A 144,179-nucleotide genomic window follows, 5' to 3' on the forward strand; every position below is an offset into this window, starting at 1 on the left:
CCCAAAACTGCTGCTGACATTTGCTTGCCCACTGATCACTGTATCCCGTGCACCTCTCTTGGTCTCCATCATACTCTGCTTAAGCACTTTGCAGTCGTTATGAGCTTGATTCTCCACTGCCTCTCACATTGTGCAGTCATTTTCACCTGTGTAAAGTGAGTGCAAAGTGAGTTTACATCTCCTTTGCACAGGTGTAAATGATTACACATCCCTGGAAGGTACAACTCTGTATTGAAGCTGCTCTGGCCAGAAGTGGCATCTCTGTTAACCATAAAGAATCTGTAGGGGGCAGGTGACACACTTACTCAGAGGGGAGAATAATCCCTACTGGATAACCATGTAACCATGGGATTATAATCATGGGATTACAACCATGGGATATGCCATGTAGGGAGAGTCCTTTTGTTTTAGCATGAGCTTGCCGCATCCTATAGCACACAGTCATTGTTCTCAGAGGCACAAAGATAACATGTAAATTTGATTTTTTAAAAGCAACTCTGACACTTGGTGTTTTGCTACAGGGGCAGGGAGGTGAAGCTGGAAATAAGGAGCTTATTGAAAGAATTTCAGTGGCTTGAAAGTGTTTCTAGATAACACAATTACTGTTAGCACACAGATGCACTCCACCTCATTTTGGAGAACAACAGGTTCCTGCCTTGCCTCAGTTAATGCTATAGAAAACAGGGCTTGACTGGTTTTTTAGTGGGGGAAAAAAAGTGAGTGGTAGTTCTATCAGCAACCAGTTAATTTTATAACAGAAATTGATTGGTTTGAGGGAGTTTGAGTAATGTAGCTGCAGAAGGTTTTAAAGACAATGTTATAAATAAGTCTGCTGAATACTTGCTTGCAAACTTCATATATGAACTTTAATGACACTAAAAATGTTTAAGAAAAATAATATTATTCCTTTTCAACCTGAATGGTTGCAACTTAGAGCCTTGAAGGTGGGATTCCACCTGCAGGAGGGATTTTCTGTTAGGAAGAGAAATTGCTCACTAAATAATATGGTATTTATTCTAGCCTCTTTATTCATAGTGATCATTCAAAGTTTTTTCTCCTCAACAGAGGAGGAATTAAACAGCAACTGGTCAGCATTCTGCTCATTATCCCTTTTCCTTTTTGCAGGACACTTGGCCAAAGAATTTCCTTTTTTGAGCTTTTCACCTAGTTTCTTGGGTCAAGATTTCTTTTCTTGTTCTTCTGCTATGTGCAGTCCTGACTAACACCCAAGTTTTACAAAATAAGACCAAGAGACATTTGTCTTTCCACAGGTGCCTGTGAAGAATTTTCCCTGGTTCATATGGAGGCTGTTGAGGTTGAGTTCCAAAAAAAACTTCTGAAAGAGAGTAGCTACATTTAATCCATTAAAGCACCTTTGAATCATTCCCACCAGTGTCATGAGTCTATAATGGTGGTAGTCTAAAGAGTATGTTCTAGACAAACAGAAATATGTTATCTATCACAATGATATTTGAAGCAGTTAAGTAACACTTATTACATAACTATGCAATGCCTTCTTGTCAGAGTATTTTCATTGTTATTCCATAGTTATTTCATTTCCATCCAATCAGTCTTGAAAATATACAAATAAGTATTTTATTATTTCAGTAATACAATAAATTGACTCAGAGGCCTGAAACTTTTGCTGCAGTCAGGACACTTTCAAATCCTTTATGTTACTGTAGTAGTACTGCCACTAAACTAGAAGTTAAGTATCTTTTAATATCTGTTTCATATGTGAAAGGCATTTTAAAATCAACAAAACCAACTGTGGATGGTGACAAGAGTCTTAGTAACTCCACAAATACTAAATTATGTTCTGGTGACTGTTGCAATTATTTTCTGCCACAAGCTCACACAAACTAGCTGATGTGCAATATCCTCAAGCTTAGAATTAAACTTGTTAGGAACCAAAATCTTCCCTGATCCTGCACATCCAGGAGGAGTGGCTGTGTCACGACCTCTCCACTATCATTCTGTCAGCAGAAACTTCTCCTTCACTCCTCACCTGCCCAAAGCAAACTGCTCTTTCATTAGGAAATGCTTCTTTCTTTGGAGTTTTATTGCAGCCTGATGGCTTTAAGCTTGTCTCAGACACCTGTACAGCCCCTAGGTAGAGACCATGGGTTTTGATGTGTGCAGCTGAACCTCCCTGCTGAGGAGCCAGGGGAGGCAGATCCCCCAGGGCAACTCACCACAGGATGGGTGTGCCAGTGCCATGTGGAGGTGCTTAAAAGGAGTTTGATTGTGTTTCTGCAGTGGGGAAGAAGCCACGTTCAGTGGCCACTGAGAGAGTTGTTCTGCTGCTGTATAACAGATTTTTCTGCTGAGGTCCACAGCTGTTTGTGAGATTCAGAGTGGAAAACAAGGCTGCAGTGGTCCAGACTGTACAGGATGTGGGGCTACCTTCCTCTGAACAACCAGTATACCCAAGGTGGTGTCAGACCTCAGTCTCACCTTCCAGAAATTCCCAGCTGCCTGGAATATCTCCTGTAGTTGGCTTTAGTTGAGCAGTGAAGCTCTGTGGCCACATTACAGTATTACAGTCCTGTGCTGCTTTGGCAACAAGAAGGAGGACAACTCCAGCAGCCTCAGCAGCAGAGGTTTGTAGGCATCCTCAGCACTGAACACCAAGATCCCAGCATTTGTCTTTCCTTGATAGTTTTCTTCTGTATATTTGCTACATCTGTTTACTTTATTATGTTTTCTGGCACTTATCCTCTTTTTTCCTCTTTTATTTGCTCATCATCAAAAATGTCTAGCACACAAGGAGGAACATATTCCTGCTTCCCATATACCAACATTTGAGCAGCTAAAATCCCTTTGAGATGTTAGTCTCAAAACCAGTTTCATCCTCTGTGAATTGATTTCTTTGCCAGAAAAGCCCCCATGGCATGTCACTTATAAAGGTGCCATTCCCTGCTCTGTGCAAAACAGTTGTCTACATGTCATTTTACTCACCTGTGATCTGTATTTTAAAAGAAATTTCTCAGGCAGGCTTTGTAAGACATGGTTTCCTGGCACTTACACAGCTATTAGCCATAATGAAATCCAAACTGTTTATTAGCTCATCCACTATCTTGATTATCCAGAAATAAAGCTCAAATTCCAGATGTCCAATTTTCAAACCCAATTTTCCCAACTGTTGGACAAGTGCACGTTTCTCTGTCACTGTCTCCATTCGAGACCAATTAGTTGGCTCTCTTTTGGACAGTCTACCCCTTGCTGTTTTTAGCATGTCTGCTCTATTAATGGTTATCCTTTAGGCAATGTCCACTTTTTCCATGCATTTCACAGATACCAGCAGATGATTTGTAACCAGCCTCCTCCGTCTGTTCTTCAACTGTGAGGATCTAAACAAAAACCTGGGGCCTTATTTGTGTACCTCTGGATTCAGCGACATAATGTGGTGTCCTTGCAATCCTCAGACTGGGAAAGAGGATTTTTACTAGGCTCTTGTGATGTTTTGTTCTGGCCCAGACTCCTATTATAACAAGCTAATGTTTTATAGCAAACTTTTTTACTGTACCAGCACTTAACTGCTTTTTGCATTATTGCCAATTTCTCTTGTTTTACAAACCAAATCTATCACTATTTTTAATTGTTCCAAAATGCCACAGACCAGACTAGAGTTACCTTTTCCATTTGACATATCTGTGCTTATGGGGTTCGTGACAATTAATGTCCATCTTGCTAGCAGCTGCTTCCTTTGCTGATTGGCTGCTGCAAAGAAAAACTCAAATGATGGGGCAAATTTCCCGAGCCCTTGGGGTATCTGGTTTCCTTTCACTGATCTGGACCTGCAAGCTGAAGTCCAGCTAAATATAAATTGTAAAAATTGTTCCACTGCCCATTTATCCTGGGAGTCCTTGTTTGCACCAGATTATGCCAAGAACAGGTCTTGTCTGGTCCTCAGCCAGGCTGGAGGATTCAGCTTTCCCCTTGCTGCTAATTTTTTGATCTGGCTCTTTTTGCCTCGTGGCTGCCTGTGCACCACATCTCAGCAGCTCCTGCAAACTTGGAGCCCTCCTGCCTGCCGTGGGCTGGCGTGCACAGGCTGCCTGCTGGAACCTCTCCTGTTCCTCCTCCTGGCCACTCGCTGGGGCGAGACGCTGAGCAGAGCCAAGCAGCCTGTCAAGGAGTTTTCTCTCAAAGAAATCCAGTTTTGCATTATTTGAACTGGACAATCTCTCCTCTCCCTGATTGGCCTCTGAGGGTTACAAATGAAGTAGAAAATAGTTTTACTGAGGCCATTTGGCTAACCCACTTGTGCAGCCAGGTGGCTGAGTGAGGTCTGCTCTGACCTCTGCCCCTTTCATTGCTTTCTCAACACACTTTTTGAGATCTGTCATTCCTTGCTGCTGCTCATGTCTGTTAGCAGATTTTGGGTTGTCAGGACACCTTTGAGTCTCCTGGCTCCATGGAAATTCTCCTTGTTCACAGCAGACAGGTCTCTGCTTCCAGCTATGGGGCTTCCCAGTCTGGCTAGACACTGTGTGCAGCATGTGCAGATGTTGCCTCAAAAGCAGTTCCATCTCCACTGCAAATGATCTCTTCACTGTTACCAAGGGACTTCTTGATGATTCTTCCTTTTTTATTTGAGTATTTCTGCTTTAACCATGCCTCATGCTGCTGGCTCTAGGGAGGCCTTTTTCCTGGGAGAGTTGAACAAGTTCAAATGTGCTGAGGCTTGTCCCAGTCTCCTTTTCCAGCACCACTCTGGAAATACAGGTAACATTGACAGACTCATTGGCAGCAGAGATGGAGGTGATGATAGGCTCAGACTTCTTTTATTATGGTCCTCTGTCTACAAGGAGTGTGCAGTGACCTCAGACACAAAAGGAATTAGGAGCTGTTTTTTTTAAGGTTACAATTGCCTTTTAATCAGCTTAGCCAAAATTTCTCTCCTCCCCCACTCTGGCTCTGTTCTTGGAGCCATAATCCTGATGTTTGTTTAGGCCAAGTCCTTACCTTCTCTGATCTGCTCTGCCTTCTTTCCATAAACACACAAACCCAAAAGCTAGTGAGACATGAGACACCAGTAACTAGAGGTAATTTCTCTAAATAATTTTTGCAGGAATGTATGTGTCTCTGTGACGGCCAATTAGCTTTTTCTGGTTACACAAAACATCGTGAAGGCTTTTGTCTCTTGTATTTATCCCAAAGTCATGGTGGCTGTTACAAGCCTCCTTGACTCCTTTGAGGACAATCTCAGTGCTAGACTGACTGCACAACTGGCATCTCAGTTTAAAGAAAAGGTGTGGTTGAGTTTTTGTAGGTTACAGCCATTCAGCTCACTGTTGCTAATTTGCTTTAGCACTAATTAAAATTACATGAGATTAGTACACAATCAGGTGTCTTCCTGCTGGCCTTAGTCTAGGGTGGTGAGTTTGATGTCTGCAAACAAATTGCTGTTCTGGCTGATGCTGTCTTGGGACCATTAACAGAAAGTCACAGTGACATGTAGGTCTTGGAGAAGGAGTATCCTCCTCCACCTGTCTGAGATGGATTAGCACATATCCATCCAAAAGGCAGCTCTGAGGCTTCTTGTACCTGCTGTGGCCACCAAATGAAGCATTCAGCCTCAAGAGCAGTCTATCAAGGTACTTCTGCCAATGGTATTTTCAACCATTAGGTAAAATTTACTCACTGGAGACCTGTTCAAGTGTGATGCAAAGAAGCATGGGTGGGAAAGAGAGGTAGGGAATCAAAGAATGGCTGGATCAAAGTTCTGGCTTTGTAATTCAAATGGAATGAGCTCAAGTCCTTTGAAAGTTGTCCATTTGAAAACATTTCTGCTTTTTTTTCCTCACATCAATTTGCTTATAGATTAATTTTCATAAGCTTTCCATAGGGGGAAAATTGATAATGTGACCCAAAATATTTCTTTTCCAAAAATGTTCAAGTTACTGTGGAAAAAAACAGTTCAGCCACATAAAGATGTGATAGTTATAAAAGCAATGTGAGGGACTTGCATAGCTCTCCACCTGCAGCAGCTAATTAAGAAGCAGAGGCTGAAGCCAGGTCTCTCCCCTTGCTCAGAAAGAACTGCTTCCTGTCCTCCAGCACGGCAAGAATTGGGATGTGCTTCTGTGATTATCCACTGCCTCCAGCAGACAGTCAGCATGGGGGAGCCCTAAAAGTCCTTTCACAGCAATGACTATGCTTTCCTGGAGACAGCAAATAATAGCAGAATTAAGTTCTAATTCTGTTTTTCCCAGAGGGTTGCAGCTAAGTGAGTGATTGAAACAGCAGAGTCTTAGGAAAGGGTTAGATATTTATACAGTCAAACAAACTGTGTAAGGAATCCACACCAGTGCTTCCATGTTAGCTCTTCCATGTGGAGAGGCAAAGATAGAGGAACTTGTCCTTGCCTCTCTTGTGGTTCAGTTCTTCCATCACAGCTGCACTGTCCAGGGTATCACAGAATCACAGAATGGTTCAAAAGAACTATGGAAAAGTGTTGGAAAGAACCTTAAAGTTCATCTGTCTCCAAACCCATTGCCATAAGTAGGGAACCTTCCACTAGACCAGGTTACTCAGAGCTCCATCTAGCCTGATCTTGGGCACTTCCAGGGATGAGGCATCCACACCTTCCCTGGGGCAACCTGTTCAGTGTCTCACCACCCTCACAGTAAATAATTTCTTCTCATCATGTAATCTAAACTTACCCTCCCATGTTGCCCTCTTTAACTTTCCACTAACTGTACCTCTGTAGGCTCATGCTGGTGCCTCACATTTGTTTCACAAATCTTTAAGATCAAAGCTGAAACAGGTCTGCCCATCTTTCCCCTTTCCCTCTGTGCAACATACCTCAAGCTCTAACCTAAACAAAGTCTCCTGGTACAACCACTGAATATGGAGAATGGTATGTCCCAACTCATTTTTCACCCAGGTTGACATGAAATAGAATAGCTTTATAGCTCTGAACAATAAAATTTTGGAAGTTGTGCTAGTTCCAGGAGGAAGGTTGTCTGCTTCTTCTTGCCCTGCCCTGGGTGTTGATGCTTCTGCAGCCAGCAGTGATCAGAGGGCTCTTTTCTTTGTTGGATAGAGCTGGGTGGTTTTGGTGGTGATTTTCTGCCATTCAGAGGATGGGCATGTCCCACCCGAGGGACAGCACAGATCTGGACAGAGCAGCCAGTTTACAGCTGTGATCACAGCTGCTGCTGTGCAGTTCTCTAAGGGCAGGGTTCCACCTGACACCTAACTGGGGGTTCCTCATGGTAGGTGTCCACAGCTGTCTGAGGCACAGGGGAGATGTAGGCAGTTTAGCAAGAGAGCTGTACTTTAGAGGGACAGAATCTCTCTTCATCCTTCCATGGCAATTTTGTGAGATCTCCATCATGTTGATGGAGTTCAGCTGCCTGGTTCACATTGAGACCTACATCCTGACTTAAAGATTTGAAGTCTGGAACTGAATCACATCTTTGGGGTTCGTCAAGATCTGCTCTCAGAAGGAGATTCTCATCCATCTTTGAGCTGCCTCATGGAGCCAGAAGCCATTCCCAGGAGTGCTGTGAAAGCCAGACTGCTATCTGCTGTTTGCAGACAGCCTGCCTTCCTGCTTTCATAGCTTGGGTTTGGGATATTTGTAGTGCTAGCTTCTTCTGGGCAGGTTCCTAGGAAAATCCTGATGGAGCATGCTTGGTTGGTGATCCAAGCACACAGTAAATGCTCTGTAAAACATTTGTGTGTTCCTGTGAGTAAGTAACATGGGAAGGCATCAGATCTGGGCTGACTGTTCTATGCAGGCTGCTCTACATGGCAGACTAGTGCAGCCAAACCAAAATCTGAGTTCATTTTGCCTGAATCAAGACATTAATTTGTACCTTCTACCTCCTAACTATCCCCTGCAGGCCTTAAACATTAGCATTCATTATTACCTCTGTCCTCATCCCAATGACATTCAGTTGTCTTCAGAGTCTCAAGAGAAAGATGCTACATGGTTGGCTGAGATATTAGGCTGAACCTAAGTAATGTCCCATGGAGACAGCTTCAGCTGCTGGTCCTGGGGCAGTGTCAGGTCTGTGTGCAACATCTGCCTGGCAGCAGGAGAAAGCACGGTGAGCTTCCTCCCTTCCTTCTTGGGGTTTAGCCTCAAGTTCAGCACATGCCCCTGAACTTAGAGAATATATTTCTTGAAAGCTCCAACTGAGCTGCCATGGCTGTGCATGGAAGAGTTGTCCTTGCTGGTTCCTGTGGTCCCAGTGTGCAGCACCAGTGTGGGTTTGTTCCTTGCTGTCTACAGGCACTGTCCCTGTGCCTCCTGGTGCCTTGCACAAAACCAGGCATGACCTCTGCCCAAAGGAATTCCACCAGGCAGCGAGATGTCTAGCTGCTAGAAAATCACCTGCAATTATTCACACCCTCAAAATTGCAGGAGCAAAATGAGAGCCTGCTTTTCAAAATCAGGTCCATTATGTGTCTGCAAAGTATATAATCTCCACATAATTCATCAACACCATTAATCTAAACTCCTAGGTACTGAGCTCAATAGAGCATGTGTTTTCCATGTGTGTGTAATATCAAACAAACCTGTGTTTAACTTGTCAGAATATAATCAACTTCCATTAATTACTTCAGCATGAAGTCTCTAGTACCAATGGTTCTTCATATGATCACTCAAAAAGCTTTTATTGGGGAGCTAAACAGCTCAATAATACTAATTAATTGTGTTTCTTGGACAACTGAGATTGTATAAGTGGAAAGGTGGTTTTGGTACATTTCCCACTACATTGATTTTCACATTTCTGGAACGCATTTCCCCATAATGCTCATTAGAGCACAGAGAGAAGAGTTGGAAAGGTGCGGTAGAAGCACGGCATTCCTAAAATATGATTTGAGATTTGTACTGGATCTGTGCTGTTTGCCAGAAATTCAAACTCTGGCAAATAACTTAGCCTTTCTAGGCTGTTTGCCCAATAGGCTGAGTGAAAAAAGCAGCAAACCTAAAAATCTGCCAATATTTATGTACCAGCATGTGATTCAATTGTTTTATTGCAGAGTAAAAGTGACACAAGAAAAAGAGGAGGGCAGAAACTCTACAAGTCCAGGGGAAAAAATATGAAGTATTTGAATGTTAGTGTTAAAGAATTTTAAGACTTTAATTAAACCACCCCAAAATTCACAAGTTCAACAAAACCAAAAAAAATAAAAAAGAAAGGAAAGAGAAAAAGCACAATTGCTCTCCTGGGGTTTTCAGGGCTTTACTTCTACACATATTTTTCTAATTCCATGTAGGGGAACAAAGAATGTGTTTTTCCCACCTGAGAAGTGTTGTTTGGTGATTCATGAAGCTTTCTCCCTTGTCTGAAGCAGAGGTTTCTCAGTTTCGTGCCCCAGGGCTGCGCTGCTGCAGAGCGGAAGAGAACTGGCTGGAGGGGGATTGCCAGTGGGGAGGGTGTGGGGCCAGGGGAGCATTTCAGATCAGCAGGATATTACTTGGTGTCATGTGTGTGTGTGTGTGTTCTTATATAAGGAGTAAATGAATTGTTGCTCTCCATGGCACGGAAAAGTAAATAAAAAACCTCTCTCAGCAGGATTGTGAATGCTGGCTGTGGGCTTGGATTCATGTTTCAAGGCTCCATTCACAACTGGGTTTTATGTTTTCAGGCCCTCTCTGCAGCTCCAGTGTTACCTCAAAAGCACCATCTTTTTGTCTTCACAAATAGCAGAACTCAAAATACAAATCTACTTATTCAGCAGTTACAGTATCCAGTTCATAGTTTTTTGCATTAAAAAAGTGTTGGCTCCCCCCAGCATGACAAAATACAGATTCCACTCAACGGAAATGGGTGTCACAGCCAGTGTCTTCATAAATCAAAATCAAAATGTGCTTAAACCCTACAAGACCATTCCTATTCAAGACTATTCTTATTCAATAACTGCTTCTTCTTTAGTAGTAAACATTGTCAAAAAGAAGCCATAACTTAGTCCTGTGCCCTATTCAGCTAAGCCTTGTAAAAAGTCAACTCATCCCTGAAAAACTTCATCTCCTAGGTGGTAAGGATGCATTGGGAAGCGGAAGGAGGGAGGGAGAAAAGTTTCAGACAAAGCTATTGTGATGCTTTAGGACTTCACATTTTCGCTTAGTCTAAAGGGCAGAGTTAATTCCAACCTGAAGAAATGAGGAATGAAGTTTGCATTTTAATTCAGTTCAAAGAAAATAATTAAACTATTAATAATAATTATCGTTTGGAACTGGAACATTTACTGATGTGTTGCTTTTGCTGGCAATTTGAAAAATACCTGTTCTGGCAATTCTAAGAAATAGAGAAAAAATACTGTCTTTACATACAATCAGACTGTAATTTCTGAAAAGACATGTTCTAATTCTTAACGTTTCACACTCTTATTCAGACTATGGAGTTAATACTATATTCTCCAGGCAGACCTCTCAAAACAAATTTGATAAAAAGTTGGTGTCAAGAGACAGTCAACAGTATCAGTATTATGCATTGCTCCTGCAAGGATCTCATGAGACATTTCTGTCATTTCCTTAAGTAAGTATGTTTTCACAAGTCACTTTTTGCAACTCTTATTAAAGGAGCAGAATCCTAATATAAGAAAATAGATGTTGGTCTAAAAAAAGAACTAGACTTGCAGTCTTACTGAAATACTGGTAAGTGACAATCATGGCACCAGGTGAGGTAGAGGGAGGAATTCATGTTCTGTTGCTGACAGTTAATTTATTATGTTGGTCAAGTCTTTCAGATTTAGGATATCTGACTGGTTTCCATCCTCCAGTGATCAGTAGTTTAATAACCAGTTCCCATTAACAGTATCTCTGATATTCTTTCCTACCTTGAGAGCCAAAGCCTGTTTCTATTATGCTGTACTTGGATCTCTTTCAGGTTTCATCATCCTCCTGAACATTTCTGTCCATATATGTGAGTTCTTTGCATCCAGAATAGCTTATTCGGCACAGACAAACAGCAGGACTGTCAGTCTTTTTAGTGAACACCTTGTGAATCATGTAGCTGGCAGAGAAAGGGGATTGAATTTTCTGTATTTCCTGGATTTGATACAATGGTAATAAAATTCTTGTCTCTCTTGTATCAAAAGTGACTGTGTATCTCTTTGGCTAATGGAATTTCTGGTGCTTGCAAAAACGCCCCCATATCATAATGAATGTATGCAAGACTTTTAATTTCTGATTTACTTTTCCCCTTTCTACTTCTGGCTCATTCTCCATCTTTGTATATAGCTTGACCGTGTTTTGTCTCCTACTCCTACTCCTGTCCCCCCATCCCCCCCTTCCTTTTCCCTGTCCCCTAGTTTCCTTCTGAAGAGAGCTGCTCATACCTAGGAGCCATCCAGTGTCCCCTTGAGTCAATAAACCAGATCATTACATTTCAAGCAGTCTTCCTTCTGAATGATCCATCTTGTCACCTAAGGAACATTCCTGATGTGTTTTCACACATCCTGCCACCCTATGTGCACTCACTGAGCAGCTCTGGGGATCCTCCAGCAGCAATTTCCTTGGCTTTGTGGTGCAGAGTGTGAATCCCTGCTCGGACTACAGGCGTTTGTTTTCCTGTTCGTTAGCAGCAGTGACCACAAACCAGCCTGTTCAAAAGTGTGTTGGTTAACATGTTTAGCAACCTCTTTTGAAGCTTGAGGCAAACTGTGAAATAATTTCTTCCCCTGTTGGCATCTTCTGTGAAACTAGAATTTCTCAGCATTCACCAGATGCTCTGGAGCAAGTGTTATTTGAAACGGCTTATAGGATCTGTTCCTGTGCTTTTCTTTGTGGTCTGTCTGCCTGTGTCAGGCTCCAGAAAACACTGAAAACATTCAGTCTCCCATGACATTGAGTGGAGAGAATATGGGCTAATCCTGCAGCACAGCCTTCAGAGAGCTTTGTGCAGGAACTCCAGGTTCTGCTCAAAACAAACATACCTTCTGGAGGGTTTCTGCCCAAGTATTTTTGAGGCCAAAAGCACTTACAGATCCTTCAGGAGCTGTTCCATTGCACCTAGTTGGAAATTTCCTTGCTTTCTTCTTCTGGCAATTTGAACTTACATGTTAAATGTACATCCCTCTCTGTCAACTTTCTTGTTTTTCAAGTCTGCTGTCTTCCATCTGGGAGCCACCTCTGTCCCTGATGTTAGACTCTGAAAAGCTGTGAAAGCTAAACAGCCTCTGATGGATGGCTGCCCAGTCTCCTCTGCTGGCTGGCTGGTGGGATCAGGACTTGCTGTCCTTCCCCTCCACTCTTACGCCTGGAATGTAAACACACCTCACAAAAACAGAGGGATAAACCAGCTGCTATTCACTCTTTTAACCATCTATTGAGCAACAGACCATGCCATGTTTATAAGGCAGATTGCTGAAATGGAAAGTAAGGGTGGAGATGTGACCTCAGAGGCCATCCTGTCTCAAAGTACCATCAATGATACCTATTTAATTCCTGATTAATCTGTCTCTAACTTGTTCTTTAAAAAAGCTTAGTTGATGGAAAGTCTGCTACCCACACAGAATATGTATTCCAGTTCTTCCCTATCTGATCCCCTTTCAGTTGGCATGTCCTACTCAGGAACTCACCTACCATCTCCTGCTGCAATTAAAACCCAAAATTGCTCAAGTGTACTGCTGTATAAAGAAGGGATTATTCTCTTCATGTCTCCGCTGACCACATAACACCAGATCAATTAGATTTCCCTTTCAGAACAGGTTCAGTCCTAGTATGGTTAATTGGGTGCCTCCAGTTGGTACTTATCTATTCTAAGTGCAGCCCCAACAGAGCTCAACAGAGCAGAAGACATTCAATTACACATCATATAGTGCAACACCTACATATACAACTCAGTGTGGCATTTGTTTTTTCACAACAGAATAGTTTTGGATCATCTTCACCTTGTGATCAGCCTTCATCTTCTACAGAACTCCTGTCATGGTTTTAAGGAAACCAGGACACTACCTCACCATGCTCTGCACAGTTCATCACTTTGTTCACAGATCCTTGCAATACAGTTGATGAATTCTGTTATTTTTCAAGCCATTTCTCCAATGTATCAAGGTAATTTAGAATTCTAACCTTGGCCTCTGATATACTTGCAAGGAATACCAAACTGACAACAAAAAAATGTATCAGGATTCTGCATTGCAAGAGTTCCACTTTTTTTCTGCTGCAGACCACCATGAAGAGCAGTGAAGGCAGTGGAAGCACATCCCAGCAGCAGCAGCCAGGTGTCTTTTCTGGGCTATATGTCCCCTAGGAAGTGGTTGCATAAAGCTAATAGCACATATTGCACAGCTGGGGAACCTTTCCTTTATTTCTTTAGACAAGCTATTGATGAAAATACTGAACACAAACTGCCAAGGACAGACCCCAGTGGAAGTCCTTGATGGATACTTTCACTTTGACAATGAGTCCTTAATAACTTTCTTGAGCTTTCCATTTGTTTTATACACTCTGAATGGTAATTTAAGCTGCATATTTCCTCTGCTTATTTCTAAGACTGTCATATGGGAGGTTGCCAGAAGTCTAACTAGGATCCCAGTGGCTGTCTGATCTATTGTGTATCCTCCATACATGCAGTTTGCTCTACTGTCACAGGAGGAAATCAAATTGGTTTATGTGATGTGTTTATAAGAAGCTCATGCTGACTGTTACTTTCAGTACCTTCCTGCCTTGTGCACAGCTTGACTGGCTGCTCCTGCAGATCCCTGAGATGTCAGCCAACTGTCTGGAATTCCACAATTTGTCCCTTATATGGCTGAGCAGCACATGTTTTGGTGGATCAGTTGACACCCTTGTACAGTGCAAATAGCCAGAAATGGAGCTGCCTATGCTGCCCTATGGGATCAAGTGCCTCTTCCTGCCCCACTATTGTGAAGTAGGTGTGGCCAGGATCAGGGCACAGGTGAGCCTCAAGTGTTCATATTGGTGCTTTCCTGGTTGATCTACAGGCCCTGGAGAAGTGGGTAAATGACACATGAAGGTAACTTGATTCCTCTTAGAGTACTGCCCTTCTGTCTGGGTTGGTGCAGCAGTGCCTCAGGCTAGAGCAGTGCTGAATCACCAGAGCTGTGGTTTCTCTGGGCTATGGTTTCTCTGAAATTTACTTCCCACTTGAGCAACAGGAGCCATCAGAACAAATTACTGAAAGCAAGACATGGGAGTACATTGCCAGGATTCTCAGTAAAAGGTGAAAAAGGAGTCTCTGGGATCTTTCATTATCAAGTGGAAACCAGTATCAAAGCTCCTTTGGTTTTGATGAAAGCAGAGCTCAGCCCAGGGTCTGTGACATTTAAGACTTCACAGATGAAAAAGTAATGACTCCTCCCAATACATGGGACAGGTTTTCTTTTCATTCTCACAGAACAAGCTAAAAATTACACTTGGCCTTTTGTTTCCATGCTACTATTTTGTTGCTGTTGAGGGAATGCAGCAAGAAGAAGCTTAGTATTAGTTTACATAATAATGTTTCCACACGCCTGTATTTAATTTCAAGTTGTAAATCCAGGTACCACCAAATCCTACTCTCATGCTGGTACAGGTCCTTGTGAAACAGATATGGGGAATATTTCATTTTATAAATTGTGTATATATTCCCACCACAGCTACCCACAAGGAAATCTCAGAAAGAGTGCAACCTCCTTGTATTTTTGTTCCTGAAGGGGAATCTGATTGATGCTCCTTGGATGTTTGATATTGACTGGATTATACAGCAATACCTACATTGTTTTCACAGTAAACACTTGTTGCAAGTAGCCTTGTCTGAGATAGCAGTAAGGGAGATGTGGTTTTCCAGGAACTCATAAAGGAAAGGCTTTTAAATAAAAAGGTGAAAGAGGGTGGATAAATATAACTTGTAACTATATAACACTTCACATACTTTAAAGTGACAAAAGCACCAGACTTTCCAGCCGAGTCTTTTCCAATTTGGCACTGGGCATGGCCTGATGGGGTACACCAGTCTGGGCAGGCTGCTCTGGAGAAGACCTTCCTGCTGCCCACCTACAGACATCCTGCTTAGCAGACATCAGCCTCAGGACTGTAGTCAAGGGTTTAAAAGACTGGAAATTACTGAGATTTCTTTGTTCAATGTCTTGAAGCATGGTGAGACGCTCTTGGCTGTTTGCTGGGCTTTTTCCTCACTTTTTTTTGCATGTGGTTTCACTGCCAGTAAAAGGTTGGTGCAAAACTTGGAGCACTCTCAGTTTTCTGGTTGCCATTACACTTCTCACTGAGAAATATATTTATTATTGGTGTTGCAGTCTTTAAGTGATGGAGATGCCTTCTTCAACTGATGATCTCCTTGCTTTCTCCAGCTTCCTCTATTATTTTTAATCAACATACATGAATGAACACCACATAGATTCTTCCATTACTGTAGTCGGTGTTTGCTTTCCCAAGGATGAAAAGTACTAGCAAATGCTATGCTCACTATCTTCATTTTCTATCTGAAGGCAAATTCCTTTCAATATCCCAGACAGCAGAAAAAGCCTCAGAGTTTCTCTTAAACTTAAACCAAATTTTTTTGAAGGCAACAGGACACTGATACAATGCAGCAAAAGCAGCATTGTACTGGCTGAAATGATTCAGCATAAAAACCTTCTCTCAAGTACTGAAATACAGACTTTTATATCCCAGCTCACCATGCAAAACTGCTCTTGTTTTCAAGACAATGAACATTAAAAGTTCTTCAGTGCAACTATGGAGAATGTATTTTCCCTGCCTGTAGATACTTTTGAGATGGGAAAACTTTTTTTTCCTGGTTGTTATAAAATGGGTTAGAAAGTGTAAATATATAAACAAATGAAGACAAATAGCTAAAAGAACATTTTTAAAAAGTCAATAAACATCATTTGGAGACCTCAATATTTTTATAAGTTTCAATTATTTCTATTTTGGCATTGATTTAAATCCTTTTTGCTATAATTATCTTACATTTCAAGACAGCTAAAGTAAATCTGAAAACCTAGACTTATTAATTTAAAAAATATAAATTGGGGATTGATCATCTCCAAGCTTCCTTAAAAGAAATCCAAAGAAATTAAACACAGTTGTCCTGTTCCACAAAAGGTTTCCGATTTGCTGACCTGGCATTTAATTCACAAAGATTTAGCTGAAATACTGCTGACCATTTTTCATGACTACACTGGCTGCCACTGAGTACTTGGAACACTTTAAAATCCGGCCACATATTTTGTGGCCATTTCACAAGATTCCCAAAGTCAAGATTAACATTTTAAGTGCTGCCCAAAGCATTTAGCCATGTACTTCAGTTATAAACTCTCTCTCTTCCCTGTGAATAGAGTTTTTTCTCTGGATGTGAAGGCAACAAACATGAATAGAGAATTTACTATCTAAAAGAAACCTATTTGTGCAGTGCAGTGACAGCACTTAAGACCCCAGTGTGGTGTCTTTGGGTCTGCTGTCCTTTCCCAAAAATGACAGCAGGGTTTTCTTGTGCTGCCTGGCTTCTGGATTTCTTCTGATTCTTATGAGCACGTTCTCCAGTTCCCAGACCTGGGAGAAAAATTCTTAAAAGGGTGCAAAAACAGAGCTTAAAACCCTTTAGAGTGAGGATTCTCCTCCCTGTACCAGCTGATATGAGGAAAATCAGACTGCTCTGCTGAACATTCCCAAGTCACAGGGACTGTCCTAAATAAAACATCTTATCTTACACCTGAACTGGTACATCCACACATTCCTGGGCAGCAAGAAGTCTTTCTTAGAGACAGATTTCACACTTCCTAGGATGAGGTTATCCACATGTTTCAGTGTGCTCCTCGGCTGATACTGCAAAGGAGGTAAGCAGCTGTGGCCTGGGCTCAATAGGAGTCTTCGTGGTGTGGGTCCCAATGGTTTCTTGATAGTGTGGTTTGTCTTCCCCAGTCTTAGCTATGTCAGATTTGGGCATCTGTAGCTCAGTCTCATGCTGCAGTCAATGAAGAGATGGAAGTGCTGCAGAAGGTAATGCCTGCCCTGGGACATGCGACTGAGATGGAATTTTAAATTACACTTAACATCAGAAACCCACAGACCCTTAAGTGCATCAAATTGTGTGTCACTTACAAAACAGCACTGCTGTCTCATACCAGCAGTGAAGGACACCTCAAGACATCCCCTGGTGTTTAGAGCATCCCCAGAGAAGAGTCAGCTTGTCTGCATGGACCAAACTCAGGATAAGCCTTACCTGGACTCACACAGGAAGCCTGTGGCATAAAAGGGTCTGCACTCTAGTTCTTTATCAACAAACTATCCTTCTTATGCTCAAGATAATGTGCCTTTACTGTAAAGAAAGAAATGTCCCTAATTTGTGGTTATTTACAGCACTGTAAATCAGGCACATGCCACGAAGTACCAATAAAAATTGTTTAAAATCAGCCTTAAATAGCTAAACTCTCAAAAGCAGCTCATAAAATGAGACTTGGCAGTTCTTAGGTAGTTATGGTTAAATTGACAGTCCTTTTGGGAATTAAGATAGCCAAAAGCAGTAGTAGTTAGGAGTGAAGTGATAGATGGTGAGCTTGTTGGTTGAAGAGCCTCTATTGCACACTCCTGAGGCTTCATACGTTCATTGGCCCTGGTCTGTGAGAAGGGAGATACCAAATTTTGTTATTGAACACCAGCTTGTTGAATCATACATCGTTTGCCTATATGGCCTGGAAACTGCAAAGCCAGAAGACTGAGCTTTGGCAAGAAGGATCCCATTGCTGTCTGCATGAAACAGGAGACTTTTCAGGCAGGAGGAAAGATAGAAGGACAATTAAGTCCAAAGCAGCCTGAAAGGAAAGTTAAGGGAATCTGGAGAAAGGACCAATACCATGAAAAAAAAAACCCTTCCATAAAGAAACCAGATCTCAGCTCCTTTTAAAAAGTCAGGTGCACAAGTTATATTAGTCTTGAGCCAGGTCTAACTTCCGCTGCCAATAACCACTTCCACTGCCAATAACCCAAGCTGACATAACAGCAACGTTAAGGAGTTTTGGGGTTTTTTTTTTCTGTTGCATTAGGCATTCATGTCTCTTTTCCACATCTTTTTTTTTTTTTTTTCTCTTAATTCTTTCCCCCCTCAAGGTTCTTGTATTTTAGCCAGCCACCTCCCTTCTTGTTAAACAAGAGGAGTTTCAAGATGGGGCCCAAACCTAAACACTGGCTCCATAACCCAGCACTGTGAAAGCTGTGGCTTTGGGTCTCAATTCTGCTGCTAATGAGAATCAAGCACACCCAGGCACTTGCAAATCAGCTCGTAAAACATGAACTGGGATCAAGGCTGGATTCCTGTCGCCTCCCTTGCAGTGTGTCAGTGCAGTGCTCTCAGGCAATTCAGCCCCTTGCATCATGCTTCACCTTTCTTTCCTGCCCTACATAAGTAGGCTGGGCAGAGGACAGCAGGGATGCCACCAGAGCAGCTTCCAGCTACCAACATCCTCCTACAAACATCAGCTCAGCCACACAAAGGTGTATTATTGCCTTCTTTGGAATACTGCACCAAAGCACAGAGAAACTTGTGGATATCGTGAATAAGACATAGAACAGTCAACGACCCAAAGCTGCACAGACAAATTCACACCATACCAAGCCCAGTTCATGCTCTTTGGAGGACTTTGGTTTAGCAGCTCAGGCTTGATGCCAGACTTGGTTACCCAAGCTTCTGTCGAGCTGGCTCAGAGCAGGCATGCAATCGCCTGCTCTTGGCCATGAGAACATGACTTGGCCCTCAGACCTTCAGAAGTGTTTCGATTTGTTAGGTTAGGAGCCTGAAACCCTTTGAGGTTCTTTCTAATTCTCCAAGAGTCTCACAGATTCTTCATAGTAGCACAGGAATGAGAACAGGAGGCTGTCATGCTTAAAGCTGTCACTGTGACCACTGAATTGGTGCCAACTGGACTTCAGAGCTGGTAGTGGAACACTAGAGGATCTGGTATTCTCAGTCTGTGCTAAGTCCAGGCGCTATTTCCCTGCAAGTACCAGGCTCAGGTTTAAGAAAGTGTGGTCACACCAAAGACTGAATGGAAACACACTTGTGTAGAAGGTTTCGTAGCAGAACATGGAGTTTCATTGCAAGAATAGTTTGATTGTGTGAGAAAATCATTGAATTTGGCCAGAAATGTGGGGGATGCTAAAAAGTTTTTTTACAAATATATTAATGGTAATAGGCAGCGCAAAACCAACTTTGGCCCATTGTAGGATGAAGATGTTCACCTCACAAACAGGAAGGGACATGGACACAATAGAGGTGTTTGATGCATTCTTTGCCTCTATCTTCAACATGGATGATGAACCAAGGGGGTCTCTGCCCTGAGCTGGAGGACCCCGAATGGTCAGTTTGAATGAATTGCAAGAATGACTGGTTTCCATTCAACCTCAAAACTATGCAGGATTTGCTTCCTCAGCTGGATCTCTACAAATCTATGGGATCTGATGGAAATCATTCAAGAATCCTCAAAGAGATGGCTGGTGTCTTCGCAAAACCACTCTTGATGATTTTCGAGCAGTCCTGGGAATCTAGAAAGTTGTCCCAGTTTTCAAGGAGAGCAAGAAGGAGGACCCCAGAAACTACAGGCCTGTCAGCCTCACTTTAGTGCCTGATAAAGTTATTTAGATTATTCTGGAGATTATTCTGGGAGGTATTGAAAAACACCTGAAAGACAACACAGACGTGGTCACAGCGTGAAGTCTGACAGAGTTCAAGAAGTGTTTGGACAATGCTTTTGGGCACATGGTGTGATTCTTGAGAATGGTGCTGTGCAGGGATGGGATCTGGACTCAGTCCTTGTGGGTCCCTTCCAATTTAGCTTATTCCATGATTCTTTGATTTTGTGAAAGTCAAACATGATAGAAACAGCTGCACCCTTCCCTTTGCCACACAGCAAGAGGACATCTGAAGCAATGCCAGGAGCAGTGGCAACCTTTGCTGTTCTGTTTTTCTCTCCTGGCGGTACTGGGATCATGGCTCTGCCAGGACTGCTCTGAGGTCCTCAGTGTTCTTCTGAATGCAGAAATTATGAATAAGAATTGTATAGCCCTGGTGGAGCTCAGTTTATAGAAGTTTTTCTGCAGCTTTGGAAAGCTGGATGATGAAACACTCATCACTTACTCATCTTCAACCCCACACAGGGGATTCACTAGCAGATACAACCATCTTCTCCAGCCCCTAGAAGCCATGTGAGGAATATGGCCCAGGATTTCCACAAGACTGAAAGATACAAAGGCATGATGGATGGAACATGAAAGCCTCTAGAAAGATTCCTGAAGGAGGATCCAAGCTTGGTGGCTGCAGTCCCACTACTTGGCAGTGCCTTAGCAGGCAGGGTGAATCGTGCCCCACTGGCAAGGCTCCCTGACTGGCCCTGAGTGATTACACATGCCAGTGATTCCTCATTCACCATTCACTGTGAGAAGGCACTTCCCTGGCATTTCAGAGCATCCCCCAGAGCAGCCACCAAGGCTTTTCCCTGGTGCAGGTCCCCTTTTCACTAATGCAGAACAATTCCTACGCTGTCTCTTGTTGCTGGGGATGACACACAGGGTAAAAAGAAGGACTTTCTGAGCATTAAAAGTACAGCCAATTCCAGAAGCTCATGATTATTTTTATAATCAAAGCTGCCTCCTGTAATAGCATGTCACATTTGGTGTTGCTCATCTTCACTGATGGATAATTTAGGTAGATAAAAAACATAATTCATCAAAGCCAGGGAACATAATGAAAACCTCTGTGAGTAAGAAAATTATGAAGAAATGGGTTTAAGCCCGCACAGCCTTTCCCATACCAAAGCTAAATCCATTCTTCCTTTCACAGAACAGACATGCTACCAATGTTCTTCTCCCCCATCTTCTCTTTCTAGCTCAAAATACAGTGGCTATTTCACACACTTGTGTGTGGGTATCCAAGTCCAGCTGCCATCCTGCCAAACCCCAAGTTAAAACAAGCCACCAAGTTATCAGATGTCTTCAAAATAGCCTATGTGTTGTCCTGGGACTTGCCCTCATTCTCCCTGGTGGAATGCTTCACCTGGCATGCATATCTGTGCATTAGTGGAGGATATGAGGCTACAAAGTGAGAACTATAGCTCAGTGGTTGCAGCAGTGTGGTGAGGAGAGGAGTCTGCAATCCTGAACCTAATATATATTCTAACTACTGAATTGAAAATTGGAGCTCCTCTTACTCAGTGGTTTATAAGAGTTTGGAGTGCTCAGCTCTGGCAAGTGATGTGACAGAGTAGGTGGGAGCAGATTGAGTTGGTGTCTTCATGTCAGACTCGGGTACAAAGTAGGTGCCAAGTAGCTCAGTATCATTAAGATGTGGGTGTTTTTACACATTCCCAACAGCAAAAGTCAGGCTGTACATACTCCCTCAGGAACTCAGGTATCAGCTGAATATCCACATCTCCACTGACAAGCTGGAAACCCAGAGGAGTTGCAGCAGTACTTTATCACAGAACAGCAGGACATAAAACCTGGACATAAAACCTGGAAGTGCTGATTGCCCACCAAATCTTAGCTATCGCCCCTCCATGCAAATGGAGCAGCTTTGCTGATGCACAAAAGTTGAGATCACTTGGACTGGGCTCTCTACTATGAGCACTGAGCTTCTGGATGGGCTGACTGCATCTCCTTCTCCACCAAGGCTCCAGAGCCAAACATCCACACAGTGTAACGTAGGCAAATGTAGCCTGTGCTCCCAAAAAAACCTAAACTACCACAGTCTTTCCCAACTGATGGACCTTCTCCAGTGACTCAGGTCAGTGAGTCTATGGCTTCCTCCTGCTCTCCTCCAATGTGGAGGATTTATTAGCATCATGCCATGTTGCCATTACTCAAACCTTGCTGCAGTCATTCTCATCAGGGATGAGCTAAACTGCTTCCCACAGCTACACAGCACAAGGTGTATTGATCAGACTGACCCTTCTGTTTCTTGCCTATCACATGCTTGTGTCCCAGTACAGGGAAACCCTGACTATTACAGGAAACCAGAAAAGCAAATGCCTAAGGACAGATAAATGAATATTTAATTCAAACCAGCAAAATGTTGTTTGCAGTTATTTATTTTACTAAAATGGTTACATATGTTGAAACAAAGAAGAGCAATAGTAATAATGTTTGTTTTTCCAATATCATAAATAATTACTGAGTTTTCATTAGCTGTTGGCTCAGCACTGATCATGACTTTTGTTATTTAAAAAAGACACACACATAATTCATCAGAATTCGTGTTTTCAGAAAACTCTAAAGCAGCAGTAGAAAAAAAATAAATTAAAGGAAACAGTAACAAGAAATTAGGCCAAGTATTTCTTAAATTTAAAACCCACTTGATGTGTTTTACAGATTATTCTTGTGCTTTGATCATTGGAAAAGAGCACCATTAACAAGTTGTTTATACAATGGCTTGCCTTCTCCAGTTTTACTTCAGAGGAGTCCCCAAAAGTACCCTTTTTACATGAAAAAATTTGTTGTTTATACAGACAAAAACACTGAATATTCCTAACAGAAGAGTTTGTCAAAACCATGAATTTATTGTCACAAAATATTTAATACCAGAATAACTTATAATAGTATGAACAAAAGTGAAGTATTACCTCTCTGCTATTAGTTATAAACTCACATTATTATGCCAAAATCCAGTAAAGTATTAAAAATTAATGTCATGGAATCTTAGACACATAATGATGCAAGTCAGTAAAACATACTTCAACTGTTCATACAGTCACAACATACATTTCTTGCTTGGCACTTTAAGTCAATGCAAATCAGCAATTTAGAAAACAAAGTAAAAATATATATGTACAAAATATTTTCATATCAAATAATTTTCATTGTACACTAAATAAAACCAACAACGTTATGTTACATCAAGAAGTTTCCTAAGAAGTCACACCAAGGCTGATATTTGCAATGTGTCTTGACTATTTTAGTGCAACTGAAACAGCCTCTATTTGCAAGTTAGTTACATCATTAGCATAGTCCTGCTTCCATTGATGTGGGAGTTCTGTCATTAAACTCAGCAGGAGCAGAACTAAAGTCTTGTCTTGTTCATTGATGGCTCACCAGAAAGAGAAGCAAAGAAAGGGATAAGTAGGAAAAAACCTGACAGAATACCCACAGGAAAAAATCCAAATCCTAGCAACAATCATCTCTTTTCCAGTTTTCTGTAATGGATTCTGTATAAATTGGTTTTGGCTTTGCCACTGTTTATTCAAGCACTGTAAACCTCATTAGACTATTGTTATATGACTTAAGAATAACTTGTACACCTCCAGATAAAATTTAAATATAACCCTGGTTTTATGATAGTTATTACACTCAATAGTCAATTTTAGAGACATGACATTTAATACATGGTTTAGTATCTTCTTAAAACCCTCCTGCCTTAAATGCTGAGATTTTTCAATGTTTCAATTCCTTTTGTGATTCTTGTTTGGGCTTTGATAGTTTATGTAATGGGCTTTTCTTACTGAAATGTGAATGTCAATCAACTGTCCTTCTTTATGCAGTACATACAAAATAAAAATGTTTAAACCACATTAAAGTAATAAGTTCCACCATGGAAACATTTCTGAATGGCACTATAGTTTTAGTTTTGTACAAGAAGAAACCAATTTTACTTCTATCAAAACTTCAGTAAGTCACTAGTAAAGCTTTAAAATTATAGAAATTCAACTTGAATTTACAACTAGTCTGACTAAAACCTTCTCAACTAGAAATCTTTAATGAGCAACACAGCTGAGAGCATATGTATAAGTTCAAAATAATCTGAACAATTAACTTATTTCCTAAATTTGTGTGTTCTAGAGTATTGCACTTTTCAAAGGAATGGTTTTGGTATCTTAATATACTGCATATACAGGTAAGAAACATGCATAACAACCTTATTGTCACTTTGACAAAACATACTGTACAATTTTTATAACACTGTTGATTAAAAAAAAAAAGAGAGTGAGAATGATGTAACAATTTCATTAAGACTCGTCAATTTGTACAAGTCAAATAAGCACAACTCTCCAGGGCCTTCAGCAGTAATGTGTTTAGCCCTCGGCTGCTTAAGCCCACTTGGAATAATATACAAAGTTTAAGCATTATGGCATTGTCATTTTGAGGCATAACACTGTTGTACTATGCCCACGTTATAGCTTATTTTTTCAAAGCAAGGCACTTACTGTAATAGCAATGCAAACATCTTATGCGCACTTTGATTAACATAAAATAAGTTAATGCTTTGATAAAAACAGGGTTTTTATAATTTACATGCCTTTTATAGAAGCAGTTGAACATTTCATTTAATACAATGAAAACATCTGAGTCAGAAGGGACCTTAGTTTTTTTAAACTGACCATTCTGTAAAAGGGGACTTATTTTCCACATTTTCCTCCTGTCTGTGAATCTGATTTTGCTGAAAACCAATCCTGTGAGGAAAATGCCTGTTTGACGTGGAAAAGAAAGAGAACCCGTCCCTTAAAACTGCTGAACTAATGGCACTTTAACAGTCTTTACTTCTGATATATGTGATGATTTCTGAATGATGCAGCTGGTAGTTCCCTGCAGTTTGTCCTTCCCCTGGGCAAGGTTCGTTAGGGCCATAGCTGCGTTGATCTCCTTCCAGTACGTCTCATCTTTGCTGGGTCCCTTTCTGTTAGCTGCACTAGATTCAAGCAATAACAAATATTTACACACACATCTTACACAGCCACGTGCTATCAGGAAAACTGTGGTAACAATAATAGTTTTGGAAAACTGTGAAATCCCTTACTCACCTTTCACACTTATTTGGTCCATTCTCCAGATTTTCTGAAAACAGGAAAAAAAGAAGTCTATTTTATTTTAATAGTTTTAAAAACAAGCATGTTCAGGGAATAGGCATACTGAAAAACAACCCAAGATTTATTCCAAAATTGATACCACATTTAAAATAAAATCTTTTCTTTGACACACATAAAGGACCAGCTTCATGCAGGCATCTTCCTGGAAAAAGCTACACTGAAGGTGTAGCTGTTCTTGAAGGCTCACCTACATTTTGCAGGGTAATAGAGAAGTTCTTCAAAATATATTTATGTTTTGAATACCAAGGCCATAAGGAATTGCAAAACCTAAAAATAAAAATCAGCTTCATTGCCTTTCAGTGAATGCCTTCTAGTATGCACTAAAAATAGGACTCTTATCCATGCACACAAGATGTGAGTGGGTTTTAATGTGCCCCTTGCCCAGGCAGTGCCTCAGTCACAGAGGAGGCTGAAGGGGACACAAGTAACAAGCACCCTGGGTTAACAGCCCTCAGAGATGAAATTGCATCACAGGCATAAACTACACTTCCTCATCAAGAGTCATATTTGTTCATTCACTAAGTCCTCACATCCCAGAGAAGCCAGAAATATTTACCAGGCAGAAATGTAAAAGCTTTATTCAGTGGGTTTGCTGTCCTGACACAGAAATACATTATAGAGAAGCAAGAATCCAATGCCCAACTGCAGCACCTATGGAAAACAGTTCAAACCAAAGAAACAGCAAATGGCATGGGCAGGAAAGGCTACAAGACCCAAAAACCTCTAAACACAACATAAATCTCATAAAGTACTCTACACCTTTGCAAGGCCAGATTGCCAAATACAAATCAACCTTACTGCTAGATTTCCATCAGATTATTAATTAAAAGTTAATCTTGTCTTTAAACACAGCTTCCAGTGGAATAACCCTTGGTAGCCCTCTGCTTAAGAGCAACCTCAGCCAGCAGCCCATTGTCTCCTACAGCCAATAATTCAGCTTGGCTGCACAGCCCAGTGCTTGGAGGTGACTGGAGACCACAGTCCCACTGAAGAACCACAGGGAGACCAGCTGCAGTTTCAGAGACCAGCTGTTGCCAAACTGTTCCATCTAGCAGAGCTCCATCCTTTTGCAAAACAGCTTTATAAATAAATGTTCACAGGTGACCAAGATTTAAGTTTTGTTCCAAAAGTGCACTGCTTAAATCAGTATCTCTTAAGATCTCCTAGAACAACGCTTGAATGGGATTCAAGAGGGGGAAGACCAGCTTATGCAGAGGACAAGGAATTAAGGAAAAAAGAAACATTTGATTCAAAAAAAGGTACTGGGTGACACATAACTTCTTCATGCTGTACTTGGCTATGAAGAATTCTTCAGCCCTGCTTCATTGTTTATTTTTTAATTAGAAACAATTTTCAAGACGAGGTTTAGGACTGAATAGGTCAGTAGGTATAGAAATGGAAATGGCAAGTAATAGAGAACATCATTGCCAGAGCAAACCTGGATATAAATACAGCTCTCTTAAGCATCTGTCACTTTCTTTTGCTGTTGGAAAATATTTCCTATGAACAAAAAAATTGCTTGTACAAACCTCTGAGGGAAGTAGGTGTGAATGGTGACACACATTCCAATTCCAGCGTTTATTTGAAGGAGTATTTGCAAATACTTTTTACTGGTGTTAAGCCCATTCTAAAAGAAAGCATCTTGCCCATGGTATATAAATGCAGTAGCAAAACTAAAAAATAAAATCCATGAGGGAAAGAGATGCCCATTTTTTTACTTTAGTGAAGATTTTTCCTGAATCACACATATTTTATTAATCTGTTGGGATTTTATGTTTTTTTCAAACAATTTATGTCAAAGAAACTCAAAACTGGGTTAAAATAAAATCATCACTGCTAATTTGCAAAGCTCTGGCTAATAACTGCTCTCAAAGCATGTTAGTACAATAGAGTTGAAAATACATCATTTCAAAGAACAGGCCCTCTTTTTCTTGCCAAAAATCCTTCTCTGACAGCATATACCAGTTTGCACTACCACAGCATCCAAGCAGCTCCCTTGTGTCTGAACAGCCCTTAGCAAAGGAAATAAGTATTACCATCTTTTTTTTTTTTAGTTGGGGATGACCACAATGAGACAGCCAAAGACCTTTCCTTATGCTCTCCTTGACATCTTGCCAGTCAAACCAACTTGATGTGACCCAAAGCAAAAGTGGGGTTCACTTCACATGCCATGAAACTGTCATTTAAGTCATGTATCTTTGTATCTTTACTTGTCCCGACTCCATTCATAAAAAACAGAGATGTCCTCCAAGAAATGAATTCAGCTGTTCTATTTAACACTGCAGCCCAAAGTCCCTGAGTGCTGCTGCAAAGCCAAACCCCTAAATCCTGTTCTGTGGCCCCTTCCTCACACTTCTGTCCTTTGGACAGCATTATCATCCATGTGGATATGCTGAGAGCTGGATGGGGGAGGACCATATCTCTCCTTTGGCTATTCAGTATATCAATGATTCATATCTATTTTTATATAGAGACATTAGTACACTGCTAGTATAACTGCAGCCTTAATGGCTTAGCTCAGACTGGAAGAAATGCAGGCTGGTCATGTCTGGCTCTTCACCGACCAGGGAAAGAACATAGATGACAAAATGTTATCAAATGTATTAAAAAATCACAAAACGGTGAGCCTTACCCAATATTTTGCTTTTTCTTCATCTTTTGTAATCTATCTGCTCTGCCTCCAACTACAAATTAAAAATTTTGATAATTGAAGCTTTTGATACTTAAGGTATCTGCACAAGAGTTGAAAAGTATATTTCAGCTGTAAAACCAATGTTTTGGTGAGATTACTCCATGAAAATAATCAAAGAACTGCATTGTCAAAACAGAAAATGTTCATTTTCTTGACCATCACATAACACGGTCCTAGATTTCATCTCTGAGGCAATGATGAAATGGCAGTGGGGCTGGGTAACCTCTCTGGAAATGGTGATGAAAGGAATGGAAAAATGATAGAATTCCAGGAAGTAGCCTCAGCTGAGGGCTCACCCCAGAGCAGGTGCTGATGGGCACTCCACTCATGACCCTCTCTCTACTGCATGAGAGGCAGCACTTCACCAGCCTAGAGGTACCAAGGCTGCACCAGAGCTGTTTTGTTCAAGCACTGTGGTTGCCTTTAATCTCATACACCTCCAGTGGCAGCACCCTGGCCTCTGCCTAAAGTGTGGCTCTCTCACTAGTCAGATCAAGGCAAGCTGTCACACAAATTTTAATCCCTACAGACTTGTCAAGCTTAGATCTGTGTGTCCAGTGACTCCTGGGAAAGCCAGCACTGATGAATTATTTTATCCCACACTATTCCCAAGACTCATTTGATAGGTTAAAAATGACATTTACCCTACTCCATACAGACATGAATATATTTTAACAGCATACAGCTGGCCAGCACAAATAATTTTCCTAAACAAACAACAGCAGTGCTCCATAGCATATTCAGTAATTGAAACCAGAAGAAGCTGCTGCTGATGGTGTTTTGTAGTGTCTCAAAAAGGATCATGCTTCTTGTCAAAGGATGGTGGTAGGCTTTCACCACATATTGAGATCCTATAATTAATCTATTTAATATTAAACATCAGAAATACCTTTTTGCTACAGGTTTGAAAATCACCTAAAACAGTGGTCATTTGCTTTGTAGCCAGAAAGTTTTAAACACTGTGAAAATGGAAACTTGATCATTTAAAATTAGGGATTGTCATTTACACCTCACTTTCTGGTGCTTCATTCTGCTCCCAGTTGTAAGCATCCAGAGAATCAGCTTTTGCCTGGCCAAGAATGTCTCATTCTGCTCTCAACATCCACCCAAAGAAACCAGCAAGGCAGGATATTTGTTCCCTCTTGTTTATAATAGGAAGTCACTATAAATCACCTACCAATGGAATTCTGTATACCTTTCCATTACTATGAGTTTTCAGTATACAGTTTACTGTAGGGCATAGTGCCAAGAGTGTAGACACTAGACAATACCAGCTTTGTGATACAGCATGGTATTTTTCAGGACTCACATCATTACTAATAATATACATGGCATCATTTTTTTTTCACCATGAAATTTCTTCATAAATATTAACTGGCTGATCCTGACAACTCTCTTGCAAGGTAGCCTGCTGTCCCATTTTAGCAGAGATGGAAATGAGTCTCAGAAGTCCAAAGTCAAAATACTGCCTAGGTAGTATTTTGACTATTTCAAAAGCATTTAAGAACAGGATTTTCCAGGATTTTTCTTGTATTTCAAATATTTTCCTTTGTTCTTCTGCTATCAGAAAGGACCAGCCAAAGAAAATGAAGCCCAGTGTTCTTGCAGGCAAGCCATCCTTAAACTGCACAATAGCATCACAGACCTCCAATTTATTCTGCACAAAGGCTCTGGTGACATGGAGCTTGCAGCACATTCAAATATTTCAGAATAACTCAGACACTTCCAGACTAATAATTTCTATATAATTGGACAACTTCAGGAGTGTGCTAAATAATGTTAATTACAGTTACATTTTCCAATTCGGATTGGAGAGTTCTAACCTAAGAATATGTGTGTGTGGTGATAACTGCACCTAAGGCTGTGCTGGGAACAGCAAAGGCAAGACTGACCCCTCTGGAGGCACCGTGCAGCCTCCACTGCTCCTGGGGTGTCCAGCTCGGGCTGAGCCACAACAACTGGCTTAAACCCTGCTTTGTGCTATCAGGTAACACTGACAAAGCAAAGATGGCTTGAAACCAACAGGGGAAAGAATGTGTGAATGAGGGAGTGAGACAGAGAGGGAAGGGTACAGAACATTATGTAGTGGGGAAAAAATGGACATAGAAGTCAAGACACAGTAGGTCAGTCTCACATGACCGTCATATTTCTTGAAGCTACTTAAACATGTACAGATTCCTGATGAATTACATGTCTTCTATTCTAGCTTAAAATAGAGGGGGAAAAAAAAAGAACTGCTGGCCTCAAACGGTGAACACTATAAAACATTTGTTGGTTCAGTAAAAGGTCCTGTATAACTTATCTTCATTTTAAAATTGGCAACATTATTCAGTTGTTTCTCTCACTGCCTCTCCTGAACTTTCTTTTGTTGGTTTTGGAGACTCTGGCTTAACATGTGTTGACCAGCATTTTCAAAACAAGCAAGAAGAGGAAAAAGAAGGAGAAACAGGAAATAAACTGGAGCAGCTGAAAGAAAAATGAACATTACATGTGTGAGTAAATTAGTGGGGAGATGAAGTATTTCTGTAGGTCACATACACACACCTTGACTCCAGTATTTTCCAAACCACACTTTCAGGGTGCATAAGACTTTCAGATATCTGTTTCTCCAAGAACAATATTAGGTTAATTTGAGTTAATACTCCTGTGTTCTTCTGCATTGACACAGCTCCTTTACCCCTGAAGGATCCCAAAGTAAACCATGAATCACACACCACCACTAATATTCACCCACATCTGGGGAGGGAACATGGCTTAGCCCAGGCTGTTCAATGCAAGGGAGAGGAAACTGTAGCCCAAAGGAGCAGACCAGGGCTTTTGCTCTTATTAAAAATGTCATTTAATATTGGTGCAAAAACTGTAGCACCTTTTGAAAAACAAGAAAACCTCAGCTTCTCTGGCATGAATTGGAGGAAGGAGGAGCTGACCATCCCATATTTATATTTGCAGTCTCCCATTTTGAGCCTAATGTAACCAGACAAATGAGTTTGTAAACATGGATAACTGCTCAGCCAGTGACCCACACTACCACAGGCTTTCCACACCCAGACAGGACTCATCCCACCCAGCAATGAAACTCCTAAAACCCTTTTCTTTTTGCACCATCCTCCCAGTTTCCTCAGGGACAGCAGACCTATTAAGGATGAATTATGGAGAAGTGCAGACAGGAAAGCTCATGCTGGAAGAGACTCCAAACCACTGAGTCTCCTGCAGAAACATCCCTCAAACACACCCTGGTGGCTGATCTCCTGCAGACCCCAGGCCATCTCCACATGGGACCCCTTCAGTGCTGCTCCCTGTGAGTCCACTCCTGCCCAAAGCAGGGAAGGTCTGTGTGAAACCATCTGGTTGGGGCTGGCAGTGCTCATGCAGCAGAACCTTTTGGTGGAGGAATGAAGGTCCCTGCTGGAGTTTCAGGTGACCTGTGGCTGCAGACACAGCATGGCAGTGTGACCTGGGAGAGTGCATGATGCCAATCACTGCTGGTCTGATCTCAGGGGCGTACTGGATTTCTGCTGACAAAGATTTATTACCATGTCCTTTAGTTGGGTGGGAGGAGGAAAGCTGTCAGAAGCTTGCAGGAATGAGCTCTGGGCCCAGGCTCTAGAGAAAGCTCCTTTTCAGCAAAGCTTTATTTTACTGCTGTTCTCTTTCTTCCAGGAGGAGGTTACAGAGCAGCTTGTAATAAAGTCACCCCCACAACCCTGTTACCTCACTCCTTTGGCTTCAGAGGGACACCAAGTGTAACAACTGACCTGTCATCAGCTGTTACGTCCTTTCAGATGAACAAACTGCATAATGACAATTTATGTTCACAGTGACTACTAGAGTGAATATTTTTCCCTATTCACCCAGTGGGTTTTTTCTCAAGAACAGCTATAACCCTGGTCTGACATCTTCTATTAAGATGCATATGGTGGGTCTTGCCAATGTGAGAAACATCTCTTTTCCATCATGCCCTAGACCAAACCTTTTCTGTGAAAATATTTCATTGCAATTTGTTTCTTGCATCAAGCTTCACATACAAGTTTCAGCTGTGAAGGACTGCTAACACTCAAGTTTTTCCTGAATACCTGAGCATCCAGAGACTTTTTTATGTTGTGCAGCCTGGAGCCTGCTGCAGTGGGAGTAGGCATCTAATTACATTTTAATACATGTGATTTTTATAAAATGAGTGTACATGCCCACAGAGACTGAGATAGGTGTATTTTATAAATCACAAGAGAACTGAGTTTGCAAGTCTGTATTAATATTTGCATTAGTAAGTGCACTGAAAGCCCCACATAATAGTAGGCGTGGTGCAAATGGTCTTAGAATCTTGAATTATGCACATGAATGTAGGAATTTATGAGTTAGCAAAATAGATAAAAACCTGGTGTAAATCACTTCATTGCTCAGGCTATGACAGCTGACTCTAGATTTCCCCTGACCAGTGACAGTGTGTTCTCCTTGGTGAGATTCAGGGCACTGTGTGATTCTTGTTTTCTTAGCCAGACCTTAGCAGAGCCTATAAAGGGAGCTGTGAGTGTTGAGGTGACCTGTTAACAAACTGATGGCTACATGTTTTTATTTTCTTTACAAGTTTGCTGCAAAGCTGACGGAAATAACTTTTTTCTCATTGAGCTGGCATGTTTCTCATTGAGTCGTGCAATGTTGTCAGATTCCTTGGTGACAGTCTCCCACATGCATTTCACAATGCATAAAGAACATCTGATCTAGGCTTCTTGTGTGTGTGTGTGTGTTATTTGGGAAGGGATTTACAGCACAGGCTGTGCTGACTCATCAGATGAAGTGGTTTGTCCTTCTGTTGCAAACCATTAGGGGTTAACTTTGAAAACCACATTAGGCAGCAGGTAAGGGGGGGGGTGAAATAAAGAAAAGAGGAAAAAGGAGAGGATGAAGAGAAAAAAGAAATAAAGGAAAGACTGTGGGAGATGTTACAAAAAAAGAAAGTGACAAAATGGCAAATGAAGATTTACCAAGAAAAGGAGGAGTAAGGAATATAAAGAGAGAAAACCTACCACTGTGTCAACTTTCTTTATTTTTATTACAAAATTATCCTTCTCCCACCCAGGAAAGTTGCTGTTGTGCAGGCAGGCACGTTCAGTCTTTCACTCTGGATCTAAAGATTTTAATTGGGAGCTCTTAAAGACTAAAATAAGGCTTTAAAAATAAAAAGCTAAAGTCAAATGCAGCCAGGGTAAGCACTATTACACTCCAGCACGATTGTTTTTCATTAAGAAAGCAAGGTGAAAGGGAGGGTTTCAAAGCCATATTTCAACCCTAGGCTGACACGACAGCAGTAAAATCTGATTTTGTTATGCTAGTTGGCTGTGGGTTTGGGAGCAGACCCTATATATGTGGTGTAATGTTATGATATGAATGCATGCACACGATATTTTCAGAAGCTTCTTGCAGAATTTAGAGAAACGTGCCACCCATTCCTGCGGCCCCGATTGCAGGAGCCAGCTCCTCTCCTGTCCTGGGAGCCAAGCAGGCTCAGACACGGCCCATGCTGCACAAAGACAATTTAAATTACAAGGTGCTGTATTTTCAGCAGTGGAGGAACTTCTCAGTGAATGCCAGAACTGATTTCCATGCTGTGTTTAGCCAGAAGCATGGAGTAAAGAATGGGTAAGTCTGAGAGACGAAATTTGGTTTCTTTCACTTGCCTGTAAGATAAAGAACTGACAGATATGGTCTCTTTAAACACAGCTTCTTCCACCACTGTATGGAGTACTGAAATGTGCACAATATTTAACAAAGAATCATAGAATATCCAGAGATAGACCCACAAAGATCACTGAAGTCCAACTCCTGTCCCTGCACAGGACAGCCCCAAGAGTCACACCCTGTCCAATCATTTCTACAAATTCAGCTTGGTGCTGTGACTGCTTCCCTGGAGAGCCTGTTCCAGTGCCCAGCCACCATCTGGGTGAAGAACCTTTTCCTAATATCCACATAAACCACCTCTGACACAGGTGCAAATACCAAATCCCAGATCCCTAAGTAGTGTCCCAAATTTACTGCACTGTGAGATCATAAGCATACAAATTCAAGCAGCTTGTAAGAAAAGTGCGTCAGCGGGGCTCCAGCCATCAAACAGCCATAAAAATGGCTGTAAGCTGCAAAAAAGCCTCATGGTAACCCAGACAACTGTTGCAGAACAGATCCTGCAAATCCAGGGATTACATATGAAATTTAAAAGATTGTTTATATCTCCAAGGAGATACAGATATTTTCAATATATACCTACCTGTATCTGCTTCTACATTTTGTTTGCATAAAATTGGGAATGGCTAAGCAATCTGCCTTCACACTAAGTACACTATGAGATCCAGCAGCACAATCACACATGGCATTTTCTGTGGTCACTAGTTCCTGAAGGCACATGATGAGGTTGTGCCAGGGCTGGACCTGGAGCAGTTGGTGCCACCTTTCCCTGCACAACCTTGGTGCCATGACAGCAGCTCCAAGGCTGCTGCAGGAAAAGGACACAAGAAGAGAGAAGACAGTCAGGTGGACTTACCACATTAAGTAATCATGATAGTGACTGACAGTCTCTCTGCTTGTGCTACAGGTTTGTGAGTGGCTCAGTAAGTCATTCTAAGCTTTTCACAGGTGTTTGCCTGGGCTTTCAACTTCAGCATGGCTGAGCACTCACAGGTGCAAATGAAGTTAACAAGAGTGTTGTTTTGCATGCATAAAAAGCCATGAAATCAGAAGCATCCACAAGGTCTTACACATCTAAAACTACATTAAATTGTTATTGTTTGGTGCCTTACTTATCCATTTGTGAAATCCAACAGATAGCTTATGAAAGCACCTTTATTAAACTTTGAAAAGGCCCAGACAGAATGTATCAATTGGCACTGAGCAGCACATCATGAAATCATCCTGTCCTCAGAGGGGCTCAGCTGTGCTCATGCTATGGATTCAGTGGTACATAATCAGCAGGGAGAACCCAATGAGGATATAAGACAGGTTTTGAGGCATCTTTCAAACTAGGCCAGGTCACATATGTCAGAAAAGTATCACTTTCCTCATCTAGCTCAAAATGTGATGAGAACCCCTTTATTCAGCATCCTGAGGAATGAGCACAACATGCACAGAAACCTGTAGTCACATACCTCCCAGACCTTATACAGAATAACCAGCAGAGAGAAACTGCTCAGTGAGCTGCAGGGAAAAGAGCTGCCTGTGGATTATTCTCATCTCTAGTTACACAAAAGTGATTTTAGTGTTTGATAGCATTGTTTTTGAGTCAACTCTTCAGTTTGTTTCCTTTGCTTTCCCTCGTGAATCTATTGCAGTCTCCGTGCTCCTGCTCTCCACAAGTTACATTATTATTTCCATTACAGGATACCTTCCCAATCCAATATTCCCAGGCACCTTTTAAAAGCCCCTCAGAGGTTCTAGTAGATTGAGAGGCATATCAAGAAAGGCTATGTATTCACTGGGAGAGTGAGAGGCAGTGCATCAAAAGGTGGAAGGCTCTTGAGCAGAACAACATGCCCAGAGTTATTCAGGAAGATGTGCCTATTTGCCAAGAGCTTTTGAAGCAGAAACATCTCCTTCTATACTCCAAACACCACCTTGTGTTTAAAATGGTTTGAGTCCTAATGCAGTGCAATTCCAGTAACTCTGCAGAAGAATCATACTTAGAAGAGCTCAAAGCCTCTCTGGGCTATCATGGAGATTGGTGCAGTGTAATAAATCAGCCACACTGGGCTTGAATTCTCAGGGATCAGCTAAACCTGAACACTGCAGATGCTCACTAATTGAAAGATGTAAGCGCCCTTCATGGCTGAGCCTTTGCCTAAGACAGATGAGGCTCCTGCACTCGAAGGAGCACATGTGGGAGGTCCTGAAACAGTAGTATCCCAGTACTTAACATTGCAAAGGCCTTGGATGTGAACAGCTTTGTGGAAGAAGATGAAATTGCTTCTCTGGCAAAATGTATGAAACAGTCTGTGATAACAGGAATGAGAACAGGGATGACTGAACAAATATTTGCACTGAATGCCTTGTCAGGACAGGGGAATTGCTACTGATATGATCTTCACTTTCAGTGTTACTGTTTCTGACAGTCTTACAGACCTCGCAGATGTTTATTGGCCACTAAATCATTCTTCAAGAATGTTGGCTCTGTTCCCAAACCTGAAGAGCCTGAATGTGAAGGGGTTTGTTATTCAACACACACTGCTGCTTTTGGAGACTGATTTTCAAGCGGGAAGCATCGTCAACTGATAACAAGACAGGGACTGGATTCAGATTTCCCTGCACTCCAGGGCTCAGTTGCTAAGGCAGGCTGAGTAAATGAGCACCACAGGGCATTGAGCACCCACGTGGCAGAGAGCTCTGCCCGAGCCCTGACAGTGACAATGATGGACCTGTGCAGCAGCAAAGATTGCTGCTGAGAGACAGGGCTTACCAGCTCTTCCTGACCTTGGCTCACTCCGTGGTGCTGCAGAGAGCAGCTCTGTTCTGGTCAGCTCCTCTCACTGCAGGACACACAGCGAGGCTCATTCAGACCCTTTGCCATCCATCCCAGCAAGAGCAGCTCCCAAAGACACAACTGCTGAGCTGTGGAGGACCCTAAGCCACAGTATTTCAAGGCAAACAGATTTGGTTTGAAACAGAGAGTTTTTGAACTATGGGCAATGTGCTCAGGCTGTTTCTCTGAGTAAAGAAGCCAATTTTCTGAGATCATTGCAAACCTGAAAAAGCTACACTAGCCACAGGAAGCTGTACCTAAATAGAGACTGGACTAATAATAATAATTGTGACAGTAATAATACATATCTTTCAAACAATGAGTGATAAAAAATAATCCATTTCCTTTGAACTATAAAATTATTTCGTAATAAATTTACTAATAAAATTTTGTAATGAAATTATTATTGATGCGTAATGTATTATTATCACAGGAAAAATACACTATCCATAGATATTGAACATATTTCTCCCAAAAGACACCAACACATTGATAGTGGATGTGATCCAAAAGCAGTTAAAGCCAATAGCCTCCTCTAGAACCTAACTGAATTGCTGGCTATCAGTTTCCAAGATGAAAGACAATGCTATCTAAAGTAGCCCTTGTGACATTTCCCCCCAAAATAAAGTGAATACTGTTTAAAAATATCAGGTTAGCACAGACATAAAGAGCTTCAAAAATATGTAAGACAGCTGCAGAAAGTGATAATGTCATATTTACTACATATTTGTTTTACATTAGCTCATACGTGTTTTCCTGGAAGCCAGGAGGTATCTGCCAGGGAATTCTCTCCTGCAACAGTTTGCCCTATCACACTTAAAACACACATACATATTTGTGGTAAAGCCATATGGTATTTATGGTTAAATCAACTGACATATTTCAAAAATATGAATTTTGATTAATTTGGAAGCTCTGTAGATCAAAATCAGCTCAGAAGCTTTATTAGCATTATAAATAATCGGTCTTTCCTCATGTTCCCATTAAAAAAAAATTAAAAAATCTTCACCCAACAAGGTTTGCAATGGAAAACTGAGCTATTGATATGTGAATAAAAATTTAGAAAATACCTACATTCATAGAACACAATTCCTTACACAGATGCAGATGGAAATCACTATGAACTCCTTGTTCAAGGAGCAATTAAATTATCTCAGTGTAATTCACACTTATAGAATTTTTTTAATGTGTCTTCCCTGATCTACTTAGATGGTTTCCTAACAGTAAGCAGCATCTGCAACAATCACATGTTTGTACAGACAGCCTTGCACTCTCACCTGCCTTCTAAGAATTAAGATCCTGAACTTCCACTTCTATAGAGAAAATAAACAAGACACAAAGCCACGGCTCCAGACATAAAGAACATTTATACTTTTGTGGAAATAACTATGGTGAAAGAAAGTGAGATCCTTTGATCCCTCCAACATAGTTCAACTCGAGGTTCTAAGCTTTTGGACAGAGGATAAGAGGAGGACTCAGCAGACATGCAAGCCAGGCAGCTACAACACAAACTCTTTAAGCTCTCTGAACTGTTTCATGTTTTTTAATTAACTTGCTGCTATTCTTAGTAGTACTTCTGTTTCCACTTTTATAGCAACAAAGGCTTTTTCTTTCTTTTTGCAAGAACTTTTTATTTTTGCCCATGAGCCAAACTTTTCCCATAGAACAACTGCCTATACATCACAGTCTGTGAAGTTTATGGGGCTCTGCAAAGGGCCTGCAAAGCAGACACAGCAAATCCCATGTGCCTGAATTCCTGCCCACTGTCCTTCTCCAACAATGGGCAAACAGACCTTGCACCACCAGCAAATCTGTATTTGATAATACAGATCCATCAGGATGCACAAAAAGATTATAGTGTTACTATAGTAAGTTATAACTATAGTTATATATAGTGTGTAACTATAATGTTAAGGTAATGTTAAGGTGTTGGCAAAACCAGCCCCTCTGAGACCACGGGGAGTGGCTCACCCAGCTCATAGGCAGGTCTTGGCTAGTACTGGCAGACACCATCAACCCCAACTGCAACACCAGGTTCAGCAAATCTTTTAAAAATTCTCTCTAGATAGCACTTCCTAGAAAACTGCTGTCTCAGGAAGGAGCATCCTGAGAGCTGCTAATACCCACATCCCCATCTGCAGTGACAGTGTCCCTGCCTCTCACACCTCAGACACTGCTGGCTGCCTCAAGCTGTTACAGCACGGTGAGTTCTGTCTGAATGGCCCTAAGCTCTGCAACTAGTATGTGCCTTGCCCCCCTCAAACACCCAGAGGCTCACTTTGGGGGCTTAGATGACACCTGCCCCATTCCTCTATTTTTGTTTTTACAAGACTCATTAGCCTTTGTGGTGAAGCAGAGATTCCAGAACACAAACCAGGACACTGACACTGAGTATCTGTACCCTTAGACCCCAATAGGAGCTACCCCAAAAGAAACAACAAAGTGACTAAAAACCTGACATCAAGGACTTTTCCATATTATTTTGGATGATGTTAAGATGCCACATTGCTCAGATAGACCTGATAGGGAGCAGCACCCTCTTTTTTATTTGTGAAATCTGCATTTCACTAGATGTTCAGCCATAGCCAGTAATTGCAATTCTCAATCACAATTGCTTCTCAATTGTATTGTTTTCTTTTCTATCACATCTGTCTTTTTCCACTTCCTCTCCATTTCCAAATGGATCCTCATTTTTCTTTTTCTGCTCTGATAGGGAAAGAGAAAACTGAAGCAAGAAGAGTTCTTTCAAAAAACAGCCAAGACCACCTGGTGGGATGGCACTTGGCTTGCAAAGCCCAAGTCACACTGTGACAGCCCATCACATACGAGGTGCTGTGCATGCCCAGCTGCTGGCATTGAACCCTTGTTCTGTACAATCTGAGTAGAAATTGGTAATTGCTGCCCCCCAAAGAGGCAGATTGGCAAGCACAAAGACTTAGGGAAAGTTTCCTCTAGCCCTAACTCTGTGCACACTTCCTACTCCTGAGTTTGGTATGGAAGCTGGTTTCTATACAGCACTTGAAATGGAAAAAAAATCCCTTTGAAAGAAGCGCCTTGAAACAGATACTGGCAATGGATGACACTCACTTGCTGCAATTACTGAAAGACAAATTTTTGATCAGGACTCCTCTCTGAATTCTCTCCAAAGCCTCTCTGAGCTCCAAATGCTGTGACCTTTAAAATCAAGGGAGCAAAATGTTCTCTGTTCTAATGACTGGCACTGTAAAAGCAAAAATCCACACGTTAAAACTAAGATTTAAATTGTACTGTTTGGCAATCAAATCAGACTTGCTTCTTTTTGGGTATCAGAGGAAAACAGGGTCTGCATGAAAAGTTTAGAAGGATACTATGCTTTAGAAAAATGGGAAAAAGTTATTAATAGGAGTCCTATGTTTTCAAGGATGATGAAAACAGTATCTAAATATGTAATGGCATAAAATTACTGCCTAAATTCTCCACTTACTTGTATAAAACATAAAAAAGTGCATTTACGTTTCAAGAAAACAATAGTAAACTTTCTCTGATTATATGATGAAGTTTCAGATGAGTTTACAGCTCTAAATGTTGTTCTTGTTCTCATAGATACATGCAAGAAATACTTCTGTACAAAACATCCCTACTTTCCAAGCAGCAGAAAGGATGCCCTCCTTTGGACAAATACACACTTTTCATTTATTTGGACAAAAATATTAAAATTAAACAGAACAAATTTTCAATCAACACTTGTTAATTTGAAACACTAAAAATTCTCCCGTATTGAAAGCAGATTGCTCTGAAAAAACATTCATTTTCAAGGTCATAACAGTGCTGGCAGAACTCAAAAAATTGTAGTCCAACTTGCTTGTGTTCAGCTGTGTTTACTTAGTCTCAATTTGACAAAAGTCTGCCTCTGATTATACATAGCAGTCATCTGCCCACAGATAAATAGATATTACAAAATGCTTGGAGGGAATGACATTTGGCTACCATTATTTTTGGAATAATTTACCCAGCATCCTGAACTTAAAACACCAAAATGATTCATAACGGTTTCTGGACCCAAGTATTTCCATTTAATAAATAAATTTACCTCTATGACCTTTGTGGACTTTATATTGTACGTGTATTGGATTAAAAAAAAACAACAAAAACCAACAAACAAACCAACAAACAAAAAAACCCAACAACAACAACAAAACAAAAGCAGCAAGCACTTTATTGTTAAATATTCTGTATGCTTGGGATTTACCAGAATTCAGACCAGTGGCAAACTTGGTTCACTCACTCACAGCTCACAGCCTGCTGGAGTGGGGGCTCTGACCCAGCCCTACAGGACACCCCACTCCATCACCTGCAAGCACAGGGGCACTGCCCAGCTCTCTGCAGAGCAGGCACCTGCACTGGGAGCTCTCACCAGCAGAAACCATAACAGCACTGCCTGAGATAGAAATGGGTTTTCTATTTCAAATGCACTCCCCTCAAATGCAAACTTAATAGTTCTCTGCCTAGTATTTGTAGGAGGGAAAATTAACACATATTGGATGCCAAACTGAAATTTTGTGTTATCTGAGGGAAATAGTTGTTTCATTACATCTATGGAATATCTTATATTTTAAAGGACACCTGCAGTGTTTCTCTGATGTGGAAAGAAATTTTGTCCAGTTAAAGATACTACTTGGTCTGGGCATTTTGTGTTATAAATTATCCATGAATAAGGCGAAAAACGTATGAATAAATTATAGTCCTTACTCTCATTCCTTCCCTGATGCCTCTTCCTAATTCTCTCCCCTCCAAGTAATCACCTCTCAGTTCCCCAACTTCAACTACCCCATGTTTCCAGATCACACACTGTAAGTACTGAGGGCAATTCAAAGTCCATGAGTTATATTGTTACTGCAGCACATTTAAAGTGGAAAATGTTTGCAGAGCGTGGTGATGGCTGCAGGAATAAAGCTAGACCCAACAGAGTCAGAGTAGTTTCTGTAAAGTTAGCATGCTTTCAAAAACGTCTCTTCAATTAGAACACCAAAATTAAGAAAGTCCCTGATGCAATAGGAACCATATGTGTTTGATATGCCCAGCTTCTCTAACATAACATCTAAATATTCAGTTTAAAGAACATTAAGAGACTTGTTTACAAAGAACTAGTTTATGTGTTTACAAAACTAAGCTGAATATTTTTAGATGGAACAATTACATACAAGTTATTTCCCCTCATTTTCCCTTGTTTCATGAAGGAATATTACTGTGAAAAAGGAATGTGCTTTCAGTGTGGACAGCTGGAGGTACAGAAAACAGATTTCTGTCACGTGGAACAAATGCAGCAAATTCCTTCTTTACAGGGTGTTTCCTTACAGAGATTAAGTATTAGTGTTCATTACACTATGATGCAAAGCCCCACTCATTCAGAAGTGTGCTAATGACTGTGTCCCAAAGAAGAGTTAATTCAGATGGAATCCAGGAAAATGAGGCAACACAGAAAGCTCATCAGCAGTCCAATCACATGACAAAATGCGAAGCATCTCCAAAGCCACTTTCTGCCAAAAAAAGAAAAGCTGCTGCAAGAAAAATACTTTCACAGCTTGATATCTGGGTCTTGTGACTGCTATCCAAACAAGGAGTAAAAGTGGTACTATATAATGTGGCAGGGTAAACAGAACCACCCACTCACCATCACCAACCATGTTTTTAATTCAGATAAATTCTGTTTCTTTAAGAAATGATGGGGGAAAAATAAACAAAACCTTTTGCTGAACTTGAAAATTATATGTGTAATTATCAGATCTGGCATGACATATTTTAGGTTCATACATGCCATGAACTGTATAGGAATGCATGTTTTGACATGCAGGCTCAAGCAACCAATCCATTCCAGGTGATGTCCTTTCTACTCTACTGACAGATGCTCATCTTGGAGGAGCACAGAGACACTGCCCCCAGCCAACTATACATTAGATTAAAAAGATTTCTCTCTGTAACTTACAGATGATGACTTGAAAAATTTTCAAAGAGAGAATCTGATTTGAAAAATTTACTGAAAGGAGCAGACCTAAAAAAAGTTAAAACTTTCAGGAACACTGGGCCAAGGAAGCCTCCACACTTGGCCAAATTGTCTCACAGTAGCCTGAAAACTACTTACAGTTTTCAAAACAGGTCTTGATGGAATCTGCCAAAGTCTGGATTTGGTATGATTAAGCCAAAGTATGGGAAGTATTCTATACTTGTGTGTCCAGCTTAGTCAGGGATTGCAGATGCACCAAGAGACTGGGAAATTAATAACCACACACCTCCACAAACAGATGCCTCCACTGCTACCACCACTGCCACCAGCACTGGAGTATTTCTCAGTCTCAGACTAAGCTGTGCCTTTGCCCTAAGTCGTGGAGAAACAGTTTGGATTAATTTGCTTTGTATCCTAAGCAAGGTCATACCCTTTTCTGGAACTGTATTTGCTCTTAGTCTGTGTCTGTAAAAAATGCCAAGACACCACAACTGGACTCAAAGGTTCCTTCCAAGAAGGGTGCCAATTACTTGGATGCTTATCTACCCTTGTTTCTCAAACATGTTGAAAAGGAAAATATCAAATTTCTAAATTTGGACAGTTAAAAATGCTACTATCTCCTACACTTCTCTAATTTATTCTAGAACTCTTCCCTATTACACTCCAGATTCCTACCATTATTTTCATACCTGCTTCCTCAGTATTTTATCTTCTTGTCTTCATCCCTTTCATCCCTTTTCTTTCCTTTTCCTTCTTGTTCTTATCCTTAATCTTGCATTCCCCTTTCCACATCCTCTCCTAGCACTATCTTCTCTTAACAATCTTCCAAAACTTTCTGCTCTTTATTTTCCTACCTGTATTTATTTCCTGGCTCTGAGTTTTTCTTTCTCCCTTCTTTCTCTATCCTTTCTTCTATCTTTTCCCTCCTAGAGCTAAAATGATACTCCAGCCATGACCTACCTGAAAGGAGAGTTACATCTTTTAAGTCCATTGTCAGTACTAAAGGGATGGAAAATATCTCAAAATGAGCTAAACGACTATTCCAGTCACTGTCCTGGACAAACAAGTGTAACTCCCATCAACAGCTGGAGAAGTTCAGCACCTGAGTCAAGTTATTTCCCATTTGCCACCAGTGACTCTTTGGCGTGGGAGTCCTGCTATAGCAATCTGTCCTCACACTAGGGCACGGAGACACAGACAGAATTTCATGCAGTGGCTGCAGGCTGCTAGTGATGAGAAAAACAACTCTGATACTGTAAATACTTTCTTCACTCTTAACTGCAAACAGAACCTAACTGAAGTGAAAAATTTGTTGAAACTTTAAAAGTAAGGAAGAGACCTGTATAAACATGGAGATAATATGCAGCACTTCACCCTGGTATTCTGCTGGATCTCTAAGAGAACATCATCACAAGAAAAGTTCCTTGCATGGCATGCATTGTGTAATCAATATCACGAGTAATGAAAGTCTTACTCTTGGCTTCGGTTAAAGTGGTGCAACATCCTGTGAAAGGACAGAATTACCACACAATTAGGTCAAGAGGATGAAAAGACTAAGAAGCATTCTCTCCCTGAACTTCTTGAGATCTGCCCATCAAAACAGCAATGTTTGCTTTTCAAGACAAAACAAGCTAACAGAAACATGCACTAGAAATCATCTTTATGGCCAACACTACAGCACTACAGACAAAATACTGGGGAACACTTTTGCTTTTCATGGTGAATAAATTGCCCCTGTAACACTTCCCAGTCAAAAGCCCAGTTTCCCCTCCAGCTGGTGCTGCCTGGACAAGCTGGAGCTGTCTTGTGCATGGCTCAATCCAACTTGTACACCAGATCTTACAAAATTTTCTGTTTTCTTTGTCTCACTCTTTTTATATTGCTCTGGTGGTTTTCTCTGTGTGTTTTTGTCGCTGCTTGCTTCCCACCCTTACCACTCTCCAACTGCTTGCTGGGCAGGCACAGCAATTCCATGTAAGGAATGCAGGAAAGAGAAGCATTCCTTGATTATTCTGTGCACAGTAACTTGCACGACATTTGATCATAGACAGAGATTAAGTCATTCATGAACAGGGCCCAAAGGGAGGAACAACTCCAGAAAAACAACCCTTCACTGTTAGTGAAGCATCCAGGACTCCACAATCATTATTGCCACACTTACAGTTCATAGCCGATCTGGCAAAGCAAGGAATCCAACTGCAGGCTCTGTGGTTTAAATAAAATGTATCTACAGCAGCTTGGATCAATGTTTAAAAATGTTCCATGTTGTTTTAGTCCAAGGACAAGCTTTTAAAATTAAAAGAAAACTTTGGCTTTAATTACAGATTAAAAGTGAAAGTTGTTTTAAAAGAATGCATATTCTAAGAACAGTAATAGGAGTTATTTAAAATTTAAAACTCATTTTTCTCTCTCCCAGAGTGTGACAAGTCTTCTTGCAAATATTTAAAACACAAGTTTGAAAGCTATTAACTTGTAGACGATATTTAGGGTGCTTCTGCCTTGCTGTTGTGAATCTTTGGCAGAGCCCAACTTTTTCCTACATTTATAGTTTCAATCTAAAATAAGTGTCAGATTTTGACACGTTACAATGGCCAAAAAATAACCACAACTGTAACTTGTACCTCCTTTTCCCCTAAATTTTGTCGCCACATATGTGTGATGCAGCAAATGTCTCCACCCTATACATAAATGCAAAGGGTTTATTCCAGAGCAGCTACAAGCAATGTGATCCCACAGTGGTTAGGTGCTACAATGGAGAAGCTGCTGCTCCTGGGATGATTTTCAGCAACAATTGCCCATCTGAAAATCATTAGTGCATAGCAGTGGATTTTCCACATGTTCATATGCTGGACAAGCAGGTTGCCCTTGAAGTATGGTTCCCCAGGGGAAGAAGGAAAACCCAGAGAAAAGTATTCTATTGTCAGATCATGGTTTCACTAGAGCCAGACAAAAATATGGTCAAGCATTCACTTGGCTGCTCTGCTGGCAAAACGATAGGGTACCGAAATGGAGACAGCTAATGAGGAAGGCAAAGAATGAATCTCAGGAAGAAGACCTCAAAGGAGTACGGATTTTATTTATTTTTTCATTTAAAGAATCAAAAATAGGGGTAAGTATATAAATGTAATGACTTTCAGATTATTGACCTTTACTTTTATAAGGTCAAAAGGGTTTAGACAGGGTAGTATTTTCCCAATAAAATATCTCATCTTTTAATTTAGCTGTGTTTGAAGCACCAATAAGAAAGTACTGAAAGAGCCTAAGTAAAAAAGTCTATGATTCTAACTAGGCAGTATTTGTTATTTAATGCCCCATTAATCGATAATTTGGCTTGAAGGAGGAAAAAAAGTTGGCAAAAGGGAATGGAATTCTTTAGCTCCTTGTTTTACTTAAGAAAAATTCCCAACGGGCTTCACTTAAACAAAGAACTTTAGTTTTCCACTGGAAAGACAAAGAGAAAATCTTGGTCTAGCATGTCCTGCCACATGCTTTAACTACACAGTAAAAGAGTATGTACTTGGATCCCAGGCACATTTCAAAAGTGTAGTATTTATTAGCTGCTCTGTTGCCAAGTTCCACTATTATCATTTTATTATAACTAAGGTATATTTTTACTAACTAAATTATATTTAGGTTTTTAGTTTAAGCATTTGAAGGTCTTGGAGTGTCACGTACAGATGACATACAATATATCAAAGCTCTCTGTTGATTTTCTCCCTCCTTTCCTCTCCAAACAGTTATCCTCTATTTGTGAACTCAGGGGCTGATTTACCTAAACCCATATTCCAGCTGTAAAGATATGCAGGGGCCACGAGAGCAAAACCTTTGGATGAAGAAGAGCTCGCCAAGATGAAGGTGAGCCCTGGGATAACTCACTGCACTCATGTCCCTCACACCCTGAGGGGCAGGACAAACCAGCTCTCCCCACCAGCTCCTTCAGACACCTTGCTCCAGCACTCGTGTCTCACCCTTTGCCAGCTCACCTGGACCTGGGTTTTGCTGGACCTCCTGTTCCCAGCTGTGCCATGGGCTGGAGGTGTTGTATGGTGAGACACGAGCTCCCCACGGGTGAGGGTGGGCAGGGGCCAGCAGCTCATGGGGAGTTTCCCTCAGAAGACTCATCTCCCATACCTTCTGTAAAAGGATTTTTGGTCCTGTGGGGGTGTGGAGCCACTGTCTGGGGGCTGTCCAGACACAATGGAAAGATGTCACAGCCACGAGGCAGGAGAGGGTTTTGGTGGGCTCACGTCAGGCTGAGTGCTGCCACTGCTCTGGACAGGGAAGGAGTGTTTCTGAGCAGCCATGAAGCCCATGGAGAGATCTCAGAGCTCCACAAACCTCAGCAAATGCAGCAGTACCACAGCAATGAATAGAGCCTTTATTTTCCCTACTTTGTGCAAGGAATGAAGGATGAGATGAGGAGTACCCAAATAGGAGCACTAACATTCTCTGAGGCTCACAGTCTTTGATCTGTGAGCAAAGATCCCACTGAAAGCAGCAGGAGCACACAAAATGAAGTTTGGAAAGCTTTGCAAACACATGAACGTTGTGTGTCAAGTCATGTAGCATGCTTTGGGCCCAAGACACTCAAAACCCAGATCAGATCTTGGCAAATTGGATTTTTTGCACTTCCAAGCGCTTCCAAAGGGTTGGTTTTAAAACATCTGAGTGTCTGTGCCTCAATTATCAAGTGAAGATAAAGGCCCTTTGAGTTGGGTATATGTATAATTATCGGCCCCTTCTGAAATAAGAGGGAAAAGAATCAGGGGTGTGAATCTGTCAGTTGAATGAGGTATAGAAGAACGAGAAATATTAAGGACATTTTCCCTATATAGATTCACAGCAAATGTAATAAACACAGATTAATGCTTGTGTGCACTTGTAGCAAGGAGAAATTATCACTCACAGTCTCGTTAGACAAGGAGTGAAAACAGCAGCAGAAAGGCTGGGACAAAATACTAAAAGGAAAACAGGTTTATAAAGACACCTGCCATTTTTATTCATTTAAATGTTTAAACAAACATTTCTTCTCATTGGTTTAGACAGAAGAAAAAAAAAAAAAAAATAAGCCTTTGCATATAACAAAGGATTACTGGGATCAATACCTGTAGGTCAGCCTTGTCTTCTCTGCTGACTTCTGTGAAAAGCATTTTCAGCTTTGTAGGGGCAATCTGGAGTAAGCAACTCAGTGAGGTATGGGATTTGAAAGCAAGATATATCATTGTTTGTAGACAATACAGTTGGGAGACTCTTTTCCTCTGTCTTTGCAAAATTCACTGCCATGGTAAACTTCTGCACAGCAAACAGCAAGAGAAAGTGCTTGAATTCCACAGATATCATCATTGTAATAGAGCACTAAGGAAATATATGTGCATCTCTGTGTATGTATACATAGGAAAGAATTGAATCTCACTTGAATCTCAAGTTCTGGCCAGAGCAGAACAGCTTTTTTGGTTTCTCTTCACCTCAAAAAGTGCCACTAAATATCCAGCTCTACTGAGACTCAACAAGTAGGAAGCCCAGAACTGTTGTAATTATGATATCACAAAGTGCTCCAGGCTTCACCCAGCACCCCTGCTCCCCTAGCTGACATAAATTTCACAGGCTGCACGTAGCTCTCTCTTACCCTGCTGGCACAAACAGTGCTGCAGACACCCAGAGCTTCCCCTGATAAAGGAACAAAGGCTGCTGTCTTCTGGAGGAAGCTCCTATTTGAAGATGATCCCACGGAAATGAATTTGATGCAGAAATCAATAGCTATGCCAGCTAAACAGCATGAGAGGGAGAAAAGCAGGACAATGAATTTTAGTGTGCCTGTGTAATGGACAATCCACCAGCACAGTGCAAAGCTGCCATAAATAGTCAGGAGCAGAGCACTGGATTTGCACACCAACTCTGGAACCTGCTCCCTGAGCAGCCACCAGTCCAGACTGTATGGGACAAAGCCAGATCCTGCTCCTTGGGGTAGAAAGAGCAATTAGACAAACAGAGACCTGGGAGAAAAGCCTCCCTGAAGTCAGGGGCTGAGACAAATCCTCCAGCACACCAAGAGCTCATTAAAACTGCCCGCAGTGTCTGGCCCACAAAGTACATCCAGTGCGAGGAGCGCAATCCTGCTGCTGTTTTGCAATGCATTACAAAATACCTTGGCTAGCAGAAAGAATTTGAGGCAATTTGCTCCTGAAGAGCCAGGTCGTGAAGAGCCTTCATTTTTCCAGCAAACTGGATTTAAGTTGACAAATAGTAACAGAGAAAAAAACCCAAAAGCCTGACAAAGTAAGGGGAGATGGAGAAACCGACAAGGTTTAACTTGATCTTGGAGGGTGTAAATCTGTCAATACCCACAAATGACCACAAGGCCACATGCCAGTTTTCACTCTGAGATACCGTAACTAAGACATTTGGCTGGTACCTCACATTGGAAAGAAAGTTTTTACATTTAGAAATGTAAAACATTGTAACATTTAAGGAATTTTGGCTACAGCCCACTAGCCAGCCTTCCCCCAGCCTCAGCTAAGGGATTATTTTGAATGTTGCTTTGCTTTTCGTGCATCTGTTGCCTAAATCAATGTGGAGGCATGAGGAGGGACTGAAAATTGGCTCTAGGAATAGTGGTATATTTTAGTGTCATAACTGAGAGTCTTGGCAATCCCTTTTAACTTGAAATGTCAGTGCCATACCAAACGATCTGGTCATCATAACCTCAATTTCTGGCCATCACTGAAAGAACAGAGATAGTCTCTGACATCGGGTTTCAAGGCCACTGTGAAAAACTAAGGAAAACAGATTTCATGGCTTATTGGAATTTTGCTTTACCTATTTTTGTGTTTCTTTTCAGCTGTTCCAGCTTCAAATGTTTATCTGATCTCTTTCTGTTTGAATTGTTTTTCACTTTTCCATATTTTCTACAATGCAGTTTACCTCTCCAAGTCTCTTCCCTGCTTTAAACTCCTGGTCTTTTTTTTTTTTTTTTTTCCCCTAGCTCACATAAAACTCACTTATACAAGCCTTTTGCATGCTTTTACTATTAGGACATATTTCTCCCTTAGCAGATCTAAAGTGGTGATTTGATGCCAATTTAATGCCATAAAGCACAAAAGACCTTAACAGGTCTTTAGTAATCACTGGCAATTTCCACATCTGCCTCTTTATCTCATACCCAAATTTTTAAGTCTGTAGTAAAGTGGATTTAATATCACTGAATCCAACTCTGGTTCTTTGGATAATTAAAAATTGAGCTCTACAGATGAACATTAGATAAGGTTTTGAAGAACAGTTGTTTTAAAAGTGCTCCCCTTTCTCCTTCAAGCTGACAAAACTCTCATTCACAAACAATACCTATGGGTTCCTGACATTTTCTGAATTGTATGTACAAACTCATCCACAGCCCAGCATGATTCCATGCAGATATTCCTTCAGTCCACTTCTCAAATTGTGTCAAAACCCTCCCAAGAGCTTCTCTGTGAGTACACATGGAGTATCAGAAGTCTGGTCTCACTAAACTGCTTTCATCATTATGTTTCTGGTATTCACATTATGGACAAATGACCTAAAAAATTTCAGTTAAACACATAAAGGAGAGGGGTTTCTTTTTCAAATTACAGAATTACTTTTAAAAACCACAAACCTGCAAAAGGAAATAGGATTAGCTGGATCAGATAAGATCATTAATTTATCTGGTCAGGCACATTCAGTACATAGCTTTTTAGAAAAGAAAATTAAAATGGGAGGAAGAAATGGTGAATAAAACTAATTTTGCAGTTCAATACTATACAAGTTTTTACATTATTTTAAGAAGAATAAAAAAAACTCACCCAAAAGAAAACAATCCAGTCTTCTTATTTCTCTATTTTTTTCTATTATGATCAATAGATAAATTCTACCATTTGCATGAATAAAATTTCTTAACCTACTTGAGAATCATCAAACACTGCTTTGGTGCATGAGCCTGGAGAGTTTCAAGTATTTGCCACTCATATCAAAATCTTGCCATGGTAAGGAAAATGCATGTGTTTGTTCATGTAAGCAAACACAGAAATACCCAAACCATTTTCTTTATTTACAGCTATATGACTGAATACAAACAAGCTGCTTTTCACCAGTTTCACCACAGGCATAAAATATTTCAGACTCCAAGACTACTGAGAAGCTCACAGGTTTTTTTTCACCAGTCATCATGCTCCAAATTTACAAGCCTAACTCAGATGGTTATTACTGGGATGTACCTGCTTAAATCCCTTCCACAGATGGGAGAGTGAATACTGCTCATGCCAAGCTTCAGTCTGGATTGAATTTTTACAGCTGGGTCATAAATTTGCAGATTAAAAGGGTTCTAATGGAAACACAGGTACAACCTTAACTACAGCAACATGAACAGCAGCAATGTAACACTGCACGAGGGACAGTCTGCACTACAAGCAGAATCTACCAGGAGTTACCCAAAGTCACATTATTTCTCCCCAGCAGCGGCGGAAGGAGGCTGGGACATGCAGAAAACTCATGCTAGGTGTGAAGTTTCAATTCAGATGTTTTTCCAGAAAGAAGTGAAACTTTTATGGGCTTGTCATTCCTTTAAGTTTACTGCTCCAGCCAGAATGTGAAAAGTCCAGCCCTTTTTTCCCTTCTGCTACTACCCCGTCTCGCCTGTGCCTGCCCTGTCTGCACCCTGTCCCCTCCTGGTCACACTCAGTATGTTAGTAAGAATCACCAAAGGCAGTGGTTACTTGTGATGAAGATTATAGATTTCATATGTAAAAGTGATCCACTGGGCAATAAAGAAGAGGTTTGTCCCTGTAATTTCTCTTTCTTCATGCAGGTGCCATGGGCAGATGTCTTGGTGCAGGAGCAGAGTCAGCTGCAGTCCCACAAGAGCCCTGAGGAGCAGAACAGGCACATTTCAGTGTTGGAGCCAGCACAAGCCTTGCTCTCAACCCAGTGATCTGCCTCCAGCCATGGCTTTGTCTGCTCAAAAGTGCTTCCCCATCACAGATATATAAAGTTGTGTGTGACTTCTAAGCCACTCCTGATGAGGTGACAGCACGCATCTCTGGCTTTGTGTTTTGTTCCTCTTTTTCGCTATTCCATCTATAAAATTTTTCAAGTTCATTGGCCTACATCTTCTCTTTGGCACAAAGGGCTGAGACTCACATTTTGCTGCTGGGTTTCCTGGGTAAGGGACAGAGCAGATACACCCTCCTTTGTGCCTTCAGAAGCATGCTGGGGCCAGCTGCAGTGCCAGAGCCCCTCTGCACTCACAGCAGGGCAGTGTGAGGCAGCCAGGCTATGGAACATCCCCCAGGATGCAAACCACTGCTCCTGCCTGGTGCTGCCCTGCTCTGTCCCCAGCTCTTGCACCAGGGCTGCAGCACCCAGGGCTTTCTGCTCTGCTTGAGCTCATTTACCTCGTCTCTTCATCTCCCCTGAGCCCCACTCTGCCCTCCTCTCTGAGCAGTGCCTCTTTTCACAGCAATATCTGCAGCTGGCTTTTTTTTGCAATGTTTGCAAGGCTGAGGGAGCCCTGAATAAGGGCAGAAGCCATGGCAAGGCAGCACGTGAGCCTGGTGTTTCTGCGTCAAGAGATCTGCACACAAATTTGGCTACTGGGGAAAATCCTGCTCAGGCAGTGGAAGGGGAGAAGGAATCACATCCATTTCACTAAATGAGTTTTCCCAAGCTGTAGTTTCACACACCTTTTAAATATCCTTAAATTAACTGCTAATTTTCTAACTAATTTCCCTATTATGTTCATTACTAACCATTCAGTCTAGAGCTAAAACTGGAAAACAGTCTGATTTATGACTATGTGCTTTTCCATGCACATAATTTCCTGAAACATTCAGATTTTGGCTGGCCCCAGGTTTTAAAACCAAGCATAATTCTGAAGACATTTGGAACAATGGGGAAACAGGGATAAGTATTTTTTTCTCTTTGAGAACACTTTCACTAAATGAGTGAAGCCTAAGGCTGGCCAGAGAACAGCTCTTGCTAAGGCCTGGAGCATTGACTAACTTTAAAGAGGAATATTAAAATATATAGTTGTTAGAGATTGGTGACAGTACCACACATTTTTCCTGCTGTGTCTGAGAGAGGTCTTGGGCAAGCACAGGGGTCTGATGCTTTTTGGCCACTGCTGTGAATATTTGCATTGGGAAAATTTTAATGATCTTGGAGAGACAAAGGCGGGTTTGCTGCACCGGCACAGGCAGCGACAACCTGTGGCCATGGAAACATGGCTGGTGCCCTGATTTTTTTTGGTGTCTCCTCTGATTTTTTGGTCAAATGTTGTAATCTTTTCCATTTCAAATCATTCATGCAAGAACATCTCATTCTCTACAATGATAAAGCTGTCAGGAGTCCTGACACGTGCTGCTCTGAAGCAAGCTAACCTGGAGAAAATCCTCTGCAGCCAAACAACTAGCTCAAGACAGTTTTTACTGAAGCATGTGGAAAAACTGCCAATGACATCAACAGAAGCAAAATCAGAAGATGTGCCCACAGTCCCCCTCTGCTCTGTGGGGTCTCCACAGCAATTATACCTGAATTACAGAACAGGCACAAATATGCTGCTATTTGAAGCATATCTTAGCATGGAGGTGGAATCTTTAATATTCTGGCTTTAAACAGGAAAAAAAAGCCTTAAACATTTATAACCTTTTGTATCTGAAAACAAACAGATTAAACAAGAATGCACTATTTTTGCATCCAGCACCTGTGAGAAATAAAAGGATGGATGGAGAGAAGTGGCACAGGAAAACTGCACTGCTGGGAGTGCTGCATCCCCTCTCAGCAGGGCTGGCTCCAGGCAAAGCTCTTCCCTGCTGGCTGGCAGTCCCTGTGTGCCCAGGCTTTTGGGACAGTGCTCTGCCCCCAGCTATTGCTGTTCCCAACCCACCCAGGGCTGTCTTCCTCCATTCTCCTACCTGAGAGAGGTTGGAATTGCTACCTTCCCACAAAAAAGACTCAGTTTTGATGATGCACTGTTTTTGGGATCATGTGGAGAAAATTCTGACCCATTCCCCCTTGCAGGTCAGGTACTGAGAAATCAAGAAACTAAAGAGAACTAAAAAAGCAGCTTATTTGATTTTTGGTGTTTGAACTGAAAGAAATGCAAAAAGTGAACCAAACTAGCAGGGAATGGGTGAGATCTTTAAAGTTCTTAGGTCTGGGCTATCACTTCTGGTATATTAAACTGATGCTTCCCATGTAGTAAAGATATTTCTTTTTATTCTTACTTTAGAAAAAACAAGAGAACAGTAAATTAAACACAATCTTCTCCTCAATTCTCAATTCCATACTATTTTAGTTGACGAATCAGATCACGTATTAATAAAATTCCTGCAGAAATACCATCTTAACTGTGTAACCTTCAAATTGCAGTTATGCTGCTGTGTGCATTTAATACTGTACTTGACATTCACCTTCTACATTTCACTTCTGGATGACATTAGAATCTGCAAAAAAGACCTCCTTCAACTCTCCCAGGTTACCATTTATTTCAAAGTATCCCCAAGGTCTCCAGCACCATTTAGATCCAACTTGCAAAAGTCACTGCTGTGAGCAGTTTTTGTGGGTCCCTTGAGCTGTTTCTGAAAACAGGTTCCATTGTGTTCATATTATGCTTTCAAATTTTATGGCTTATTTTTAAATTACATGTTAATTTCTAAAAATGTTAAATTGCGAGGGAAAGTTGGCGAGGACCACACAAAATCACAGCACTGTTCTGCAGTTTGTGTCTCTCTGTAGTACTTATGTGTATGCTACAGCCTTACATTTAAGTGCTCTGCAGGAATGTGGGCCTGATCCTGCAGTGTGAGGGTCTCATCAGAGGTGCTCAGTGTGCTACTATAAATGATCCAGGATCATTCTTTATAAATCACCAACATTGCAGGATAAAAAAGAAAGCAAGAAAGGAAGGTGAGAGGAAAGAAAAAGTCAGTAGTAATGAAAACATCAGAAACAGAGCTCACTCCTGAGTATAAATGTCTAAAAATAGAGATCAAACACCAAAAATCAGCCAGTCATTCAAGCGCTTGTTTAAAACCACCCTCTTTTCCAGGCCTGCAAGTCTTGAGTTTCCTCACTGTTTTTACTTGTTCTGGCTTTTCTACTGTGCTAAGTAACATATAAAGTGAAATCAATGAAAAATCTGCCTACAGAGAAAGGACTCCCTATCCTGCTATTTAATCTATTTTTCTCTTGTTTAAATTTTTGCTTTCCTTCACTAGACAACAATATCCCAGAAAGCTGGGAATTTTTCATTTCCTTGTGCTACAACGAGGCAGAACATTTTGTTTCTGCAGGTGACTGACAATAGGGTACTCAGGGAGCACTGCAGCATGATTACAGAAAAGTCAGCATTTTAGTGATCCGTAAACCAAAGATTGACATTGCCTCTTTAGATTTATATTCAGCTTCACGACAAACATGAGATCTTTTCCTTGTAGATTTCTAGAGTGCTTGTTGCAGTTAAGACTGTTATTTCTGCATGCATTTGTACAACAAATACAGGTAGACAAGTCTGGTTTCACTTATTCCTGTCACACAGAGAACCCGCTGTGAGCGACTGCATGCCAAGCAGTTAGTGAAAACCAGTTCTCCAACACGGCTTTTTAACTAAACAAAAACACTGGATCAAGCCTTTCAGTCATCAGTTTAGGATACATATTTGACCAATTATCTACACTTATGTATTATACCTGCACCAGGATTGATTTGAACTTGAACTGAAATTTTCTGCTTTAAGTGAGCACACACACTTGTGTATGCCCTGTTACATCCATAGGAATATCAGTTTAGGACAGAAAGACTTACAGAAGCCGAGAGGGCTGCACTCTTCCCTGGCTGCTCCGTTCTGCCTGCACTGTCCCCCTCAGCACTCCCTGGCTCCCCAGTGTGGGCACTGCACCTGCCAGGGCTCCCACTTGGGGTTTGCTGCTCCTGCTCCAGCTCTGAAGCTGCTCCCCATGAGCTCACAGTAATTGCATGGAAGTATAAAACGAGGCTGCTCTGCCGACAGCCAGTTACACAGCCTGTCCTTGATCTTTATGTGGGATTTCCCAGTTGCATGGAGCTGGAGTAGCATATGGTCCCGTGTTTATAAGCATGTTAATGACTGAAATGGGAACCTCTACAACTCGTTTTCCTTACAAACCTTAGACTGCAATTTCTTGTTTTTGTTGCTGGACACTGCGCTCACTCGCCGTTAATTTGGCGCAGGCGGTTGAGACGCGCGGCCGCAGTGACCCCGGCGCTGGGCAAACAGAGCAGCTCCAGACACACTGACGGACTGAAATCAGCCTCCAGCCCCTAATCACAACCAGACAGGCCGAGTAAGCTTTCTTACTCATCATCTGCTACAAAAAGTTACCTTCCCAGGGAAGCACAATAAAGAATTTGTTTAAACTCCAGTGACTTCCTGTCCTTACAGGCACGACGACATTGCCAATCATTTCTCAAAAATAAAACATCAGTTTTCACTCTGTGCTTTTTGAAATACTGCTTAAAATGTGTTCATAAATTAAAACATCTAGTAGGGACTTGACAATCCTGTAACAGCTCCTTTGTATTAAAAATTAGCTGTTTTGCTCTACAAAAAGTTGCAGCAGGGAGCTCCTTGTAAGTGGCGATCTCACTTAAAAATACACTTGCCACTTTCAAGAGGGTAAGAGTGGTAAAGTCAGCCATACTCTGTTATTTGCTTAACCAATATGTATTACACAGAAAAACATACTTTGAAACTTTGTTGAAAACACAGATACAGGTCTGGTACAGTACTGCACTGAGAATTGCCAAGCGAGGTATTCAAATTACAAAGAAAAAAAAGAAGTAAATAATCCTTATTTATCTCTTCCTACCTAACAATATGTAAATAATTTCATCTATTTGAAGGTAAGTTTCATAAATGGACAATAACTTGAAAATATCTACTTTCTTCATGAAAAGATTAATTCCTGCACATACAACATCATCAGAAAATCATTAATGGGACTGTAATCTTGTAACTGAAAAAAAGTTTATTTGTACCTAGATTTTCTGAATGTTCACACATATATAGCAACAATACAGCAAAAAAAAAAAGTATATATATATATATATCATATATATAATATGTGTATATATATGATCTTTTTTTCTTTCTATATAGTGCTTGTCTGCTTTTGAAGTGCAAAAAGAATAAAACTACATCATAAGAGCTGCTAGTCTGTTCTCAAAAAATGTGAAAAGGTTAAGGAAGATATTTAGGAACTGACTTAAACACAGTCTCAAGAGGAGTTCCAGGAATGTCACTTACTAGTGACAAATATGCTAGTTTTTAGTCATTCCTGCACAGCTGGTGAATTTACGCAGTTACAGCGTGCCTCCCTCAGCCTTCACATTAATGATCATATTTTTCAGTGCAGCTTTAAATTTGTCAAGAAGAACTTAACCCAGTAGCAAATTTATTACAAATTTTAAAAAGTCATGCATCCATTTTTAGGTTATGGTATAAAGTACAGAAAAACAGAAGTTTACATATCTGAGCTTCTGCATCTGTTCTTGAGTAACTTTTCACTTAAAAATAAAACTTGGCAGACAATATACTTGTAATGCAGACCAAATGCATTTGGTATGTTCAGAAAAAAAAAAAATAAACTAACAGAGAGAGTTTATTTTGAAACTTATTAATTGAGCATGCACTATTCTTTCTCCCCAGGAGATCCCATTTCTCTACAGGGCCCCTACTAATTTTTTGGTCATTCCCAATAACCTGCACACACAAACATCCTCTTAAGCCCTACCAACAGAACTCAGCCATGTGGCCCTTCCACATGGACAAAAAACCCCACAGAAAATGTGCCAGAAAAGAGAGAGCAAAGGCTACAAAATTGAGAGGCTGCAAAGGTACCTGAACCTGTCTGCCAAGGAAGCCAAGGGAAACCAAGTACAAAATCTAAATCTGTGTTAACTTTACTGGAAAATCCTCCAGTACTTTTCAGCCATCCCTAAAGTGATGCTGCCCTCAGGGTGGTCCCTGGCAGAATAAACTGCCAAGAAGAGCTCAGGACAACTCAAGGGGCTGCTGCAGAGTCGAAACCCTGAGATGCTGGTGGAGACCTTCAGAGACTGGGATGCAAAACTTCATATTTTTCAAAATTATTTTTTTTTCCCTGTGTCCCAAAGAAATACAGAAGTTTCATAAGAGGAGCCTTCCAGCATTCCCTGCCTCACAGCGACTTGAGCAAGTCCTGATCTTGCCCTTATTTACAGCAGTTTACTGGCATGAACCAGGCAGTCCCATGTGCCTTGCTCTGACTGGTAACATAGTGGATGACATTGCATCACGTTTGTATGTTCTTATTGATAAAATTAAAATAATAAACTATGTGTAACCCTTCAAAAAATAGTAAGACATGGTGTTTAATGACCAAGTCTGTGGCTCCCTAGGTCTGGAGAGTGATGCAGAAATTAGTCTACAGTAATGCCTGTATTCCTAAGGTTGCGTGAGGACCACAGGGTCACATATTGGACAAGGCACTCTGAGGACAGAAAAGGTGCTGTACAACAGGGGAAGGTGTCCACATGTACTCCACTGAAGTGCATATGACTCATGTAAGTGTCACAAACATCCACCCTGAAATTTCATGCCCTCCTCCTCCTCCCAGCTATAACCATGGAGAACTTCATTTCCTCCTCTAGTCCCCTCTTATTGTAATAGAACGACCAAGAGGTTTCTCCTTCCTTAGGCTCATCTTAGTGATGACAAAAAGTGGCCTGTAAGTGTCATTTCAAAAATTATCCCCATTGCTCTGCTTGAAAAGCAAACCAGCTTCATTAGTGGCCAAAAACAGCACTTCACTGTAATACTGCAGGTTTCTTCTTCTCCAGAGAATGAAAGGGTGGACAGGATTTATCCACTCTAATGTGAAAGGATGGACAGGAGTAATCTACTCTCATGCAAGGAGATGGACAGGAATTATCCACTGTCATATGAGAGGATGGACAGAAGTCACCCAGTCTCATAAAAGCACAATCAGGTGACACCTATTCCAGGAGCCAGTGCCTACTGGAGATGTCTGTAATAGAAATCATGCAGAAAAATATCCCTTACCTGTCCGATAGACAAAATTGCCTTCTGTCTCTGATGATGATGGAGACACCAGCTCTTCCTCAAATTCATTGGAACTAAATGAACCAGAATGATTCCTTTGCCTTGTTTTTTCCATCATAGCTGCATTAGTAGCCATGACGTGTCTCAATGAGTCATTTAGGTAACGATTCAGTAAGCTGCTTTTGTATTTGGGGGGTGACACATAATCCTCATTGGCACTTGCTTCTGGTCTCACTCCTGTTTTTATTACTGAACTTTCAGTTTTAATCACAGTGTGATGAACTGGTTTGTTATATCCCCCTTCATTCATATGGTTTCTCGGAGGATTTTCTCCATCTGAAAACAAAAGAGCAAAGATACAGTAATACACTGAGTACTTAATATTTAACATGAAGCTTTCTCTGATGTTTTGAATTGTGATAAATATAACCAAAATTAGACAGTAACTTCAGCACTAGACACTGATTTTCATTATCTTCTGTTCACACATTGCTCATAGTAGTTCCCATGATCCTCAGATGTTCCAGCTATTCAAAATTAATTGGCTGTAGAAAACAGTTTTTGAGTCTAATTTGTCCATGAGTAACACAAGACAGGTAGAAAAAATTTGAAAAGGGCCCTAACTCAATGATAAGCATTTAAAAAGCTGTGTAAATAGGCTGAATTCTTACTATCATAACTTGAAATTTGGTTCGCCTGAATACCACAGCATATTTATCTGCATTTGCTTAAACTGTACTCTCTTAATTGTTCTGCAAGCAATCTTTTCAAGGGAAATTAGTAGAAATGTGAGTACATTCCCACATTTTTCAAGAAATGTGAGTACAGACTGAAACTGGAACACAGATATTTGAAACTGAGTACAAATTGAGACATACTCTTCTAAAAATTCACATACAGATTTCTGACAACGTTCTGTAGGATTTGCTCCTGTCATTGCATCTCCATGTCACAATTGTCTAAAAAAAGTACTCACAGACAGAATTAATACAAGAGTTCTATTAAAAATACTGGGTACTTTAAAAAAAATCCTATATTGTTAATTTGAGTAAGAAAGACTGCATCCTTTATGGAGAACAGCTGCTAGTAAAATACAACAAATAAATAGCATCAATATTCAGTTTTTCATCTAAGATGCCCCCCTAATCAAATTCTTCCTTTAATGATGTATATTGCTATAGCCCTTCCATGAAGGAATGTAACAGTTAAGTGATTTCCCATTTCTTTATACCAACAAATGTAATTTTTTTTTCCTTTAATGGTGATTAAAGAAATAGGTTTGTGCAATGTAATAAACTAACAATTATCTTTCTAGCAACAATGAAATATAATAACATGCAGCCAGATTGCCACCTTGAACAACTTACACAATCCTGCTTTTAAAAGCTGCGTAGTAGTTGGGAGCCAAAAAAGGCACCTTAATTTGCAAAAAACCAAAATAAATAAAGGCAGATCCACTGAGGGTATTTGTGATCAAAAATTAGAGCTAATTAGGGTATCTAACACTTCCCAAATATATTTTAGTCAGTTTAAAATCAATAAAAGAGCATCAGCAAACCTTCAGAGCACGAGTCGTCGCTGCTGACGCTGAGGCGCTCAGCATTTCCCTGAACGTATTTGTTGTACAGTTTTATTCGCAAAGCCCAGCTCAGGTCTGGCTGCCTCACTGTGTTCTTCAGGCGGCGTCTGGCGTTGGCAAACCAGTTTGATACCTGCACACAAACGTGTGGATTAGTTTCCCTTGAAAATTACACAAATAAACAAACCCGTAGAGTCCTCAAGAGTTTTAGGTGTGCTTCAAGGAGACAGCAAACACGAGAAATATGAACAGAAGTCCATGAAATTACCACTGAGCAGAGCAGGAATCTCACACAGGAAGGCAAGCTCAGGCTTCCCACCCTTCCCAAGAGTTAGCAAAACCACATTATCACAAGGTTTCAATTAAGGTGTCCCAAATACTAGTTTTATATTAATCTTCTTCTTCTTTTTTTATTTTATTTTAAAGATAAACTTCTGAACTTTCAATATGAACTTTCAATATATTATCAACTTCCTAAATTAAACTAACATCTAATATTTAGGAATTTCCTTTGATATTTATATAGGCTACAATAAGGCTGCTGAACAGAAAAAGACATTCTAAATTTGTATACATAAAAGCCCAAATTCTCCCTTGTTCTTTCACAGAACTCTTACTCTGACAAGCCGTGGGCATCAGGAAAGTCTTACACAGAGTACAACGTACTTTGACTCACTGCAGAAATCAACCATTTGCTCTACAGAGCAGCAGATTTTAAAAACTCTTTTTGTTGTGGACAGCCTAGAAAATAGTAAAGATGCAATTCCTCATAAGGTGACTACTAAGCAGTAGTCTGGTTTGTCTTCCTTCCCAAATGCAGAGCATTTTCTAGAGTTTGACATAGTAAAATGGATATGTGTTGGTATCCCTCTAGCATACAGGCTCATCACAAAGTCAGGTCAAACACAAATATTTCACAGTGTTTTAGGCACTGAATGAGCAAAAAGGCACAGTCTACCCTTCAGTGCCAGCAGTGCTAATTAAGCTTCCAAATGGGATGCATGTACTTGCAGTGATTTTGCAGGGAAGCACACGTGAGAAAATGCTGGCCTTGATTCTACTGCAACTCAAAAAGATAGAAAATAGAAAATACTGACAACTTTATCTTTTCTGTGAACAAGAGCAGAAGCAAGTGACCTACATTCTAATGACATTTGCTTAATGATAAATAAGGTGTTAAAAATATTATTTTACCCTGGCAGGAATAAGTGTATTTTGACAAGAAGGAGGCAGAGTAGAATCACTTACAAAGGAGAATGTAACGAATGTTAGCAGCCTACAGCCCTGCTCACACCACACACACACAGAGGAAGCCAGACTACTGTCATCATATTCTGACCTGGGAACAATCACACTATTTAATTTATATCAACCTGCAAAGCAAGTTCATACATTTTTTATCAATACATGCTACCCCACCAGATAGAGAACCAAACTGTAGGCCTTAATGTTGGATTTTGGCCCTAGTTTTGCCATCTGTTGCAGCTAAGGTTACTATATAAATCACACAGAAGTATCTGTCTAATTATCCTGGATCAATAAAATCTTCTAAAGTGATTACAAGAAAAATAAATACTACATGCCTAAAGAAAAAGCAAAGCTTCAGTTCAGAGTCCCAGCTAGAACTTAGCAGTGGTGCCTTATGCCTGTCACTTTGATTTTACTTAAAATGACCTTTACATGAAACAGGGTTCCACTGAAAATACAGTGAGCCCTGGATCAGTGCTCAGATGGCAAACACATAACTTTACAAGCCATGTAGTCTACTATGACAGGTTAGAAAACCAAAACTGTAGCTGGCAGAGTAAGTAATTTTCACTGTCTTCTGCAGCTACTTGCTTATAATCATCATATTTACACAGTATTTTTTACAGTAAATGAGTTAGGGTGGGCTGGAATCCGTGCACTTTCTAATGCTGTTAACAAAGTCACTCCAGACTGCTCAGCTGAAGCAGCAGTCACCTGCTGCATGACAGTGTAATTCTGAAATCAAGTATTTAACAGTAGAGATGGATCAATCCAGGAGTCATATCAACAGGATTGCAGTTACTGCAGCATTTACTGAACTGACAGCTTTCCAACCTCTCACAAGAAAGACTTCATTATGCTTCATTTTATTACATACTGAAATTTTTCATCAGTGAAGTGCCATTTACAGAAAAGATAGGGTAGTATTAGTGTGATTCATACATAAAAGCAATTAAATTTAGCAGGAGTGATTTCTGCATGGTACTCTTGGTTTATTTTTGGGCCCATTCTTCCCATGCCATTGCTTTGCTTTCTGCATATCAATATGAAAAGATGAGTCATATTTTAAGTCTTCTGCTATGAGAGAAGGGAATAGTAGTATTTGATCATTATTTCATAATGAAATAAATATATTGCACCTTGTTCTCCTGCTTTTTTTGGAGCAGATGATTTTAAATGCCATCACACAGCACATGCAAGACAATCAGGGGATCAGGCCCAGCCAATAAGGATTTGTGAAAAGCAGGTTCTGCTTCACCAACCTGATCTTCATCTATGACAATGTGCCCACTCACCAGATGAGGGAAGGCTGTGGATGTGTCTACCTGGTCATGAGTAAAACCTTTGACACCATTTCCCACAACATCTCCTGGAGAAACTACTGCTCATGGCTTGGGTAGGTGTGCTCTTTGCTGGGTAAAATACTGTCTGGGTGGCTGAGCCCAGAGAGTTGGTGAATGGAGCAACATCCAGCTGGTCACCAGTGGTGTTCCCCAGGGCTTGTTATTGGGGCCAGTCCTGTTTAATAGTTTTATCAACGATCTGGATGAGGGGATTGAGGGCACCCTCAGGCAATCTGCAGAAACACCAAATTGGGTGGGAGTGTTGATCTGCTGGAGGGCAGAAGGCTTAGGGAATTCCTTACTGCTCTTCACAACTAGCTGAAAGGAGGTTGTAGGTGGAGGGTCAGTCCGTTCTCCCAAGTGACAGGACAAGAGGAAATGGCTTCAAATTGCATCAGGGGAGGTTTATTTACAGGAAAGATTGCTGCCCAGTGAAAGTTACCACGGTTGAGTCACTGTCCCTGGAAGTATTTAAAAGAAATGTAGACAGGGTGCTTAGGGACATGGTTTAGCAGTGGACTTGGCAGTGTTGGGTTAATAGTTGGACTTAATGATTACAAAGGTCTTTTCCAACCTAAATAACTCTGTGATTCTGAAAGAACCTCAAGTCAGCTTTTAGAAGTGAAACCTTTTACTAAAGCATTAAGCAGCAAACTCATTCTAGAAACTTACCCCAATTGCAATTACAACAAGACCCATTAAAGCCTTGGAAGAAAGGAAAGTTAGTCAAATCCATTTAAGAGATTTTTAGGCTTAATCTATGATGTGGTAATCTCTAGGTGCTTTCCAGGTTTTGGGCACTGGTGCATGTTGCAGGAAAATCCTGATTTCTAAGACATCATAAGATTTAGCACCACTCTCACTCTACAGTCTTGGAACTGGAACTGGAACAGGCTGCATGGCCACAGGCTGTACCAGCCAGCACACTCACCCTGACCTCCAGCCACCACCTGTCTCCTTCAAAGACAACAACAGTTCTACCACTCATTTCAACCAGCCCCAAATGTTACATTGTCCACCCAAGTGGTCTTTAAAAACCTGCCTGTCTACTGCTGTAGGTCCCACTCACAAAGAGTGCCAGTTTGCACCTAAACCATTACAAAAAGAAACAATCAGAGCTGCCAAAAACATCCAACCTTTCCCATGGTCCCAAGCTGTGCTACTGTGATCTCCAAAAATAATAATAAAAAAAACAACAAAAAATTATTTAGATAAAAGCCAGAGGGAAAATCTTTGTCACATAAACCTCCCAAGAAGTATCTTGAAAAAACACATGATGAAACTCACTATTCTTGTAAAGTAACGATCGGGTAGTTCTTTGAGAAGTAAAAAGACAAAACCCAAGGGGAATCATAATAGATGTTCTTTCCAGCATTCATTTTTTTTATAGCAGTTCAGTTGTTCTCTAAGAGCATCAGGTACTTATATCAGCATCATGAAATATTGACCCTCTGGCTTTACTTCTGAAGACACATCTTCAATTTTATTGTAATTTGTTCTGCTTCAGTGCTTAAGAGTGGCCAAACTTTCAGAAACGGAACAGACATCAAGCAATTCTCCTCCTCCAGTAATCCAGATATGCCTTTATAAATCTGAATACTATTAAATCCATAGCAGCACATGACTGATATACAAATCCTTGTATTGAAAAAACCTTCTTTCCAACAATACACACATTCATATTTCTTTCTGGAAGGAATATACTGCCATTTTTCTTTTTTATTTCACAAGAACATCTAAACCAAAACTTAAAATTAAATAAATCAAGCACTGTGGTAATAATACAAATGAAAATGCAGCATATTAATAGGACAAGTTATTGGATTCTGAATTGGAATCTAATTGGAGTAAAATATAAAATGCCTTTTCAAACTATATTGCTTTTTTGGTTTCCTGCTTTGGCAGTTGTGGAAGTAGAAAACTTTGGACTGTTGGACTGAAATCTGCAATAACATTTGCCTTGAGGACTCCCAAAGACCTTGTTGGCCTGCACAAGAGTAAGTCAGCCCAGAATTTGCCCCAGGTTTTGCTACTACTACTTAAGAAACAAGATGATTTATGATTCCTTCAAAATCCTACCTCCTTGAAAGAGTCTAACTTTTCTTAGCAGTGCAGTCGGACATGCATCTGGAATATTCCTCTCACTGTCTCACTGTCCCCAAAACAGTGGGGTAGCCCAAAGTATTAGTAAAGTAGAACAAATTAATTTAAAATCAGTCAAATGGGTGATAATAAAACTAATGAAAACAAAGTTGAAGAAGATTTGACATGTGGATACTTAAAAATTATTAACATCTGCATGTCATTAAATGTTTGTCCTAATAAGAAAAGTAAAAAACAGGGCTGGATGTTCACCTCTTCGTCTTACAGAAGAATTGGTTTTATCTATGCAATGGTCCTGAAAAAAGCTCCTTTAGGTAGATGGTACATACTGGAATAAGGCTCCTTGGATGAAAGAGAAGCACAGGGAGGAGAGTTATATCAGTGTTATCAATATTACTGTGACCACCATCATCTTCCAGAAAGCTGCTGAAGACCTTTTCCAAGGTTGTCAGTCAGGTGAAAAACAAAAAACCCCCAACCATTCATTCCCTAAATGGTATTTTGTCAGAAACTCGAAGGGACATTCAACAGTATCTTTTGCCTTTCCTACGGCTTGTGACGACAAGGTGTCAGCACATGAGGGATGCTGGGGAGGTGCAGCAGCTGTCAGCAGACAGCAGCCTCCACAGGAGTGGAAAGCTGTGGGAGCAAACACCACAGGACAACACTGAGAAATGTAAAAAGCATAGGAAATATGAGAGAGGACAGCAAATGTGAAGATGTTTAACCCAGAGGAAACATCATACACTGATTCCTGTCTCTCCAACCATGTCCAACAATATCACTAGATTAGAAAAACAATATAGAGACAACTCTGGTTGATACTTTTGCAAAGTGCCCCTCCTGGGACAAAACCAAAGCTTTCCAACAGACAGCAGAGCCCAGTCCCAACCCTGCTCTTGGTTACACCACTTGTCTGAAAGAGCACAGCTTTCAGGAAAGCTATTTCAGATGTACCCAGCATGACTGAGATCACACTCTGGCATGCTCTCTCTCACTCTTAGAGAACAAAAATTTTGAACTAAAATACAATCATCTTTTTGAGCATCCAAAAAGTAGGTGTAGGGTGTGTGTTGTTTAGCCCTTTGTGGCTCAGGAATTACTGCTGGTGCCAGACATATGTATTTACATCTCATACGCATGCTATCAAATTCCTGGACTAAAAGAGCATTGCACAAAAACGATGGAAAAAACACCTTGGATTTCTCTTTGATGTTGTGTTTCTGTAAATGAAGATAGCTGTGCCTGTTTGCACAGTTCTTTCAAATATTACAGTTCATAGAAACAAAACTGGTCAAATTCCTCTTCAGTGTAAATCCACCAGAGTCACAGGAGTACAATAGCACTAAATGCAGCTCTCCCTGATTCTTTTTAATTTTATTCTACACCTTATGTAGATCATAAAACCCTGTGGAAAAGTGTCCATGGCTCACTTGATGCTTTTATAAAAGCTAACACATCCCCATGAGGATTCATCAAAGCTGCCACGAGAGAAATGCTGCAAAAACCCACCAGTGTTTTCCCCTTCTCTGTTCATTCCAAGGCATTTTTAAAAGAAAGCAGAACTCTTCAAGATGTCATTAATGTGAAAGTGTCCCAACACATATTCTAGATATATGTTTTAAATCTCATGTAAAAATACAGGGATATTCTAAGAACCATGGTGCAATAAAATACTCCTACTGAATTGTGCCATTGAAGGGATTGTGTTTATGTAATCATAGTTTAAAGTTTTCACGTATATTTTTAAAAAGCAAGAGAAGTTGTTTCAACTGTATCTTCCAGTTATAACTGGCATTTTCTGAGACATTAATATTATTTTTGTCAAAGTTGTAGCGTTTTTCCTAGAGCAATAATTTCATAGTGAGGTACTGAAGTGTAAAAATTTCCCATTTTGCCATTACTAGAATTGAAGTTCATAACACAGGTTTTTTTGAAGGGGCACTCAAAATAATAAAGCTGAATTACCACCTGGTTTTTTCTAATACTTCAGGTTACTTTGATCTCTTTGTGTCCTTTGCAAAGTAACACATGATGTGTTAGGCAGAGTGATGAGGACCCAATCCTGCAAACACATGGGTTTCATTTGACGCACCTAGCAGTAGCTTGCAGTAAGGAAATTAGATTATTCACAATGCATAAATCTTTGCAGCATCCAGACCTGAGATAGCATCACTCGGCAACTGATAGCATTTAACCACATATTTTAGTAGAGTGCCAGATGGCAAAGAGAACAAAGAAGTGAGATTTATAAACATTTGCAGCAAAATTTATGCCTCTTACGGCAAGACAACTGCCATTCACTTCAGGGCAGAATTACCTAAGAGCAAAACAATTACTCCCCATGTCTAATTATATTACAAAGATAATTCCTGCAAGACTCTGTGTGCTGAGCCACTGCACACAGTGTGTATGGTAATGCTCATGTCTGTGCAACAGGTGATGACAATTATTATCAGAACAATAGAACAGTTTCCATCCTGCCCCCTTTTCGAAAGGGAAGAGCAGCTCCCTGCAATTTCCTCAACAATTCCTATTCTGTGCTGAAACCTCCCATGACTGGTATTATTTACTTGAGAATTTTTAAAGACTAAGCAAAAATATTTCCATTGTGTTTATGAATGAGATGAAAGGATGAGGGCATCTATTCCCAGGAGGGCAAGCACACGCTTTTTGCTGATTGTCTTTAGCACTTCTCCAGCCACGACAGCTCAGATGTGATAATTCTTGTTTGAGAGTCCTGCTGGGGAGAGTGGAAGAAGGATGTGCACAGGACCCCAGGTCTTGCTGGCTGCACTGATGCTCCCCCGATACCCAGCACTGTCCTTCGCTCAGCTCACAGAGGAGCTTTGGCAGATGCATTCCCCATCCCTCCCATCCATGAAACGCCTCAGAGCGGCTTTTTGAGGGGGGGTAAAAGAGTTCCCTTCCTTACCTGCACCAGGGTCATCTGGGAGCCGAGGGCCAGCAGAATCTTCTCCGTCTTGGTGGGATATGGGTTGTCGCGGTGCTTGTAGAGCCACTGCTTGAGCGGCCGCGCCATGTCCTGCAGCGCCTGTCGCTTGTGCCGCACCTTCCCGCCGCTCTGCCGCGCCCTGCGCCGGAGAAAGGGCGCTGAGGACCGGGACGGCGGGGCGGACACCTGCCCGGCCCCGACCCTGTCCGCTCCCATGCCCGGGCTCTGCCTGCTCTCCTGCCCGGCCCCGAGCTCCCCTCCGCGGGACGCGCCCCGTCCGAGGGGGTCCCGGCTCGGGGGGTGCCCACCCCGGGGTGCGCCCTGCCCGGAGCAGCCGAGCCCGGTCCCCGCGGGGAGCTCGGGGGCTTCCCACAGCCGCAGCCCTCGGCCGGGACGATTGCTAAAGAGAAAGTGATGCCACCAGCTCCCTGCGGAGGGTCTGGGCGAGCGGACTCGGAGCTGGTGAACGGCCGCGGTAATGCTGCGGGCCCGGGCGGCGGGGATTCCAGCGGGGCCGGGGCTCCGCCGGTGCCAGCGTCCCGATGTTTTCGGTGCTCGGCAGCTGACAGGCGTGTGGCCGGTCTGTGCACAGAGGGGCTTCGCAGCGCGGCCAGGCCGCACCTCGCACGGCCGGCCGCGCATCCCGCAGCTGCGGTGCGCGCTGCCCGGGGCCCAGCGCAGCCTGATTCCCCCGCCCGGGTTTATTTCCCGCTGACACTCAAGAGATACCCGCGGCACCGAGCAGCTCTTGGATCATTTCCCCGCTCTGCGCCGGCGGTGCTCCTGGAGGAGCCGGTGTGCCGCTCCCAACGCCGCCGGCAGCGATGCGAAGCAGCCGGCAAAGCCCCGCGCCGACCGAGGGAAACAGCCGGGGGAAAAGAACCCGGGTTCCATTAAAAAAAAAAAAAAAAAGAAAAAAAAGAAAAAAAGAAAAAGATTAAAAAAAAAAGGGGGGGTGGGGGGAAGGCGTCCCTTTGTAAATAAAAGCCTTCAATAAAAAATGAGCGAACAAAATAACAGAACCAGAGGAATGCCAAGGAAAGCCAGAGGCGGGCTGGGCCCGCGGCGGCGGCAGGGGGCGCCCCGGGGCCGGGCGGGCGCTGCCTCCCGGGGCTCCGCGGCCGCCCCGCGCCGCGGCCGGAGCGACAGCGCTCCGGGGACACGCACCTGCGTCCTCCCTCGGCCAGCACCGCCGCTAAAACTGCCAGCTGATGCAATCGCTAAGGTGGAAATTCGTCCGTACAAGCAGCCCCCCCGGACTCCTCGGTTTCGCGGCCGACCGTGCTCCTCGATATTTACTTTGTAACACTGACCCGAAATGTCTGGTCAGCGCTCGCCAGTTCAACTCTCCGAGCTATGGCTGTCAACACGCCAGAGCTCGCACGTTCTCTCATCACCTTCTACTCCACGTGTTCCAGCATCATTAAAAACCCCCAAAAAATAACAAACCAAAAAAGCCCCCCAAAAACCGACTTCGGGCGGCTTAGCCACAGCTGCCGTTTTAGCGAACCGGATCCTAATATCACGTTACCCAGTCCCTGACTGGCATCCCGCTAGTTCGTTCTAAATCCCATCCCTGGGAGCGCACTGAGACCGCAGCTCCTTCCCGCCCGTGCGCCCGTGGCGCGGCCCCGCGGGGACGGCGGAACAAGTGCCGGGGCCGCACCGTGCCCGACTCACCCCGCAGCCCCGGCACTGCCGGCGGGACCGGCCGCGCCGCCGCCCCGCTCCCCCGCTCTCACCCGTCCCGCCCGGCGCCTCCGAGCTGGAGACTAATTGCATGAAGCACCCGAAAAAGCCGGTGGATACGCGGTGTTCCCGGTTTGTTTTTGTTCGGAGGCAGAGGGGGAGGTCAGGCACAGCAGGACAGGAGCGCTCTGTCTGGTACATTCCAGCCCAATCGGACGCCCCTGCATCACCTATTGCCGGAATTTCCCACCGCAGCTATGGAATGACAATCCCAGAGAATACGAGCCCGGGGCCGCGGGCACAGACCCAGTTAGAAACCCATCTCGCAACCCCAAATCGGCGACGCGGCGGCCGGGAGCGCCGGCAGCGCAGGCAGGGCCGGCCCCGAAGCCGGTGCGCGGCGCGGAGAGGAGCGCACGGCCATACCCCGTCCGCCGGTTGCGCAGGCTGAGGCTCTCCTTGATGGACGGGCTGTCGGGAAGCAGCACCTCGGCGTGGTGCGGGCCCTCCACCACCCCCACGTAGGACCGGCCGCTCCGCTCCCGCTCCTTGGCGTCCTCCTCGAAAAGCACCTGGCCGCTGAGCTTGCTGAAGACGATGGTGTTCATGGTGGGGGGCTGGGGGCCGCCGTCGTGCTGGCCGCCGGCTCCGAGGTGCGGGGGCTCTGTGTGCGCTGCGGGGAGGCGGCAGCGGTCACCGGGCAGCCGCGCCGAACCGCCGAGACCCGCCCGGCGCGACCGGCGGGGGGGCAGCGCGGAGGCACCGGGCGCCGCCTGCCCACCCACGGGGGGGGAGCAGCCCGCCCCTCCCACGGCCCGGCCCGCTCTCACGGCCCCCCCACCCAGCCCCGGTCCGCTCCCTCGGCCCGGCCCGCTCCCACGGCCCGGCCCGCTCGCACTCGCACCTCAAAGCCGCCAGCCTTCGCCGCGCTCCTCGCTCCGTGTCGCAATAGTTCGGAGCGCGGGTTTTCTGTCGGCTTTGGTGCTTCTGTCTCTCTTGCTCTCTCTCACTCACTCCTTTTTTCCCCCCTTTTCCCTTCCCTTTCCCTCCCTTTCCCTCCCCTCCCCTCCCCCGGAATGATTTTCCCCTTCCCCCTCCCCAAACGGGGAGGGAAACAAATTGTTTTTAACGACCACCAAATGCGCAGAGCCGGCGCCCGGAGGCACAGCCGCCGCGCAGCCACTCAAACTGTCGGGACTGGCGCTCCCCATCCCCGGGGGGAGTCACCGCTGGCCAGTGGACCCCAGCAGCCCCCGCCAGGGCACGAGCCCCGCCCGGGCAGAGCGGCGTCGAGGGGCGGGAGGAGTCTGGCCAGGGGCATCTGAGGGTACGGCAGGGCACGGCTGGGCAGCTCACCGTGTGTATGGGGGAAAGGCGGCTGCGGACAGCGGCTGGTGTCAGGCTGACCGCGGGAGAGACCCCCGTCGGGGGCGCGAGGCGCAGCCACAGCGCCGTGCCACTCATTAACATCGCTGTTTAATGATGCCATGCCAGGAGCCATCTCCCACCACGCTTCCCCATCTTCTCTTGTGTGTCGTGTGTCCCCCCCTATACCCCGCTCAAGGGTTGTAAATTAGCCCCCGCTCCAAGCCGGGAGACAGCCCGCTGCCTTTAGCATCCCCGGCGCTGCGGGCGCGCTCCCGCGGAGACACGGTGCTCATGTGCCGCCGGTGCCTCCAGGCGCCCCCGGCCCGCTCCCACGGATGTGCCCCCGCTCCCACGGATGTGTCCCCGCTCCCACGGATGTGCCCCCGCTCCCACGGATGTGTCCCCGCTCCCACGGATGTGCCCCCGCTCCCGCCGCTCCGCACCCCCTGCACCCCCGCAGCCCTGCGGAGCAGCAGCCCGGCCCCGCCGGGCGCAACGTTTCGGTTTTTGTGCGCAGAGACGAAGAAGATGGCCACAGTCAATATTTACAAGGATGTAATTCAGACGTTGTTTGACCGCCGCGGGTGAACGGGAGCAGCCGTCTGCGCCTGCGGGCCCGGCGGGACGTGCGCGGCGCGGATCCCTCGTGCCGCCGCTCCACGCTCTCCATCGCATCCCTCTGTCCCCGTCCTTGTCCCCGCAAGCGCGACCCCAAAGTACCTGAGTCTGCACAGCGCTACCACTTGAATTCCCCCGCTCTCTACCATCACCCTGGCCTCGTTCCTTCCCGTTTTCCTGGGCTGCGGAGGCCACTACGGAGGGTACGCGGCTCTCCGCTGGCTTGGCGTGGAGCGGCGGGGACGGAGGGGGGCAACACGCTGCGGTCCGAGGGGAAACACGCTGCGGTCCGAGGGGAAACTCGCTGAGGTCCGAGAACCCCCGCCCGCCGCCCCCAGGGCTCAGCCTCCTTGGGGTCCTTCTGGGGCTCACCCCCATCCCCGCACTCCGCCTCACGGGTGCGTGATGTCACGGCCGCTCTCCGCGACGTCACACTGCCACACGCATTGGGACAGGGTTCCTGGAAGAGGGGCAGCTTGGCATCGGGATTCACCCATCCGATTGTAATTTCTCCATTCGCTGGCGGGAAGCAGGGGAGAGGTCGTGGAAGGGCAATGCACCAAAGACGCCCCAACGTACAGGGAGAAAAATTACTGTCCCCAGAGAGAGAGGAAAAGACATTAACAACTTGCTGCCAGTCCCCTGCCGAGAAAACAGAAGGTAGAAATATGTAAATAACCGCACTAGTGCTCCTGTGCAGGCTGTGCATCCTGCACTTCCACAGACTTTTGGGCAAAGCCCTGGTGAGGCTGCCCCTCAGGCCGTGACACGGCCGGAGCATTCAGGAGCCGCAGGGGGAGAAGCGGGCATAGGGGAGCAGTGTGGGACAAATGGCTCCTGTTAGACTGTGCTAGTATGCTGATTAGGAGCTTCCTGCAAAACGCGCAACTCTGATCATTGCCATGCCCATACGAACTCTTTATGACATGGGTAGTGTTGTTGTAATTGTATCACAGCAAAAGGAGTCTTAGAAAGTGACACATTTGACCGAAACCAAACTCCCTTGGGAAGGTGATCTCAGTCGCTTGCAGTCTCAGACAATTGTTTGCTCTGCAAACCCCTCTAGCAAGCAGGGGTGATCCCCCGTGCTAGGGCAGAACAGGTTCTGGTCCCCAGAGCCTGAGGGGAGGTGCAGATGGGGCATGACATGTTTCTGTGGGCTCTGCAGGCTGAGGCAGCCTCTGGAGAAGGGGCAATCCATGTACAGGCAGGGTACTGAGCAAGTGTCCTTGGAAGAGCCTTCCCTCTGCCTGTCCACCATCTGGAGTGGATGCTCATTCCCTGTGTGGTGGCTCAGGAGGATTTGGGAAGGCAAAAATATTCCTTCTGTGTGTCTACTGATGATGGTGCTGTTTGGTCATGGGCTTGGAGGATCATTGCACTTGCAGAGCATGTGGCTGTCCTCAAGAACATGCGTGGTCCCCAGGAGAGGTGGCAATGTGCACTGCTCACCTGCCTGTCTGTCCAGAGCCGGGCAGGGCACGGGCAGCCAGTTGCAGGTTGCTGAGGGCCTGGCAGATCCCACACCCACACCCAGAATAAGTCCCAGCAGCAAGAGCTGAGGGCAGAAATCACCATTTGGAAAGCAGTTCTGGAAAAAAACAAAAGTGTGTGTGGGGCAGGCATTACCAAACGTGGTGAGGCAGTGGCAGGAGCAGTTGGCACTGCGGCGCCTCACAAACCTCTAAAGCAGTGAGATCTCCCAAATCATCACATGTAAATCTCGCACACGCCCGCCCCCTCCATATTTTATTACATAGATCACAGTTGGAAAGCTTAAATGAAAACAGTGTTTCTATTTCCAGAGCTTGTTTAACATCGTGAATGTGATACAAACTGTGGGCTTCATGTTTTTAATTAAGGTTACTTACCCTTCCATGCACGGAAAAAGAAGTCAACAGTTGCTGGCTGCATACTTCAGCCTGCAGCCGGCTCCCCTGAGGATGCAGCACCGGCTGATGGAAGCACTGTGGCTCCCCTGCATCCCGCAGTGGGACAGGAGCCCGGGGCACAGCAGGACTTCAGGCACCTGCCAGGCTGGAGCTGCAAAAAACTCCTTGCCATTCTTTGCAACACTCCTCTATTGGCCCATGCTTGTGTGCCAGCTCCAGACAGCTGGTAGGCCAGGCTGGCATGCCAAAAAGGGGCAGCAAGGCATATATCCAAGGGATATCGTGCAGAAAGAGCCTAAAAGTGCTGCTTTGGGTCCTAATGTGTCTCACTGGAGGATCCAGGAAAAAATCAACTGTACTGTCAAGCTGAGAGGAGAATTCACTCCTGAGGCTGCAAGTGATGGAGCTCCTCCTGAAGCCCCAGCCCTGCTGCCTGGGGTGGGCAGACACAGAGCTCAGATGGCACCACTGGGGCTGCTGTGAGCACTGCTCTGCCTGCTTCCCCCTTCTCCAGCCATGGGCAGGGGAAAATCCAAAACCAGTTCAGTAGGGCTCCGTCTGTGCTCCTAAATACAGTCCTTGCTTCTGGTATCCACTTCCAGCAAAATGTTGCTTTTGTCCATTGTTCTGCTTACTTTCTATATGCTATCAGTAAACATTTCATTGGTGTTGCATTCTCACAGCTCCTCCCTCCAGCTGCAGATTCCTTCATGATAAACATATATGCTTGAAATTCAAAGAATTTCCTCATGTCCCTGGCAGTCTCTGTGCTATGGCAGGTTGGATGGTTAAATAACTATGACCATGCATGGTGAAAGGCCTGAAGTTGTGTAGGTGAGAAATTGTTTAGGATTATGCCAAATGGGATGTTATCCAAACTACAAGATAGCCACACTCACGGGTAAAGCAGCTGCAGAGACCTGTTGCTATCCCTCACAGCAGCTGGATCACTGCTGAGCAAAGTCCTGAGGTACATATAGACAAGGATGACCCTGCTTAGCCATGTTGGCCAAACAAGGTTTGGTCTGCTTCTGCAAGGAGCCAGAGATGGCAGAGTAGCTTTAGAACAGGCTCTTTGTGCTTAGTCTGGTAGCTTCCAGATCACTGGAATAAGATAGTATAGGGATGAAGTTAAATCTTGTAATGCTGAGTTTTGTGAAGTAGAGTCCTAAGAAAGGAAGAACTGCCTCTTTTGAATACTTTGCTGGAGCAATGCTTAGAATAGCCACTGTCTTAGAGCAAGGCAGGTGTCAGTGCTCCATCCTTGGGATCAGTGAGGTCATCACAAGGGGCATATAAAATCTGAGAGGGGGGAAAATTATGTTGGGCCACTAGAAAGCAAAGATAGGGTCTGAAGTCGCCACCTGATTTTTGCATGCAAAGACCTGTGGAGAAATGAGCTTTGGAAGGTTTCTCTACAAGACTGAAGGAGCACTTGAAAGAAAATATATGTGCTTATTTCTTTCCTTTATGGATATTTGGTTTGGATGAACTGGTAAGAAGGTGTGTTGGAATGATGCATGCAGGAAGGAAACACATCAATGTCACCTGTGACCATCCCTAAAGCAGCTTTAGTGCTGGTGCTGCAGCAGGTAATATTGTCAGGGCTGCAGGGCCAAAGACTTCTGCAAGCAAGGAGGGCAACCACAGCACAAAGGTGAAATGGGGATATTGTCAAAAGGGTGTTCTGAAACCTGGCTGATGTGATCATTAATAAAACCCTGGTTTCAATTCCAAATAAAGTAAGACTGGACTGACATACAATGATAGACTGTAGCTCCAGTGCAGCATTCAGCACAACTCAGGTATTTCCTTATTGTGTACACCTGGGAAGGGTGTCCACCAAGAGAGCTGGTCTGCTGTCTGCAGGCTGCTGAATGTTGCAGAAAGGTGTACCAGATGAGAAAGCCAAAAAAGAAGCCCTGTACAAATGCAGGAGATGATCTAGTGTGAAGGTCCAGTTCTTGCCTTCCACAAATCAGGAAGTTTTGCATGTAATTTGTGTTTGGAAAAGAGTAGGTTGAGGGCATGGGCTGGTTTGTAGAGTGGATTTGTGCTACAACATGCAATATTGCAAGTGGAAGTGGCCAGGGTGCTTCAGCTGGAGGAAGAGTCTAACCAAGAAGCTCTGAGCATGGCTTTAGTCATGGCTGTCAGATGTGGTGGGGCTGAGACCACTCTGAAGGCAGGGAGCTGATCTTGCAAACATAAGGAGGGGGCAGGTGCCTCTTCCAAGCTGCATCTGGCCTCTGTTTCTTTTAGGAAGCACAGGGTCCTATGGGTGGCCTCCCCAATAACACCCTCAAACTGGGATAGTGGCACAAAAAGCCCCAAACTGCAGAGCTGGGAGTCCCCAGCATATAGCTGTCACTTTATCTAGAAGGGTGGAAGACCCAGTTCTGTTCTACATATGTGCTTTATCTTAAGAATTAATAAACAAAACCAAAAAAAGGTCTCCAAACAAGGATCTCAGTTATTTCTACTTCCATCTAAACATCTCCCCAAAGAGTCAGAAAAACCATCTCCCAACTTGTGCTCAAGGTCTTTATTTTTTCCCACTTCTCTGCTCCACCTCCACTTTTTATTGCATTTTTCAGGTTTCCATCCCCTTGGGCCATATAAAACAAAACTCCTTCCATAAGGCCTCTGCTGTGCATCAGCTGCTGTGTGCAGTGGAGGAGGGCCCTGGTGTTTGCAGGAGATTTGTTTTCCCAGCACCCCACAGCTCAGGCTCCTCTGGGGCTCTGTGACCAGCCACCAGGGCAAAAGGGCTCCAGAGAGCGGCCAGATGGTTTCCCTGGGAATGGAAATGGTGTTCAGTGCAGTGTTAATTAGGAAGAAACGTGGTCAGCAGGAGAAGCTCTGCAGTTTGGCCTGGGGCAGAGTCATTGTCTGGAGATCAGGCTCTTGGTTATTTAGCTTCATTTATGTGTGTGAGCTGCTCTCCATTTTGTGCTTAGGGTCCAGGTGGGGTCTGTGTGTGCCCCTTGGAGACTCCACTCATGGCACTTGTGGCCTGCCTTGTTTCTTCAGTTTTGTGCCCTCTGTGGAGCCAAGCAGTGAGGGTTGCTCCAGTCTGTATCATCTCCCCTCAGCTAGAGCTTTTTGCTTTAACCCCAAGGAATACAAAGCCAGGGACTCCAGCCTTAAATACATACACGAGCTCTTTTTTCTGTAAAAAAAAACCAACAGCAGTTCAAATGTCCACAAAGAGGATGATGTTCTTAATTACATGTAATGTATCAAAATAATAAAAATTAGTAATTTTGCAATGTTTTGTACATTGTATTAACTTAACTGAGCTTTAAATTCTGTACTTAATATTCTCAGAGCAAAATCACATCTCTGGTGTCTGCACTGCCCAGGGAGTGACTCAGTTCCATTTGATGTAGTATCTCAGATGGATGATGTCTGTTCTACATTTGGAAAACAAATGTGGATTTGTTTGGATTTAACATTAACGGTGCAGGCCACATTGCAGAAATTACTGCTCTGAAAAGTTAAGCTGAACAGTTGATAACAATAATAATTATAAATCTAATTTTTCTTCAGCCACCTGTGCAAAAATAAACACTCCACTCTGTGCTATTGAATTTCCTACTTTTTATGCCTGTTCTCTCATCTAGCTCCACTGGAGAGCACAAAGTCAGGTAATTTTGCCAATATTCTTCAGTATTACAGATACAGAGGTCTATCCATACATGAAATTATCTGCATAATGATTCAAGCCATGATGAATTTTTGCTCAAACTTGTCTTTTTTTTTGGGCAGGAAGAGAAGAGGATGTGCACGTGTGTGAGAGCAAAGGTAGTGCAGTAACGTGCAAGGACACTGTGATTGATGTGGGTCTGCGTGGGACCCATCCCCAGGGACTTACTCCAGCAGCCCAAATATCCAAAAATGTCAACCAGCCCATCAAGGCAGGGAGAAATGCGTGGGCTGAGGGGATGGAGGGGCAGCTGTGAGGGTCTGACTCCCTTCCCTGCTTGAGCTGCACGCGGTTTTGTGTGACCTCGAGGATTTCACAATCCCCATGCTTCTCTTCTGCAGCTGTAACAGGAATAATAACGCTTCCTCCCCTTTCTCTGCTTCCTACTCTGCTTTTGGCACACTGCTAATACAAGAGGGCTTGATCTCAGTTGGAATCTATCACTGCTACTGACATGTTAATAATACCAGTAGAAACGTTTCCTCTTTCCTTTGTACTGACAGAGCTCTGCACGGGGTAGCAGCTCCCAACACGTCAGCCCAGAGCGTATTCACTTTCAACCCCAAATCTGAGGCGTTTTCCGGACACAAGACAGAGAGGATGCAAGATTCAGGCTGACTTTTAGGATATTAAACAGGGAGAAGTAGTCATAACATGCTTCAGTTTGATGGTCCTCCAGTTATTGCATAAACCTCTGAATTATCCTCAGCCTCTTGGCTGCTTGCACAGCGTTAAACCTCGTGTGGTTGAGTCAGGGTTTCAATGATTTTCTGTCTAGAAGCTCCTCTGGTAGATAGCAGGTCCTGGAGAGGACAGGGAGAGTTGGAGTGCGTTGCCTTGGCAACACGGATGTGATCGAGGGGATTTTGTGTCTTGAAGGAAAACCCCAAAGTTAGTGCCAGTTTCTATAAAGACTGTGTGGAGTCAGGCACCCGGAGCTGCCTGGGGAGAGCTTCCTCTGGGACACAGGACCCTGCTCTCTCTGGCTCTGCTTGGGAGTCACATACTGGGGAGCTGCTTTCCCGCAAAGGAAGCCTGAGAAAATCTAAAGATAAAATAAGGTTGCAGGAAGATTCTTCTAAAGATGGCCTGAGTTTGAATATCTCCTTTCTCATTGCTTGTTGTCATACAAAAACATTTCCCTAGCTGCTCTAGCTCTTACATAATTGATAATTTATAAATCTCTAATCATTTAGAAGTTTTCTGAAAGTTGTCCAGTAATAATAAATGTTTGTTTAAGCAGATCAAAAAGTCAGACCAATCATATTAATCTGTTTAACCAGTGCTGATATCTGTATTATCTCCTTTTTAGCAGAACTGAGGTTAAACCTCTGTAAATAGCTGTAAAATACACAAGTGCTATTTTAGCAGAGGCCAAAGCCAGAGACTCAAGATGCAATTTGCCTGTGATAGCTATTGCAAGGCTCGAATGTGGATACCCAAGAGGCAACAAACTTTCACTCTGTGCTTTCCTGCTTGTGTACAGAATAGATGGATTCTGCAGGGTGCAAAACATGAGGTGTAGCAGCATAACTCATGTACACACTGTTGCTATTTATTATTGGTGAGGCTGAGGCACGCAAGCCAGCAAAGGAAATAGCTGGCACATCTTCATTAATTCCTTCTGGTTCTAAAGTAAGTAGTTTTCAGGAAATAATTCTCCAAGACCTTGGCTACACACACAGTGTATTTATTCAGAGTTGGCAGGGGCACCAGAAAACATATAGCTCATAGAGCCCTCATTTCTTTGGGTCCCGGAGGTGTTTATCAAAAATGATTTTTAGACAGATTAGAGCCACACACATGCACAGAACCATGCCTATGACAGTGCTGTGTCTACAAGCACTTTAGGTTTAATCATAACCCCTGTCTACCCTTTGAATAAACTCCAAAAATTTCCCAATGGCATTAAGGGTTATTTTGAGAATGAGGAGACATCCACCTTAGCTTGGCAAGTGAATATTGGCTTCACAGGTTTTTTTCCTCCAAGTTACTTGAATATAACTATTATACTTTCTTCTGGATTGTAACTATTTGACTTGTGACCTCACAGATACTTTACTTGTTGCTTTGAGATCTAGCCATTACTAACCCCAGAAATTTAGATATATATCCAGACTTTTTTATCTGAAAAATAGACTGAAAATCTTGAATATCAGTCTCTCTCATGAGATGTCCTGATTTCATGCATTACAACAGGGCCAGAAATAACACAAGAACAGCTTTTCTCACAGTATTTCAGTAGTTCTTTTCTGGCCATTGCCAAAAGCAGGATGTGAAGACATGCACGAACATTAAAGCAAACTCTTATTAGAATAGTTCAAGTTCCTTTTGCATTGTGGTAAAAATTCGTGTCAATTTTCATTCTATTCAGACTATTTCAACCCTTTCAGTACTTAAAAAATCCATCAGTGTTTTTTCTTAATAAATCATTCTGCTAGCTTAAATGTGATTTGTGGGTTTTCATGTTTTTTCTTTTTCTTTTTAAACAGAGGCCAAGGATATGACAAAATGTTCAGACCTAAATTGCACATTTGATTGTACACATAAATGTTGGCTATCCCACTGGCTATGCCATTGACATTGCAATAATTCCTCATTGGTGTAATATTAAGCCTTCAGTAAGACTTTGCAGGACTAGGACAGAAGGATGCCCAGGGAAAGGCTGCAACTGCCATCAGTGGGGAGGTGCCCCAGGGACAAGGACAAATTCAGTTTCAGGTTTGCATAATTAAATTGTTTCCTTCAAAGCTTTCAAGGGACTCCAGTGCTGGTCACCTCACAGTCTTTCCACGAAGTAGCAAAACAGTATAAAGTTAACTCCTTCAGTTGCCAGGGGAAATGCTGGGAGTAAGTGCAAGCACAGGGCAGAGCTGTAGGCTCGTCCTGGGCTCCTCCAGTGTGGGATGTGCACTGGGCTGACAGCCATGGCAGTGCTGTGCCTGCCTCATCCTGGCAGAGCAGAGGTGCTCCTGCCCTTTCAGAGCCATGTGCTCTGCCACAGGCAGGTTGTGCTCTCCTGGAGAGGGTTCTCCACCCTCTCCGGAGTTGTGGGCATCAGTGAGGTTCAAATCTCCCTGCAGAGCAAGGTTTTCCAGATGTCTGAGCTTGGGTGCTTCCCAGGGCACAGAGGAGGTCAGCTAAGCCCCTTGGACTTTATTTTCTCCAGCAGGCATATCCCAGTCTGGTTTAATAGACTGGTACATCCCCTACTTGCCTATATTTTCTCTTCACAAAATCAGTAAGGAAAGGATTGCAGGGATGTGGTGAGCAGCTTGTCCATGCAGCACCTGCAGGGACACCTTGCTGCCACTGCTGAGGAGCTGAGCACCTTCCTCATGAACTAATCTCTAAGCAGAGGGAAGGTAAACAGCATTTTGGACTGCCCAGGGCAGCAGTGAAAGCCCAGACCTCCTGAACTGAACTGTTTACTAGCTGCAAACTTCCCATCACCACATGGCACCAGGTGGTTAGCTCAAACACTTGTGTCCTTAGGAGAGCTGTCACCCTGCCAGGTCCTGGCTGGAGAGGGTCAAGTCTCTGCTATAATAGAGAGGAGACCTCTCGTTTTTTTTGCTGATACTCTCCCCAAGGATAGATGAGATATTAGTGTCTTATTGCAGATGGGTGAATCAGAGCATGAAAACACCTGCCTGGCAAACCAAGAGCTATCAGGCCATTTACAGGATACAGTACAGAGTTTGCAGCCCTGGGGTTATGAATCCTAAAATCTCACATCAAGAGGGCACTTCAGGAGCAGCCAAATCCTAGAAGAGGATTTTGCTGCTCACCTTTCTAAGGACAATAACAGGACTAAAACCACCTGGCTAAATAGTATTTGACTTGAAAATTGATTTCCTTTGCAACCTTTGTTTCTCCTCCAGTGGCCCGTAATATCTGCCTCCATGGGCAGGGATGCAGATACCCAGGAAGGAACAGACAGCCTTCCACAGTGCACAAGTGACACACTGCTGGTTTTATTGAAAAAGCCTTTGAGGAGGATACACACTGGGCCTCCTGTAGTTCAAAGAACTCAGTTCTGAGATCTTTTTCAATGTTGTAACAGCCACTGTCCTGTAAAAGGCTGCAACGGGGATGCCTGGGCCCACTTGGAGCACTGTCTCTCAAAAGAAAACCACTTTGATTTGTGCCTGTGTTTATGTGGGAGACTCTCCATGGATTGAGCCATAAAGTCCCAGTTAAGGTAATTCTGTCTGGCAGCAGCACTAGATAGTTTGCAATGAACATTTACAAACTGTCCAAGGAATATGATTTCTTACACAAAAGATCCAGCTTTTGAAGGCTTTTACTCATGGAGCTGCTTCAAGCGGTCCTCATACCTCAGTCCTCCCTTGGAGGGACTCTGCAGCCCTGGACCAGGCACTGATAATACAGAAATGCTCAAAATGCCTGGAAAGGACACAGTCATGTCAATTGTCTCCAATGAAGGTAGCAGGCACAAACACAGGGGTTTGCCAAAAGTCCCTGGCTAGTTCCAAGACGCTTTAGTTTGTTTGCATTGCTAATCTACCAGAGACTGAGACTGCTCAGAGAGATACCAAAGCCTTTTGTGAGCTTTCTTTCACCCTGCTTCTGTTGGGATCTGCCGGACAGCAGCCATCTGAGAAGGTTTTGGGAGACTGTATGGTTATCAGACGGAGACAGAAGGAAACAGTCTGAGCTGGAGGCAGGACAGCCTGTGCACATATTCATTCTTCAAGTTCTTTTGCTTCTCAGCAGCTTGTCAGGCTGTCAGACTCAAGGTCTCACTGAAGCAGGGTCTGGACAGGCTGGAGGAATGCCCTGCTGAGATTCATCCCCATAGAATTCAGTTAATGCTGTAACAGGCTGGGCATTTGGCTCACAGATCATGATGGGATCCCCACTAGAAAAAAATTTCTTTCAAACTTTCTGAAGCTCTCTTCTCATAGCAGAGAGCCATGTACTTTTGGAAAAAGGAATAGCATGGGAGTAGTATAGGCCACACATCCCTTTTCTGAGTAGATGAAGCATTGATCATCATGAAGCTGTCCCTTGTCAGCCAGAATGATGTGCCAAATGAGGGGATGGCTTTGGATCATGGCAGCCTTGCCATTCCATTGTGCAGGATCCCAAAAGCTGTGTTTACCAGGCTAAGAAACTAAATCATCTTTCCTTGCTTCTTGCTAAAGTCCTTCCTTAATCAAACCTTTCCACCTCACTTTCTTCCATACAGTGATGTGACTGATTAGCAGCTCCCCTGCAGCTGAAGGTGCAGCTGCTCCCTCTGGGCCCTGCAGCAAAGAGCCAGGTGAGAGGCAGAGAGCCTGAGTGCAGTTGTGCAGCCCCAGGCTGGAGCACACTGGGTGCCTGCACATCAGCTCAACAAGTGGGAATCTCTGAAAGTGACTCCTCCATCCTGCCCCCAGACTCTCCTTGGGCAGGAGTGATATCCTACAATCCATATCTGGAATTTTTATGCAGTTATTTATCACCCAGGGCTGCTCAGGGCAGTGTTCCTGCCACAGCAGGCTGGGTTTGCAGCACATCCTCAGCCAACAGGAGCTCTCCAGGGGTAGCCTGCAGCCTCCCTTTGGCTCCTACTCAGCTGTTTTGCCATCATTTCGCTCGCAGTTATTCAAGACAGGTACCCAAATCACACTTGCTACTGGCCAAGACAAAATGTTACCTGTCTCAGCAAGGTGAGATTTCACCTATTTTTCCACAGGCTTTCTTGAATGAAACCCTGAAGGGGTACCTGCAGGTGGCAGCCACATTTTGTGACTGAATTCACTCCACATGCTTACAACTTTGTAAAATTGCTACTAGCTGATTACAGAAGCACAATCTTGTTATTTCATTGGCCTGTTTAGTTTAGAAATGTAAATCTCATGGACTTCTGACAATTCCTAACTTTCTCATTGGATTAAATTCTTAGACAGCTTTATGGATTCATTCTGCAAGGTTTTCCAAGGTTTTCTTTGGCTGGGTCAGCTTTTCTAAACTGCCACTTAGATTTGCTATGAAAATATAAGCCTCTGCATCCAGTGCACACCCTGCCAGATGCACAGTGGAACCCCTGAGCCCAGGCTGCCTATAGCTCCCCCTGCCCAATGCTGCAGGGTGCTAACACTCCATTGGGACTGCTGGTACTGGGAAACCCCATGGAAAAGCTCTGTGCTAGACTTCAGCCTCTCAGGATTTAAACTCAAGGTTATAAAAAGATGCTTTACATCCCTAAAACTGCTTGTGGAATTCAGCGTTTTTGCCAGTACTTAGTGAGGTGCCAGCACCACAGTTGTGTTTTGTCCTAGTTGTAATGGTTGTCCATGATATGGAATACCTGCTCCAAGGCCACAAGGGGCCGGTCTCATGTCTGCTTTCTCTGATAGAGACTCCGAGTCTTGCAGTTTCTGAGGGTGCTGTGGGACAGCTGAGCCTGCATTTCTAATCTCCCAGAGCAAGAATGTACACAGTAGAGTACACAGTATTCTCCTCTTAAAGCTGAAATATATTTCAGCTCTTCTGGGATGGTGGATGTGGATGTGGATGTGGATGTGGATGTGGATGTGGATGTGGCTGTGGATGTGGATGTGGATGTGGATGTGGCAGTCTTGTAGGAGAGGAGACACATGATTCAAATGCAGTTCTAGAAAAAGTTGAAGTGGTTTCTATTACGCATTCCTACAAAGTTCAGAACAGATAAAGCAGTAATTAGATATCAGTAATAGTCAGTGGAACTAAAATAATAACATAGATCTCAGAGCTGTTGATATAGAAATGTTCACAGTAGGGAGTCTACAGCCATACTTGTAGAGCCCCAAGACTGGTGAAAGGAGCATGTCCACACAATGCAAGTGTCTTAAAGATACATAAAAATCTGAAAAGCAACTTGAGAGGACTGGAAGGAGTTCTGCTTTGGGTTGTTGCTTTTTTTTAATGCCGAGTTTGGAAATAATTAGGCCTCAGTTTCTTCAGACAAATCATTCCTCTTTGTTTCATAGTGCTTTTTTTAATGCCGAGTTTGGAAATAATTAAACCTCACTTTCTTCAGACAAATCACTCCTCTTTGTTTTGTACCTCTTCACGCCACATCAGATCCAGTGCTTGGCAGTCACCTACACTCCTTAGTTGCTGTGCTGAAAAACATTCACCTAGTCATTACATTCTGGGAAGCATACCAAGGCTGGCCCACAGATGTCCGCTTTTCCAAATATTTTTCCTTTTACATGACACCCCACCACAGACAGTTGTGGAACGGGTTAGAAGGAGGCATCAATCTGACCATAACTTCTGTTTCTGAACATATTTTGCCCCTCATCTGCAAGTGCATATGGAATAGTTCTCTCCAAGAGTTGCTCCAGCTTCACTTTGAATGTTTTCCTGCCTAACCTCATGCAGGGGTAAGAACTAGGTAGTCTGTTTTCCAAATGGTGCTGTTAAAAAAAGAGTCAGCCATAAGTGAGTTCAATGAAGGTCTGCAGAGCAAGACCAGCAGCCATGGGGACAGAGATTTTCCTGATACTGAGCAAACACAGGACAGAAAACGGCAATCCTAGAGCCTCTGACTACTGCACCCATGGTGACTGAGCAGTTATCAAGGACAGCACGACTTTGGTTATGAGAATGAAGCAATACTGATCTCTTCTCTCTGAACATTATGAGCTGTTTTTCTTTTGGGCGGATCACCCCTGGAAAGTGGGCAAAGAAGACCCACAACATCAATACCTGATGTTATCCTCCAGTGGGTCTCAGCTCAGCCTTCATCAACCCCAGTCCCATAACCAAGGTTTACATAACTGCTGACCATCTACCACCAGCCTCCTTCTCCTCTTTCTTTTTGACTTTCTGAGTGTCTGTTTGTCCCAATATGTGTTCCCCCACCCTTCCGTCATTGGAAGGTTTAATGCTGAGTGAAAAACCACGAACAGCCTTTGAACGTGTTCTGCCAAGTCTCTTTACAGTACAATACTGGCAGGAGTAAAACTCTGGAGCCAGGCAAATATGCAAGCTTCATCACATTAAAGGAAGCAGAGCTGTACAGTTATTGCATCATTCTATGGCTTCCCAGACGTTGTTGTTATGTTTTCATTAGAGCAACAGAACTGCACTTGGTGCTTTCTGCAGAGGAGCCAAGGAGGCCCCAAAAGGCTGTCAAGTGGGGCAGAGAATGCAGCAACTGGAAAGATGAGTGGTTTATTACACTAATTTTATAGTGCAGCCTTTACCAGTTAGTGGTAGAGGGAACCAGCAACATGATCTGTGTTCACTTTTTTTTAAAAAGACACATAGCCAAATACTTATAACTATTTGCTTGTTTAAGACAAGTTATTTGGAAGTTTAACTACTACTGAATCAACCAACATTTTTCAGCACTAAATCATTTCAACTCCATATCATATGTTTTTAATTTTATCGGCATCTGTATTTTTTTAATTACCATTTTTATTAAAGCTTCTTTTTTTTCTTTTCTTTCCAGAAGCAGGACACAAATCCCTAGCTATTTAATCTGGATATTAGAAGGTACGGTTCAAGGCTTAGCCATTGAAAGAAAACTCTGCTGCCAGATGCACCCACTGGAGCACAGGTGCTGAGCTTTGCTTTCTTGCCTTCACCAAGCCTCTGAAGAAGTGGGGTGTCACGCAGCATGGCTGAACAAAAACTTACCACCACTATCAATTGCAAGGAACAATCTGGACCCCCAAAAGCTTCTCAGCCATTTCTCTTCTCTAATGAAGAATGGAGCAGCTTTAAAGGCATTCAGGATCCTGGTGCAATGGGGAGTTGACTGAAAACAACTGGTTTACAACCTCTTGTTTCATGGTTCAGCATTAGTACAATGTCATTCTTATGGTCCTTTTCCAATACACAGTCAAAGTAACAAGAGGCAAAGGTTTTGACTGGCCAAGTATTATCTTGTCACCATGTCAGGATTCTGAAATGACGGAAGAAAACGTGAAATTAGTGAAGATAACTTTGTGTCACTGCAGATCTACAGAAGTGGCAGATTAGGTCACATCATATTGTATGGAAGCCAAAGTCAACACTTCCTTATGTGCATAGATGAGCCTTTCAGAAGGAAAACATTTATGTATAAAGTAGAATTGACTGCAGTTGTAAAAGATCAAGCAACTGAAGGGTCCTGTGCTCTATGCAGACCAGGATAAAAACACATAACTTGCCAATGACAACAACTGGAAAAGAGAAAGGAACTTGCCAACTGAAAGGTGTCTGGCAGATAACACAAAAACAAGTCAAGAGGACAAATACAAGCCATGGTGATGTTGTCCATGGAAAAACTTCCCAGAAACTTTTATTACTGAACTGATAACTAAGCAAAGTACAAGTTACAATGAAAATTGCACACAGGGAAAAGGTTCATGGAAGTGGGTGATTTTTGGCTGCTTTCAATAGCCAAAGCAGCAAGATATTAAACACTGAGGAACATCACTGTTTAAGCGAGGGAGAGAACAGTAAGTGGCAAAATTAATTCCTTTAGAAATGGTGCAATGTGATTTACCACTGCAATGGCTATGGCTGAAACATGCTGGTCCTGGCCTGTGCCAGGTCACTGAACAGTCCACAATTAGGTTGTCTGAATTAAAGAATGGCCAAGATGCAGCACAGCCTCCTTCTGTTGTTCTGGATCCTGAGCAGTGTGTGGCAAAGCTTAAGTGGCTAAAGAAGAGGCAAACCACAATTTGCAGTTGGGGAGCAGTCGGCTTCTGACTCTGGAAATAAGCTCTGCAAACAACCTGCATGGAAATTTGAATTCCACTGCTGAAGAAACACATTACATGTTTCCATCTCAGTCATCTTGCTGTCATGTATAAAACAAAGATTATTTTGGTGGAAATGTGCAAGGAACAACCATTTAATTTATTATGAGCTGAAATTCTTAAACTAACATATTATCTAGTTCAGCCTCCTGGGATGATTCACATCTGACCCCCAGCACAAGCAGTTCACTCATTTTAGGAGACATGGAATTAAAGAGGTACCACGCTTTCACACGAAGTGATCAGTTAGCCTAAAGCATATTACTGAGCCAAATCTTGAGACAGCCCTGTGAGTCTCAAGCTCATTTAATTTCCAAAGGAAAGTTTTGGTGATGGAGCAGAATAACAAAGCCCCTAATATATCACAGATTCCTTGCACCCAGGCCGTGAAGTTTATATTTCTCTTACAACTTGGAGACAATATCGTGTGTCAGAGCACATGCACTTGTCATTAGCATGAACACTAAAAGGAAATGAACATAAATTCCAGATTCAAATGTGTAGTTTGAACATCCTGGGACAATTAAATTATTGATAATGGTTATCTGTCACCAAGCAATAAATCATAAAGTCATGGAGTGGTAGAAGAAAAGTTATCTTGCTGCTGACAGATGTGTAGACTGAAAGATGTGGTGGGCCTGTAAGCTTCCAGAAATAATTGCATAAAGGTGAAAGATTTCTTCTCTTGCTTTTTTTCTCATCAACTCTAGTATTTCAATACTCAAAACAACACTTTCTCACGATAACTTTTCTTACTTGGACTCTGTGTATTTGACATTTTAGTGTAATTGAGGAACAAAGCTGACAGTGAGCAGCCAGTGAAGAGCAGGTCTAGCCTTGTGACTGCCAGTTAGAGCATGGCTCTCTGCAGAGCTGGGAGCTGGATTCTGAAACTGTGAAAAGCGATGGATACTCCCTGCTGATGGTACCATCAATGTAAATAAATTGCAAAAAAGGACATATTACAAAACTGTGAAACTACAGGAACCACATTGAGAAAACATGGAGGGAGCAGACTGAGCAGATGACAGCAAATGAGCAGGACAAAGCCTGACTCCCCTTTCTAAATCACTACATTTTCACAACTAAAATAATTTGCACATCAAATCATTCTGAGTTTAAAATAATACTGAGCCCTGTATACAGTATAACCATATTTCCTAAGAAGCTACAGGTTTATATGGACAAGCAGCAGCTGGTGGAAAGAGCAAGGAGTGGAGGCATTTCCCTTCCAAGCATGGGAGCCAGGGAGCAGGAGCTGGCTGGATCTGCGCCGTGCGAATGCTGGGCCTGGGGGTGGCAGTGCCTTGGGCTGGTGCCAGGGCTTGAATAGGCTGGTGGGCACTGCCAGCAGGGCTGGAGGCTGTGTGAGCAGCATGGGGGACCCAGCTTTGCCAGGATCCCTTTTCAGAGGGCTGCAGCGCTGTGAAACTCGGCGCAGATCTGCGGACAAAGTGGAAGCTTTTCAAATGTACTCGCTGTACTGCACTGCTCGCAGGGGCCAGGGATCACATTCATTTATTCATTTTCCAACAACTAAATCTCTTTTTTTTAATTACATGGAACCCACCAGTTTTGGCCAAAAAAATATATGTTTTCCTAATACTAGTTCTTTGCCTATGTGGTGATCTGTATCAATTTCAACAATACTCCTTGTACAGAACTTTAAAAATGCAGGCATGGTAAAGAAAACAGCACAAGTAAGTTATCTTAAGTCTGGGATTAACTGTCCGAGGTCTTAAAATAAAGATTTCAGATTAACTACTTGGAGGCATAAGGGCTACCAGTGTGAGTGAGAATGGCAAAATGAGGCCATTTCATTGTCAGAAACATGACATTTATTGCCCTGACACCTGTATCATAAAATTAAGCTTGTTTTAGAACTTATTCCATTTGAAATCCACACCAAACAGTCAAGTGTGCCTTGAGAGGTCATGCTAAGGACAAGAGTTATTTTCAGGGAGTTTTTTTTCCCTTCAGCAGTTAGAAAAATAAGCTACCATTTTACGTGTTATTCATAAGTGAGACTGTGATAAACTATTTGTACCCACAGCTTCTCACAGAAAAGACAAAAATAAAATCAAGCCCCTTCTCTTTCAAATGAACTTGACAATTAGCATTTATTTTAGAAGTATTTTTGGGCATAGCAATGAAGCATATGATACTACTACATCTGTGACATCAGAATAATAATATAGATATGTTTATTCAAAATAACATACCAGGCCTGTGGGGCAGAGCTTGAAAATACCTAAAATAGCATTTACGTGGTCACTGGATGCTGAAGGAGCTTGTGATGAACCCTGTGACTATGTTCGTGTTTGCACTGATCAAAAATACTACTTGGACTGACATTTTGACTTCCACACTGTCAGCATCTGTCCATAGCTAACTTCCTTTAAAATAGCCTCTACACCTTCCCTAAGGGCCCAGTGTAATTCTCCTTTTTCAGAATTGTGCAAATCTTCCAAAATGAAATTTTAAATGAGTCTTCAGGTCTGCTTCAGAGAAAACACTAATAAAAAGGTGGATTGGCATTATGTCTTCCTCAGAAGCTTCTGTCAGCAAGAAACTTAGCTGCCTTGAGAAGTCATGCTAGTTGGAGGAAAAAAATGAAATTACAAAATGCTTCTAAACCAAGAAAATTATTAATTATTAAGGAAAGTAAAAAAATAATTCAGAAGTGATTCCTTGACAAATGCAAGTAATTTAAATATTTGCTTTTTTTCATTTTGTCAGCAGTCTGTGTTTGTAATTAAGACCTTACTGGTCTCAAAGAAATGCCCCAGCATTATTTGTTTAGCATGGCACATACAGTGGGTCTACAATTTATAATAGCAATAATAATTTCTGTGCATTTTTGAAAGCAACTGTAATTCTGAACATAATTTTATATAGAAAAAAGTAGCTACATCACTACAATGTTGTTTTCAGTTTAAAAATTAAAAACCACAAAATGATAATGTGCAAATGTGAATCTAATATCTGACTCTTTATTTAGAGCTGAGTTAAATGTGTTAATTAAAATACATTTCACCAGCTACTTATAAAATTAAGCACTATTTTGTTTGATGTTGGTAGAAATGGGAAATTTGGAGTGATGTCTATTGCTACAGCTGTTTGCAGTCTTTATATAATGCCAGATGTGAGATTCATATATCTGCATTTTCTGCTCTCCTGTGACTCACAAGTGATCAAACATGCAAAAGCATAATGAGAGGATGACTGGAAAAGAGTATAAGGTAGGGAATTTTTCAAGACATTAATAAATTGCTGCATAACCACACACACAGAGAAGCAAAATTTATTGTAATATCACAGATAAGCAAAACCATGTATATCTACAGTGAATTAAAATAAAAGCATATCAATTGTAGAAAATGTCTTTGACATATCTTAACTGATGGTCTTTTGATGGATGTAAAAGACACACAAAATTAGGTATGAGTGTTCTATCAAACCTAGGAGTGACAAACTAGTTATGTAAAATCAAACGTAAGCTTCCACAGATTTGTTTTTATTAAATTATCTTCAGATAGATGAGCTCTGCTATGAAATACAGATGCTAGAAGGAGTAATTGTGTATTTAAATGTAGCTGAATTGCTAAACAAGTGTGTTGGTAAAAGCTGCTGAAGCATCAGCCATATTTTGCTTTTTCTGTTGCCAGAGCCAATCTGCGAATGTTTGCTATGCAACCAGCTGCTGCCTCCTGCAGAGTGTCATCTGTAGAGCCTACCATGGCCAGTAGGAGCTAGCAAAAACACAGAGGAGAAAAAAACAAATCAGTGTGCTACTGCTTCAATAATGTTCAAATCATATCTAGAACAATTGCATGAATTAACCCACACATGATAAATAAAATACTTACAATCATATTAAGAACACGGCATTATACATATGCATGTATCTACTACATGAATACTTTTGTATGCATATCTATTAACATCCACATAAAAGTGCAATGCATTATATTCTATCATATTTGTACCTGTGAATTGATATTTTCATGCCTTATTTTCTGCATTTCTTATTCACTGCACTATGTCTGTCTATTGGTTGTGACTTGTATTTTTGTTGTTGTCAGGAGAAATTGCACATGCTTTATGTGAGTCATGTGAGTCACAATTTTCCCCCAAAAGTATTCCAGTATAACTGTACATGCTCAATATTTTTAATAAACAAAGCCACGCTTTTTTTTTTTTTTCTTTGGCCTTGATCATGAAACTGGATTCATGTAATGGGCCCTTGTGTCCCATTGACCGAAGTATGCTTCTTTATTGTCTCAGCAAACTACTCATGTTAAATATCCCTCAAGATCTGGGCATACCAGGTAAACATTCACATGTAAAAGTGAAAAACAAATGCTCAAGAAAGGCACCAAACTTTTGGAGTTGATTCAGCTTTTCAGTTATATGTAGGAGATCCTTTACCCTGGAAATAATTCAAATTTTTCAGTGGAAATTCCCTGGGAGTAAGGTACTGTTCAACCTGAGTATGACACAAGACAGGCCTTGGTGATAAAACATTTTTACATATCAGAAAACCATCAATAATGGGTTTGGATCTCACTTCAGGGTGTTGCAAGTCAGTGATGCAACTTCAAATGCAATGTAGCTGGAAAAGAGAAGAGTCTTGCTTAGCTTAAATCAGCTTCACGCAACCCCCAGATTTCTGAAAATTTGCCAGGCTTAATGTGCGTTCAGGTATTTTGAAGCTCAGACAGCTCTAATTAAAACCTGTATTTTCAGTCTGCAATACTTAGGAATCTGTATTCACCCAAACAATGTTGAGTTAAACCACAGAGAAATCTGTTATCACTCAACTCTGGTGCATATTTTTCATGCAGCTAAAATATTACACAAAATTATGAACTGCTAAATATAAAAGCATAAATTGAATGCAGACATCAAATTCATATGCTACCTTTTCCTAACCTTCCAGCAGTCGTGAGGCATGGGCCACAGCTGCACACATATGGCATTTACTTAGAGAGATCAAAGCATTTTGTACTTGAGGAAGTATTTGTGTTAGCCAAATGTACAAAACAAGCATCTTTCCAGTCACCTTTCACCCTTTGACCCCTACATGCAACATATAAGACTGTCTGTGATAGGCTTGAATTATGTCAGAAACAGTATTATGTCAATTAAGCATCGATGATAATTTTTTCTAGCAATCTAGCAGTCCTTCTTAAAATTTCCATCAGATATCTAGGTTCAAGTAGCTAGGTAGAACTCTCAAAACATGAATCCTTCTGAAAGGATAGGCCAGAGTTAAAATGGCATGAGAAGAAATGATATGAGAAAGGTTTATGTTTCTAAACTTTATTTGTGTGCAAAACCTGGGCCAGGGTCAGCAACCAGAGAGGTCAGTGGAAGGTTCACCATTGATTTCAAGTGGACATAAGACCAAGGAGACTACAGGTTTACCTGTAATGATAAAGCAGCTCTACAAAGCACAAAGACCAGAATGCAAGCTTATCAAATGGTTAACTTCTATTTTTTTCTTCAGAAACACTGCTGGAGAGAGATCTTTCTTTGCCATTTGTCAAGAGCTGGTTTCTCATCAGCTTAAATTACCAAGTGATTCTCTGGGTGCCTCACAAGAAAACTGCTATAGATCCTTCATATCCCTGACTCAAACCCAAAAATATGTATGCACACACCATTCATATGGTGGTTTTAGTAAAGCTCTAGGTTTTAAATCTGGGGGCAAGGAAACCATACGCCTTATGTGACTATTCATTGCATCTTCCCAGATCTAACACAAGGCTTTTCAGTGTAGTGAGTGTGGAACTCTAACATCCATTAAAAATTCAGATAAGACTTGTATCCATGTGCAAGAGCAGAATCTAATCAAAAATAATATTTTGGAGATATATTATCTAGCAGGAACACAGGAAAAAACAAAAATCAACCTTTGCCTTTATTATGACTACACTTTAGGTAGGATTCAATTCAAGGTTAATTATCTCTTATTTTAGCCATCACTTCTTCCTACGCTCAAAAGACATGGGAGAATAGGTATTTTTCTGTCACTTTCCACAGAGAACTCAATATTAAGCAATGACCATAACTGTAGGGGAGGGTCTGTGCTCTTTATTGCAGGTGCATTTTGGAAAATCAGGGTGAGGCAGCAAAGAAGAGAATCCTGCATGAAACTGGTACAAAGGATCCAAATAGATGCCTAAAGAACTAGTGGTACATATGCAACCAATGTAAAGACCAGTTTTTACAAAGGTATCAAATACTGATTTTTTCCTTCTGTGTTCAGGGGATCAGGGATCAGTTTCTCTCTGATTTGCTGCTCTTCTAAATCACTTGCCAGTGGTAACATCTGCAAGAACTGCCACGTCATACAAAATCCACTACTACACTGTGTCTCAGGATTTTCACAGTGAGACTTCAAAGGACTATTCTTGGAAACACTGCCCAATACAGTAGCTGCCTCTAAGGACTGTGGATATACAGCAACATTTGTCAGTTAACCTACTCCTTTTGTAATAACAAAAAGACAGCTGAAGATTATAAAAAATGCAAAATATTTCAATAGAAGTAGGTAGTTCTGTATTTAGAAATCCAGCTTTGAAGATTTTGATATAAATCCTGCCTTTAATGAAATAAAAATTTATTCTTTTTTTAATAAACCAAGACATATATAATTCTTTCACCTCCTGATTATCACTCCTTGACCCTTTTATGGGTTCAGTTCCATTTACTGGCAATTTGGGTCATTCAATTCAGGTATGGAAATGCATTCATAGATAGTATATATAAACTACACCCACATATTAGGTATATTTGACAAGTCCAAGAAATCTTTTTCCTTTTTCCTTTTCTTTTATTCCAATAAAATAGTGCAATATGACATGCCATTTTTCTTGATATAATGCCCTTGAACTCCATGTATCCCTTCCCTTTACTGTTCAGGTATTGTTTTCTGACACATGTAAATGTTAACAGATGTGAGAAGCAGTAAAAAAAGCATGTGGTATAAATGCTTCTTTCTGGCACATAAAAGGTACTTTCCATAGACAGAGAAAGCATTTGCAGCACCATGTAGCCTTCATTTTCTGTTGGCAGGTATCTATACTATAAGGCTAGAGTCCAATATCTTTGCACAGTTTGCACGTCATACCAGCAAATAAGCACAAATACAAGCTGTTTGGAGAATTAGGGCATATGTAGCATTTCTGGATTCCAAAAGCAATGCACAGCCAAGTCATTTAAACATTCAGAATAATTAAGATTTTACTATTATTACCCCAGACTTGTGATACTATACTATGACAACACAATCACAGAGGAGTTCAGAATGGAGGGGCTCTCAGGGAGTCTCTAGCCTAGTGTCATGCTCAAAGCAGAGTCAAATACGAGGCTTGGCCAGGTTGCCTGGAGTTTTTAAGTCTGATCTTGAAAAACTACAAGAATAGAGATGGCACAACATCTTTGGCAACCTATTGCAATATTTGACCGACCTGGTGGAGAAAAAGGTTTTCTCTGTGCTAATCAAGTTACTCTTGATTTAGTTTATGCTCATTGTTTCTCATCCTCTTGTCATGCATCTCTGGGAAAAGCCTAGCTCCATCTTTTTGATGACCGAACTCCCTGTGGGAGCTGCAAGGTTGCTACTGAGTCCACTCAAAGCTCTCTCTTCTTCAGGCTGAAAAAGCACAGTTACCTTAGCTTCTCCTCACAGAGCAGTGCTTCAGGTTCTGACCATCCTGGTGGTCCTGTCCTAAACCTATTATGCTTTATTCCCTACATCGAAGGCCCAGCTGGGTGCAGAATTCTAGGTGTGATCTAATGAGTACAAAAGGGAACAATCATTTCCCTCAACCTACTGGCTGTGCTCCTGCTTTAAGTCCAGAGTCGTGACTTCGTTGCTATCAAGGCAAATTGCTGGCTAATGTTCTGCTTGTTGTCTACAAAATCTCCAAACCCCTTTCAGTAAAACTGCTCCTCAGCATATCAATCTCTAGCCTGTATCTCTGTAAACAGTGAAGTCTTTCTAGAATTTTTCACTTCTGCAAAAGAAGTAGCCCAAGGGCATTTAAAAGCAGAAAAAGCAGAGGTAATTATTGTACCAGCAAACCCTTAATCTGAAAAAATCTCAGATGGTCTCCATGCACTGGTTAAAATAATTTAGAATTACTCACTTTCCTTCAGCCACAGTCACTGCAGCTTCCAGACTCACGGGGGGAAGCAGGAAACATAGGGTGTCATGTTTGCAGGAAGTATAGAGGTTTGCATGGAATAATCTTTAAATAAGGGGTTAGTCATGTGATGTGTCCACAAGTTTTCTAAAACAATGGAAAGTGTAGAACAAGGCTGTTGAAAAAAGGCTCCTTTGCTCACAGGAAACAGATAAAAGGTCAGCCTATTCAATACCCCAGAGTCCTATGAGCATGAAAGAAAATTATGAATAAAGAATAACTATATGAAAAAATACTTAATGCCCTTTTTGTCCTGACTTCTTTAGGTTTTCTACCCTGTAAAACAAATCTTATTTAAATTTTTCTAATCAGAAGGAAATATGGACAAACTCCTTCAACAAGATTCATATCTATACTGGGAAGCTAGTCAGAGTTCACATAGAGCTTAAAATTCCTGGAACTAAAGACATACACTTCAGTACAGCATCTTGTAGATTGACATAGCATTTCCATTTGGTGGTAGGACTTGGTTTTTTTTTTTCCCCCTTAAATTTAGATTTAGTATCTGGCTTCTTTTACATGCAACATTTCCTGAAGGATGCTAAATTTCTAGCACTGTGAGTTTCTAATTGTGTAACACTTATTTAAAAAAAAAGACATTTTTCACATGTTTTTTATAAATCTAACCTAAAAGAAAAAAATACTTTAAATAAAAGCATATGGTAGAAGTTTATCCAAGAAAGTATCAGTCTAGATCCAGCCAGCATTTTCTAACTTTCAACACCATAGTGCACACTGGAAAATATTAAAGCACCTAGTTTGAGTGTTATGTTACACATATTCCTATGAAAATACTTCTCATAAAATTAAATTATAAATAATAAAACATACTCCACAATCAAAGCATAATGAAGGTTAAGTTAAGTCACTGCTTCTAAACTAAAATTTAGTCCAATTTCCTGATTTTCCTTTTCAGCTGAATGAAAGGATAAGACAACAGGTACCATACCCAGACTCTTAAGAAGAAGATGCTCATGTAAGTTCTGAGGTGTTTTGTTTGTTAGTTTCAGCTAGCAGCTGTACAAAATCCAGCACCAAGAAATTCCAGTGAAAGCAAAAAATGGGCAGAGCTGACACTCACTGTGCTAATTTCCCCTTGCACAGGGTCTCTCCTGCCCAGGACTAAAGTCAGAACAACCCCTGGTGCAGCCTACTTCACTCATTCTGAACACAAAGAGGTTGGGGTGGGAGAAATTCTGGGAAGATTACACCTGGCTTATTTTCCTTTCTTGCCCTATTTCTGTCTTTTCTCCCTTCCATGAAACACATCTCCATTCTGGCAGGAAAAGGGCAACTTTTTGGACTCACTCAAGAATGGCTGGGGAGTATCAGGAGGTCCAAAGGATGCAGCTTGGGCTAAGGTACACCTAAACACGGTGGCAGCCAGCAGGTTCTTCTTAATCTTTTCCATTTTCCCTCAGAAGGAGTAGAGGAGATGGAAAACCTGGGCACTTCCTGCAAAGAGGTGCAGGACTCCAAGTCAGGATGAGAACAAACTTGCCTGCAGTTTTTTGTGCACTTAAACTATCTCATCTGTCTCAGGACTGATCACCTGTCTGACAGATCACCTGCCTCAAGACAGGTGATTTGTCCTTGGCAAGTAATTTTTCTTATGTGACTGCCTGGGACAAAAGGACTGTTGGCAAGATGAATCCCACAAAATGCCAGGAAATGAGGAGAAAGGAAGAGTAGGGCTTGACAGTCCCAGTGGAGTATTCTGAACATATGAATATATGGTACTTTACCATGAGATGTTTACTATTTTGTTAGGATAAACAGTTTCAGGGAGCTACAACTCATTTTACACCATGATAGATTTTAAATTTAAAATCCTTCTGGGTACAGCTCCATTTTTCTATTTTTCCTACCTGTTGTCTGCTCATTTTTGTCTATTTTGTTTAGTCCCCTCCTTTGTTGCAACTAAACTGAAAGGTATCTGTGACAAGGGCCATATTTCTTTTACATCTGAATGGGAACAGCACTCTTGAAAAGAAATCTCTTGACCACACAATAATAACATACAAAATAAGAATATAGTTGTCATATTCTCCAATAAGGTTAAATGTTGCATTGCATTACTTTGGAGACATACATACAACCTATATGCCTAAAGGGAATTATAATGCAGTACACACACACATACTTGCAAAGGTTTATATAGCTACAAAATATGAATACTCTACAGCTCTCTCTTCACCTCATCTGTTTTACTGTCTTTTTCTTATATAGTTATTTAGAGAAAGATGCCCTCCTTCTCTACAAAGACACAATAAATAGGCAGAGAATTGTGAATATCAGTGACAAGGAGAAAAGCAACAAAACTTCAAATGATGAAATGAAGAATAGTTTTAAAACTGCAAATCTGCAGACCACTTTAGAATACTCTAAGTTTAGAGGTCTTCCTCTTTCAATTCTCTACTTACAGGATTGCAGAGGAATATTGACAAGTATTTCAGGTGTAAATCTATCTATAAAAATATCATGCAAAGCAATCAAAATTATTTCTAATCTTTGTTTAAAAGGAATTATTATAAGGAACTAATTGGAGACCTTAAAGGCAGACAGCTTGAATCTACATTCAGCTGTAAGACGTTTGGTGCAATATTAAGAAAGAATTCAATCATCATGAACATTCTAATGTACAAAAAGTCTTATGAGATATGAAATTCATCCCCTAAAAACAATAGGCAGATTTTGTAATCCAAAAGTGATGAAGCCCAGGGTGTCATATATTTATTTGAACCACTTTCTGTATTTCATTTTTATTTCACAGTGGTTTTCAAAAGAAGATTAACATATAAAAGGCTTTTGATGGCAGAGAGAGAAAAAAGAACTTTTTTCATAATTTGAATGGAATGACATTTCAAAAATTTATTTTTCATTTCAATGGAAATTAATTTATTCAGATTAAATTATTAGCCGGCTTATTTATTATATGGAATGGACATTCAAAACTGTAAACTTATGTCATGAATGTACCTTTCCTTTCATAATTTACTTTGGTTTAGTAACTAACATGTTGAGGACTGCCCTTCCTTTATATCATTGCAAGACTGACCAGTCTTTCTTTTTTGTATTTCCTGCTCCTTTTCCATACTTACCTGCTTTTTCACTCTTTGCTTTCCTTTACATTTTGCAGGAGCATGACTTTTACCTTTACTTTCCTTCTCAAACATTATTGAGGAGGTAGTATAGGAAATTGAGAAAGAATTGTTAATTCAGTTTTGTTTCAAAATTTTAACATCACTATGGATACAAACATTATAATTTTATCTATCTCTAACAATCATATGAAGAGTACATGAAGGTTAATCGGGGCAGTTGCAAATAAACTATCAGCAGCAATTCAGAGGAGAAAAAAAGATGTTTAAGCTGTCCATTAACTGTAATATTCTGAAGGGTTCTGCCTGAATTCTCAGCAATGCCCTGAAAACTTGATGTGGTTTTTTTCCCCTGTCATTTGTTTGATATTCCTGAAATACACTGTAACTATTCTGTCTTTGAAGACAACACTGAACTGCTATAAAGGTATTACAGTTTTCAGACTTTTGACAGATTCTGTAATGTTTCTCTCAAGTGCATCTTATCCTGCAAATAGGGATCTGAGAACATAATCTGACTGTACCAGTATTTTAAAAGTATGTTAGATCTACTGGTATATGTGAACTGACTTCAAAATCTATTCTGTATTCAGATACAAGTACTGATTTTGATCTCTAAAGTTAATATAGCTTTAGGTCCAATGCTCTAAGGGTCGGTCTCTCTTCCTACGTACAATCATAATCAAAACCAGCAAGGTGCTTTGGCTAGTAAACCTTACATATCAAAGTCTGGGGATAAAAGCAGGAGGTTCTCCCTGTGAATTTGTACAATAGCATTTCTTTGAAATAAGTAGCTAGCATATTGTAAAGATTTTTTTTTTGTGGCACACAAGATTGTTCTATAGTCTTATGTTTTAGGATGTGGAGGTGGCAACAGTGCATACATTTACATAAACTGGAAGATGAGTGGTACTGTTCAACACATAATCTGATTTTAGACTAGTAAATATACTAGAAAATGTTCAATTAGAACACAGGGTAAATAAATGTATAGATGGTATGAACACAGATCAGCTCTATTCATACAAATATGAAACTGAATGTGATGAAGCAAGAACGGATATGGGGTAGGGCAAGGGTCATTTATAGTCCAGATGTTCATTCATATTAGTAAGTCTAAATGTATGATATCAGAAAATTAAATGCTTGATACCATTTATTTCTCAAGATTCTCAAACTGCTTTTTTGTTATTGGAGAAAAACAAATTATTTTATACTAAGGAGTCACCTTCCTATAATACACACAAATTTCTTTATGAACAGTTTGGTCAGTTGTCATAAAATATATTTACAAGTGCTGGAAATTTGCATGCTTTTAAAAAGTCTGCATTGTGGAAAAACATTACCATGAACACTTATTGTGACAGATAAATGCTTTGGCTTTTTGGCGATTGAAACCAAGGGCGTTCCTTGAATTTGCACTCCAATCAGACCATATTCAACCAAAGTATTTGTATTTGCATACAGTTCTTTAGAGGGGAGTTAGATATTTTTTTAAGAATAAGCAAAATGTCTCTCCAAAGCCACTCAAGCACTCTGGCCACAAGGGCCTGAATAGCTGTTGGCTTTTGGAAGCTTTGTGAGATCGGAGACTTTAAAAATACTGTGTTGCATGCAAACAAGCAAGCAATAATACCTGTCTGACTTTAATATGTCAGAAATACTAGAGACCTTGACCTGCTTCCTTCCATCTCTAAAGATGTAACTATGAAATAGGGAATGAAAAGTTCAATAATAAAAGTTAAATTTAAAACTTTTCTCTGATTAGAACAAAAACCTGTTCCTCAATGTTTTTTATTAACTTCTCAACTTCAGTTCCAAGCTTCAGGTTTTGGAAATGTTTTTGGCTTATTCATTTGCTTCAGCTCTTTTAGTTCTATAAAAAGAAAGTTATAGTTGTGCTTGGGCAAGTGGAGGTTGTACCACATGCATAAAAGCTCTGCTAAAGCTGGTTAAAGCATGCGGGGGAAGATGTGAAAATTAATTTTCTAAAACCATGTAACTCTGTGCTTTAACACAGGAAAAAAAATCATGTGAACCTTCTACCTGAATGCTACTGCAAAAGGTAAAAAACAATCACGATTTAAACCTGGGGTGGTGGTTACTTTGTCTCTCAGGTAGGTTGAAATGGTTGGAGCCAATCATCTACCCAAGACATTATTTCACAACATTAGTGCAAGCACAAGAATATTACTGACCACACGTTGGGCATTCTTGGGTGAGTATGTTTGAGGCATTCTGCCACCTAACAAAAACAGTATGTGGAAGATGATTTAAGTACTACTCCCACACAGGGAATGTACTCTCTACTTTATCAGCTCCCCACTCAAACAGACTACTTTTTCATTTAAACAGTGCATCATGGGCTTGATTCATGATGACAATTAAGGAACTTAACATCATTCTCAGAACAGAAGTATTTTATGCAGAATATTGTAAATTTTGTGAAAGAGTGGTTTCTCAAAACACAATTCCCTCATATGCATTTCTGATGCAGAAGAATTAAACAGACTATCAGTTTCTCCCCACACACACCAGGATGTCAACAAAAATCTAAGGATAAATAAAACCTACATATAACTGCCAATTTTATGAGGATTCTTGGATTATGAGACCAAGAGCAGAAAGATTAACAGAAACAGCCTGATTAATCAGAAGCAAAGTCAGGGCTTCATGGTGTCCCTAACTGTACCTTACATTGAAAATTTTTCTGTCCAAATTGTTTGCAAGGACTTTATTGCCTCACCCAAACATTCGGACATCTTTTCAGTTCTAACCAATAGTTACTGGCAGTCCCTCTGCATCTGCTGCACGTGCAGTGTGCAAAACTGTTGAATGTAATAAATTCCTGAAAGGGGAAAATGTTGCACTGAGCTGTGAAGTATTTGCACAGGAGATTTGATCTCTCTGGTTCTGCACTGTGAACTGCAGTTTGCAATTGTCTCTGCACTTATCATGGAGAACTGTACTGTCAGCATTTGCGACCTCACCATTTACCACCCTTCCCATTATCATTTATTAAATACTAAATTACAAGATCCTCTGGCTCCAAAACTTCATTTTAATTTGTACACTTTGATTCCTGAGTTTTAAACAGTTATTTATCCTCTCTAGGACTCTGCCTTCTTATCACATATGATTTTAACTTCTTTAACAGTTTGTGGCGAAGAGTGCTGTTCAATGCTTTCTTAAAATCCAAGCTTGGTCAATTCCACCCTTCCAAACAGCAAGAGGATTATTGCACACCAATAGAGTAATCAACTGATGGAAAGACAAAATGCTTTGAGAAGCAAAACATAATAAAATATTCTCTATACCATGAATGTTCAGCAAATCCAGTGCCAAAGTATGACAGACCTTTTTTTGATATATACACACTCCCTTAGCCTATAATGCCTCTGGAGTCCAGCAATTATGTCTCTCTGAAATTCTGAGAGGGAGCTAATCCAGTCTAATGAATGTTGTATTTGTGCAGATTGCACAGATTCAATGTAAGAGATACAAAGAGCAAATAAACCTGTATTCATGCCACACACCTGTGGTCAGGATAGACAGTAAACAAGAATTGGTGAAGGATGGAACCTTCAGAGGGGCAATTTTGATTTTAGGTGTTCTAAAAACCTTTTTGCTATTTAAACTTTTTATATTTCCACAGAACCTTAATTATGTATCTTATCTAGTATTTGGAACTGTCATTTGGAACCTGTATAGCAATATGGAAGCACCTTTATGAGTCGCTGCTCTCTCAGTCCTATGTCATGGAAAAGTTTTTTATATTTTTATCTATACCTTCAACACAAATTCAATGAGTAGACCAGAATCAGCCTAAAGGCACCTTCCATCTAGCTTTGCAGCTTCCCTAAATCCAAAGGTAACATGTCATTTGCAGTGTATCAGACTCTTGGTAATTAAAAAGTCTTATTGGCTAATATTCTCTCACTTTAACATTGCATTTATTTCTTCAAAGCTTCCAGAGATAAAGAATTAGCATAAACCATGGCAAGAAATTCTGCACTGACTGGCAGCTGATAAATACAGCCAATAATCAGAGATAAAAGAAAAATTAATTGAAATCACATTTTCAATACAATTAAATCACATGAACGTTCATTTACAGTCCAGGAAAATATACATTTTAGCTTTCACATGCAATTCATTGTAAAATGCATCAGCATAGTAAAATAGTTGCATCAGCAATTCATATCCTGTCCCTGCCCTTACTCAAGTCAGGACAGAATTCTCATCAGGCTCGTGCTGCCTGGCAGCCTTGTCAGGTCTTTAGATTTGATGCCAAAGTACAGAACACTGACCAGGAACATTAACACTAGAGCCCATCCCATAATCTCCACACTGTAAATGAGCTTCTCCTTAGCATCTTTACCTTGAAAGTGGTATCAATAAATTGTGCCCTGTCACTTAAAAGATAGAGTGCTGCTCTTTGCAATGGCAACATAAGAGAGATTATAATGAGTAGGGCTTGAAGCCAAACTGAACTGAGTGATTGATTCTACAGGAAGAACTTTGTTCTTGGTATTTCTTATGTTCAGATTCTTTGAATAGCTCCTTACATACAAGGAAACTATTTTTGATCAGCTGAATGTCAAAAATAATTACCTGGCATTCTGTCCTTACACATTAAAGCCGGTGTATCTTAATTAAGAAAACTAATTTTATATCTGACAGTTTAGCTAGGATACTATTGCATAAACAAAAATATTTCAATGCTCTTCTTTCTTATTATTGCCAAATTAGAATGAAATGATTCACACAGTCACAAGGATAAGACTGGTGCAGGGAGCTAAACAATTGCAAGAAGCTGCTCTGTGTATTTCTGTGGTTTGGAAATAGCGCCAAGTCAGAAGGAAAAGACATTCTCTGCATTTTCTAAAGCAAGATAAATACAGAAAAGAAATATAGATGAAAGATGGAACTGCTATCTGCGGATTCTGCCAGATTCCTTGGCTTTTTGGCACACCTATTGAAGCTGGCAGACCTAGCCAGTAGCAATCTTTTCCATTAAAAAGAGCAGCATATATTTTGATTTAACATACTTTGTTTGTGCATTTTTAAGCTTCAAAAATGTCTATTTAAATTTTTTTAATGATTCCTTCTGCACAGTTGGCTGCAATTGCCCTTATTTGAAATGGCTCATTTATCACTAAAAGAGCTGCAGGGCACAGCTACTGTTAAACAGCTCCAACAAACGTACAGCTTAGTGGGACAAGCTTCTTTTTATAAGACTAAAAGATGCTTAAAATGTGCCAAGAGGAGCTTTATGCCAGCCTCTAGGTTTGTTATCCAAATGTTACAAAATTAGAGATCTCCTGAAGCACAGAGTTTGGGCAAAAATAAGCTGATCTCCCTCAGGCTGCTGTTCTTTCCCATCCACAATCAGCCAGATTTTAACAGAACACTTGCTACATATCATAAACTTCAGTAATGTGAAATTTTGAAAAAAGTAATTTAAAGTCTGAGGCTAATCTATACTAAAGCTAAACTTCATTACCTTTTTCAATGGTGCAGAAGCAAAATGTTTTACATAAAATTAGCCTTACTTTATGAATGGTGACATTTTGCTCATTAGGAAGGTGGAATGGCTACTAGCTCCTGCTTCCTGGAGCTGAAACTGTAAGCAAAATGTTTAAAGCAACTTGGCAGTTGCTAACACAATGGAAACTGGTGTAACATTGTCAATTTACATTAATCCTTCTGAAATGGAATAAAACACGCTAGTATGTGACTTAGTTTATGGAATCTCTTAGATCCAAAATTTAACTGTGATGTGATCAATACATTTGTGGATGAAGGGATTTGGCATATTTTCTGTAGATAACAGACATGCAGAAATTTTGGAATCTAGTGCCCTCTTTCTTGATGTCCAAGAACTGTAACAACTGTTATAAAAAGCAACAGGCATCAGCTTGTAGTTCGTGCCAGATGCGCCGTATCTCCAGCCTGAACTGTGGAGCCTGAACAGAGCAAACCATTACAGTTACTAAGGGGGTTTTTCTTAAAAACTTAAAATTACAACATAAATACATAAATTGCAAATACATACTATTATAGCCCAATAGTACTATTGCATGGAGATCACATTAAACATTTTTGAATTAATTTATGAAGATATATTAAACTTTGATTTATAATGTAAAACTCCATATTATGTATTTAATGTTCTCACCAAAGGCCCCCACAAGAAAACAATGAAACCTGTTGCCAAATACTCCTAAAGGGGTGGGTGCCAGTGCTTTTGCATTTCATTTTCTATACTCCAGATAAATACAGTATGTGATAAAAAGTTGGTTTTCAAATGTTTTCAGTAGAAATTACTAGTAATTGTCTTCCATGTTTTGTAATTCACATCAATTTATTTCACAAAGATGGTCTTATGAAAGTCTTTGAACATAAAATGGTTAGCCAAAACTTCTTGTAGGGATTTATGACTTTAGCAAACAATGACCAGTTTTCTGGAAGCTCTGCTCAATAAATTACAGAAGTTGTATTTTTTAACAGTCATAAAAAACCTTCCAAATATGAAATCTACATTTCACAATAACTTTCAGAAATTGTGGTTAAACAAAATGGTTTTGTATCTCATAATATTACAAGGGAATAGAAGAGCCTAACCCTTCTGCCACTAAGAACTGAACTCAAAAAGCACAAATACCTCATATTAACTCCACACAGGATTTAGAAGATTATAGCTGTTATGCCTTCTTTGCCAAATAAACCAAAACGAACCAACCAACAAGCCCAAGTCAAACACATCCACCCTCTCCCCACCTGCTCTGCCATGCATCTCTTGAGGCTGTAACCTGACAAAAAGACTAATTTTAAATAAATAATAAAAGGTGTGACTATACAAACCAAGTCCCATTCTTAGGGCATGACTGTCTTCTTTGCCCAATTTATTGTACCAAGCAGTTGAAATTTTTCAGCATTCATGGTGATGTTTTTATAAGCTACAACTGATATTCCAGAAGGCCTCCATTAGTACTTTGCAATATAAGGAAACAGAGCGCTTCCATCTTGGGAAAATAACAGTTTAAACCAGACCAGAGAGTAAGGCTAAAGATCAGTTCTATGCATGGGTAGGTTGGATAGACACTTTCAATAATAAAAAATATCAGAACGTGAACGAAATCTCTGATCATCCGCATTTCAGTTATGCATCTTAATCATTAGGTTAGTGGTTCCTCTAACCCAAAAAGAATTAATCCTGTACGGAAAAAGGAGTAAGAACAGGAGTAAATCGACTTTTTCATAGAGCAGCACAGAAAAATACCTTTAAATGAATTTGGAAAATAAAAGCTGCTCAGAACAATGCAAAAGTTCAACAGAGACTAATTGACTTCGTTTAGTCTTCAGCACAGGCACACACATGCAAAAACCTACCAGCAGCACCAGTTATGGCTCCCATATGGTGTGAGTGCCTTAAAGTCTGGGTGACTGGCGACTCTCCAGTGGTTCTAGATTTTTACAAAAAGCTTACAGTCAGTACTCATTATCTACATTTCATTTGAGATGATGGAGTTGCAGCTATGAATTAGCAGCAAAAAATGTATCCTGGTTTGCTCAAACTATCAAATATGAACACATCAATATTTTATATAATCTCTCTAGCATTCCAGGCCTATCTGTTCACCTCCACCTTGCTGGGTGTTACATCTAAATTGAAAGTTTTCTGTAGTTATATTCTCCTCATGCAGGTACACATCACTCTCCAGCAAAGTGAACCTCTTATTTGCCTTTAAGCACCATCACAGTACACAGAAAAAATACATAAATAGAAAAATTAATAACTTTACAATTTTGTAGTTCATTAGCTCAGAATTCAAGCAGAAATTTAAGTCAAAACATCAAGGGATCCTTGTATGAGGCACTGGAAATCAACTCAGTGGAAAGTTCTCCTCAAATATTTTAAAATATTTGTGTACCATCTGATTGGGTACATGTAAAGGTAGAATTTCATTGGCAGGCGGAACAGGCATTTTTTAGCTTCACCCTTTACAATCAAAGTCACCGGTATCCTGTTCACAGACCTTAATACACTTGTGCCTCTATAATTCAAGTGTTTACCACTTTCTCAGCCAGTAAACTCCTTCAGTTTTCTAATGAATCATATTTCTGCCAAAGCTGCAATCCTCTACTGTGGAAAGGCAATATTTTGTTATAAAGGCTTTACAAGAAGAGTCACTGTGTTGGTCTCTGAATATTTTCCTTTCTAAAACAATAAAACGAGTGAGCTGCATTTTGTGGCTGCTTTTGAATTGCGAATTACTCTTACAAAAATGAGAACTAAGTCATCTGACATTTATAAAGTGTTTTGACAAAAATTAAAATCTGATTTAATCACCTGAAAAAAAAAATCAGCTTGTATCACAAGGTCTAAATTCACTGGTGATATTTAGTCCTGTGCATGAAGGTCAAAATTATAGCATGCAAAGGTTTAACCTGGGTATCTGTTTCCAAAAAGACATGAAAATCAAAGTAGAAAATTGGCCAAATATGAACTTTGAGGGCAATACTGTGGCCAAACAGAACAATGAAAATCTCTGATGTTCAAACAGAGCTTACACAGAAACAGGGAAATTATTTTACCTGATTTAAGTATTCATACAGATATTACTGAAATACTGAATTTTGTTCTGAAGTATGTCCAAATTCAGTCCAAAAAGGAAGTCCAAAAAGAAAAAATTCAGAATTGACACACAAATATAATTAAAGAATTAAAAAGACAGAAATCCCATAAGTGATTACAGTAGCCTAGCTAATTATAAATATGACAATGAAACAAGCAATTTAATTTTTTTCAATAAGAATGTATATGAGAACAGAAGTTATGTAGGGCTTGCCACTTTACCAAGCAAAAGCATAATACATAATTGCAAAAGATAAAGCTAGACAAACCTTAGGCTACAAATAAGGTGCAAATGTTTTTATGGGGAAGGTATTTAACTACTGGAACAACTTATGATGTCTCTGGTGGATTTTCCATCACTGGAATTTTTTAAGTAAAGAGTCAGTGTTTTTCTAAAAGATATACTCTATTCTAAACAGAAAAAAATGAAGCAATGTCTCTGGTTTGCATGAGCAAGGCTAGTCAGACTCGGTCATTAAAATGATCCTTCCAGTATTTTAACGTATGGACCTACAACTATGTAACATGAGAATACTGTCCAGTTTACCAGACTATAATCTTATTTGGACTTTTTAAATTTTGGCATATTACCTCTCTTCCAGCCCTGCAACTTCCCCTGTACCACAAGCTTGTTGAAAATCAACATCCAGGAGGATATTAATTTAAATTCAGCTGTCTGAAAATTAGCTGTTTAGTCTGAGCTAGTCACCTAGGTCCTTTCTACATTCAGTGGAGAAAATTAGGCACTTTCATGAGTCTACTCCTTGTAGATATCTTGGGCATCTGTTTTCAGCTAGGATAAGTCTGCAGGTGTCTCTCTCTTTCCATTGCCTGCAGAAGGTGTCTTAGTTTAGACTACTTTAAACTCCATACCTAAAAGCAGCCAAAGTTGGATGAAAGGAATCCATCCTTAATGCTCCAAAGGTCTCTTTCAAAATCCTTGGACTCAAGTTAGTTAGATCCACTAATTTAAAACATCTGGCATTATTAGATCATAGTCAAAGTGTGCTTCAGTTACGGCTGGGCAGATTGAGTTTCATCACCATCATAGTATATAAATTCAACTCATTTGTATTCTTCTAGGAAAAGAAAAATTAGTATTTTTAATAGCTCTTTCTTATTGCACTATTATTCAGAATTCTGCCATTCCTATCTAATAATGAAATGGACTGTATGCTCATTTTCAAAAGTTCTCCACTGCCTTGGATGGGATTCATCCCATTAAACATAGATACCTACAGCATAGATGTGCAGATCTGACCTTTGAACCTGCACTGTCATTACAGGCAAAGGAGACCAGAAAATACTGCCAATAGAAACCAAGGTGCCTTATCTTTGCATAAATGTCCAAATTAAAAGAGATGAAACAGTAAAAAACCTATTCCTCTTCCTTGACTATTATACAAATCAGGATGAGGATTTCAGTTTGGCATGTGCACAGTGTAAACATTTAAAGTTAAGATGTATTACTAATTTGATTAATTTTGTTCTTCCACAGCCTGACTTTGGCTGCTTATTTTCTCGTGTTCATACTTTTTTTATTTACTTACTTACTTTAATAACCTCCTCAGAGGCTCCTCAGAGTCTCATTAGCCTCATAATAAAAGACTGGCCTCAACTCTGTAGTTGATGAGGCCATTCAAATTCCTAAAGCCTTCTTTACACAGAAATCATCATCATCACCATCCACAAGACTAAATTCTTTATATCACTTACAGAGTCAGAAATTAACTTCCACAAGAGCAGAAATTAACTCCTTAAGAGATTGCCTTTCATCTTCCTTCATTTGCAAAGGAAGAATGACCAGGAATAATCAGCTACATGTTTTTCACTGGTATATACCTTGGTTTCTTTTAATCTGAAGCCTTAATCTGAATTTTTTATCTGAAGCCTTTTAGAAGGTATAATATGAGCAGTTGCATGAGTGCCTGTCCTATCACACCACCATCCTCACTAACTCCCTTCAGAAACAATCCAAATCTACAGCTTGCCAACATAACCAAGAAAAAGAGTGACTGTAGCACAGAGTAGCATTGTATTATCTTGACATGGTCTATAGGATAATGATTTAAATATCTTTTAGCATCTTCTGATGACTTTACTTCTTCCTTTAAAACATATTTACACTCATTTTTTCACTACTAAAGAAACTGCACTTTCTCAGTCTCCCATTTCCTCCTCAATCTTTTTACAATTTGTCTTACAAGGGCATCCCTTATAACAAACTTGTTCTCTTTAGTTCACAGTTACATATCTTTTTCATGAATGATCTTGATTGTTATAAGATTTCAGCAGCAGGCAAATATAGGTGGACATCTTTGCTCCTTTGCAGTTCCTATAAGGGAAATGTTCTGTAGTTTCCATGAAGAATATGGTGATGGCTTGGTGCAGCTTTCAATCGCCTGTGAATTTTCCTATTTCTCTTCTCTATAATGGTGACAGACTCCAAGAATGTTGCCTGATATTCCTGCTTATCTCAGTTGTGCCAAACTGCCAAACCCTCACTGGATTTCTCTTCTCCTTTAGTTTGTGGATGGCTATTTCTAGTCTTGAATGCAAACTGATACCTGTTCCTTACTCTGATGTCTATCAATTTCTCCTGCTGCCTAGTGTCCCACGTCATTACTGGATCTTTGAAAACGCAAATCTATTTTCCAACACAGCCATGAATTTTTACTTGAGAAAGAGGAGATATGTCCTGGTGTTTGGTAGAAAGAAAGCATTTATTCATCTGTCACAGGTCATAACCATTGTTTCATTCCCAGTTATAGGAACATTGATTGTAGAACTGAACATAAAAGAAAAACCATAAACTGCCTTTCTAAACGTCCTCCAAAAACCCCGTTTGTCTCCTCAGAATTTCACAAGGCAGCTGACATACACCAGTGACTTCCCAAGATTTTTATCATATAGACTCACTTGAGAAAATGGAATATATTTTGGGTGCAGTTACAAATAGGTGAAAATTTCCAACACTGGTTCTCTCACAACTGTTGTTTTGTAATTCGCAAATAATGTTTGAAGCAGTGGCAAAATGTAAAATACAACAATCTGATTGAGATTATTTTCTGTTTATAATTTTATGACTGGTTTCCTGGACAAAAACATCTATGCACACATTGAATAGGGAATGGTCAGAAAGTCTAATGCTTTGAGAAAGTCTCTGAACAACTGTTAAAGCACTCAGCAACTGTGTCATTCACACAGGCTAAATGTTTCCCTGAAGCATCACACATTCTTTGTATGTGAACACAGCACAGGAACATGTGCTGAAGAACACCTGGGACTAGGCATGTATTGCAACCTAGTCTCAGCTATAGAGGCTGTGACATTAATCCAACTGTGCATGATCACTGAAACACCAGATATCTGGTAAAAGATTAAATTTTAAAAAATCAAACAAATCCAAACAAGTTTCCTGGAAAAAATGTGACTGGTCCTGGAATAACCTGTACATAACAACCTCTATATAAATACAAAGGATGATTTCAGTCAGCTATTCACTGGAGAGGCTAGAAGAAGGAAAACACCCAAGCATTCTGTCATTACTGAGAAGCACTGAGCAAAGATGCCCAATGGCACAGAGTGCTGCAACCACTGTCTCAGACCAACTGAATAGTCCAAGCAAGACTCAGCTGTGTATTGACTCCTGCATTTGTGGAATTAAATCTCCACCCACTCTCCTTGCCATCTGGGAATGCCTCTCTAGTCCTTCTGAAACTCCAGTTGAAGGTTGTTTATGGCAATTCCAAGAGGGCAAGCAAGGGAGTCAAGCTCTTAAGTGTTGGTGGATTGGTCATCTGTGCCCTGAGCTGTTGTGGTGCATGTGTTGATTTGCTTGATGATTAGCTCAGCTCTGGCAACACAGAACAAAAGCACTTGGACTAGCACATCTAAAAAATCCAGAATATTGTGAATTATAAAAAACTTTAAATGTTTGTTATATTTTTCTGTCCATCTCTATTTATCTGGAAGTACAAATTAATGTTTTTTATTAGTCCAAACACTTGAACTAGGAGTAAAAAATAAAGGTAAACCTAGAGTGAGGTGGGATTATTCTAAAAGTGCATCATCAGAATCAGCGTGCTACAATTTATAAAGCCTGAAATCTGCACAATAAAATGAAAGAAAATAGGTGGCAGGAAGTCAGAAAATGGATTGTGCCAGCTGAACAAAGAGAGAAGTAAGATTAAAAAGTCAACAAGTGTAAATGCTGTAGTACAGCACATATTCCTCCTGTGCTGTATAGCCAATATAATGCAACTATGACAGGAAGGTGTTACTCTCCAGGGCTGAAAGGGTAGCTTAGATTTGAGTAAATTCATGTACTGGCCCTTAAACTGAATATTTAAGTATTTTTTGACCAGTGGATCCTTTAAAGCCAACTACAGATAAGCATATGATAATTCAGGACCATTAACTGTGCCAGAATGGAAACTGAAATACACTATCATAAATGCAGGCATAAAATCAACATGAATAATAACACTGCATTATAAGTCAACTCTTACTGTAAATACATTTACCTGAATTTCATGTAAAATGAAAGGTCTGCATACAGTGAATCTTTCAGGGAAGTTATGAAAATTGAGAACTCCTATATCTCAATCTCTAAAGCCATAATGCTCATCCCTCCTGTGCCAAAGGAATAACTCTTCTGCCTTCAACTAGTGAGATAAAACTTTGCTAAAAAATCTTTTTTAAAGAAAATTTTGTTCTAGGATAAGATCTTTGCAGAATGTGATTATGCTTAACTCCTAAAATAAGGATTTTGTAAGTATATGCAGAATTCACCAAAACAGCTCCAGATAAACTAAGCCTTGGTAATGTTCTATCTTAATTTGTCCCCAAGTCCAGTTACATTCAGTGTCTAGGTGACTTACTGACATATTAGGCAACCATCCATTAAGATAGCCCAACTTCTTTAGCAAATGCCATTTGAGAATGACAAAATGCTGATGTCATGTCACTACCAGCCTAGATCACAGTAAAGTACTCTAAAGGTGAATGTCCACATCATACTTCCACTCCTGAAACCCACCTAATGTAATATTTTTGGCACTAAAATCCTGTTTCCTAATTCACTAATTAACCAAACATTTTTAGGATAAAGTTTAGAAAATCTGAGGTACACTTCAGTATTCGAGAACTATTCCAAATTACAGATGTCTTTTTTTGACCACGCCAAACCTCTTCAATAGTTTGAACCCCAAATAAGAAAGAGCTTCCACCTCACCTTCACCACTCCATTTTCATGCATGACGACACAGTTGTTGGGATCCTCTGAAAGTTGATATAAAGCCAGAGCTGTAGCTCTGTGAACTAATGGATCCTTTGACTTCAAGTAACGTGCTAAAGGAGCCACAGCCTTGGTCTCTCCAAAGGCAACTCTATTGTTGCCCCACATACAACAATTGGCAATGGCCTCTGCTAAGTGACGTCTTAACTTGTTATTGTTCTGAAGAAGGTAAAAACATAACAAATTAAAGTCACACACCAAAAAATTCATCTGAAAGCAGAATTGTATTCCCACACATCTTTAAGGCATCCCAATTTAATTGCAGTACAATTAAAACTGGAGAGAGCTGTAAGGCATAGAGCTATTAAAGTCCCTTAATATTCTTTTTATAGCAAGTGCTGTGAATTTTTATATTATTTCAAAGGAACTTTTAGACTGACTGGAAATTAGATAAGATAGCATTAAAATGTAAAATATAGCTCCATCAGTGAGATTTTTTGCATGTTCAGATTTATTGTTTTCTCAACCCTTTGGGTTTTTTTCATATGGCAGCTGCACCTCTCAAAAGCAACAGTAACCATAAAAATGAAGCTCATTTTCCAAACCAATTTTAGTAGCAGACACAGATTGTTTTGATGTCCAGTATATGTCTCATAGAGGAATGATTCCACAGCTCTTCCTTGTAACTGCTGCAAAATCTACTGCTCTTGTCATAACCATTTAGTTGGGCATAATGCAGTCTGATGTAAGAAATTCTGATGCTTTGTATGATATGTTTAAATATTACTTACTGTGTTTGCTAGCCTGGACAACAGAGGGACAACTCCATGATCTGTCATAACTGCTAAGTTTTCTTCATCTTTAGCTATATTTGCAATGGCTGCACACACACTTGTTAAAACTTCTTGATCCTTTGATTTTAGCAAACTGACTATCAGTTCCAAGCCGCCAACAAATGATCGAACCATTTCCCCAGAATTCTAAATGGGAATCAAAAGAAACATAGTTTTAAAATATTCAATCAGCATTTATATGCAAATGTTTAAAAAAGAGATTGGCATGGCATATTTATTCAAAACTGCAGCAATTGCTGTGTTGCCTGCACCAAGAAATATGGCTAATTTGGAATTTGGAGCTCTTTTGATTGATGTATGAGAATTAGACTGTATTACATACCACCATCCAGGCAGAAATTCAATGCCTAAATAAAGGTATCTATCGTTTTTCATACTGCAGGGTATAAAAGTCTCAAGCTGCCACTTTGGAAGGGTGCAAGTCTCACTTATCAGCAGTATCAGAGTGGCCAGATGGGTGCTTTGCACACCTTAGGGCATCTAACACAGCAACAGACACTCCTGTTAGGCACTTAAAGTATCTCCTGTTTCCTGCATTTGGTCTGACAGCTAAGACAAAGGAATGGCAACATTATTTTCTTGTATCAATGCCAGTGAGTATTCAGGAATATTTAAGAGGGAAAGTTACACAAGTCATGACAACAACTGTGGGAGAACCGTGGTGCACCTCAGAGTATGAAAAATCAATGTAAAATGTGAATAAAGGACACAAAAACTATCCTGGAAAAATGTCTAAGTTTGCCCATAAAAATGAAATTGAAAACAGTGTGCCTTTATCTTGAATGCAGTGGGCAGATCTGGTCCATTTTTACCATCTTCAAAAAGTTATCATAACATTGAAAAAGGTTTAGAGAAAGTCATAAAGAATAATCAGTGGTAGGGAACTGTTCTGTAGAAGTAATGACTAACCAACTAGGACACCCATGGTAATAAAAGAAAAAGAAGGAACAGTGTGATATAGATGTACAGAACCTCGAGTAGAGTGGGAAGGGTACACCAGGATCTTTCTTCTAGGAGAAGAACTGCCATCATCAGATGAAATGAGTGGGTGGCATGTTCAGAATGAAAGTTGTTTTTAAACAACATACAGTTGAGAACTGGAAGTCCTTGGACCAGAATTGCAGTGGCTCTCAAAAAATTTACATGTTAGGCAAATTCAAAGAAAAAAGAAAATCCATTAAGGGTTATTCAATATGAAAGCATTCTCTCCAATTTAGAAATTCCCTGAGCACAGACTTCCTGAAGTGATGTCATGGTGGCACATCTGATGGTGGCATTGGATGATCTGGTGTCAAACTACGACACTGGAACAACAGTCAAGCACTTAAATGGTTGGCAGTAACTTCATAGGATAAATTTCAGCTTGTGCTCCTCAGTGATGATAAATGTGCAGGGATGGAAAGAAAGGTCCACAAGTGGAATTGCTTTTATTTGTTTCTTTAAACAGGTCAATGGAGAATTTTGAATAAAAAATACTAGCCACTCTCCTGAAACCCTCTGGACTTCATGTAAGTGCAAACATGGATTGTCTGAATTTTCCTAGGGCTAAGGAGTGATCCTGAAGACCAAGCATGGCTTTGATTATATTTATTTCTTTTGGGGGGCTGATTTATGAACAGAGTAGGGTCCAATTGTATTGTGTTTGCTTTGCTGAGCAAATCCATCAAATCATAGACTTGGTAAATAAAGATTTCATGAGATGCTGAAGTTTTTTTTTTTCTGGGTCTAAATGTCAAGCAGAACTCTTAGCTGTGATGTTTCCTTCTCACAGAAAGCAAAGGCAGTGGGTAGGCCCACTGGGAATGAAACATTTTTTGCCACAGGCAGAACAAATCTTGAGACTGGGACAGGTTAAAACCAAACGGTGTAAGGGTAAAAAACAGAAGCCACAGAATGTGGAAAAAGGGCAGCAACCAAGAGCAAACTTCATGCAGAAGCCCTAAAAACCCCCAAAATGAACACATAACAGAGGCCCGAACAGAAATTAAAATAGAATCTAAGAGCAGAAGGGCAATACAGGCTTTTGGCTCAGAAAAGTAGTTAAGAAAGAGAAGGAAAGGCAATGCTCTGAAACTTTATTACCATGTGAGCTGCATGTAGAAGCAGGGGAGCTTACAGAGGGCTTTCCATGGATACACCAGCATGAATGTTCCTCTGCAATTGCTAGTGTATGCATACTACAATGTAATGCATCTACAGACAATCACCTGAATTAAAACACTGTTTCTTCATATCAGTTTTCATGTTTGTCTTGAAATTTTAAAATTTGACCTGAGGCACTATGTAATGGGTTGTTGAGAAAGCCTTCTATACATAAATTTCTTATCTGCACGTATTCAAGGGCTAGAAGCCAAATTAACAGACATGGGAGGAGAAAAGAAAATGAAGTATTTTATATTTACTTCCAAACTTTGAAGGTCACTACAGCATTACCTTGTGCAAAAATATTGCCTCAACAGATGAGAAAGGCTTCTGTTCAACAGGTAAATGCTACAGTACAAGATCTATGATTTGAAAGGACCCTGAACATGATTCTGTGTTTCTTCATGGTTCATATATCTGCATATTATTATGCCTGCTTTTGAAATATATTCCATGAAGAGATAAGAGAGCCTTTATCTCATCTTAATGAACCAATACCAACATTTTCTACCTGTACATATTTTCTTTCCAGGTGATTATAACCTTATTTGTTGAATTTCTCTTCTGACAAGCTTATACTTTCCACATTTTGTAATGGAGTACATGCCACTAAAGTAATGGAATAACATATAAAAAATTCAGCAGTAAGAAAAAGAAAAGAGTTTCAATAATGATCTGCAAAACCAAGTAAACACAAGGACAGAACTTTCTACCAGTGATGAAAAGCAGAGGGAAACTCCAGAAACCACATGTCAGGGAAGTTTCCCAAATGTGATTGTGGGTGTAGTCTGGTGGTCTGTGCAAGACAAAGAGGAAAGCAAAACAGTGAGAAATTTGAAGAACAATGAGAGGAAAGAAGGACCAAAATGAGAGCTTTAAAATCCATCATGTTATGCACAAGATTTCTCTTTTTTTTCCAGAGAAATTTAAACAACAAACATGATGGGTTTTGTATCATTTAAGCAAAACCACACTCTTGCTTTGTACAATATATTTCTATTTCTTTTTTTTTAAATTGAAATATAGGTATTTATTTTATTCAACTGCCATACCTCAATATTTCAAAAAGAATTTATATGAAGTTGTGCCTGTGATTGCAGAGGCCACGACTGAATTCTTCTGAACCTATGTTCTTTATATTAATGATCAGATACTGATCATGGTATACAGATCATGGTATAAAGTAACTTCTGTGATTTTAGTTTTCAAATACTCTCAGGCATTTTCATTTATACCTTTTTTATTAACATAAGAGAAAAAAAGAATATATAACATGACTTTGAATATATTTTCTTACTTTTTCTTTTAATTAGAAAAAAATTGCAATCTTTAAATTTCACCTTCTAAATTAACTGACAAACAATTTACTTTGTCCAGCAATCCAAAGGGTTTGTGATTTCCAGCTATTGGTGTATGTTAAGCTTTTCTATTTATCTGTACTATGTTTTATGCATGTCCCACTCCCTTACCTATTGCGACAAAGTTTTATTTCTTGGTTGTCCTAACAAGGCTATTCAGGTAGAATTAGGCAGGGAAAAAGAAGTTAAGAATAAAGCCTAGAAACTGTCTTTAAAGAGAAAAACATAGATAAAATCACTAACCCAGATAATTTTTTAATATGTCTGTGTGCATGGGGTAATGATAGGGTGAATGCATCTGTTTTAACAATAATATTTCCTGAGCTGAACAAAGTAAGAGGCCAAATGCCAAGGCATCTAAAGAAGTAATAAAAATGAAAAAAAAACAAAAAAACCAAAAAAAAAAAAAAAAAAAAAAAACCTGAAAGGGGGAAGAAGGCTTTATTGTATTAACAGGAGATATCTTGTTTTTGTATCTTCATCATTATTATACTTTTTAATGCAACATTTAACCTGAGGTGACATATGAAAAAATATGGATTGTTAAATTATGTTTCAACTGGCTAAAGAAGAAAGGAAGAGATAACAGAAACTTTCAAGACTTCACGTGATCACATCTTCTAAGTAGTGGAAGTTTTTATCCTCAGAAAGTATAAGAAATACTATTTTAAAATTTGACTCAAGAGAAGGAGTTTGCAAGTTCAAACAGTAAAAACACACCTACCTGGCATAGATGCTGAGGCCATACCTGATGTGTTAATAAAAGCCTCATCTGCCATACTTGCATCTTGCTGGCCTGCATGACTATTAACAGGATGCAGTTAACCTTCCTTTTTCACTTATTTCTACATTGGCTTCAGCCAAGAGCAAAAGTACTGTGAGACAGACCAACTTTGCAGTTTTTCTAATTAAGAGCAGAAACTATAATGGTATTTGTAGGACTTGATCTCTGTGGTATTTGTGTTTATTTTCATTAAATAAATAAAGTTCATCAGTCTTAAGTAGAGACATACAGGTCTTGTAGAAGAACTACTGGATTCTTTTGAAATGCTATTCCTTTCTTATTTCTTCCAAAGTGAAAAGTGTTTTCTTAATTTGAAAGATTTAAAACTAAACATGTTGTTACAAAAATAAAGTGGGTTTATCTTTAAAATATATTCCACCTGAAAGATAAAATTTCTCCACTTAACAAAAGTAATATTTCACTCTCAAGACATCTTAAAAAGCTTAAGGAGTCAAAGCTAATTTGTCAAATTGAATCACTTTTGCCCAAAAAAGTGATGGTATGGCTGGGCAAACAAACTTTAGTTATCAAGAGTCATCTTTAAACTACCTTTTCTTTAATCAAGGAAGCTTTTCCTTTCCATTTGCTATTTCTAGCTGAATAACTTCTCATTCTAGTGCACAAATCAATTTAAAGTTCAAAATAAAGAAATGCAAAGAAGTTTCTATATTGCAGCTGCTCGGTGAAAATGGAAAACAAAATTTATATAAGGAAGTTTCTATTAATGGCTCTTATTAAATAACTCAATGGTAATATTTATCAAATTTCTTTATATTTTAAGGCTAATTTTATTCCTGTCTATACAGTTATGGAGGCTTCCACCATAGCAAAACAGATGAAGAAGCATTTGTACAATGAAACTACTTCCCTACATCTCAGAACTTTTCTTCTGTGAGAAAATGCAATGTGTTGGAAAATGCAATATGTTGGGAAAACAACAGCAGACAATGAACATGGATTTTCCTCTCCTATTTACCTCAATGAGGCAACTAAAACCAAAGCAACAAAGGAGAGTTGCTTTGACAAGGTTCAATGCTACTCTATAGTCTGTAAGAGCAGAATTCCTCTTCAGAATTTCTTCTCTCTTCAGGGATTTGACCACTGCACACTTGGCAACTGTATTGCTCTTGACAGTTTCAAGAAACTAAAGTGAAGTCAATTATCCAAGCACACAGCCCAAGAAGGCATGCAATGTAGGTTCTCTAAAAATGTCGAAAAAAGGTCGACCTAGTCACTAACGCAACTTTTAGTAGTCCTTCTGTCTGTTGTTTTGCTTACTTTTCAGTCTGGCAGACTGTACCTGAAGTTCAGTCCTGGGTAATTGCCAAAATCTCCTTTTATTTTTTTCTTCTTTTTTTTTCCCCCCTCCCCCCGCCACAAGCAGTGAAACAATGAACATCAAAGTTCTTTGATGCCACAGTTGTCTCAATTACTTTAGATTATTTTGAGGAGTATTTCAGTAATGGACATATGAGGAAAAAAAATTGAATAACTGGAAAAAACATTATTTCAATTGTTTTTTGATTGGATTGAGTTGAATTCAAACATGTCTATGCAAACTTCTTATAAGCATTAACATGTTATGAGATAGTCAACACTAATAAGTAATTTAATATTATAGAAGTGCAGACAGCAATATTAGAATGTTCTGAGGATGCTCTAGTGAAACAATCAATGCAGTGACAACACAAACTAAGAAGTTGCTAAAACAGTTATTGTTTGTCTTTGTATGCCTGGCATGGATCCAGAAATAGAATGGGATACAAGAAGGCAACCATATAATATTGTACCACTCACCATTACAGAACACACAACATGAAGTATAAAATATGTTTTAGTTCAATCAAAAGTTTCATTACTAGATAAAATGATTGGTTGAAATCTTCTGGTATATATTATGTAGGAAATTAAACACAATGATCTCCGTGCTGTTTTCTTGCTTTAAGACCTACGGAAGTCCCAGTGGTAAGTGAGAGAGTAAAGACAAGAAAAGAGTGACATGGACAAAAAGGAAAATCAAAGAAGGAAGGGGAAAAAATTAGAGGAGGATGGAGTTTAAACCATAGATTTTAAAAATCCAATTAGCAAATCGGATTTAAAAGTAAAGAAGCTACACAACAAGCTATTGATTTGCATGTGTAGCTGTTAATAAACCAAGCTACAAGAAAAGCTGGTCAAATATTTTCCAGTGGAACAGTATTCCATCAGAAAATGCTAATGGAATGGAACCAAAACCTTCCATAAAAACACGTCTTCTTGAAGTTTTGACAGAAACCAGGCAGAAAGGCAGGCTAAATAACCAGCATCTCTTCATCTTTTCTCTTGTCAGCCAGATGGCTGGTGAGCAGCCTGCCAGGCTCCTTGGCTTCTAGTTTTCATAGAATCCTTGACTTCTTGCCTGATGGGCTGCCAAACAGCTGGAAATCCAGGTCTCCAGGAGCTCCTGAGCTTCTTGGCTTCTCGTGGTCTCCAAGCTCTCAGACAGCTGCTTTGCATGGAACTTAGGGCCCAAGGCTCCTGTGCGAGGGAGATGCAGGCTGCACCCTTTGCTTCCCAGCTTCCACATTATGTGTTTTACATGAACTGGTCTCCTATATTTGTGGACATTAAAGACCACAGGGCAATTTATGTCAGTCCATTCAGGATCTCCAACATGTCTGCAGGAGGCTCAAATAATTCCTGAGAGTCAGTTCACTAAACAAGGCAGCCTGTGTCAAGAGTCATTGGATGAGTTGGTTTTGTATGGACCCTGCAAGCACGGCAGTCACTTATGGATTCACCAAGCCAGGTCAAGATTCCTGAGCTTCCTAAATCTCTGAGCACTCTGGCTCTCTGAAAGGCTTCAGAGGCAAGCAAAAAATTCCTTTTTGTCTCTCTTTTGGTATACTTTTGATGCTTGGCTATTAAAAAATGCTTTAAAATGTGGAAGATCTATACCAGGGAGTAAAAACTGAATAAAATTATAATGACAAAAGGATAGGTATGACAGATGTAAAAAATTATAATGTTGAGAGAAAAGAAATAGAAAAATGGCAAGAGAGCAATAAGAGCACTAAGTTTGATCCAAGGTTTCTGTGTAAAATTGCAAGAAGCACAGAAAGGTGAACGAAGAAACTGGAAAAGCTGTACATACACAAGAAGGGAATTTTGACATTTTAGGCTTAACCTAGGAATTTTACATAAACAAAAATGCATTGGTAGTACTTAATTAAAAGTTTTAAAATATAAAACAAAGAAACAACAGCGTGCAGTATGGAGCACAATTATCTTTACACACTATAGTTTTAAATTAGTAAAATGTGCAACCAAAGCACCCTAATGTATTTAAAACAGCAAATGGTTTTGCTATTTTTTAAATATTAGAAGAATTTCCAACTACATTTCTTTGTTATTCTTAGAAAAGAAATGCTCTCTGTGGTTTTATACATATGGTTATGTTAAACTTTCCACAACAAGCAAAGTCTATGTAAGAATATAGGTCATCAGTAACATATTTTCTATCCATAGGTTAACTCCAGGCTGGCTGGCTGCAAAACTCACTTCATCATTATATAATACTATTGTAGAACTCAACATTAATTGATCTTCACACATACCCATTTTGTGACCCTTCCCTCTTAAACCTGGTTTTAGTTTTGGTTTGGGGTTTTTTTGTGTTAGCATGGCCATTCTCAATACACAGACAACTTTAGATGTCTCATCATCTTTCATCACATCCATGATAGACTCTAGTAGAACTGAAACCACAACTTATCAGAAAAGGGTGAGATGTCATCCCACAAGTAAATTTTAAGAAAACAGACTAACTTTCTTTCTCTTGTCTTTCAAACTACCAGTCTCTGGTAGCTTGATTCCTTAGTAATTTTAATTCCTTAAATTATTTTGACAGACAAAACACCACTGTAACAGCTACTGAGAAATAATTAAGTGTACCCTAGCTGAAACCAGGACAACTCTATACACAGATGGCTTAACAATGTTATTTAAGAAAGCCTCACAGCTGTAGCTATAAAAAATCTAAAACTGAATGTTGAAAGTTGATATGCAGGAATATGGGACAAAAAACCACAATGCCTGACATTACCATTTGCATTTTAATGTTTGCACCCAAAACTCTACTAAATATGAGGACAGAAAATAACCTCTAGAACTTTTCTCCCTTTTCTTTTTTTTTTTTTTTTCTTTCAATTTACTTAAAAATTCAAGTAGAAAGTTCCTCTGTGAGGAAATAGGAATTTTCATACAGCTGGCAGTGCTTCTCTTATTGGCATAATGCATTTGGGTGACTTTTATAATAGCCCAAATTACATCTTTGTAGAATTTCTCCAAATGTTTATGTTTGGGCTGATGTATGTTGGGAGAACATTACAAGTACTGTTTTTCAAAGAAGCATCATGACCAAATACTGCTGTTCCAACATCAACAGAGTTGAGTAGACTTCTCTTATTAATTTTTCATAATCATTTGTGTTTCTTGGACAGTGCACTTAACACTTTGCTACTAGCAATGTGCCTGCAGTAGTTACTTTTCCTTTTGGAAGTAAGGAACTAATTAATAAGAATCTGCTTCTATTAGGATAATTCCTTTAATTCCTTTGCAACAAACAGTATCATTTAGCTACATCATACTGATAAAATTCTGTTCGATGGGAAGTACACTTAAACAGATTATAGTGAAAGTAAGCATGAAAGAGAAACATGTAATCACATACTATAAAATAACTGCCCTATCAGAATTTTTTATTAGCTTCTAAGATTTTTAAAATAAAGAAAATAACCTTTAAGTTGTTCATAAAATAAAAATATCTGTGCAGAAAAATTGATGCTGCATTACATCGTTATAAAAATTTGTTAATGATACTACTAACAAGTTTAATTTCATCAGTGAGCCTCCACAACACAGAAGAGAACCACAACAGCTTCCACAAAAGAACACAAAAAGAAAATGGACTCCATTCTCACAGCTATTTGAAACACAGTTTGCAGTCCCAAGCAGAGGCTTAGAAAGGCCAGAATACACATAACCCTTTAAAGTCATGTCCTTATTACTGCCTTTGAATCAAGCACTGCATAAACCAAACTGCTTCCTGGAAGATCATGTAAATTGTTGAATAATATTAACTTTGAAAAAAAAAAACCCAAATTCTCTTTAGATAGAAATAGTTGCAGCACTTCCTCAGTGTGGCTGTAGTTGCTGCTTTATACATATTTCTTTCTATTCAGTGTCAGCGGAAAGGGTATTATTGGTAGGTTTGTTTCAGAGAGCCACTTGGCCTCAGTGTCACACAAAGAACTCTTTGTGGGATCACAGATTAGCATTAGGGCAGGCAGCCAAGAGAGATGAAAGGAGAATAGCTACACTAAGGGTGTACATAGCTTGCACTCATCAAACACCCCTGGATAAAAATGAAGAAAAAAATCCATGTAATGCATAATTTCAGTATTTGTCCTCCATTCCCTTAGTTTCGGAAAAAGTGCTTTTAGTGGAAGTTCTAGAAATGTGTAGTTCTACTCTGGCACTTCAAGTTGCAGACTCTTACACATAGGAAGTATTACATCAGTACTGAGATCAAGTAGCATTTTAACATTCAGTTATAGAAATATTGTTCATAAGAGGCAGGTATATTTGTATCTTTACAGAGGAGATATCTTTAGATTCCACCATTAAGCACCAAAAAACTTTACTGCACTAGAGTGCACATTTAGAAAAAAAGAATGAAAAGATAATTCAGAATAACTAGCATGTGTGAAAAATGACAAGCAAGCTGCCATTGTAGAAATCATTGGGAAGAAATAAAAAATAACGTTTGAGTTATAAAAACAACACCAAATTTTCTCACTACTATCAGTATATCTCTATATTCATATATCTGTATCATCAAATCATCTATGGAAATTAATAACAGTCACATAGTGCTCAATTCCAAACAGGAAACTGCCTGCAAAGGATGCTACAGATACCCAGACCTTTGAAGGAATTACTATTCTTTACATAGTCAGGATCTCCAATTCTGTGCAGAAAGATATATATTTTTGGTATAGTAGAGAAAAGATGCAAATGTTGCATTAAATATAGAGGTGAATCAGAAATGGAAGCTAGTACTGTACAAGGATTAAGGTATAAAGTTAGTACTCTAGGAAACTTCTAATGGGAAATGAAATCTTGCCCATTTATTTTACCATATGTCAGTGGTAAGAATTCAGAAAGATGACTTGCAGCTTATCCTCACTATTTTATCTCTATTTGGAAACTGACTTGTAATAAATGAACAACTCAGTCTTCAGTACACAACTGACCTGCACAACCACCACTATTCACAACTGGCACTTTTTGTTGGCACTCTGAGCAGAAAACCTGAAGATTACATTGGCACTGAGTCTAAAATATGCTCTGAAACCAAATGATGGTCTCTTGAGAACACAGCTGAAGTACCTCACAGTGGAGAACAACTAGAACTACCTGTGCTATTCATAGCCTGTGAATAGAAACTTTCTGTTTTCAGCATTGTCAGATTTTCATCATGCTTTATTTGGGAAGAGTAAACTTAGGTCCTGGTAAGTTACTAAAATGTATTTGTCAATACACAAAAGACTGTAAAAGCAAAACACATTATATAATGGGTGCTAGATGGAGGAGCATCCACTTCTGAAAAGTAAATACATACATTTTTTAAGCAGTTAACAGAATAAAATAAAGGAAGTGTAAGTAGCAAGAAACAAAGTATTGCTGGAAATTATCCAAATATAAAAATGATATATGAGTATATTTATAACAAAATACTTTCTTACCTTAGCATTTTCAACACAAGGACAAAGAGCCCAAGCTGCACTTGCTTGAACATCTGGGTTAGGATTTTTCAACAATGACCATAGCAAGCGAACTCCATCTAGACTGTCAATTATCCTATTGCAGAAACAGACCCAAAAAGGGAGTATTAATTACGGAGTATACAATGTTGAATCTTAAATTATATCAGTTTGTTTGGAATACTGCTCCAAGAAACACTGGCATAATTCTGACATACTGTTTTGCTTTATGCAAGTGCTTGTGTTTTATTGACAGCTAATTGCCATCAACATACTCACCAAACAGTGCCCACTACAACAGATGGGTGCCAATAAATAATGCAAAGACAGAATGTTTTCTAATTAAATCTCATTAATGTTGTTTATTTTTTCCAGCACTGTCATTCAGAGTGCTTATAGTAGATAAAGTAAGCTACATTATAACCAGAGCCCATAAACGTGAAAACAAGCATGCAACTTTTTAACGATCTGCATGCAAAGTGAAATCTGAATTTGAGCATACTGGCTTCTTTCATATAGTAACAAATACTTTCCAAAACAAATATTTATGCCCAAAACTATGTACTTAACTTTTTATTCAGTCTATGCTTAATGTATTTACCTTGCTCTATGACATATTTTAAAATACTATGTTTCTAATCAAGCATTAGAAATTAAAATGGTCACACCACAGAGCATCCTTTGTTGGGCATGAATAACGTGTAACTTGTTTCCCAAATGTTCCTTACTAAGAAGACCAACACTGAGCACTATGTTATAACTACTTAAACATACTATAATCAAAGTATCTTCATGACTAGCTGAGAAATGAATTATCATCAGCATCATCTCTACACCATCTGTGTTATGTTTACATATTGATCAGGCTTGGGGATCATAACTTCACATTAGGTTCCAGTGAATACCCTAAAGGGAAAGGAAGGTCAGACAAAACTTGCTAGCCTTTACCAATGTGCTTTTTTCAAAAAACTGTGTTAAACTCAGAGCAGATGAGCTGAAGTTGAAGAAAAGCAAGCACACCATTGTCTAACCTCAAAAGTAAAATACTCCATTGCATGTAACGTGTTTCTGTATTTAATTGCAAATGCAAGAGAATTCAAATACATTTTTAAGAGAGCTTAAAAACAGCAGAGAAAGCATCTCATTTGCGTTCACGACATATGCTTGGCCAGGAAAATTTAAAACTAGCTATAAAGTGAACTTTTTATGTAATTCTATCATCATTTGAAGCAGAAAAAATAAATAAGGACACGAAGTCTGTCTAAAATAAGCAAGGACTTTATTCATAACATTTTTATGCAAACTGTTTAAACAACTATGTTTTTCAAAATAATACTTTTTGAACAAATCTATGGTTAAGCCAAAAAAACTTAAGTTTTTAAAGATCTGCCAGTTTCAGTATAGCTTATTTTACACACTCAGCTCCAAACCAATTGCAAGAAAATCATCATTCAAATTCAGAAGTCTTAAGACAACAAAATAAAACAGTAGGAGCACAAACTACACAATTACACATATATGTTCACATAGTAATGACTTAAGTAAAAGCTTTAAAGCAAACTTTTAAGTCCCTCCAAACCCCAAACACTTTTAAGCAATTTTAACATTACTCTCCTGTCATTTCAGAAAGTTCAAGGAATTTTTTCCTATATTGGAATTAATTAAAAAGAACCCATGAATCTTTCCTCTAGTCAAACAGAGTACTGATCATTTACCAACATGAGGTACTTCCTCCCAAGGGGCCTAAATATAAATGACCCAGCTCCAACAAGTATATAAAAATCAAAAGATAGAAGCCAAACACTGAGCTCAGATTTTTCCACCACACTTAAAAAAACAACCCCTAGGCTGATTTATCTTTCTATTTTTCTTAAGGCTTCCTTTTCAATTGATAGTTTACTTTCATTTTCTTTTCAGTTTTCTGGTTTTCAGTATTTCAAGATAAACTAGTCTCCCTCTATCATTAATTTTCTGAAGAAGAGTTTTGCCTTTTGCCTAAAGACTGGAAAGACCAGCTGTCTTAGATCAATGGAACCCAGCTCAGAATATGTGAAAGTTCTCTGACCATTCAACATGAATAAAATTAAACTAGGAAACAGCAGAAACAAAGCAATAACATCTCCAAATCACATTGTTCATCACTGATTAATTGCAGTTACACTAGATTAACACAAATAAAAAGACCTCTACGTACGGAACAATGCTCTTAAATTCTCACTCTGGGAGAGTAAGAATATCATTGTGTAATCACCATGCAAGAACAAACCTTATTTTCACCTTGCTGAGAACATACATTTGCTAATCTAGAAAGCACTGCTAGAGTTCAATTTTTTAATCTTCCTATGGTTTCACTACACAATCCAGCAGATGAAGAAAATGGGTTCTGAATGAGTGCATCTGCCTTTACAGCAAAGGGAACACTAAAATAAATGGTCCTGAAAAATGTTTCCTCTATAAAAGTGCTTAGACATTAACTTCCTTCCTATGTAAAAATTCCTTTTTGAAGCTGACAAAAAAATACACATTCAGTTTTCTTCACAAAAAAAGAAAGAGAGAGGAACATAGACCTGTAATCTTGAACATTTTAGCTTTGATGGCATAATGTTAAACAACATTATGGTTTACTTTTTTACGTAGTTTTTGTACCTAATTTTCTTCCCACAATGTATTATAATAGTATTAGCAGGATGAAGTAATAAAGCTTCTTACCACAATAAATACAAGCAAATATAAAGTTTACTTTGGTTGGCATTCAATTCTGTATTCATCCATAGTTAGCACATTATTCACTCTGAGTCTTCAATCACTTAAGTAATTTATTTTATAATAATTTGTTGGTATTCTGTTGATAAAACTAAGCTACTACTACAATCTGGAGCAAGCAACCACTCAATGGACTGTTAAAAGACAAGTTTTTCAATAAAAATGCTAAACATTTTGTTTGAAAGCTGAATGGAATCTAATAAAAACTGAAATAATGCAATGTTTAGTTGATATAAATCTAATACTTTAATATTCAAATATTTGACTGCTTTATATAATAGCTGAGCTGCTATTGGATGGATGGATGGATGGATGGATGGATGGATGGATGGATGGATGGAATATATTTTATGTACAGGGCACTATTGATAGTCAAAATCTTAACAGGTATGAAACTCACTCAAAGTAGAAATGTAAACTTTATTATAAGCCCCTTCACTGTAAATACATAGCAATACATGAATATGTGGAGTTCAAAAGCAGGAGTCCAGGCTCTGAACTGCTGTGCCTCTATTCCTTAGTATAGCCAAGGCATCTCACAATAGAACTGGGCCACCTCTTCTAATTCAAAGCTCTCTGTCACAGACTGATCTTGTTTGATCACTGATATAATTTAGAATAGGTGTATATTATTCTGCTCCTCAACCCAAAGAAGTGGCAATGGCAGTTAGAACTGGCTGAAGAGGCACTCCTGTCATGTGCTCCTGTGCTGGTCAGACATGATTAGAGCAGAGGTGAAGGGATATTTTCAGTGAGCATCACCACTCCTACCAAAAGGCAGCTGCAAGGTGTAGGACCAAAATATCTTCCTGCTTCCAACACAGAACATATGTATGGTGTGCACAGGACAGGTCTTATTGGCAAATAACTTCAATGCAATTAAACTCAATCAGAGGTAACTACAATTTTTAGGTTAGAGCTAATTGATATTTGATGAGTGCAGATTGGTCAACTTGAGATAATTTTTAAAATTGCTTTTGTTCTCTGTTCTTAGGCAAAAGTTGCCTAATGAAGACTTTTCACATTACTTAAGAATTTCATTAACATTATATCATTGAACATCATGAGCAAGATGTGACTTACAATTCTAGAAGTTTACTCTGCTTTTTTTAATATATCTGAAATTAGCAAAGCTGTTAATCTGCAATAGTACTTCTCTTTCATGTTAATACTGAACATTTCCAGTAGAAATGTCAACATGAATTGCTAAAATACACATGCATACACACAGCCTAGACATCTGTTTGTCATATCTATCATCTCTCTCTACTAAAATGTTACTTACCAGAACTTTGAGAACTTCAGTTTAATTGCCTGCCAATTTAGACCACAAATACAAATGTAAATAAACAAAGTTATACTGACTCTGTATTGTGCTCACTGGTAAGATTACAGGGTTTAATTCTGTCAAAATGTAATCTCATCTTTTTTTAAACCACAATTTAGCATTTTTCTTAAAACTTTCACTAGCTGCTGCTGACTGCTTTGATAAATAGTATTATATACCAATGACTCAAACTCCATCTGCTTGGCTAAAATAATTGTACATTTTAGTTCATAAGATTCTAAGCCCACAGTTTTGAATGCCAGCAAAGCAGTTTATGGATTTTCAAATGGAAAGGACAAATGAAAACCTAGTGTCAGTTAAAGAAAATAAAATAAAGTTAATAACTTATAAAAAGTTCCTCAAAAAGATAAATATACACAAAAAATATACAGCAAGATCTCTGTCAGTGGTGGTACAGCAGATCAAGTATGGAGAACAGCTTCATGCTGTCTACACAAGAGTAAGGGAGTTCAGTCACATTGTTGGGTTTTTTAGATAAGTCACCTTATTTTTGGCTGTGAGAGAAGCTGGCCGCTGTTTTTTATTTTAAATATCTCAATAGAGTCAGTAGGAACCACAGAATTGCTTCAAGTTGCTGTGAAGTAAAGGATTGGTGCAGAAAAGTAACACTAGTGTACCATCCATTTGTAATTGTAACAGTATCAACTACAAAACATGGCAGAAATAAAATACGTAACAGACATATAGAAGATGCAGATTCACCTATGCCTATCTATTAGTCTCTCTTTGTCAGTGCAAGCTTCTTCCATGGAACATAAGATAATCACACAGTATTTCCCTCAGAATTTAACTGTACTGCTTCCTAGAACATTCTCAGTTTTTTCCAGTCCATAATGATGCTTAATTTCTTACATTAATCACAACCTCTTCATTATATATCCGAATCATTTACAGAAATTATGTGGGCTCTACTCTTGCTCACTCTTCACATACATACAGCAGCAAGGAAAAGCACATTCAAAGTAGAAAACTGCTAAACTGGATATTTAGCCACACTTTGTTAAACATACTTGCAGCTAATGAAATGGAAGAATAAATCTGAAAATTCTCAATTCTTATGAGGGCTTAAATTTTTCTACATATGAAAGTCAATGATAGCAGAATCCAGGAAAATCATCATAATTTTCAAAGTTTCTATGATGCCAAACTAAAAAAGTTTCACTGTAAACAGAGCCTGTCTGTACCACATGACAAAAAACCTCCAAGCCTCAATACCTCCAAGCCAAATTTGGTAGGAATAGGCAGCAGAGAAGAACTGATTATCTAGAACCTGTTCAAATATTTCTGAGAAATAAGTGATTATGAAATAAGAAATGCAATAGGGATCCAGCTACATGAATCTCAAAGACCATTAACACTGAAGCATCAACCTGCTGCAATAGAAAATTCACCTGCAAATGCTTACAGGCTACAAGTGGCTTTGCTCCACTTCTTTCTAGAAGGTTATCTTGGCACATTTCCACACCCTTGTTAAGAACTTCAGAAAATATTTACAGAAAGAGACTGACCTCCACAGTAGTTTCTAACAAGGACATTTATTGTTTTAGGCCCAGTTTTGTAAACAAAAGAGTCACACTACAGACTGTGTGGGTACGTATTTCATGTCTTTGGTGACTTGTTCTTCCCCAAAAGGAGAGCACTTAGGATGAGGAGACACAATTTCAACTTCTGTTGTACTGGTCTGAGAGGAGGAGAAGATAGAGGAATGGACATAGTCTTTTTTCTTTTTCTTGTTTTTTTTTTTGTGAGAGAGGGGGGGTCAGTATTGGGAGGGAGAAGTTGCTTGTCAGTGCCCTGTGAGAGGCAGATCATTCAATCAAGGAAATAATTTAAACATCTGAGCAGTTACACTGCTGTCAGTGTTTTAACTAAGCATAATTTTTAAAGACTTTGCTGATTTAGTATCTAATTTACTCATACTTGGATGAATCATGCTTTGGGAAAAATACAACAGCATTATCTCTTTTAGTGCTACGAGCATAGCTAGCACAATACATCAGATCCATGGCACAGTCATGCTAATAACAACATTTGTGTAATGTTTTTGTAGTAGCAAAAAGTATATTCACACTTAAGATCTTGCTTACTTGCTAATGTTTTGAAATACTTCTAGAAACACTTCTAAAGTTGGGAACTTCAACAGAGAATGTTTTATATGAACCAAATTCAGCATTTGATTCCTTTGTTCATTCTTTACAAACTCTATAATATAAATTTTGTCCCAAACCTGTATTTTCTCCTTCTTAAAGACAAAACAGACTTTGTTCCATCACAAATTTTAGCAGCAACTTGAATTTTTTTATGCTTATACTGAACACATTCCAGTACGAAGCTGCCCATACTGGGTACTACAAGTGACAGTTCTAAATCCTGGAGTATGTCTGAGGTTTTATAAATATCAATTTATATTTATTGGCATTTAAGTTTCTCGGAATTTGCAATGCTAATTCTCTTAGGTTAATATATTGTGCTAAAGGCTGATTTTTAGTGAGAAATGTCATTAAAATGATTTCATTTATTTATGCTTTAATGCTACATGGCTAACTGCTCATACAACCCATGTTTACAGTTGTGTACCATCCAGCCTTTTGCCACTGGGTGACAGCCAAAGCATGAGAACAAAAGCCTTATTCAGGAAAAGAATTCCCTGCACTGCTATATGAATATCAAGTGAATTATGCAAATCAGAACAGGAGGAGCTTAATAAAACTCTCTTTCTAACCTCCCTTATGTATAAGGAGGGAAATATGCTGAGAATGTCGAAGTAAATATCCTTGTAAGAGAACAGTAAGCACAGCAAATGCCGACCTCAACATTTAACTGAAACACTTCATCATAAAACTCAATGACCTTTGTAATTTGTAAAAATCTACATCACAAAATCAAAGACTTTTTCTTTGATTTTGCAAAGGTATAAGACGGGAGAAAAGGGTCCAAAGCTGAGTTCACAAAAGGAATGATGGAGAGGGACAAAAGAGATCTACAATACAAGTAATACTCTACTACAAAAAAAAAAGTTCCTTTTCATAACAGTAAATTTGCATGTTTCCCAAATTTCTCTAATCAAGCCTATTTTTAATGGCTTGAGAGCAGAAGTAAAAAGAGATGGCAAACTATGGACCTATATGCAGCACTTTAAAATGATGTTTTTTAACTTTGAATTTTAACTTTAACAAAAACCAATTTACTAAAGGTTTATTTGATTTTTCTCAAAAGGCAAAAGCTTTACCTTCTGTATGTTTCCTTAATATTTTTTTTATCTATAGCAAATTTACAGTAGGTTGCAACTAACCCACACAATCCTGTAAAAAACAAGAAGTAAAAAATACTTTAAATCAGATTAGAATTGGCTATACTTGCATCAGACTAACTGAACCGGTTTTCAATATTTAAAATGCCATGAATATTATTAACTTACAACATATTTTCAGGTTCCATTGCACAGCCTCCCACTGCTTTGTTGACATTCACAAGCAGGGCCTGATTAGTTGCAGTCAGTAACTTCACCAGAGGTGCAATTCCACCACATCTGCGGATAGCGCCTCGATTTTCCTGCTCCTGGCAACATTCTCCCAGTGCTCCAATGACATTTATAAGGACCTCTTCAGGCTGATCAGTAAGCAGTGTTACCAAAGTTTCTACAGTTTTATATTCCTGAAATCTAAAAGACAGCAATAAATCCAAAGCAGTTATTTTCAGTATACCATTATAAGCTTAATTTTATAAATAAAATATTATTATAACTGAAGTACACGTTTTAATTTCTGTATGAAAATCATCTTACTGAAAAAATCCCAATACAGGTAAACAATTCCAATCACTTATTCTAAGTGTGACACACAGGCTAATTTCTCATTCTACCTTTCTAGCTACATTTCCACAATTTAGCTAAGTACCTCCTGAGTAGTTTGAAGGTTTTTTTAAACTTGGCATGTGGATGCAACACCTACAAACAAACCAGAAGACTGTGCTATCCTTATTTCAGGCACTTTTTCCTGCTATGTTAACAATAGCTAGAGTAGCATTGTACCAGACCCACCTCCACCTCTCTGAACCCTTAAAGGATTGCCCTTTTTTTTACCAAATATGAGCTTTTAGAGAGCTTACCCCGAGCAGTTCTATACTTAATTCAGGGCAAATACACTTTGCATTTTCCTGAGGTCAGAACCATAGTTGTAGTACATTTGTTAGATTCCAACTTGTAATTAAGAAATAAGTTGACAGAAATGTGACTTGACTGCTTTATTAATACTTTCCTCATTCTTCATAGAACTTTTGATACTGAGAATCAAAAATATGTTTTTTAAAATCTTGAAGGTCCTAGCTTGCAAAGAGATGTGTGCTAAACCTCAAAAGTTCATCTTTCAGAACAGGATTTTTTCCTCATTGCCAGAATCATCTCCTAAGGGTTTTTTTTTTGGTTGAAAACTTAGGGGATTCTCAACAAATACTGCATCTTCCTTTTATACATTTTCTGATGTACCTTGACAATCCCATGTGGTATATCAAGCTAGATATAACCCAATGTAATCTAATTATCAGAGAAAATTTCTTTGAGGGTACTGAGTTCTCATTTGTGCTTTCTACCCACCCCCTAGCTTCTGGGAAGGTCTACTTGAGCTACAAAAACTATTTTCCAGGAATCAGTTGCTCATGTAGCTTTTCTTTCATACAAAAAAATATTAGCTTTTCTGAGATTTTTATGGCAGAACTAGATGTTTCAATAAAAATTCATCTTTCCAAGATGGATTATAAGCATAATAATTAAATCAACTGAGAAATTTTTGTTTTTCATCATCCAAACCTTTGCTTAAAGAGAAATTTTCCTCTCTTTGTTCACTGTAATTTGGAAGTATCCTTACAATTATTTTTCAAGAGTAAACATCAACAGCATAAAAAAGAGCAATAAAGGAAGCAAATAATCTTAAAAGCCAACAAAACAAAACTGATTTTTGCTGGCATTTCATGCTTCACAGATGGAACGATGTGAGCTGGCTCTGCAATGGGCAGGCTGCTCTCTGACAGAGCTGTTGGCTCAGGCCATCTTGTGTCCAGGAGCTGTATGGCTGCTGCCACACCACCTGCACCTGCAGCTACACAGCACAGGCACAGCACAGGCACAGGCACAGGCACAGCACAGGCACCTGCACCAGCTGAGTCAGCACATCCCAGCTGTGAACTCAGGTACAGGAAATACTCTGGAGCACTTTAGAGATAATTAAGTGCCTCTGCAGGAGCCAGCAGGGTTTGTTAGTTCTAGCTTCATGCCAGACTCAGGCTCATCCCTCCAGATCTACTTAGGTGTTTCCATATTATCCTCACTCCCTTTTCTTTAGTGCCCTCCCATCTTGAGTTTGGATAGGGTTTACTGCTTCAGACTCAGCACTTCATAACACATGAATTCAGCTGGAGCTGTGCCGGGCTAGTAACCTTTGTGGAGCATCAAGCACTTGCCAAAGATATGTGAGTAGCCCAACAAAAATCTGTTTGCAGTTGGACAGAATTATTGGCTACAGCTACACTAATAAATAAAACAGGCTAGGGCTCATTCTCTAGCCCTGAGGACAAGAAGCACAACACAGCATCCATATGGCTAAAATCTCTTATCCGCACAATGTAGGGTGGCCTCACCCATTCTGCCTAATGGGAACAATCTGTTGCCTGCACCGTTCCTAAGGAGTGTCTGGGCATTGTCTGGGAGAGCATTTGCTGGCAAACTGTGTAAGGGACTGTGCTGGCAGTTAAACAGTGTGGATAATCCTAACACAGAGTCTGAAACCTGAAAGGTTTGGCCCTGTTTAATTTACTAGTACAGAGAGAGCCATTCAGTCTGTCTCATCACTGACTGATCCAAAACCAGGATACCTCTGCACAACCCCTTCAGAAAAGAAGGATACATCCATGAGGAAAGTTAGTTTACTGTGCAATTAAGAATGCAAAAAAGCAGCAGGACAGCAGTAGAGGACTTAAAGACCATAGGTCTGTATACCAACACTTTGGGAATTCATTTAGGACAGTAAAAAGTCAGAATGTAAAACCTGGAAATTTCCTAATTTTTACCCAGTCTTTATCTATCATACGTGCTTATCCAGAAAGGTACACTAAATTAGGACAGCAGGAAGATGTTACCTCTTACTAATACTCCTTCTAACCTTTCTACATGCTCTACGTACAGAGCAGCATAATTTCAGCAGGAAACCTAGCACATATGTCATGGAGCCACCTTCCTTTTTTTAGGTAAAGTGCATGAATTTGTTATATTTATTTTAGATCAGGAGGTAAAGTGTTCTCAAACATTAAGCTGCTCCATGGAAGGTGGAAAGTGACAACTCCTGCTGTCACATTCTCAGATAATTACTCAGAAGCCTGGTACTGAGAGGTTGCTGATACCCACAGTAGAACTCTCATCAGCTAATTCCACTCATTTAGAAACTGGGTCTCCAGACTAAGCTACTTTTCTGAGCCCCTTCTGTAGTCAAGAAGAGAAACATCTAGGATACTTATCCTAGACTCCAGTATACTTCTAATATGCATTAGATATCTACCCTACAATGAGATAATTTGGTCTCTGTCTCTCTTGTAAACATTAAAGTCAAGTGTACTAAGTACTCTCTACCATGCAGCAGTGATTCTGGCTTGTAAGTTACAGACAGGAGGAGTGAGATGAGATATGGCCACAGGTCAAATGTTTAGTACGTTCTAGTACACCTCCTGACTCAGTGTCCTACAGCTTAACTAGAGGCACCACTTGTCTCCATTGACTGTTAAGATTCTAGAAATTTAACACTGGCTTTACCCTGATGAGGTCAGCCGCCAATATTTTAAGTACTATAAAACTTAAGCTGAAAACCCAAATGATTATAAAGACTGATTTTGAAGAATTATGACAGAACAGTTTTGAAAACAGTAGAGTGCCATAAAATCAAAACATGATAATGTAATAAATGCTTGTAAAATTAAATTGTTACTTTAACACGTTTTCTCTACTGATTGCGCATTTCCAGATTGCTCCTGTCACAGCTGCCAAAAGTTGTTTGTTTTCACTGTTATCAAGCAGATCAGATAGTGGTTGTAGACCTTCATGTTTTCTAACCAGGTCACGTGTTTCTTCATCTTCTGCACACTATAAAAAATACATATATATTAAACATATATATTATGTAAAAACATGTAAAATGATGTCTTCAGAAGCTACATTGTAATTAGTAAAAGCTAATAGAGAAAAAACATAAATATTGTATTCAAGTATCTGAATATGCTAATAACTCACTAAGAGAGTTTGACAGTAAACTGCTCCTGTATAGGCAGCAATGCTTATACTATCACATTGTCCACTTTAGGGGCTAACAAACAAAAAAATCAAACCAGCTCTATGCACAGTATGCCCCCTGTCTCTCCACTGGTTACCTGTGCAACTTAGTGCTTGCACACAAGAAGAGCCAGTAGGAACCTAATAATAATATTAAATATGCAGCTAAAATATTCACAACATTTCTATAATTTTTCTGCATTAGAGAAATAGTGAAATTAAGAAAATTTAAAACTGACAGTAACTTGAAAACAAGGAATTAATCTGGTTTTGATCTACTGATTATAATACAATTACCTTAAATATGGCACTTGCACAATGCATCTGGAGCTCCTCATGTTCACTACTCAGATTTTTCACTAGGTTCTCCATCATGCCTTCTGTCCTTATTGCAAGTCTGTAACTTGGCTAAAAAGATAAACTGCATCTTTTAGATCCTGCATATTAACAGTTAATAGGTTACAATAATAATACAATGCTACAAGTACAGAGTTTGATATTGAGAAGCCTTGTACTTCATGGAAGCACAAGCCATCATTGCCTTGAAAACACTACTGCTGATCTCAGAGGTCAGCAAATACTGCCATTCCCTGCAGTGCTCTTCAAATCACAGCTTTTATTTTCAGAATATTCTGAAAGATGTCCAGACTCCCTGCTCAGACCCAAGAAAGCAAAAGATGCTTTAGAATGGGATCAAGAAGTATCCCCTCACTTCATCAAGAGCCAGCAGCCAAAACAACAGATCTATTCCTAAAACAAGGCTAACAAAACATACTCTCAGAATTAACATTTTTTAGTGATATTTTCATCCAAATTTTAACCAACAGGCATTGTAACAGGGGATCATTTTTTTAAGTGGGGGAAACATCTGTGTAAGAAATGTTTAGTGTTCCTTCCAAGTTAGGCCATACAAGAAATCCTCAAAAATGACACCTTCTCAATATATACTTACTGAACCTAAAACATGCCAGCTTTGTGTCTCATGGAACATGCATTAATTTGTGTAATTTAAGAAGCTAATTTTTAACAGACAGTGTTTAATAATGTACAATCTCTTGAAAAAATTATGTCTTCTGGGCCTCAAATCCACCAAGATAAATTATGTATATTTTTCATCTGAAATGCAATACACCTCAAGTTCAAATAAAGATACAGAATCATAAACAAATAGAATCATTTAGGTTGGAAAAGACCTTTAAGATCATTGAGTCCAACCAATACCTAACACTGCCAAGTCCACCACTAAACTGCATCTCTAAGTGCCACATCTGCACATCTTTTAAGTAACTCCAGGGATGGTGACTCAACCATTCCCCTGGGCAGTCTCTTCCAGTGCTTGACAACTGTTTTGGTGAAGAAATTTTTCCTAATATTCAATCTAAACCTCCTCTGATTCAACCTGAGGCAATTTCCTCTGATCCTACTGCTTGTTACCCGGGAGAAAAGAATAATCCCACCTGGCTCCAACTTTCTTTCAGGTAGTTGGAGTGAGCGATCAGGTCCGCTTCGAGCCTCTTTCTCTCCAGGCTAAACACCTCAGCTCCCTCAGCTGCTCCTCACCAGCCCTATGCTCCAGACCCTCCCCCAGTTCCATTGCCCTTCTCTGGACACACTCCAGCATCCCAGTGTTCTTCCTGAACACAGGATTTGTGCAGTGCCTAGCACAGGAGGATGATCACTGCCCTGGTCCTGCTGGCCACACTATTGCTGACACAGGCCAGGATGCCACTGGCCTTCTTGTCCACCTGGGCACATGCTGGCTCATGTTCAGCCCTCCAGGTCTTTTTGTACCATGCAGTTTTCCAGCCACTCCTCCCCTATAGCACTGCAGGGGTTGCTGTGACCCAAGTGCAGGACCTGTCACTTGGCTTTGTTGAACCTCATACCATTGGCTTCGGCACGTGGATCCAGCCTGCCCAGACTCCTCTGCAGAGCCTTCCTGCCCTCCAGTAGGTTGGCACTCCCACCCTTGGTGTGTCTGCCAACACTGAGCGTGTTGAGGGTGCCCTCAATCCCCTCAATCAGGTCATTCATAAAGACATTAAACAGAACTGTCCCACTAGTGTAATACCTTACATGGCCATGCTAAAAAATACTTGTATTCAAATTTAAAAACTGAATATACTAAAAGTTGCAAAATGTGCCATGGAAATCTGTGGAAAAATCTGTGGAAAAATATATTCCTTTCTTCTATTTGCAATGGATCAGACCCAATGCACAAGGACACTGTAAACCACTGTGGCTGCACTGCCTTGGATCTTCTTGGCCACACCTGCAGGTTAGTTTCGTAGAATTTAAATGCATTGATTAACCAGAACACAGCACCTTAGGCTGCCAAAACTGTAAAGTATGATGAAAAAAGTAAGAAAAATGAGAAACTCATTAACACTTTCATTTCTACCTTTTTTCCTTTATGTATTACTCCTAGCCTTTCAAATTAAAAAAATAGGTGGCTTTTACTTCAATCCAAGTTGTGACCTTCTCAAAACCACTTTGATTACATAAAGCATCTACTTCCTGATGGAATAACTGACCTAAGTGACTGTAGAACATAATATTTCCTTTTAGTGGCAAACTTCTTTAATGCTTAGAAATAACTTAGCTATATGCATTTACTCACCTCTGAGGCACATTCTTGTAGTGTCCCCACTACTGGGATTAAGATGCTTGTATGTGGGCATTTGAGCCATCTAGCTAGCAATGGAATGCCACCAGCTCTACGGATTGCTTTCTTGTTTTTGGTGCTCTTGCTGCAGCTCCAGAGTGCCAAAGCTCCACACCGTGCTGTTTCAATGTCTTTGCCTTGGTACGATGATCCCACCGAAATACAGTCCAACAGCTCAACCTAAAGATAATACTAATTTCTTAATATCTGCAGGAAACTTCAATATCATGCTGCTTTCTAATTACAGTAAACACTACAATTAACCATGTCTACAACACATGATGTATTTTTTTAACAAAAATACGTGTATGACAGGTTACAAATTTTAATGTCTGCTTACCAATTTCTTGATTCCTCCATGTTGCCTCACTATCTTTCGTGCTCGTTTAAATCTGGCAACATTGGCAATTGTTTCAGCTGCCAAACATTTTAGATTGGTATCTACAGAGTCCAGTATTTTCACCATGATCTCTAAGCCTCCAAGATCTGCAATTGCATGTCTGATCAATATATTTTGACTAATTTCCTTCAGGATTTTTAATGAACCAGCCTAAATAATGGGAAACAGAAGTTAAGCATTTCTCAGGTATACAAAAATGATACTATTATTTAAAATGATGGTTTGTTTTTTTCTTTATATTTAATCAGCAGAAAAGAAGGAAACTGAAAGTCAAAGACATAGATGTCTTTCTAAAAAATCTGAAGAAAACAAGAAAATACAGAAATGAGAAATCAATTTTCTTTACACTCTAGCTTTGAGACTTGAAAAAATATTCTAATAGAAAAGGCATATTCATTGCTCTATTTGATAACGCTCATTACCTGACATTTAATTTCTTCTGTATCAAGTAAATTAATCAACACTTCAAGACATCCAGTGTCTCTGATGGCCAGCTGACATGTTTCCTGAGACAGATTGAAATCTCTCATTGAACATAGTGCAATTACAGTAGCTGTTGGATCACCTCCCTAAAATAAAGCAAATAACAAAGGAGTAAAGCACATTTAATATAAAACTCAATCACTTCTAGTCATGCTAGTAAAACTACTACTAAAGAAGAAACACGTTAGACTGTTTGATTCTATGGTGTTCAATTAAGCAAGCATAGTAAGAAATTGAATTATTGATAGAGTCTGTAAATGGCATAAAGATTCAAATGAGCAAATAGCTCAGGTGGAAAATTACAAACATGGCTTGCTGTAAATAAACCAGATTGAATGTTTTTTCTAAATTGTAAGCTCTATTTCAGTCACTGCAACTAGACTTAAAGGAAGAAAAAAAATCAAAGAACACAACACAGAAAGTTAAACCATATGACGGTGGATTCTTTTAAACCTATAATATAGGTTTACTGTCAGTAAAATCAGGGATGAGCTGACCTGCATGGAATTAGGAGAGCTGAGCTGTAGCTGCAACAGAAGCTGGAGTGAACATTGCCAGCTGGTACTAACATGGAAGTTACAATTTAGAGTATCTAGTAAATCAAACTACAGCATCCACCTCCTGCATTCCAGGGAAGCTTTGGCTCCCATCCTGATCTGAACTATGCTGCCCAAGCCCTCATGTAAAACTCTTTTAAATGAGAGTTTTGAATCTGTAAAGGATTTTTGGTCAACCCTTCCCAGAGGAAAGTGTTCTGCTAAATTGTGGACATCACAATGAAACACAGAATATGACAAAACTGAGTAATGTTTGCTAATATAAAACAACTAGATCTAACAAAACCAGAATTTTTAAAGCATTTTTCTTAAGTGCAAACAGAAACAGTACGACAAATACAATACAATACAAAACAAACTTAAATTTAACATGACCTACAAGTTGTTATAAATGTATTAAAGAATCATAAGTGAGAAAATACATCCAAAAAGAATATGAACTACTTCATAAAGTTTCAGACCAATAGTTTACATCAGACAAAACACTTCTGCTAATCAATGAAGTACATATTCATAGTACTTCATAATTTTTACTTAAATTTCTTGTACCAGATACCACAAAATTTCCCCACAAAAGTGATTAAATGTAAAGTAATTTTTAAACATGTGAAACATAGTGTCCTAGAGGAAGATGCCCAGAATTTTTTTTAAATTATATTTATTAATCATCTATATCATCTTGACTTCAGGAGAATGGAATGTGTCTTGCTTTAATAACATATTTTCATCTAATTTGAAAACACGTCCTAGAGTATAAAATAATGTAACAATTTCTCAAATGTTCTCCTAGAGAAATCAGTTTATCCACACATATAAAACTCTAAATTATTTTTTAAAATCCCTACAATATGATTACAAAACTACAGAGAATATTCTGCAGCTCAGAAAAACTAACAGCTGTCCTTTCATGAAATCTGTGGCCATTTAACATAGATTAAACTTTGATATTTATTTTGCTTGGTCTGATAAAAAATTTGTAACAGGTGTTTTAAAGGGAAGCTTGTCATTTTATTATTTTACATAACTGTAAGAAGGATATTGGTAACCTGAAAAGTGATGTCTCTCCTTCTGAGGACTTCTCCTACAGTGAAACTGCATTTATGCATAACAGTAATCCGTAATTCCCTTACCTTACATGTATAAGGGTTGGCATATGCTATCTAATAAAGACTAGGTTTTTTAAAAACAAACAACTTTTAATTTTCTTATACAGAATAAAAAATACAACCATATATAATATATACATATGCATTTTATTTTTTCAGCTTCAAAAGCGAACGAACCACTTTAAGTGTTTTTAATGTAAAACCACAATAAAATATTTTTCATATGTGCTGAAGCATCAGTTCTACAAAATAAGAAATACTGCTGATGGTTTCAACAATTATTTTTTGTTTCTTGAAGTTATCATTACAGTAAGTCTCGTAGTAGTTACAGCATAGATTTTAACATGCATGGAAATAGTTACCTCTCCATTAAGTTGACATAAAATCTGCATCATGTTGTTATACCATTTGAAATCTGATACGTTGGAAGCAAAATAGACTCTATTGGCAGATCAACAGTCAATTTTAAGGCTTGAAATCAAACACAGACTTATTTAAAAATGTGCCTTTCTTCCTATATATTGGCATAACACATTATCCATGAAAAGAAACCAGTATCACTGTTTCACTATCAGTAAATCATCTTCTTGCACTGAATATGTAATGTCTGTTACAGTACTGAAGCTCACAAGTGAGAACAACTGAGAATTACAGAACTACTGCCAAAATCAAAAAAGAATGAAAATAAAAGGAAAACACAAGCAAATACAGACTCCACCCAAAGTACAGCTACTAAGGAACACACAATATGTCTATAAATACAGTACCTATTTGAAGAGCGTTTTATTAATTAACATAATTTGGTTTAGGATTTAGAGTGAACATAGCTGAATGCTACCAGAAAATGAAATATTGTTTACTCTGCATGGCAATGTCAAAGATTTTACTGTTTAGACCAATGGCTGAAATTCCTTTTGCCAGAGTAAAAGTGTATTTTCTCTATTTTATTAAGTAAATCCTGGATCGGTAGTTAAATGTGCATGTTTGTGATAACAAGCCTACAGCTGAAAAACAGGAAATAAAATTTTTGTTTGTGGGCAGTTTTGTCATTCTTCTGTATAATACTCCAGTTTTGATTATGAATATATATAATCTGAATGGCAATTACAATTTACTTGACAAAATTAAGAACAGATATACCAAGTGAATATGGTTTTTTTTAAATATTTAAAAAACAAAATAGAATAATGTGATAGCCTAAAAACAGATCAAATTATTGTTATATTAGACTTTTAAAATTAAAATTCATTATTGAGACAAAAAAACTTCGAGAAAAAAAAGCATTGTTTAACTGGAATCCCAACCCAAAGCAATCTTGTAATTTTTATGAAACAAAAAATTAAAACAAAAAGTAAAGTATGAAACAGAATTCTTAAAGGTTTGAGACTTTTTTTCTGTTGAATTTTACTCTCTTAATTCACTGAGAAAATTTTGTAATTTTCTGCTAGAAAATACTTTAACATCTAAATAAATTTTCATAAAGGTTAATGGAAGACTGAATATTGCAGTATAAAATACATAATATGCTTCAGCAAGGCAATTTTTCCGTATTTGTGAATCTCTAAACACTCTGAGTTTTGTCATGGTTTAAATACTAGTTGCAATTTTTCATCTTAGTTTATAAAACATACAAGCTGCAACTTGTTAAGACATGAGTTATGGACGAGTATAGCTGAGTTATGGAATAATTCCCTGACCCACTTCCTGAATCTTCTGGCATTCTTTAGCTCCAGCCTGGCAGTATGTAAACCATACAGATTAATGTAAGTAAAGCCAGTGGAAAATCACAGGCATCACAACGTTTCAAAACATTCACACTGGACTACAACAATGCACAGAAGCTGCACTGTTTCAGTTGCAGATTAATACCCTGACCCTGACCCCACACAGTGGCAGAAGTGACATACATGTCATGACCCAGATACAGTGAGTTTAAATTGCCATATTTTATAAAATTGAAAAGAAATTAATTTTCAAACAAAAGAATGTCTATTATTTTCTGTGCAAACCAGGAGGTTTTGTTAGGCAAGCACTTATTCCCTCTTGAAAACTCTTCCAAGGCATGTATACATTATGTTAGCTTTCCTTTTCTGATTCATAGAAATTGGATTCTACTATAGACAAGGTAAGAGTCTAACAGTTCATGTGCAAACATATGAACTTTTACTTCTTTGGACTGGGAATAATAGAATATTTTCCTAGTAACTTCTTAAACCTCAAACTTGGAAAGAAGTGAAATGGTGACCCCAAAACCACAGAAAGCCCGGCCAAGATAATATATAATATCTTAGCAGTGCAAGTTTATCTTCCACTCTGTTGAGAATTTTTGGTTTAGGAGTGTATTTCTTGCCCAGATGCATCTGGACAATTTTGTAAGGGCACTTCATATGAGGAAAATAAAGCATATACGTATTTTAAAAAAATATGCAGAAATTAGAAGCAAATAGGACTGAAGAAATAAGAAAGGTAAAAGGATCCAGGATTAAATTTAACAGTGAAAAAATCCTACACAAACAGCACTACTGTTAACAGTAATTTAACATTGTAAATCCTGGAGACCTGGAGATGAGTCATTTGCTGTCCACAACACAGATGTGCAACTGACCTTGTGTGACAGTGTCAGACCTGCCTAAGCAATTCTGACTTTTCCTTGGCCCAGAAAGAGGATAAAAGCTTTAATGCTATTACAGCCATTTTAATTTTATGTATCCAACTAATTTAGGAAACCAGGGATATGAATCTGAGGAGAAAAGTTAATGGGGTTGGACTAGGAAGGACTGCTGCCTCTGCAGACTGCTGGAGAGCCTGCAGACTGGTGAAGCTTTGTAAACACTGAACAGACAGAAGAGGCAGTATCATTCGAAACTAGCCAAAAAAAATATTGCAAGGAAAACAAAATTATAGCAATAGTTTATGAAAAACTAAGAGACAGGTGTTCTCTGGAGAAATAAAACAAACTTAGAAATGGGGCTTAGTGAGAGCACAGGAAAAATAAATATGGGTGAAGACATGGCTGAAGCACAGGCATGCCTTTGGAATAACAGTGTGTAGAGCGAGCTATTATATTGAGCCTAAACCAATGTAGAACACTTAAAAACAATGCAGAATGTTGTTCTCACTGCTTAAAACTCTTGCTACCTTTCAGACACAACCACATTCTAATTATTTAGGAAACAACAATTTGATTATCAACTTCATGAATATAAAATCTGAAGTCAGATTGAGACAACTGTGGCATTTCACTACTATTTTAGAGGTACTACAGTTATGGTGTATAGCTCATTAATTTCATTACCTGCTTTTATCATAGAATACAACCCTGCAGAATGAGAGTTAAAAGTAATTTATTTTACATTCGTTTCCTCAGTCCTTTATTTTTCTTCTACCATCTCTTATTGCCCCTTTTTTACTGAATTCTGTTTCCTTTTCTTTTTCTTTGTTTCTAGATTGTCTTTCATCTCATCAGCTATGAAACTCTAAGGAATGTGTGACCCTGTGAACATTAATTAAACCTTCACTACACAGAAATTCATCAGAGTTGGTATTGGTGTTAATGGTCAAAATTCAACCGGTTGTTATGAATTTTATATGTCTCTTGGGATGAAGAATGATTGTATGGTATTTTGAGGAGGGAGCTATTCCAGTGCTTCAAAGTTGCCAATTATAATAATAATTTGAGAGTTCACCATTTGCCAAATATTTCCTACCTAGTAAAGTTATCATAAAAATATTTCTTTTTCATGATCAGCACTATCTAGATTGTTGGAAAATACATATCTTAACTATAAATTTAATTTTTCACATATTTTTATTTCCTTTTTTTTTTTTTTCCCAGTAATCACATACTTTACTGAATTTTAAAATAAAATTTTGGCTAATACTGGAAGACAGGAGCAAGATTAGAGACTTACTGCTATTAGATCCTAACATTTGCATCCATTATACATATAGGGCCAGATTCAAGACTACAGGAACATCCATAAACCACAGAGAGTTTAGACTTTTCACTTTAAACAATTAGTATTTCCAGACCCATTTTATTCCTTAGGGTGGGATGTTCACATCTTTTTCTGAGGTCCTGCACAATAGAATAAAATAGAATTACTTTTCT

At 40.0% G+C, this 144,179-nt stretch overlaps 2 protein-coding genes across 6 annotated transcripts in view; both read right to left on the minus strand.

Annotated features, from left to right (window-relative positions):
- Positions 1–21,990: 21,990 nt before the first annotated feature.
- MKX (mohawk homeobox) lies at positions 21,991–69,947 on the minus strand. Of its 5 annotated transcripts, XM_056485402.1 has the most exons (7): positions 69,856–69,947; positions 69,378–69,624; positions 67,242–67,401; positions 59,592–59,745; positions 58,034–58,369; positions 24,712–24,745; positions 21,991–24,599 (listed from the first exon to the last, which is right to left on the minus strand). In XM_056485402.1, exons 2-7 carry the CDS (start codon positions 69,557–69,559, stop codon positions 24,413–24,415), a joined length of 1,053 nt encoding a protein of 350 aa, XP_056341377.1. In that variant the 5' UTR covers positions 69,560–69,624; positions 69,856–69,947; the 3' UTR covers positions 21,991–24,412. The 5 variants fall into 5 exon arrangements, with proteins under 5 accessions (XP_056341377.1, XP_056341376.1, XP_056341378.1 ...); XM_056485401.1 differs by lacking the exon at positions 69,856–69,947 and having other exon boundaries at positions 69,378–69,702; XM_056485404.1 differs by lacking the exon at positions 69,856–69,947 and having other exon boundaries at positions 24,528–24,594; positions 69,378–69,702.
- A 19,689-nt stretch (positions 69,948–89,636) lies between these two features.
- Positions 89,637–144,179, minus strand: part of ODAD2 (outer dynein arm docking complex subunit 2) — a 69,176-nt gene continuing 14,633 nt past the window's right edge. The window contains exons 10-19 of the mRNA XM_056484432.1: positions 138,345–138,491; positions 137,863–138,072; positions 137,478–137,702; positions 135,155–135,265; positions 134,517–134,671; positions 130,967–131,209; positions 123,420–123,534; positions 112,285–112,473; positions 111,491–111,712; positions 89,637–90,048 (exon numbers count right to left, since the gene is read on the minus strand). Coding sequence (XP_056340407.1) covers positions 89,935–90,048; positions 111,491–111,712; positions 112,285–112,473; positions 123,420–123,534; positions 130,967–131,209; positions 134,517–134,671; positions 135,155–135,265; positions 137,478–137,702; positions 137,863–138,072; positions 138,345–138,491 — 1,731 coding nt within the window. The 3' untranslated portion in view covers positions 89,637–89,934. The remainder of the gene's footprint in view (positions 90,049–111,490; positions 111,713–112,284; positions 112,474–123,419; positions 123,535–130,966; positions 131,210–134,516; positions 134,672–135,154; positions 135,266–137,477; positions 137,703–137,862; positions 138,073–138,344; positions 138,492–144,179) is intronic.

The sequence above is a fragment of the Oenanthe melanoleuca genome, chromosome 2 (genome assembly GCF_029582105.1).
Source record: "Oenanthe melanoleuca isolate GR-GAL-2019-014 chromosome 2, OMel1.0, whole genome shotgun sequence".
Taxonomy (NCBI): Eukaryota; Metazoa; Chordata; class Aves; order Passeriformes; family Muscicapidae; genus Oenanthe; species Oenanthe melanoleuca.

Bases quoted from the DNA above. Each gene is read 5' to 3' on its own strand.
- MKX (XM_056485402.1), bottom strand. From the start codon at position 69,559: ATGAACACCATCGTCTTCAGCAAGCTCAGCGGCCAGGTGCTTTTCGAG. The intron at 24,746-58,033 runs GTAAGGGATATT...TCCTGTTTTCAG, and splicing joins CAATTTTGTCTATCGGACAG to AAAATCTGGAGAATGGACCA. The intron at 24,600-24,711 runs GTGAGTAAGGGA...GCTTGAATCTAG, and splicing joins GGACCAAATAAGTGTGAAAG to TGCAGCTAACAGAAAGGGAC.